The following is a 120,126-nucleotide window of genomic DNA, read 5'->3' as shown; positions in this document are numbered from 1 at the left end:
GCTGGCGAAATATTGATTAAAGTGGAGTTGAATGTGATGGAGAATGTGATCCTGAAACGGTCGTCGAAAGTGATATTGAGGATGACATTTATAATGATAACGTTGAAATAGACAAAGGCCATGATCTTAAAATATATTTAAGTGATGTTATTACCGCGTACGTAAGTGTTGCAAAATATTTTATAAATCGAATGATAAACACAAATATTGCATACTAAGGTTTTGCTGCAAGAAAATCATGGAGTTCGTCTTATACATGATTCTGAACATCGTTGAACATCTTTGTCTAACATGGTAATAAACTTTTTGCGTATTTGTAAATGCGTCAATCATGCACTGCCTGACTTCAAATTAGCCACGTTCACTGACAATGATATCAAACTTTTGACAGATTTGTATAATTCCCTAAGTCAACTTGATTAAGCACAGATTCGGCAACGTTGATAGAGCTTGAAGGTATAATACAATTTGTTATAAATAATTTAGATAAAGTGAAAAATTCAATTACTAAATAATTAGTTACTCATTTTAAAATCCAAATTAATGAACGACATAAAAAAGTTCTTAATTAGTTTATATTGTATTTGAATTCAGGATCATGTCCAACTATGTTAATTTTTGAAAGCATAGCTCCAAAACGGAAATTATAGGGTTTGCTAGTCAATTGTTTTGTATATTGTTCAGGAGTTAATCTGATCAGAATATTTCTGATGAAAATTTGTTGTTTTCGAATGTTTTTTAACATTATCAATACTTGAATTGTTAATTTTAACGTTATTTTTTGTTTTTCTTTAACAACAAAATATTAAAAAACCGACATCAAAACTTCATTATTTACTTTTTAAAAAAAAAAATTAAATTATTCGAATAATACGATTAATTTTAAACGTATGATCGAATTATTAAAATCGAAACAAGTTAAAATCTCTTATTCGAATTATTCGTTTTATTCGAACAAGAGAAAAATCGCTATAGAAAAACAGCACATTAATTTATATTTTATTGTAAATTGGAACAGAATTCTAGCGACGCTGTTGAAAGTCTAGCATCTGTTTCCAGTGTAACTAGCTTGTTAAGCCATGATATAATAAAAGTGGTGGAATTCGCATAAGAACGAGTTCCCCTTTTTACACAAATTGAGCTGCCGAATCTTAGCAAAACCTGCAAAGGTTTCTTCTTGTGCCCGTAACGTAATTTCTGAAAAAGATGCTACATTGTCTCAAATGATATTGCGGTAAATCAAATTATTTTTTTACACATTTTTTTCACAATAAATACACAGTTCCACAAGAAGTTGATGCACTTAGTGCTAATATTAGAGATGCTAATCGGGACTGATTTTTGAAAATCCCGGGGATCGGGATTTGGTAAAGAATCTCGAAATCCCGAGTTTCGAGGGTTTCGGGAAATCTAAAATCCCAAAAATTATAAGAAAGAAACGTACATAATTATGTATTTACAATTGAAAGTAAATTTTTTATTTAGCAATTAATTTTTATTAGACACTAAAAAGCATCTATAGTTTCGTCTGCCATTCTGGAACGAATTTTGTTACCGACATATGCTGCTGCCGAAAAACATCTTTCATATTGGAAAAACCATTTGCAAATACTTATAACAAATCTGCAAGTATTTTCCTCTTGTTCCTTCAGAAATAAAGTGATATATTTCTTTTGCAAGATGCAAATCTACATTATAACTTTGTTTCGTTATTGTTATTTGGGTTTTTTACATTTATTAATAATATCTTTTAGCCTTTGAGCAATCGAAATATTTTCATTTTGTTCGAGCTCATTATCCTCATCTGAGATAAAATCAATTTCGTTTGAAGAGGATTTAAATTGAGTTTTGTTAGATAACTTACAAAAAAATGTGAAGAATTGATTTTCCAGAGCCCACTCTAGGAAAAAATACCGCTTTCCTTTATTAACTACTAGTAGCATTTACTAATGTTAGTTCTTCAAGTTTCTCGAACCCACATACGCCTGTTCTTATTTATTTGCAAATAAAATATCTAAATTTGTACTGCATACTTTAGGGAAAAAAAATCACCCAAATCGCTCCAGCCGTGCTCACGTGATGACATGGACCATTTCATTTTTATATATATAGAAGATAGATGTTTTAGCAGGAGTTCAGCTTAACAACTGTGCTGAACATCACTTTGCGATATTCGGACATGTAGAATGTCAAAATGCATAAAAAGGCACACAAAAATGACAATTTCCCCTACATATTTATTTATTTATGAAAAACGGGATTTGGAAAATCCCGAAAATCCCGGGATTTAAAATTAAAAAATCCCGGGCTTCGGGTTTAAGAAATCCTGAAAACCCCGGGATTTTCGGGAACGGGATTCCCCGTTTGGCATCTCTAGCTAATATATAATTATAAAAGTATTTATATTTCATATTTTTCTCTTTACAGTAGTATCGTTTACATCTGTAAATAACATTTAAATATAATTATTACATGAGTTACATTAATAAAATATACATGTAAACAATAATGTGTTTTATTTGTAATCTCGCTATAAAAATTCATAATAATGGTAATTCGAGAATTGCATTCTAATTAAATCACATTATAAAATTTATAAAATTTATGTTCAAAAATAAAAATGAAGATATTTGGTGAGAGAGCTACCCAGCAAACATAATGTCAAACACTTAAAATAATAACAAAATGAAGAAAGTTTAAATTTAGAATTTTTGTCAAATAAAACCAATTTATTAAATGAATATAATTTAAATTTTAAGGAAATGAAAGAATATACATTATACGGCCGAAATACTCTCAAATTTTTTATTTATTTTTAACTTTGTTTTTTTGTGTTCAATTGTAATTGAAACGTGTGTGTTTGCTAATTCCTTCATCCAAAAACCAACCAACAACAATGCTTATTGAATTCCTGAAAAAATGAGACATTTATTACGCTCTTTAAAAGAGCGTAACAAATGTGTTTAAATTTTTTAAACAATTGTTGTATGTGATCAGCGTTACCATGTGGCAAGTTTTCCCTTTTTTTGCAAGGTTTTTGAGGTGCAAAAAGTTTTATTTTTTTAAAAAAAGTTTTTTGGAAAATTGTAAATTTATGATATCAATAAGTTGAACCGTTTATTTCAAAATGATGTTCCCAAATTCATTTACTAAATGGTTTAATTGATTTCTTTAGGAGCTGAAGTGTCTTCACCAATAAATTCACATACATTATCTCAATCTGATTATATGTACGAATTGGGTTTTGTAATTTTAGTATGTATGTAGTTAAAAAAGTTTTTTTTTTGAAAAAAAAGTTTTTTTTTAGAAATAAAAAGTTTTCTTCAAAAAAATTATGGCAACACTGTATGTGATGAACATCACTGCCATAGAGAAACATAGAGCGGAAACTAGGAAAAAACTCAAACAAAAAAATTACTCAAAATAATCACACATACGAGTGTTATTTTTGTTTTCACATAGTTTTTTCTACTAATACATTCTCACCACTGAATTAGCTCTTTGACAGGAAAGTTTCCGCTCTATGTCTATTCTCTATGTATAATGCTATAATCTTTACATTCATGTATTTTATTTTATTTGAGTTTTTTGTCAAATACATTTTTGTTTTGAATAAATTATTATATTCATTCAAAAAACAATGAGTGAGTCAAAAAGCAGTACTTGAAAAAAGTTAATATGCTGTTTTTCTATAGCAAACGAGTGCTTTGAGTGGAAATTTTACATGTGTTTTGTTTTTGTTACAATAACAAAACATATGTTAAATTTCCACTCAAAGTACTCGTTCGCTATAAAAAAACAGAACATAAATGTTTTAAAATATTATTTAAGTCACTCATGCAGGGCTCTAGTTTATACACTTAAAAATTAGTAATCCGTACATAAATCAATCCGGAGCGGGTAAGTGTGGATTTTCTTAAAACCAGTACAAAATTCTTGATTCATGTAAGGATTCATAAAGCCCAAAAATCTTAACTTTAGATCTCCCTAAGTACGGCCGAGATTGAATTAATCTTAAAATAAGCTTGTTTCAAGAATTCTAAACTTGATTTAAGCACGAATTCATACTTGATATAATCCAAAAATTGGATTGATTTAAGAATGTCCGAGATTGAATTAATCTTAAAATGAGCTTGTTTCAAGAATTCTGAACTAGATTTAAGCACGAATTCGTACTTGATATAATCCAAAAAATAGGATTGATTTAAGAAAAACACATTATTTTTTATTTTTAATAAATTTTATTTTGTTTTGTTTTAAAAATTTAATATTTAATAATACTTGCAATATGAGATAAAAAAAAGAAATATACAATTTAACTATAGTATTTATTACCTTACTTAAAACTCGTTTGCCACGGAAGTCATCTTCATCAATTAGCCGTTGTCCACTTTGGATTTGCAAAAATCAGTATTATTAAATGCTTACCAGAATTTTTTCCACTTAAAAGATTCTTCCTAAATTCGATTCGAAGACCAAGAGGAGGTATTGCTTCCTTAATGTTTTCACCATTCATATATTGCAAGCTGTTGTATGTTACCTGAGAAGCAGGAGGGTGTCTTCTTTGTCCGGAACAACTTCTGCCTCACTTATATTTTTTTCACACAACACAAAAAAACACAAAAGACCGAAAACAATACAGAACAACACGGAACGCACAAAACAGACTGATGCAAATCGCTTGTTTATTCATGTAACTAAACGACAGCGCGAGTAGAAAATTACTTTGAGAACAGCTCAGAGACTAAATTTTATACCGCTCTTTTTCTATTATGGATCAATATAAGAATTTTTTTCTTATTTCAAGTTATCTTACTCTTAATTTGAAGTTTAAGAATTAACTACTTGATTTAACTTCTCACTTTACTTAAAACAAGATTTTCTTACTTAATTCAAGAATTTCGTTCTTGTTTTAAGAAGATTTCCGCTTGATTTTTTTAATCAATACTTAAATTTGAATCGTACTTAAATTTTTAAGCCTAAATTCCGGCTAAATTTTAGTAAAATAAACTCAAATTTAGAAGTGCTTTTTTCTTTCTGTGTATATGTATCCCAATCTAATTATCAGAAAACTAATTTCATGAACACCCGACCACATTTATTTATGATTATTTAAATTTGATTGAGAATATCATAATATGATCCAATTGGCACGAATCTTATTATGTTCTTAATAAGTCAAATATTTAATTGATAAGGAAAGTGTTTTTTTTTTAAAAAAATATCGATTTATTTTAGTAAATACTATTGTGAAGGGTATATAAATTCGGCGGCACATACGAATACTTCTGCTAACATGTGTAACAGTATGTATGAATAACAATGAATAATGAATATGGATTTAATTACAAATAATCACAAAGAACCATTAAACATAATTATATGTATAAATAACCTATGTGTGTGAGAGAAAGCCAATATAAATAAAAGCTAAATTAAAATTTTATGTAAAACCATCGAAACCAGCGACCACAACTTCTAAATATTTATTTGTTCTTTCATGAGTAAGAAGAGAATTTTTCTATATGCCTCTTGATATTCTGACCAGTGTTGCCAGACAAAGTTTACCTTATGTCCCCAATCTGAAAGTCGATGTCCCCAAAAAATCCCCATTTCAAAATTGAAATCCCCAATTTTGTCACCATAAAAAAAATTAAATTATATTGTTAATACTAAATTTTACTATGTTGAGTTAAACAAACTAAAGTTGCAATCTGGCATAATAACATACGACAAGCATTTTTACATCTATTTACCTCATTGTCAGTTTTCAAAATGTTGATTCATCGATTTTGGAACAAATTGTTTGGAAGATGTCATTTTACTTTGAAACCTGCCAAAGAATTCTTGATGTTTATCCGATTTTTGTATGAATTAGTTTTTATAACTCCTTGAGAAATCAAGAGCTTTATAATATTCGATTTTTTATTCGAGAAAAAAGTATCGCGCACATCCCCATTAACAAGTAACAAAATGTCGAACACGACCAAATCATAATCACAAATCAACCGTGTGTGGCCAGCTTAAGTTACAGGTCGACGATAAGTTGAAGAACATCATTGAAAACTTTTTTTTTTGAATAAATTCTGAATTTGAGGATGTTTTTGAAATTTTTTGACATTTTTTCACTTTCGCACAGTGTAATTAACATTTAAATACGAAGTTAATTACACTTCGTATCATTCTCTAGGAGCCAAAAATTGGCTCCTAGAGAATGATTCAGCTTTCTGTGTTTAGCAAGAATTTAAAACTATTTAATATCTGTGAACTTTTGATGAAATCCTTTTTTAATTTTTTTATTATCAAAGTAGTGTCCTGAAAACGAAAAATCTTTGTGTTTTTTATGTTTTTCATCAAATTCTGAAGAAATGAAAGAAATAAAATATGATTATTTAAACAAAATATAAAACCAAATAGATTAGAAATTGAAATGTTTTTCAATAAATAGCTCTTCTGCTTTATTACTAGGCCAAGTACTCTACATTGTGAATACCGCTAATGTCTAAAAATGTAAAATCCCCAAAAATGGATGTAAATCCCCAAATTTTGTTAAAATCCCCAAATCCCTCCCCACGAAATTCTGTCCCCAAAAAAATCTTGAAATCCCCAAATTGGGGACAAATCCCCACATCTGGCTACACTGATTCTGACAATTAATCATACAAACCAGGAATGAGCATGAATTAAGTATAAAATTACGTTTAAATTGATTTGTACAGCAATTATGGATGACATGACTGACTGTGTTTTTTGTGCTGTTAATGGGACTGAATGGAAATACTCCATCGCATGCATTTAATGGAATAATTAACAAATAAAATAACAAAATAAACTTGCACACAAAAAATTAAAAGAAGCAAGCAAGAATGCTCAAAAAACAGGAAAATATTATTAATATAAATATACATACAGTGAATGTCACTTAAAATCGTACACCAACCATCGCAGTAAAATTTTATTCATTAGTTTTAGAAAATTGATGTTTTGGAAATATTTTAAAATGCTATTTTTATATTGTGTGTGTTATTATATATCAGAAAATATAGTATAATTTTAATTGTCCTTATCTACAAATAAAAAAATTGGGTAACACTGTCAGTGCCCAGAATATCAACGCTTCATTTAAAATCGTACAGGCACTAAAAATAGCAAAGGAAACCCTACAAAGTATTAGGATTATTTAATATTAACATTTTTACAAAGTATTAGGATTATTTAATATTAACATTTTTTTTTAATTTTTAAAGTTTTAATTATAATTTAATATATATAAGTGTACGAATTTAAGTGAAATATGAATTTTGTGATATTTTTTAATTTTCATCAATATTTTTTTAAGGAATTGAGGTTTTGTTAACTTTTTTGTTGAAATACATATTTATTGTTCCAATTAATAAAATGACTTTTAATTTTTTATATAATCACCTATTATTGCCTGTATAATTTCATAATATTTAAAAAAAATATGTTGTACGATTTTGAGTGACACTCACTGTATGTATTTAAAGTCATTTTATTGTAATACAAATTTTCATGTAGAAAATAATTTGTTCCTTTCAATACAGACATAGCTATATCGTCTTTAAGTTTCATAAGAACCCCAAATATACAGCTATGGACATATAAATGGCACATTTTACCAAAAGTTCTTTCTTATGCTACTATATCGTAAATACTATTAACAAACAAAAAATTTTTGGTTTTTTGCAAAGTTTTATTACTTATCTTTAAAATGAATATAAACAAAAATTTAAATTCATTATTTTAAAAAAATTTCTTTATTAAGAAAAAAAACACCACTGAAATCAGCTGGACACATAAATGGCACAATTTTTAAAAAAGAGAAAAAAATCATTTTAATATTTCATTTGTTGGTTTTTTGGTATGTACAAATATTTTACTATTAATATTAGTGATGTAGCCTTTGTTTTTGATAACAGCTTCGCACCTGCGACCCATATTTTCCACTAGTTTTTGGCATTTTGTTTTGGGTATGGCATACGAATCTTTCTGAGCTGCCAACCACAGATCGTCCATATTTTTATAATTTTATTGTTGCTGTATCAACCTTGACTTCGTTCCAAAGGTCCTCTATAGGATTTAAGTCAGGGCACTGGGCTTGCCAATCCAAAACTTCGATCTTCTCTGCACAAAACCACATCTTTTACTTCTTTAGACGAGTGTTTGGGGTCAATATCTTGCATTAATTGGCATGGAATCGAAGGCATATGGCTCCATATGGTTTATTATAATATCTAAGTACTGAAACTTATCCATTTAGCCATTGATTTTTATAAGGGGACCTACGCCATGCCAAGAAAATGCACCCTAAACCATAATGCTATCACCACCGCGTTTCTCCATCTTCTGAATGAACCGAGGATTGTACACTTGTCCTTAAGGACGATGAACAAAGGTTCTGCCATCTGTTCCTATCCTATTAATTTTTGTTTCGTCACTCCATAACACGTTTTTCCAAAAAATAATGGGCTTTTCTCTATGGGTTCTGGCGAAGACTAATTGTTTTGAAATATTTTTGGTTTGGGGTGTTTTTTTTTGGCATGGCGTAGGTCCCCTTATAAAAATCAATGGCTAAATGGATAAGTTTCAGTACTTAGATATTATAATAAACCATATGGAGCCATATGCATTCGATTCCATGCCAATTAATGCAAGATATTGACCCCAAACACTCGTCTAAAGAAGTAAAAGATGTGGTTTTGTGCAGAGAAGATCGAAGTTTTGGATTGGCAAGCCCAGTGCCCTGACTTAAATCCTATAGAGGACCTTTGGAACGAAGTCAAGGTTGATACAGCAACAATAAAATTATAAAAATATGGACGATCTGTGGTCGGCAGCTCAGAAAGATTCGTATACCATACCCAAAACAAAATGCCAAAAACTTGTGGAAAATATGGGTCGCAGGTGCGAAGCTGTTATCAAAAACAAAGGCTACATCACTAATATTAATAGTAAAATATTTGTACATACCAAAAAACCAACAAATGAAATATTAAAATGATTTTTTTCTCTTTTTTAAAAATTGTGCCATTTATGTGTCCAGCTGATTTCAGTGGTGTTTTTTTTTCTTAATAAAGAAATTTTTTTAAAATAATGAATTTAAATTTTTGTTTATATTCATTTTAAAGATAAGTAATAAAACTTTGCAAAAAACCAAAAATTTTTTGTTTGTTAATAGTATTTACGATATAGTAGTATAAGAAAGAACTTTTGGTAAAATGTGCCATTTATATGTCCATAGCTGTATGTATGTTGTGGGATCTACAACCAATATACGATGTGTCGTGGTGGATAAAAAACTCAAGCAATATATTCAAATAAATGCTATTTTTCTGGTTATAAGCTTAATTTTCAATATACGACTAAACGATAAAATCGAAAAATTGGTCACTTTATTTCGATTAACTAAAATATATTTTTACCTTTATATTTTCAATACATTTAAAAAAATCAAATTAATTGAACTTAGGATTTTTTCAATTATTTGAGTTTTATTTTAATCGAAAGTTCATCATATTTGTATTATTCGAGTGATTGATTAATCTTTAAAATGTCCTCGATTAGTCGAATAAATAACGAGTAAACAATTTTATTCGAATAATTTAATAAAAATAGGTACATATAGCTACTTTAATATAGAAAGGCCTTAACTAACGTTTTCCTTACTTTACTGGAGAAAGAAAAACTTAATAAAACTTAAAGTTTTGTAGTTGCGATTTATTATCAACACAGATTTTTACATTGGTCTTCAACCAATGCAATGTTTTGACATTTTATTTTATTAATGGTGTATTAGGGGATTATCTATCGATGATTTTTGGAAAGAACGAGTTAGGGCCTTTCTATATTAACGTAACGATATGTAAAATATTATTTGAATAAAAATACAACATTAATAATATTAATCTATGTTCCATATTTTTTATAAAAATTAAATGGTCCATGTACAGTGGTGGCCAGGAATTTAAGACAAAAATTGATTGCTAAATTCCATGTGATTGTCAATTATTTTTTCAAATATTTCCACAAATATGTATGAGGACTGTTTTAACACACAAGTGTGTTTTATTCGACTGTGTCAATTCATACATATTCACCATGAACACATAAAATTTTTCTACAACTTGACCAACAATTTTTTTTTAAATAAACATATTTTCTCACATTTATCTATATATATAAAAGAGTAATGTTACTGACTGACTGACTGACTGACTGACTGACTGACTGACTGACTGACTGACTGAATGACTGACTGATTCATCATCGCACAGCCCAAACGACTGAAGCTAGAATCATGAAATTTTAACTGTGGGTTCCTCCCTCCCCAAAACGATAAACTAGGAAGGGATTTTTGGAAATTCGAACGTTTAGGGGGTACAAAAGGGTAAAAACGGGTAAATTCGGTAACCTTATATCTTCAAAACTATTAAAGATACAAAAAAAATTAAATTTGCATGTTACTCCATTTAAAAAATAAACTGACAGGTGTCTGGTACTTTTTCGAAATTCGAATCTTTTAGGGAGAAAACGGGTAAAAACTGTATTTTGGTACTTTTTTGGCAACCCATGTATCTTTTAAACCATTAAACATAGAAACAAATCTTAAATCGTATTCTTTACTTTACAAAAAATAAAAAATATAGGTATGGTACTTTTTGGAAATTCGAAATTAAGCCAATTTTGATAATTTTTTTAACATTGGTTCCTGGATTCATACAAAAATTAACTAACAGGGTGTTATTTGGAACTCGAGTGCCAAGGTGAATATTGGGCCAAATCCGGGTAAACAGTTTTGTACTTTTTTTAAAACATATTTTTTCTTGGGCACATTAACATAGATTTTAATATTTTGAGACATGTCTGTAGCATAAACAATTCTGGAAAAATGGAATATTTTTAAAGTTCGAACTTGAGGGGGGTGTTCAAGGAAGAAAAGGGAAATTGGTACTTTTCTCCTAATGGTACTTTTTTAATATTTTAAATTATTTCACTTATCGACATTAAAGTTAGCTGATGTATCTGAGTAAAGTTTGTGTTAGGAATAGGGTACAATATTTAGGTACCAAAATGTGAGAACTGAACTATAGGTACTTTTTTATTCATCTAATGGTACTTTTTGAATTTTATATGACAATGGACTTAGAAACATGAAATTAAGCATATATGGTCCTAATTGCGTGTAAATTTTAGGGGAAAACTTTTTGGTACTTTTTCTTTAATCGAATGGTACTTTTTGTAATTTCTTCACCAATGAACCTAGAAACATGAAATAAAGCTTACATGGGCCCGAGTGGGTGGGAATCCACAAGTGGCTGATTTTTGGAACTTTTTCTATATTATAATGGTACTTTTTGAATTTTCTATAATAATGGACCTAAAAACATGAAATTAAGCGTATATGGTCCTATGTGAGTGAAAATTCAAGCGGAAACTTCATGGTACTTTTTCTTTATTATAATGGTACTTTTTTTAATTTTGTATAACAATGGATTTAGAAACATGAAATTAAGCATACACGGTCCTAAGTCGGTGAGAATTCTAGGGGGAGACTTTTTGGTACTTTTTCTTTATTCGAATGGTACTTTTTGTAATTTCTTCACCAATGAACCTAGAAACATGAAGAAAAGCTTATATGGACCGGAGTGAGTGGGAATCCACAAGTGCCTGATTTTTGGTACTTTAAATATATTGTAGCGGTACTTTTTGAATTTTCTGTAATAATGGACATAAAAATATTAAATTAATCGTATATGTTCGAATGGTACTTTTTGTAATGTTCACCAATGAACATAGAAACATGAAATAAAGCTTATATGGACCCGAGTGAGAGGGAAACCACAAGTGGCTTCTTTTTGGAACCTTTTTTATATTCTAATGGTACTTTTTGAATTTTCTGTAATAATGGACATAAAAATATGAAATTAAGAGTATATGGTCCTAAGTGAGTTAGAATTCAAAGTCTCCCCCTAGACTTTTTGATAATTTTTCTTTATTCTAATGGTACTTTTTTGAATTTTCTATAACAATGAACTTAGAAACATGATATTAAGCATATATGGTCCTAAGTGAGTGAGAATTCTAGGGGAGACTTTTTGGTACTTTTTCTTTATTCGAATGGTACTTCTTGTAATTTCTTCACCAATTGAGATAATTTATTAAATATTAATTGTTATAGAAACAAAATTAGTTGATAATATAGGAAATGCTATACAAATTTAAAATTCAAACTTGATGGTTTAGTGAATGCGAATTTAAAAGTGATAATCAATGGTACTATTTGTTTATTGCAATGGTACATTTTAAATATTTTATAATAATAAAACTAAAAATTTAAAATTAGGCACCATGATTCTGAATGAATTTGAATTCACAAAAGGTGACTTTAGTGGTAACTTTCTTTTGCATTTTCTATAATAATAGTCCCAGAAATATGAAATTAGACATTTACAATTAGATTCACAAAGGGAGACTTAATAGTACTATTTCATTCTTCTAATTGGGGTGGCGAAGCGCACCGGGTCAGCTAGTATCATTATAATTTTATTATTATAAAATATTCGGACCAAATTTCGTATTTTTAGTTCCATTAGTTTCGGTCATATCATGTTATTAACAGCTGATGTACGTATTTCCACATATCTTTGTCCATATATGTTTTACCGATTTTTCCAAACATTTTTCAGAAACTAGAAACATTAATAATAAATTTCATACCCTTTCATAACTTTTATTTTGGCTCTATCGCACTTAAAATTCAGTTGATGAAAAAAAATCAAGTATTTGGTGGCCACCACTGTATGTAATGACATCACGTGAGAACGGCTGGAGCGATTTGGTTGTTTTTTTTTATTCGATTCGAAATTTTCAGCAGATGGTTTGTAAAGAAAAAAATCAAAAATTCGGCAATTTTAATTTTTAATATTGTATTGCCTTCTTTTCACTTCTCACTTTTCTTAACAAGAGACATTTTTTCAAGAAGGTCACCCATTGGGTTAAACTAATTCGGGTACGCTGAATTCAGTGGTGCTAACCGTTTTTTTAGGTTAGCTTGTGTTTTCAAGATATACCGTTATTTCGAAAATGGAGGCGGTTGCACAACATACAGTGTTGGAAAAGTAATAGAAACAAGTGCTTTATTTTAAAATTTTGTAAGTTAATTAGTTTTGTTAATAAAAATGTATATGCAGTTTGGTTTATCAGACATACAATATGTATAAGAAAAAACATAATCGTTCCAGTTTTCATCTATATTTAAATACATTATGTGACTAAAAATGTAAAGAGCCAATAAAATAATAGAAACGCGTAAAAGGATTCAATTCTTAGAAGCACATCTTATTATTTTTTGTTAAAAAATTATTTTATTTTAATAATTTGTTGCTCTACTTTTGTTTTTCACAATTTCATTCAATCTGCGACTTATTGACTCAACCAATGTTTGTGCAAACGTCCTTTTCAATGAAAAACCACTCTTTTTGGATTTTTCCCACAATTCGTCCTTATTTTTCGGACTGCAACCCTCCAGCTTCCTCTTGAGCACTCCCCAAAGGTGTTCTATTGAGTTTGGGCGCGGTGACTGCGAAGGCCATTCCATAAGAGGTACTTTGTTAACAGCAAAGCAGTACTTTGTCAATTTTAAGGAGTGCTGCGGTTCATTGTCCTGCTGAAATTCCCATCTCAAGGGCATCTCTTCCTAGTAGTCCGGGGTGCATATTTAGTTCTATATTCAATATACTGGACCGGTACCAGAAGCCGAGAAACACCTCCATATCATGATGGATCCACCTCCGCACAGTGTTACTAATTTTGAAATAGCGGCCAAAAGTTTTTTTTCATTTTGCCGCCAATTTTTAATTTTAAATATTCATATTAAAGTTAACTCCTGAGAACCTCAGGAGCCAAAATTTCAGGTCTCTATGTAAACATTTTCCCTATAAACAGGGTGATTCAATATGCACCCTTTTATTATCTGACTGAAAAGTAGGATTTTGTAATAAATTTTGAAAATTCAATCGCTTTTTATTTACAAAAGGGATTTTTATGAAGTAAACGGTTTTCGTTAAAATGGTTTCATAGCTTTAATTTCAATGCAGATATATATGTATTTCCACCACTTTGGAAATCGCTTCGATATTATTTTTAAAAATATGTTAAATTTAACATAAATTTAAGGTTTGATGAAATAGAACCTTAGGGAATTCCTAATATTTCGTTAAAAGCCTAGTACCATTTTAAAGTACGTACACTCTCCTTTATTTGAGCTTGATCAATTTTTCTGACTCAAGTCTGATGATTATACACTATACCACCATAAATATTGTACAGTATAAATGCATTCTTGTAAACAAAGTACAGGTCGCAATTTTGAAGACAGTTTTTTTGGCCCAAGGACGAATCCCATTGAAACTTGCTGAAATTGGTCCATTATTTCACATAGCCCCCATACAAATATCCTCCCGAAATTGGACTTTGTCCGTCATAAATGTCAAATTAATACTGGCATCTACACAAAGTTCCTTTCCAAATTAATTTTATGTATACGGTCAAGTCATGTCACCTAATTTTATGACGATCGGTTCATAATTAGTCATAGCTTCCATATAAGACCCGCTTCCGAAAATCACTTTAACGAGCATAATTATCTTAACAATGTTGGTAGCTACACAAAATTCAACATAAATAACTTTCATGTAGACATAAATCAGACGACCTATTTTCATGGTGATTTATCCATAATTAGCTCCCATATAAGGCCCACTTCCGAAAATCACTTTAATAAGCATATACATACATATATCGTAAAGATGTTGGTATAAAAAAAAAATTCAACACAAATAACTTGCATATAGACATAACTGAGGTGACCAATATCATGGCGATCGGTCTATAATTAGTCATAGCTCCCATATAAAGCCCTCTTCCGAAAATCATTCACGAAAATAAATTATTGAAATTTTAAAGAAAAATGATTTCGCTAATTTTCTTAGTTTAGGGTATTATATAGTCGGGCTTGGTCGACCATAATTTCTTACTTGTTATTATTATAACTCTTTACTACTACTATTATCATTATTTATTAAATTTTATTGGAAAATAAAATATTTCTAATAAAAAACTTTTCTAAAAAAATCAAACATTTTATTTAATTTTTTTTTTAATATTCGACAAAAAGATGACCGCAGAAAGGCCTTTATGTTATACAATACAATAAATACTCAATTTTTTGTCATGAAAATTATGGCTAATAATTCTTAAGAAAATAACTATCAATTTTATAGACATCACAACTACATTCCGAAACAACATTAAAAAATTTTGCCCGTGTCAAAAGTAATAGAGTTTTGGTCGCTATTTTTAAATTTGCCACAATGTGCGTCTTGTTTTACGGTCTCCAGATTTTAATAATTTAAATAATATTTTGTTTGAAAGTTTGTTTTCTATACGCTTAGAAAAAATTAACAGCGCAGCTTCATTTTCCAATTTTTCATGCCGTTTTAAAAATCAAACATTTCGAAATTTTGCTATTTTCTAAAATTTCGAATATTTCTAAAATGACTGCGAAGATTTAAAACATGTTAAGCCTTTCTTAAAGGTAATTTTATTGCGGAATTTCGGTTTTTTCAGTTTATTCAAGAAACTTAAGCGTTTTTGAGTTGCTATTGTTTTAACATATTTATTAAAACAAGTAAGAAAGTATGGTCGGTCAAGCCCGACCATATAATACCCTACACCAAGTAAATGAGTAAAAATATTTTTCTTTTAAAATATCAATAATTTATATTCGTGAGTGATTTTCGAGATATATGGGAGCTATGACCAATTATGGACCGATCAACATAAAATTAGGTCGTGTGATTTATGTCTATATGAAAGTTATTTATGTTGAATTTTGTGTATATACCAACATTTTTAAGTGATTTAAGCACGTTAAAGTGATTTTCGGAAGCGGGTCTATATGGGAGCTATGACTAATTATGGACCGATCGTAACAAAATTTGGTGACATGAATTTTGTATATATAAAACTTATTTGGAGCGAAATTTGTGTAGATACATATATAAATTAAACATTTATGACCGATAAAGTCCAATTTCGAGAGGACATTTGTATGGGGGCTAGGTGAAATAATGGACCGATTTCAGCCAGTTTCAATAGGCTTCGTCCTTGGGCCGAAAAAATTATATGTACCAAATTTTATCGAAATATCTTCAAAATTGCGACCTGTACTCTGCGCACAAGGTTTACATGGACAGCCAGCCAACCAGCCAGCCAGACGGGCGGACATCGCTTAGAAAGTGATTCTAAGTCGATCGGTATACTTTAAGGTGGGTGTTAGACCAATATTTGTGGGCGTTACACACATCTGCACAAACGCATAATACCCTCCCCACTATGGTGGTGTAGGTTATAACAATAGTAGAGTTTTTGATAAAGAAATTAACAAAAAAAAATATGAGAAAAACAAATAATTCCAAAAACATTCCGAATTGAATTCTGTGGCTAAAGGGTGGTGAAAGTCAATTGGTTTCTTTATACATCCCAGGTAATCTAGAGCGAAGTCAATCCTTACTTTACTGTCTCCAAAGCCCTTATAAAAGAATGAAACTGAAAATAATAGATACAAAACAATATAGAAAATAAGTGAAAGAGATAAAACATTTTTCTTTTAAAATTTCAATAATTTAAACTTTTATGTGATTTTCGGAAGTGGGCCTTATATGGAGCTATGACCAATTATGGACTGATAACCATGAACTATGTTGTTGAATTTTGTGTGTATACATTTTTTAGCGATTTATGCACGTTAAAGTGATTTTCGGAAGCGGGTCTATATGGGAGCTATGACTAATTATGTACCAAATTTGATCGAAATATCTTCAAAATTGCGACCTGTACTCTGCGCACAAGGTTTACATGGACAGCCAGCCAGCCACCCATACGGACGGACGGACATGGTTTAATCGGCTCAGAAAGTGATTCTAAGTCGATCGGTATAATTTAAGGTGAGTGTTAGACTAATATTTTTGGGCGTTACAAATATCTGCACAAACGCATTATACCCTCCCCACTATGGTGCTGCCGAACATGTTTTTTTCATAGAAAATACGCAATTATTAAATAAAATTTAATGAATAGAATTAGCAGCATTGATAAGTTAAAAAGTTTTTAAAATTTGTTTGACAGTTTCAGGTTTTTTTTGTGAATAACATATGTAGGTACTCTTTACACTTGGTAAATTTAACTATCACAATATATTTGGACTATTCTCCAAAAATTTAAAAAATACACAAAAGAACAAGTTTCTTAAGGACTTCAGTAATCTAGAGAGTAGTTGCTAGGGTATTCAATCGATTAATTTTTGTCGGCTAACTGTTCGAATAATTCAAAACTGACCATTTTCAAATAACAAATAAACTGATTAGTTTGTGTCGATTAACCGAAATTTCTATTTTTGCACTTTAACATATTTTTTTTGTATTTATTTTTCCGTTTTAATTCAAATACAAATGTCAAAGTAAAATTATATATTTTTCGAACATCCAATAAACAAGTTTAGAGAGTATAACAAATGCCATATTTAACTTACATGTACATAGTTGTCGGAGGAGGACATGATAATAGACGAAATTGGACGAAAAGCATTCAAAGTATAACTATATAAAGTATACTATACTATACCGATTAATTATTTGCTTGATTAACCGATTAACCCAGAAACCCGACTAATTGAATACTCTAGTAATTACTTTAAATATTTATTTTGTATTGGACGTTAGAAAATAGTTATTTTATCAGTCAAAAGTAATCTATTGAAAAGTCAATTGTCACTAAGTGTCCCTTTGTAATCTGAAGTGTAGTATGTTAATTTTTTTTTTTATTTTCATTCACTTTAGTTATAAGCCATTTTTGCCACTCTAAACTGTACGTATAATGCTGGTTGTATTATTATCCTCGAACCTAGTTCAAATATACTGAGAGCCTCAAAAGTAAACACCACAAATTATTTGATTTTGTTTAAGATAATGCTAATCCTAAAACCTATCCATTGATTACAGTTTAAAAATTCACTCACTTTTGAGGCTCTCTGTATAATTCAGTTGAAAGAGCTAACTTCAATCAACGTTGCCACTCATAAAATATTTTTCTACTTTCCTACCAAATTTCTAATTAAAAACCGGATTCGTTTCAAAATTAATAGTTAACTTAAAATTAAATTATTGCTGCTATAAAATTACCCAGAGGAAGAAAGTTATTTAATAACACTACAATCATAAATATGTTAAAATCGTTCAGTTTTCAAGATTTTATTTTCGAGTCGATTTAACGATGTCCTTCCGTACGTCTGTCTGACTGGCTGTCCATGTATTTCACATAGCCGTCATAAATGCTTGATTTATATAGATATTAAATAACATTTTTACAAATAAATTGCACCTAAAAATTCAATTCATAATTGACCATAGCTCCCATATAAGGCCCTCTTCCGAAAATTACTTAAACGAGCATAAAAATCCTAAAATTGTTGGTATCCCGAAAAAATTCAACACAAACAAGTTTCATATAGAAATAAATTAAGCGTCCTAATTTTCATAATTGGATATTTAAAGTGTCAGATGAAACTGAAATATTGAAGCAGAGTTTAACACATATTATTAGAAAATAAAAAAATAAGATATTCCAGTGCCCTAGAACATTAATCATGGGGTTTTTGGAACCCAAAAAGTTAAAAAAATATTCCAATGCCAATCGTACAACGGAGCACATGTAATGTTTGGTTTTAAAAACGGTTTACAAGCTAAAATAAAGCAGTCAAATCAGCAAGCCATTTTGGTTCATTGTTTAGCCGATAGGCTAAACTTAGTTATTGTGGATTCGTGTTCACACATATGTATCATCAGCGCAAACATTCTTAGCATAGTAATGATTTAAAAAGCCTAAGCCAAGCTCTTCAAACTAAAATGTATAACAATATAATATAATAAACAGCCTTTCCACAACTAGATGGAGTTGTAGATATAAAAATTGTAAGTCAGTAATTAAAAATTACGCTGTAATTAAAACTGATCTTGAAGATTTTTATATAGATTGAACATTAGGTAAAAGCTAAAATCTGGATTTGCCGGATTCTATACCTTCAGTTGATTATTGGAAGTTATATATATATACATATAATCCAGTAATAGATAGCATAATTTTTAATATCGAATACCGATTCCAAAACATTCCATTACCTAAAGCTGTTAACAATTTATTTAAATTAGATTTGTATGGCGCCGATGAACTCATTATTAGTTACATTTTTGCATGATAATTGATATGATAAAATCCAAAATTGACAAGAATATCTCTCCAAGCATTTACATACTTTTACAAGTGGCAATAAGCCTGACTATCAGTTCTGCTAGTTGCGAAAGAAGTTTCTCGGCTATGCGATTTTCTAATTTAGCAGTTTTTTTTCAACGCAATTCTTTATAATAATATTTGTGCAAAGGCGTATGTATATTAGGGTGGCCCTTAATAAACGAAAGTTGGATTTTGGCCATTCTCACCCCTCAGTTTGGTGAACATTAGTAAAAAAATCATCCTGAAAAATTTTTAGGTAGATCGGTTGGGATTAAGACGTGCCGCAAGCCCTCTGAAGTTTTGAGATGCATTTACAAGGGGAAAAATGCATTTTTTTCAGTTTTTGCAAAAATTTTGCCATTAAAAAATTACTTTTGTAATTTAATTTAAAAGAATCGAAATGTGTACGTAATTGTCGTTCTAATGAGACATAAAAACCAGAAATCGGTCAAAAAATTTTAAAGTTATTAAAAATTCGCCAGGCCATTAACGTATCTCAGGCCACTAGAACATGAAATGTAGGAACAAAATTAACATATTTTGAGAAATATTAAAATGAAAGCTCATTTTTACTTAAAATATGTCCATATTTACTTGTATATGAGTTTTTGTCTTCGTAGGATACCGTTAACCTATTCTTAGGTATGAACAAAAAAATTTAATTTTTTTAACGGCAGTTTCAAAACTCCATTTTCAAATTTTTAAAAATTTTGTTAAACAAATTTCAGAATTTTTTGATCATCTCATTGGGATTTATTAAGAGTATAATAGGGAATAAAAATGTGAAAAAATTATGAAAATATCTCTTATAGTTTTTCCGTACCTGCGATTTAAATTTTGAAATTTTCGAGAAAAACCAATTATTTGGCAATTTTTAGGCCAATGAGCTCTATTTCCTTACTCTTATGAATTTTAAGTAAAACCTATTCAGAATATTATAGTCCAGATAATTCAAAATATACTCTGAAACTTCTACTAAAATCGGAAGACGTTAACCCTTAAATCGTGAAGGTCAAAGGTAAAATTTTTCAATATTTGGAATTTCTCTTGGAAAGATTTCGAAATGATCGAAATGTTGTATATTTTTGGGCCGATTTTGATGAAATTTAACAAAAATATAACATAAACTCTAGGGTTTATAATAACAGCACAAGAATGGAAATTAACGCTTAATGGCACTTGGGGTTAAAATGACACCAAACTTTTAAAATCATAATTTTTTATGGTTTTAGAAGTTTGGGGTCATTTTAACACCAAGTGCTATATAGGGTTAATTTTAATTTTTCTGCTGCTTTTGTAAATACTAGGCTTTGTGTTATATTTTTGTTAAATTTCATCAAAATCGGCCCAAAAATATACAACATTTCGAACATTTCAAAATCTTTCCAAGAGAAATTCCAAATATTGAAAAATTTGACCTTTGACCTTCACGATTTAAGGGTTAACGTTTTTTGATTTTAGTAAAAGTTTCAGAGTATATTTAGAATTATCTGGACTATAATATTCTAATTAAGTTTTGCTTAAAATTCATAAGAGTAAGAAAATAGAGCTCATTGGCCTAAAAATTGCCAAATAATTGGTTTTTCTCGAAAATTTCAAAATTTAAATCGCAGGTACGGAAAAACTATAAGAGATATTTTCATAATTTTTTCACGATTTAATTCCCTATTATACTCTTAATAAATCCGAATGAGATGATCAAAAAATTCTGAAATTTGTTTAACAAAATTTTTAAAAATTTGAAAATGGAGTTTTGAAACTGCCGTTAAAAAAATTAATTTTTTTTGTTCATACCTAAGAATAGGTTAACGGTATCCTACGAAGACAAAAACTCATATACAAGTAAATATGGACATATTTTAAGTAAAAATGAGCTTTTATTTTAATATTTCTCAAAATATGTTAATTTTGTTCCTACATTTCATGTTCTAGTGGCCTGAGACACGTTAATGGCCTGGCGAATTTTTAATAACTTTAACATTTTTTGACCGATTTCTGTTTTTTATGTCTCATTAGAACGACAATTACGTACACATTTCGATTCTTTTAAATTAAATTACAAAAGTAATTTTTTAATGGCAAAATTTTTACAAAAACTGAAAAAAATGCATTTTTTCCCCTTGTAAATGCATCTCAAAACTTCAGAGGGCTTGCGGCACGTCTTAACCCCAACCGATTTACCTAAAATTTTTTCAGGATGATTTTTTTGCTAATGTTCACCAAACTGGGGGGTGAGAATGGCCAAAATCCAACTTTCGTTTATTAAGGGCCACCCTAATGTATATATATGTATACAATATTAAATTTTTAAATATAGAGAGTTTAGATATAAATAAATCTTTTCAACTCAAAAAGTAGTATTTTGTCTAACTAATATAATAAGGAACAAATAATAGTTTAGATCAAGAGGAAAACTAAAAAAAATCCCATTTAAATATAAAAAAAATTATAAAAATATTTTATAATATAAATTAGCAGTTTTAAATACGGAAAATGAAGTAGTTACGTTAGCAAACTAAATTTTTGTGATATTTTAGTCATATAGAATAGACATAGAGCGAAAACTCTTCTGTCAAAGACCTAACAGTTTAGATCAAGAGGAAAACTAAAAAAAATCCCATTTAAATATAAAAAAAATTATAAAAATATTTTATAATATAAATTAGCAGTTTTAAATACGGAAAATGAAGTAGTTATGTTAGCAAACTAAATTTTTGTGATATTTTAGTCATATAGAATAGACATAGAGCGAAAACTCTTCTGTCAAAGACCTAACTCAGTTGTCAGAAACCTTAGTGGTGAGAATGTATTAGTAGAAAAAACTATGTTTCTCTATGATTTTATTTTTATTTTTACTATTTGGGAAGTGCACTTGCCCACCCCAGAGTAATAGTCTAGCTACGCTTATGAACTCAACACTACTAAATAAATACACATTTATGTACATGTCTAAACTAAATATTTAAGAAATATTTATGCAAATATATGTATATATATGTACATATGTACTCGGTTTGTTAAACTTTCGATTAAAACAACTCATTGATTGTTACAACATCGAAATTTTGAGTTTGTTGCCTAGTAAACGCATCTCTAAAACATTTGATTTGATTATTGCAACTTTATCCGAAATTGATATTCATTTTATAATTTATTTAATATTTCACCTATGTTTTCAAATATAGCTTCTACACAGAGAAAACAGATTCGTGGTAGCAACCGAATTTGTTGCCAATCGAATGATTCGGTTGCAAACATAGCAATTTTCAGTTCTATTAACAGAAAGTCAGTTGATAAAGAAGAATTTCGGTTGAAGCAACCAAACTTTTGTTATCCCTTCTAAAATTTTGTAGCCACTACTGTAAAATTCGGCCACTAAGATAGAATCATTCGATTGGCAACAAATTCGGTTGCTATCACGAATCTGTTTCCTCTGTGTATGCTTAATATCCTCTTCTTTACTGCTGAGACCAAACACAATATATATTTACTAATCAAATCACCATAATATCTTAATAAAATACATTTGGTCAATTCACAAGGTCTCTTATCAGTCATATTGTCATAATGTCTTAATATATCTCGACTCGGCAGCTCGGCTTTACCGACACTTAGGCATTCGGCGAAGGTCTCTACTGGTTGGTTACGATAACACAATAAACATAGCATACAGAGTACTATTATTTTAGGACACTTTCTACTTGAAAAACAATAAAAACCATTGTGAAATATTATGACAATATGACATGATAAGAGACCTTGTGAATTGATCAAATATATTGAGAGTGGTTTTGTTAGTTTCACTTGGTTTTATTAATTGCACTTGTCGAGGCCCCACTGTACCTAATATATCGTATAAAAAACAGAAGCTAGACATACACATGGTACAATTATTGGTAAGTATGTTCTCAATTATACATTTCCTATAACGTCAAACAAGAAAAATAGAAGAAAAAAAACAAAACGAAATGTCTAAAAAAAAATAAATTAATTTGTGGTTTTATTAAAAAAATTTTATGTATTTACTTTTTCCGTGAAATATTTAATTCAAATTAAAATTTTTCCAAATAAGTATGTGTTGGTTTTAATATAACGTGCAAAACATCGCGAAAGCAAAATAAAAAGTGATGAGAGTAAATGATTTATTTGACGTTGTAGGGGTAAATATTGACAACTCTCCCTAATAATTGTACCTGGTTGATTCTGCCATGGACATACAAATACAATAACATAAATTACCAGACAAAAATGTCTGGTAATTTGAGGCAAAACAAATACAGTTCGTTCCACCCATTCAGTCAACTTAATTTCATAAATATGTATGTTTTTTCTGTCCCTTAATTGTTCCTGTTTATCTGGCCACATTAAATGCCACATCAAACATTTTCATATGAAATTTATTGATTTTTTTTCATCGTGTTCTAATTTAAGTATTTCACTGGAGTGTGGTTGGGTGTTTTGTTATCTTTATACATACATACATATGTGTTAATGACCAACAGTGGAAAAATATAATAAAATGGAAGTTACGAGTCTTAAACAGGATATAGGCATTGTCCTGTAGTCTTATCAAAACATTCACACATCCACGTACACACTGGCATAAGTAGAATGAAGGACTCATTTTTGTGTTTTGTATTTGAATTGCCGTGTGTTGAGTGTTCGTTATGAGGTGTCAACAATTTCAAAAACTGATTGAGGTTTTTAGGACTATTATCAGAGGAACTTCTATTATTTATATGTTTCTATATATGAATGTTTCTATAGGTGTGTGTATTGGTAGTGAATTGTTTCCCAGCAGTTCTAGGAGACATTACCGAACTAGTGATTTTACCCATCATTTAAGGTGGGAGCTAGTTACTTCAATAGCCACGTGACTAGTCATTTTAACACGGGCATGTCCCAGGCACAGGGTCAATTGTCTCTTTTTGATTACAATGGGACTGTCTAATAGCTGGTCCAAAGTAGGCAACGCATTGGATTCACATACTAGTTACATAGAGTCAGCTACCTTGCTAGCTTTGTAACTGGTTACTTGATCAGCTACTTGACTAGTTATTTTAACACGTGCATGTCCTAAGCAGGGGATCAATTGACCCTTTTGATTACAATGTGACTATCGGATAGCTGATCGAAAGTGGTCAACGCTTCTGGTGGGTAAAATAAAGTGCAGTACAAAAAAAAGTTTGAAGTGACTAAACCATAGGTTACTAAGAGACTATTGACTTCATGCTACGTTACATGGGATATCAGTATACATAAGCAAAAATAAAAATAAACTGTATGAGAATTATATTAACACAATTTGAAAAAAATCAGTTTGTACGGATTACTCACAAAACGTTTAAAGTGACTACACTCTAGATTACATAGAGACACTTAAGTGACAACTGTCATCACGGTAGATTACTTGGGATGCATAAAGTAACCAATTGTCTTCTCTCTGCACTACAAAGGGCACATACGTGTCAAATGACCAAAATATATAAAATGGAGTCAGCCAAGTGATAAGACATTTGTGGCAATTACTGTCTTTAAGGGATACATTGACTACTTGCTTAACTGCTGGGTAGTATACCCAGTGGGTATACTACCCACCAAACAATCAAAAATTTATTCGTTTTGCGAAGTTCTCATTTTAGAAAAATTGTCGAGAAATTTTTGAGAATTCTTAAATCAACAATAGTAAACAAATCTCTATCGATATTGGTAATGATTCGTTATTGTATCGTAGCGAGTGACAGGTGAACATTGTTATCGTTTGCGATAGTCGTTCTAGAATATTTGTAAGATAAATATTCACATAAAGTTCGAAGATGATCAAATTTACGAATGATCTGGTCAGTTGGGTGGGTGTGCCAGTGTGGTCCACATAATTATTAATAATATTTCATTACAATTTAGGTCATTTGCAGAGATAGAGTAATGAAACAAATAAAATACTAGTAATGGAAATATTTCACTGTCGTACAAAGTTTATATGGAAAGATATTATTTAATAAACCTACTATTTGATTGCTAAAGCTAACTAAATGTAGTTAAAATAAAATGAAAACCGCAAGCGACGCTCACGTTATTTTCATAACATATTAAAATATAAAGCACTCTAATACCAGTGCACAGTGGTTTTACTTATATGGACAAGCGGTCAAAAATCAATATCTCCAAAACTAAAAAAGCTAGGGTCTTCAAAATTTGTCACCTCATAGCATGGCCGAAGAACTTAAAGTTTGCAAATTTTTAAGAAAAAATATTAACAGCTGTAACCACAGTAGCCCTTTGATATTTAAAGGGTTAATTGGCTTTTATATTTGTTTTATGAATCTATATAAATATATAAATGTCTTTGTAAGCGAAGCGCACCGGGTCAAGCTAGTTTTTGAAATAAAGTATTTCAGTATGACAATTTGTTTGTTTTTATAAATTTTTTTAGTAAATTTTTATTCCATTTTAATTCATTTGTATTATACAATGAAAAAAAAACTAAATTAAAAAATTATACAAAGTTATATAATGCAATATGAGGTATTACTAAGTAATATAAGGTAGTAAGGTAAAATAGGACATTAATATATATCAAATTTTAAAATCCTTGACTTAAACTACTTGTTTTCTTTGTTGGTAAGTTTGGCCTCCAGAAATAAATGGATCTGAACTTAAAACAGCCTATTTAAAAGTTCTGTATTTGTAGCATTGCGCGATATTTTTCGGGTATGTTGCAACCTAAACGGTTTTATATGCTTATTTTTCGCTTCAGCTGCTTCCTCCGATAATTCACCTATTGACACTACTACATGCTTGCTTACCTCAGATCCATGGATCATATTTTTATGTACCGATGCAAAAATAAGACGGCGGGTTAGTATATTACAGATTACACGCCCATCCGCAAATTTCCGCAACTACTTCAGCACTTTTATTATCTTAACAATCAGATTAATACAATGAAAAAGAAACCTATGGGGGAATTTTGGGGGAACACAACTAAAACTTTAAGTAAACATAATGAAGTTTTACAAAAAAGTAACAAACAAATAGGTTAACTAAAACATTAATTTCAAAAAAATTACAACACAAGTTAGTTTTTATTATGTTCTAAAGATAAAATAAATACCTTTAACTTCAAAATCCATTGAAAATGATTTAATTTTGTAGACTACAGCAATTGCAAAACCGTTTTGAAGTGCACTTTTGCACTTCAAACTAAACATTTTTAGTACTTTAAATTCATATCAAGCCATGGATGTTTCTAAAACAATTGTGTGATTTATTTGTAATTTATTACCAACTAGGTTTATATAATTTTGAAACAGACTCTGGAAATTCGAAAGATCATAGTAATGTACTCTTGAGATGGCTAATATTAATTTTTGAACATTTGGAAGATTTCACCAGATACAACAATTGTAACTCTGTTTTTAGACACTTAAATAAGTCTGGAAAACATCGTATGTAATTAATGCAGCTGTCATTTCATACACCTATTGGCCTTAAAATCATACTAGAAGCTGGAAAATTTACATTGAGGTATGATGAAAAATATCGCGTCATATTTTTGTTGAAACTCCAAAATGTTATATAAATTTCAAAATACCAACATTTCTATTAATTAGACAACCATACAATTTTAAGATATGTATCTTTCATTGTCTAAACATCGGCATAACACAAATATATGAATTTGGAGTTCCTTTCATACACTCAAGAACTTTTGAACGATTTGAACCAACACTTATTTCGCAACCAAAGTTAAAAAATTTTTAATAATAATCGCAAGCAACAATTTAGAATTCAATGATATAAAAAGAACCTCTTATTTTTAAAATAAATTTTCAAATCAAACTTCGTTTGAAAAAATGTATCTACACAGAAAAAAGTTTCAACATAAATATTATGACTTGATTACATTGATTTCAATTCATAACATTTCTAAATAATTTCTTAAATAATAAGATTTTTTTCATATTTCATGTTTTCAAATTAAATCCAGAAGGCTTGCAAAATATAATATCAATTTCATTAACATATGTATGTATGTATTAGAGCACTGCATGAGTGACTTAAATAATATTTTAAAACATTTAATTTTTTTCAAGCACTGTTTTTGACTCACTCATTGTTTTTTGAATGAATATAATAATTTATTCAAAACAAATAAAGCAAAATACATGAATGTAAAGAGTATAGCATTATATGAGTATTGAGAGTGTTTCTGTGTTTCAAATCGAGTGCAAAACAGCGAGTGAATCCAATCATAGAGGGCTTTATTATGTGATTTAATTATAATGAAATTCTTTGAACGAATTACTATTCTTATGAATTTTTATAGCGAGATTACAAATAAAACGCATTATTAATTACATGTATATTTTATTAATCTAACTCATGTAATAATTATATTTAAATGTTATTTAGAGATGTAAGCAAAACTACTGTAAATTGAAAAATATAAAATATAAGGACCACAAGAAGAGAGCATCTACTTCTTGTGGAACTGAAGTTTTTGTGATTCATGTGTAAAAAAATAATTTGATTTACCGCAATATCATTTGAGGGGTACAAGAGAAAACCCTTTCTGAAGGTGCGCTACTTGCAGGTATTGCTAAGATTCGGCAGCTCAATTTGTGTAACAAGGGGAACTCGTTCTTATGCGAATCCCACCACTTAAGTGTGTCGAAATCATCAAAAAATGACACTTCTGTTGTTTAGTATCGTCTCAACTCTGAGGCCACTGAATCCTCGTTGGTATGAAAATCAGATGATCGAATAAAATCTGAAAACAGTTCTAAATTTTTCGCTAAGATTGGAGCTACTGATTGTTATTGTGGTTCTGTCATAGGCTCACAATTCTGTATTAGGCTTTGTATCAACTCAATACATTTCAATTTTATAAGATTTCGATCTTCTTCAAAGAAACTTAGCAATTTGTTTGCAGGTGGGAACAGAAATAGTGCAACTCGATGCCAGATGGCCAGGCTTCTTCAAAGGGTCGAATAATGTCGAAAACAGCAGTTATATTTCTTAAATCAATATTCTGTATACGATGGATTTCATGTTTTTTTTTTATTATTATTTGCTTTAATTATTTTTCTTTTGGCATTTAAAACTCGATTCAATCGATTCAGAATATTTATTTTGTATTCTTTTTATATACGTAAGTTGTTTACTTACTCGATTTGAATGTAGACGTACACATACATAATAATACTCGCAATGATTGAGTAGAACAAAAATTTGAATTATTAATATCAAAAGTACGTACCATAGAGAACATAGAGCGGAAATTAGAAAAAAACTCAAACAAAAAAATTACTCAAAATAATCACACATACGAGTGTTGTTTTTGTTTTCACATAGTTTTTTCTACTAATACATTCTCACCACTTAGGTTTCTGACAACTGAGTTAGATCTTTTACAGGAGAGTTTCCGCTCTATGTCTATTCTCTATGGGACGTACACTTTGTAAATAATATTCAAAACAAGAAATGAGTTGAGTGCAAAGCAATGGATTACTCATTGTGTGTGACAAATAGAGTCACCCATGCAGGGCTCTAGTATGTATGTATACTATTTTTTTGTTTTTGAAAAATGTTTGAAATTTTCCTTGAACATTTTTTTATTTATTTTTATGATTTTCTGCTACAAAATGAGCAAATATGCGAGAAATTGATTAAATTGTTTATGCTTAATGTTTATGGATATTTTATTATGTTTAATGATATTTTTTAAGTTTCAGATATTGTTGATTCATTTTAAATAGTTTTAAATTAATTAATTAGATAATGCCATTATAATGCAATTTATTAAAAAATATTATTAAATTTATGCAAAAAAAGCTAAAATTTCCGTCATGAACAATTTTATAATATTTGTCGAGGATCGATCCTCAAATGAGGGTGACAACCCTCTGATCGACCTCGACTGAGTGGCATCGGCCACTAATTCAGCAGCCGTGTAAAACCGGCTCAAGCCGGGCTTACGCGGTAACGAAGAACTAAAGTCCAGTCGTCGATTAACAACGAACAAATAAATCAACAGAAACTCCAACCAAAACTCAACATCAACAAAACAAACATTTATACATATAAATACACAAAAAATATTAAACAAAAACAACATTTACAAACATTTATATTAAATAAAAAAAAAAAAAAGTTTATAAACAAAAAAAACATTGAATTTAAAACCATACATTTATACAAAAACAAACATTTATATTAAATAAAACAACAAACATTTCAACAAACCACAATAAAAATAAAACATACAATTACATTGAATTCTACAAAAATCTCCCCTTTTTATTCTCATATAGAATTGCACAACAAATAAGTAAGTACACTCCAATTTCTTTGGATAGCTACTAATCAATATAAAACTGAATTTTATTTGTTACATTTCGTGTAACAAATAATTAATTATCTACTTTGGTCTCACCAAATAGATACAACAAATCTAACTCTCGGTTAGAAATGTTTATGGTCCTTTTTGAAACCGTCAAAGAATCGGCAATAAAAATTAAATAAATATATTTTAATTTCATTAAAATAAAAAATCAAATTTCAATTTGTTCTCTTTATGAACAACATGTTCTTATTCTGAATGAAAAAAGTTTGGGAAAAAAAGTCAAGTTCGATTAATAATATTTATTACAAAATTCATTCCAATTATGAATTTCTTTTTTCTGTGTAGGTGATTAGCTCAATTTAGAAAAAACTGAATCAGAAGTGATTTATTAAATCAATTTCCTAATTTAAATAATATTATGCAAGCTTACATAAAGAATCTCATGAGCGTTCCATTCTCTACCATAAGTCCCTGATTTAAGTACTGACAAATACCAGAATTAAGTATACAATCTATAGAATTTAATGTAGAGAATATTTAGCCAACTAAATCTTATAAAAAAAACTAGGACTGAATTACCGTACTCGTGATGAAATGAGCTATCGTATTGAAATTATAATAAAATTTACTCTATATAACATGATCGGATATATGATATATGATTTACACAACTATGTAATGGTTGAGGTGAAATCATAATATGATAATTTCATACTATTGTAATATGGTAGCTGCTGAACCATAATAATTTTTATTAAAAAAAGAAAAGAAATAGGCCGTATTGATAAAACACGATATCACTATTTTATTCTGCGGTACCGAATCGTATCGCATCACCATAAAAGAAAATACATACCAAGAATATATTAAAAGATATTTTTTTTTAAAATCGCCTAATATCTCAGGAATTTGAGTAGATCCAAGGTCGTGTTAGAGTTAAATTACAGATTGTCTTGGATATACATACATTATTATTCACATATTTACTTATAGGTATATGGTTTTTTCAAGAAGTAAGATTAGCAAATATTTTCCCCGAGATATTAAGTAAATTTTCTGACTTCTTGACTTATCCCACTTTCATAATCAGGTGTCACAAAACAACAACCACCATGAAAATATAGACAAATATTATTTTTAATACGAAGAATCTAAAGAAAACATCAAAAACAGCAAAAAATTCTTCCAACACGAATTTACACAACTAAATTTACCAAATGAATCAAATAAATTTCTACTTAAAATTTGGATAATAAAATAAATACATACCAAAAAGAACAACCACAGTCGCACAGCTCATAAAGATGTGACATGGAACAAAGAAGCAGCAGAAATAAAAATAAAATACAACAATAAAAATAAATGCATCTTTCCCTAGAGCGAAAATCTAAAACTATAAAAATAAATTCATTTCAAATGCAACAACTGATTGCAATGAGCAACAAATAAAGACAACTAGACAGACATACATACATACATACATACAGACAGACAGTCAGAGCAACCAATCTGACCAGCTGAACGACAACCCAAAATATTTTTTAGTCATCAATATGTTGATTTTTGTTTTATTTTCCAATTTCGCCCCATTTTCTATAATACGAATATTTACCCATGCAAGTAAGAACATTTGTTGATTTTGTCTGAAACACATTCGTTTTGAGCAAAAAAAAACTAAAATATTTGCTCACATTATTGTTTACTTATTTTGTTTTTGTTAATTTGCTTAAAACTATTTCATTTTATACCCCAATGGAAAACTGAGATCTGAAGATAGATAATGTCTACTTAAAGTCAACAAATATTAATTGAAAAAACTTTGGATCGAATCCACAACATCGTTAAGTGACTGACGGTGGCCAAGAAACATAAGACACAAAGTTTGAAGACACCCACTATAATAGTACTCCAGATATGCAATAATAAATTTTTACTTTGTATGGGAGGTGCCATGCTATATAGATGAATTGTGAATCTAAACCATCCAGGGACCCACTCAAACACACACAAAAAATTTCATCGAAATCGGCCCAGCCCAGAAGAATTATATATATAAAGAGAAGAGAAGAAGATACTCCAGACATTAACAACTACTTCCAAGTCATGTAGAAATTTAGCAATTGTCATTGTTTTATAGTAGTAGAACAATTTCCAACTGGGGCTCGCTAATATGCATGATGAAAATGTAATATTGCATTATTTTGTAATTTTCTTAACTTGTCTTTATCTACAGATTGTTCAACTAAATAAAACGGAAAAACGTTTAACATTACAATTTTATTTAGTTGACGAAGTTGCGAAATGAAAACTTTTTTAAAAAGCAAAACGAACAAAAATGATTTCGACCAAAAGATTGAGAAAATGTTACTAAAGAGCAAAACTTTAAAAAACAAATTTAAAAGATAAAACTTAATAAAAGTGTTTGTCTAGATGAAGCAGACTTATCCTTACCCCCATTATGTTATGTTTTAACCTAAAGGTATACTGACAGTTTTCATACAAACATTATTTTAACAGACAGAATAATTTTATGTTGTCATATGACCAGACATCGTGATAATCGGTGTTAGGGGTAAGCTACAAAATTGTGGAATTTTGGACATACATAGAACTAGAAAATAATAAGCTTTTGAAAATTAGATTCTACGAAAAGTAGATTTTATTATTTATTATAAAGTTTCCAAAAAACCGTCAAAATGCAAAATCACAGTTTCGGTTTTAAAAAAATTTAAAACCCATCGGTTTCGGTTATTTTTGGTATTGTTACTTAAATATTATGATATTATAGACACCGGAATCATTGCTCGTCTGTTGAAAACTCGGTAATGATCTTTGATATTCTATATTTTCTGTCAGTCATAACTGAATTTGAAGTTTACTTGTCAGTAGATATGATCAATCATAGAGAATTATGTATATATAGAGACAAGACACTTCGATTTGTCAAACAAAAATACTGCAAATCATATGTCCCATACAACAACATAATACATTGACTAGCATGTATTTTGTTGTTGCAAGAGTTAAGGTAGGGCCACACATGGCAAATATTTGCTCAAAAAAGCGTAACCACTTTTTAGCGCACATTTGTTTGATGTGTTTACTCTTACAAGTGTTTTGTAAGATCAAACAGCATCAAATAAAATAAGTTTTTCAAATAAATAAAAGAACTCAAATGTATTTTATTAGTGGTTACGTCTTTTTCGTCAAATATTTGTCATGTGTGACCCTACCTTTAGGTTTTTGACAATTCCGTCTCGTCTCTATGTTACCCTATGTGATCAATTTTTTAAATAAATTTGTACTATTATCTGTTGGATTGTTTTCATATGTGGATTAGGAGGTCCCTTGCGTCTCATACAAATCAAGTTTACTCAAACTTACCTTTGGATAAAAACTCTTTAGTGGAAGTGGAAGATGATTTTACATTTAAGAAAATGTTGCAAAACAGTCAAACAATGAGTGTTTGATTCCCTTAATATATTTGTTCTCTGTTCAAGTGCACTGGTCAGTTCAATGGTTTTCGTAAGACAAAATTGGAGTTAATCAGAGAAGCAATTCTCTGTAGAAAATAAAATGTGTGTCATTCATAAAAATTAAAGTAATTTAAAAATAATAAAAAAGTGCATTTAGTTTTTAAAAAAGAAATCTGTTATTCGTTTCTATTTTTTTTGTTTCTTGTAGTTTGAAAAGCTCATCATATGATGCAATATATTTTTAACAGCATATTCAAATGAATTTGAACGATTGTACAAAGGATCATTTTCATCAGAAAATTCAATTAACTCTTGAACCATTTGAAGAGGTTGCCTTAATTTAGTAGAATCAGAAGTCTCGGTTGTGGTACATCTTGTTCGGTAGACTCATCATTGTTGCCGCGTTAAAAAAAGTCGAGTATTTTAAAAAATAGTTGCTAATTTGAGTTCGCGTTGTATTGAATTTGTGTAAATAAAGTACCGCGTAAATGGAAGCTTACCTGTATACATACATATGTATTTTGCTGAAAATATACATAGAATTATTAAAATAAATTTTGTTAAATATATGTAATTTGTACAAAGCTTTTTTCTTCATAAATGTTTTCAAAATTTCATAAATGTATGAAACAAACATACAAACACACAAATATTCCAAGAAGATACCTAACAACAATAGTTAAATTAACATAGTTTTTAGTAAAAATGTATTGTATTAATTAACTATTGGCATATGTAATAAATAAAACTTATTTATTTAGTTTCATATACAAATAATTTAACTATGCCAGCTAAGGTAATATTACCTCGAACATTTTTGTGTGTGTAGGTATTTTAATATGAAATAAAATATTTTAAAGAAATTGTTCTTCATTGTTGTGTACCCCTATAATTTTCTAATCTGTGCCTCAGTTACTATTTTCTATTTCAAAACATTAAAAATTGTATTTTCACAGTTAATTAAATGCTAGAGTACAATTACAGTGAAGCCTCGATTATCCGTGATTCCATTAACCGACAATATCAATTATCCGGGAAAGAAAAAGAAAATATTTTTGTATTGATTTGAATTGTTTTGCATCGATTAACCGTATCCGGGATTATATGCATCATTTTTACTTATAAACAATCAAACACAATGTGAATAAAGCGTAAAAGGGGAATTCCCTCGATTGCATACGATGATTCAGAAGCATATTACAAACAAAGTGAGTCTGTTATTGGTTTTTCATTCTGCAGTTTATGAATGGTTCCGGAAGGAATGATTTAAAGGAACTCCAATTTCTTGATTAACAGTTAAGGAAAAAGCTAAAATACTCCACTGAAAGTTGAACAAAAAAGCGAAATAATATTCACAAAGTTAATGCAGCAGGAAAAAAATCTTCAGCTGATTTTATAGATGCCACAATTTTTATTAAATGAATTCATATCAATGGAAAAATTCACCAATGAGGTAATGGAGATGAAACATGCATTTATTGGAAATGTTTACCTGAGAGCAGTTTGGCTTTCCATAATGAAAATTTCATAGAATGGCAGAAGGTCTTAAAGGATAGACTAACCACATTAGTTTCCGTTAATACTGCTGGCAAAGCATTAGTTATTGGAAAAAGTGCTAGTCCAAGAGCTTTAAAAAATGACGGTGAGATTTCCGTAAGGCCAATACAACAGCTTGGATAACACAGCAAATATTTTTAGAATGCTTTAACAATAATGTTGTACCTGAAGTGAGAGTGCAGAAATCGGTCTAAAAGATGATAGTAAAATCATACTGCTATTGGACAACTGCCAGCACATCTAGGCGTGCTGGACTTCAATGCTGAAAACGTTATCAGTGCAATGTTGAGCATTAAATGTCATTATTGAAAAACTATATGTATTAAAAACTACTCAAAATTTTTACTCAATTATCCAGAATGTTTCCGGTCCCGACCATTACGGATAATCGAGGTCTCACTGTAGAAGAATATTGTGAATGAATTTCCTGGTTTAACATCGTATTATTCACTGTTAGATCTGCCTATTACATTCTAAACCGAAAAGAAAAATTATCGGTTTTCGGTTTCGTGCCATCAGAAACCGTGGTTTTCTGATGGCTTTTCAATTAAGCTTATATTACTGAAATAAATATTTTTAGTACATAATTATAAACACATACAGCCTAGGGTGGCCCTTAATAAACGAAAGTTGGATTTGGGACATTCTCACCCTCCAGTTTGGTGAACATTAGTAAAAAAATCATCCTGAAAAAATTTTACGTAAATCGGTTGGGGATAAGACGTTCTTAAGTTTCATCAAAATCGGCCCAAAAATATATAATATCTCGCTATCACTCCATGCAAAATTCCAAATATTGAAAAATTTGACCTTTGACCCTCAAGATTTAAGGCTTAGCGTTTTACGATTTTAGTAAAAGTTTCAGAGTATATTTAGAATTATCTGGACTATAATATTCTGAATAAGTTTTGCTTAAAATTCATAACAGTAAGGAAATAGAGTTCATTCGCCAAAAAATTGCCAAATAATTGGTTTTTCTCGAAAATTTCAAAATTTAAATCGCAGGTACGGAAAAACTATAAGAGATATTTTCATAATTTTTTCACATTTGTATTCCCTATTATATTCTCAATAAATCCCAATGAGATAGTCAAAAAATTCTGAAATTTGTTTAGAAACATTTTTAAAATTTTTAAAATGGAGTTTTAAAACTGCCGTTAAAAAATTTTATTTTTTTGGTCATACCTAAGAATAGGTTAACGGTATCCTACGAAGACAAAAACTCATATACAAGTAAATATTGACATATTTTAAGTAAAAATGAGCTTTTCTTTTAATATTTATCAAAATATGTTAATTTTGTTCCTATCTTTCTTGTTCTAGTTGCCTGAGACAAGTTAATGGCCTGGCGAATTTTTAATAACTTTAACATTTTTTGACCAATTTCTGTTTTTTATGTCTCATTAGAACGACAATTACGTTCACATTTCAGTTCTTTTAAATTAAATTGCAAAAGTAATTTTTTAATGGCAAACTTTTTACAAAAACTGAAAAAATGCATTTTTTCCCCTTGTAAATGCACCTCAAAACTTGACAGGGCTTGCGGCACGTCTTAACCCCAACCGATTTACCTAAAATTTTTTCACGATGATTTTTTTTTACTAATGTTCACCAAACTGGGGGTGAGAATGGCCAAAATCCAAATTTTGTTTATTAAGGGCCACCCTAATATAGCCTTTCAACATAAATGCCCAACTAACCAAATAATCTAATAATTAATACAGTAGGAGACTTTCCATAAGACACACTTTCATAGAACAACAACTAAAAAACAAATATATTAACACAAATGGTGCTTGCGACGATATCTTGCAACTGATAGCATTAAACAAAAACATACATACAGTAGCGAGCATAAAAAATGCAACGCTATGCAAAGTGATTTTCAACAGCACTGATTTTGCTCAAAAAGGTATACAATTGTCCACATCTGCGTGTTTTATATTCTTATTGATCAAGGGCAATTATTGTATGACATTTTGTCCAATATTTTTTTACGTAAGAATAATTATATAATTTTTAGTAAAAACAGTGGTAAAATTGTGCGAGCAAAAAAAATGCAACTCTACGAAAATTTACATAATTTTTAAAATTTAAAAAAAAAATAATTATAAAAAATTGCTAAAAACTATAATACTGTTACAATAGAGTAATTTACTGTTAATACTAATAAATTCAAGGATATGAAAAATTTAAGAATTTTAAGAATTTGTATTTATTTCTTTGCCAATTTAAAATCTTGCTGATATTCTCTATGAAAAGGAAATCAAATAATTGTGGTGGTGTGCTTAAAACTGAGTGTGTAAGGCTCAAAATCAAAAGGATATGTTAGAAGGGTGCTGAAATTTAATGCTAAAATAATATTTTCACAATAATATGACATCATGTGGTCTTTAAAAATTACAAATAATGAAATCATATTCAAATATCTATTTATTTTGGTAAGTAAACGAATTCCAAAACAGCGGAAGACAACTGTAAATAATATTAAATTTGACACTTTCCTACTTCATAGAATCCTATATTTAGCTGACGTGATTACTAAGCTATCGCAATTTTTTACTTTTTTAATTTAATATTTAAGGGAATAGTAACAGATCGAAACTATCAGACACGAATAAATAAAGATTACATTAATTGACCTTCCATATCATACAACTGCACCATTTTAAGCATAAAGGACCTGCTTCGAATAGCATATGCGCTTAATTTATTTTTGTAAATAATATATGGTTTATTGAATTGGCTTCTCTTTATTATATTTGCATCATTAAATTATCTTTTGGATGTTGCAATAGTCATAAATGTCCACATGTGTTCGTTTGGGTAGTATCAAATATATGATGTCACCTTCCATGGATCAGGTAACACAGCCTTGATTACTTCAATGTCTAACATTTTAGTTTTATTTCAATAAAATCCAATTCAAAACTAGCCATCAAAATTATTTCGGCACACTAATCATAACACAATTCTTAATTATATCTAAATTTTTATACAAAAATATTGGACAAAATGTCATACAATAATTGCCAATGATCAATAAGAATATAAAAACAGCAGATGTGGACATATGGATATATTTTTGAGCAAAATCAGTGCTGTTGAAAATCACATTGCATGGCGTTGCATTTTTATGCTCGCTACTGTACATATGTATGTATGTATGTACGAGTACTACATGCAGTAAACTATTTATGAAAGTACCCAACTCTATTTGTTTGTAATAGCAACAACTATTACTTTAACAGTATTTTCTATGAAAATGTTTGACAACGAAGAAAAACTGAAAACTTTTCGATTTCCTTTCAGACATTTTAAAAGCACAACAAAAAACTCATTCACTCGCTCACTCACTCACAACTCGTGCACATGACAAAACTTGCCAAGTTAAAATTAAACTCGTACATAATTTCAAATAAAACGTAGGTACTTTTTCTGTAAAGGCCTTTACACACGAGTGTCGTGTTTGTTGCTATTTTAGATTTTAAATTTAGTTAAACAAGAACATGTGTTTAACAAGTTCTGGAATGTTAATATTGTACCAAGAGTTTGAATAAATATTAATTTTTTTATACATACATACATACATACATACATATGTATTTCATTATTTTAATCCAATTTTTAATTACATATCTTTAAGGCTTTTTATACCATTCCTATACATAATGGCTGGAAATTTTGGTACAAAAATAATATTTTAAAATTATTATTTTTTGTGGAATGTTTATGTATGTTAATGTTAAAACGCTATCAGGAAAGGCATTTGTTAATGTTAATAACAATTGCCGGTAAATTGTACCAAAAATAAGTACTATTGTACCAACTTTTCTCATCCATGAAGCGAGTGCTGAAATGACGACGATCGTTATTATGCGCATAAATATATGCGTGCTTAAGACTTCGTGTTTCGTTCTCTCTGTTAGTTTGTGATTAGTTAGTGATGTCAACTGTTTCAAAGCCAAATTAAAAATACGTAAACAGTAAATGGTATGGTGGCAGCTTTTCCATTACAGTCTTGGTAACAGGATCATCATTATCGTCCTTTAACACGTTTAACATTGTTCACAGTAGCCGCTGTGAAGGGTGTACATTGAAAATATTTTTCCAAATATTTTAAAATGGCATCAAATGCATTGCCGGCCACAAAAACGAATTTATAATTTTTAAAGGCATCACTATTGCCCCCCAGTAAAGTTTCCTTATCATGGGGATAACCGTAGTGTATGGCTTGTGCCTTTTCTTACGAATAATATCTAAACCAATCACCCGGCTCGTGCAATTTAATACGATTCTGCAGCATAGCCATCCAATCTTTGCCACTTACAGTAGCGAGCATAAAAAATACAACGCTATGCAATGGAATTTTCAACACCACTGATTTTGCTCAAAAAGGTATCCAATTGTCCACATCTGCTGTTTTTATTAATCATAGGGAATTATTGTATGACATTTTGTACAATATTTTTTTATGTAAGGATAATTAAAAATTGTTTAGTAAAAACAGCGGTGCGAGCAAAAAAAAAATGTAACTCTAAGAAAATTGACTTGATTTATAAATAATTATACAAAAATTGTAAAAACTATAATACTCTTACAATAGAGTAATTTACTGTTAATACTAATAAATTCAAGAATATGAAATCTACAAAGGATAACAGAATTAACGAATGAGGCATTTTCTGTTCAATATGGTTAATTTTTCGAAAACCAAGAAAATTTTAAGAATTTTTATTTATTTCTTTGCCAATTTAAAATCTTGCGGATATTCTCTATGAAAAGGAAATCAAATAATTGTGGTGGTGTGCTTAAAACTGAGTGTGTAAGAGCTCAAAATCAAAAGGATATGACTAGTTAATGTTAGAAGGGTGCTGAAATTTAATGCTAAATCATATTCAAATATCCATTTATTTTGGTAAGTAAACGAATTCCAAAACAGCGGAAGACAACTGTAAATAATATTAAATTCGACACTGTTCCTTTTTCATAGAATCCTACATTTAGCTTACGTGATTACTAATTTAATGCCAGATAGCCTGAGTAACACATCGAAACTATCAGACACGAATAAATTAAAATTACATTAATTGACCTTCCATATCATACTGCTGCACCATTTTAAGCATAAAGGACCTGCTTGGAAAAGCATATGCGCTTAATTTATTTTTGTAAATAATAGATGGTTTATTGCATTGGTTTCTCCTTATTGTATTTGCATCATTAAATTATCTTTTGGATGTAGCAATAGCCATAAATGTCCACATGTGTTCGTTTGGGTAGCATCAAATATATGATGTCACCTTCCATGGATCAGGTAACACAGCCTTGATTACTTCAATGTCTAACATTTTAGTTTTATTTCAATAAAATCCAATTCTAAACTAGCCATCGAAATTATTTCGGCACTCTAATCATAACACAATTCTTAATTATATCTAAATTTTTATAATGGAATAGGAGTATGGCGTTTTTTGGATAAAATGTTTATCCTTTTGAGTTTTCTTAAATTTGTTTGTATTAATAGTAAATGATGGTAATGCAACATTGTTATACTTTTTAGCAATTTTTTATAATTATTTTTTTCAAAATTTTAAAACTTAAGTAAATTTCCGTAGAGTTGCATTTTTTTTTACTTTTACTTAATTTTATAATTATCCTTACGTAAAAAAATATTGGACAAAATATCATACAATAATTGCCAATGATCAATTAGAATATAAAAACAGCAGATGTAGACATATGGATATCTTTTTGAGCAAAATCAGTGCAGTTGAATATCACATTGCATTTTTTATGCTTTCTTCTGTATATTGTCCACCGCCTCTTTTTTCAAGTCCTTCTACCTCTTTTATGTATTTCTACAGATTCAGCTTTGGTGGACCGATTATTGGTCAAATAAATAGTCAGCAATATTCCACGTTCTGGAGCAGTGTAGCGTAACATTGTTTATTAACGTGTATTTCGCATGTGTTTACTACACAAATGTCAAAACAAAAAAAAAAATCGCAAAAATTTATAGCATTTTCAGATAGTGGGATTACTTTTGCGCCACCTTGTATATCTCGGATATTAATCGTGGAGAAAAATTGTACCTTGAATTATTTAGCGATAACGGCAATTCTAGTTATTTCGTGAAAACCATTATTTGATGCACAATAAAATAACTAAGCAGTGGTGTAGTGGGTACAACAGCAGACTAGCAAACGGATAGTTGCTGGTTCGAATCGGGTCTGCGACTTATTTTTTTTTATTTTTATTTTTTTGTGTAAATAAAAATTCTATAAATAACTCTACTAACAAAACAACATATTTCCGGCCAAAAAATATAGCTTACTTTTGGGACATCGCGAACAAAAATAAGTACTTATTCCGCCGAAAAATAAGTAGTCTAATCGTCAAATTATCCTTATTTTTCGACTTATTTGTAAGCAAAGTTTTTGCTGGGTGCCGTCTTAGCGGTAACGGTTGCCAAATTGCATCAAAGCTGCTACTGGATCATTAGGAAACTATTCCACTATAGGTATATAAAATTTTATTAAATATTGTTGTTGCATTCACTTTAGCGTTTAATTTGAGCAAAATTAAAAACGCTTAAATTATATTGCTTCAATTTTTAATAGTTTCATTTCATATGTGTGATTTTTCTCAGTTTTAGTTTTTTTCTACTCAAATTCATGCATTTTGTAGACGAATGAATCCAGGGCCATGCAGCAGCGAAAAACAGAGCAGCAAACACTACACAACGATTGTTAGTTCAAACCGTCCCTGCTCATTCATTCATTCATTTATTCATTTTGTCTGTTGTTAATTCATTCATTCACGTATTCTTCATACAACACACAATATTCATTTTAGTTTTTATTTTAGTTTGCGTTCAGTTGCCAACGAGTCGAATTCATTGTTCGTGTAGATTGTTTAAGAATAAAAAACAAATTTAAATAATAATAAAAAAATAGGGAATAAAATCAAAAGTAACGAAAACGTTTTAAAATAATTTTTATTTAAAAAATTGGCGGCAAAATAAATAACTACAATATAAACGAAAACAAACTTATTTAAAAGTGAAGAATTGAAAAGAAAATTACATTTAAAAAAAATAAATTTTTTTAAACAAATTGAAAAAGGAAATAAATTTCTTTAAAGCCATGCCTTCATATGGTTACATTTGTGCTTCATTATTTTTAACGGTGTTGTGCCACAATACAGGTTGGTGTTTTTTCTTTTCCACAATTTGTATTTATGTCTCCTGCTTAATTTCGTCAGCATGTTGCATGTCGACATGTTGAACATTATATTTAGTTACCAGGGATTGCAACATGAAGAAATAAGCCCATGTTGCATAGAAATTTAAATTACTCTTATGAAAAGGAATGTCTATTTCATGCCGCAAATTGTGATTGTACGTGCATGTCTGAGGCCAATACTGTGTAGCTTAGTTCCAGGAGCAAATATTGTTTTGTGGCTTGAACAAATTCTTTATGAAGGTGGCAGGGTGCAGGGAACAGCTTAATTTAGTCCTGGCAAAACTTTTAGTGCATATAAGTGACGTTAATTATGGGTATTATTTTCTGCTATCAAGTAATGTGTGTGGTTTTAATATTTTGTTCTGATTTGTGGCTGTGGCTGAAGTTACAGAGACTCTTGTTCGAATGATTTATGGGATTTAAATTTCTAAAATAATCGCTGTTCGTTTAAAGTGAATTGTTAGTTTAAATAAATATAAGCAGGACAATTTATTGAATATTTTTGTAAAATTGTAGCGATTGCAAAATGGTAACAAATAGAACATTCGAAATATTCTATTGCAATTAGTTCTTAATTCTAATGGTGATTTTGAAAATCCTGATCTTAATTATTAAATTAAACATCGAAACAATTTCGATCGCAGAAAAAAATAAAATATTATTCATAATTTGGGTAGACCAGTCCAATGCAAAATGGGGAATGGTTAGACCAGGGGTTCTCACAAGCCTTTATAAATTCGCTATTATGAATTTAAATTTGTATTTTCTCAATATCAATTTGGATTTCTTCATTTTAATTAGCGTTTTCTCAATATTAACTTGTTTCAAATTTATATTTCCTCAATTTATAATTCCAATTTATATTTCCTCAATATTAAATTGGATTCCTCATCTTCAACATGTATTTTCCCAATATTCATTTGGATTTCTCAAAAAATATATTTGAAAACAAAACCAGCACAGTTTTCTTTAGTTTCTGCTCTATGTGTATTTATCTATGGTATTAATAGCTTCAACGCTCCAGAGCCAAATAAGGGGAAAACTTTGTAATATATCAGCCAACGTTTTCGATTTCAACTGATTCAAAATCAAATTTATTTCATTTCAATTATTTATCAGGTATTTTAACAACAGACATAATAAAAGGATTCCGAAGTAAATTATTTTGCCAGATATCTAGAATAGAATCATGTACTGTCAAAGTATTAATATGTTACAAGATATTTTAAATCAAAAATGAGCAATAAGAATTTTTTTTAATTGGTTTGGCTTAATTCGCTTAATGCATTTGAACAAATTAAAAATAAAATATGTTCTACAGCTATATTCTGTACGCATGGGTCAAAATTTCCCAAACAGTTTTTAGTGCTTTAAAAGAGGAAGTTCATTATGCTGTCCAAATCGACCAATCAGCCACATTGTCATTTGTTTGAATTTTTGATGAACATGATAAGGGTTAAAAAGGTCGATTGTTCAAACTTTGGAAATAATTACATAGAATGAAGGAATAGAGAAATGTCGAAACAAAAAACTTGCTCATATTTTATCGTGAATTAGGTGTTGCTCTTAGTTGGCTATTTAAAGGGCGATTCATTACGTTTTTATACCCTACACCACCATAGTGGGGAGGGTATAATGCGTTTGTGCAGATGTTTGTAAAGGCTCCATTAGTCTTTGCGTTCTGTAACGTTTCTGTTCTGTGCCGTTCTGAATGCTGTTATATTGTAGTTAGTTTTTCCGTAAGATCGTATCAGCTGTTTTTAAAATAATAACCAAAAAACCAACTTGGTGATTTTGTTACTATTTTTAGTGTTTTTTGTATTAGACCGTCAACATATTATTGTGAACATTTTTATAAATATATACATATATTGTTTGTTAATGATTTAATTTAACCTATTTTTTTACATACATTAGAAGAAGTTTATATTTATTTCAAGGACCCTAAATAATAATTATGTTCATTTTTCAGGTACCAAAAAATTTACCATTTTAAGAAATATTTTATAAAAATTGGTTTTAATTATTATGCATTAAACACATTCAAGACAGCAGGCTACCAACTTCAATCTGTCAAAAATAAAATGCACACGTTTATATGGAGACGATTATTTTAACGACAGCACAGCTACACGGCCACACGACTACTCATGCCGATGTAGCCGAATTAGGCTAATTTCTATTTTTGTCAACTACAAAACAGAAATAGTGTTGCTAATAAAAAAATGTAAATCAAATTAGTGCTTAAAAAAATATATTTTTTTACTTAATTAAGAGAAGTTTCTGATAACCATATTGAAATAAATTAATAACAAGTACATAATTGATTATAACCATATATATATTTTTACTCAAAATAATTGTTTCAATCTTAATTACTTTGGAATTTTGTACGGTTATTTTTTATTAAAGTGGCACCACTGAATTATAAATCAGCTGTTCAATTGTAGCTGTCGTCTTTAAAATAATTCAGTAGCTGACACACGACTACAACTGTAACCAGCAGAATTTGTGTTCGTGTAGTCGTGTAGCCTGTTGTCTTGAATGTGTTTAATGCATTATGTGTAATGAAAATAAATATTTATTAAACATAATTATTATATCCAATTAATATCTTTTTACATTGGTTCATAACTATTATGATCAAGAAATATTTATTTCTCTTACAGATAACTATTAGTAAAGATTTTTATTATTTTTATTTACGATAATAATTATTTTGAATATTTTCTTGATATTAATTGTTTTATTTTTGCAGATTATGCATGTGGATGGATACATTAGGTGAATAACCTGATTTGTATTCATTGATTATATAATAGGCTTTGCTTTTGCAATAAAATTAAAGTAACGGGACAATATAAAGTATTTTAATATTTATGTATAAGAAATTTTCAAGTGCATAAACCATTGATATCATATTTCGTTGCGATAGCAGTTGTAATTTTGGTGTTCCCTTTTTATTATAGATTTTAACAATAATTTTCAAGTAAACAAGTGTTATTTCTTTTTAAATAGAGCAATGTTTTTATGTTTTGTTTCAATTTAAACCACTTAACTGCAATAAAACATCATTTATTAAAAAAACTGTGTGACTAAACTTTATTATATAAAATGAGTTATAACAGTTATGTTATTTCTTATTCATAACTATTAAAAATAATTAATAATATATCTATCGAATAGTAATAGTTATAATATTTTTAAAAATAAGAATTGGAAATAATAATTATTCTTAATAAATGAAATAATAATTTATTATTAATAATTATTCGCAATTTTTATCGAATAAAAGTTATAACTATTAAGTCCTTGATTTATTTTATTAAATTTCAATGTTTTTTCTTAATAATATATTTATTTATCCTTTCAAAAATGTTGGCACCATTGCTTTCATATTGTTAGCATTTTTGTGTGTATATGATATCAGCTGTTTTAGCTGTCACTTAACGTTGCGGACAAAATTCAGTTTTCAACAGATTCAAGTGCTTCTTAAGTTTCATCAAAATCGGCACAAAAATATATAATATTTCGCTATCTTTCCATGAGATATTCCAAATATTGAAAAAATAGACCTTTGACCTTCACGATTTAAGGGTTAAAGTTTTCCGATTTTAGTAAAACTTTCAGACTATATTTAAAATTACCTGGACTATATTATTCTGAATAGCTTTTACTCAAAAATCATTACAGTAATGAAATTCTGGTCATTCCCCAAAATATGGCCAAAAAATTAGTTTTTCTCGAAAATCGCAAAATTTATATCGCAGGTATGGAAAAACTATAGGAGGTATTGACATACTTTTTTCACATTTTTATTTCCTATTATGTTGTCAATAAATCCCCATGTGATGATCAAAAAATTCTGAAATTTGTTTAACAAAATTTTTAAAAATTTGAAATTGGAGTTTTGAAACTGCCGTTAAAAAAATTTAATTTTTTTGGTCATACCTGCGAATAGGTTAACGGTATCCTACGAGGACAAAAACTCATATACAAGTAAATATGGATATATTTTAAGTAAAAATAAGCTTTTATTTTAATATTTCTCAAAATATGTTAATTTTGTTCATAAATTTCTTGTTCTAGTGGCCTGAGACACGTTAATGGCCTGGCGATTTTTTAATAACTTTAAAATTTTTTCACCAATTTTTGTCTTTTATATCTTATTATAACGACAATTACGTACACATTTCGATTCTTTTAAATTAAATTGTAAAAGTCATTATTTAATGGCAAAATTTTTACAAAAACTGAAAAAATTGCATATTTTCCCCTTGTAAATGCACCTCAAAACTTCAGCGTCGTTGCGCCACCAGTTAACGTTATCCAATCATCCTAATATTTTACACAACGTGTTTCTACAATACATAGAACAATTCTAGAGGGGGGGACGGCCTGTACCTAGAAAGTTTTTTTCGTCCATACAATCTTGGAGCACTCTAATGTACATACATATGTACATATTTTGAAAAAAAGAAAAACTGAATAAAAAATATTTGAACAGAACATATTGCAGTCGAATGAAACATGCACTATAGATACTTAAATGGGGTATGTCTGATTGGTTTTACGCTCGTCTGAATGAATGTACTAGATGGAGGTTGGCTAAAAACGTATACAGCCGACACTGCCTTTGAATTCGTGTGCAATAAAAATAAAATTTAACAATATTTTGATATTGGAGTATATTGGCCATAATCATAACAACTTTACAATGTTTATAGATTTCGATTTCTTTATTTTTTAAATTTTATCTTAGTGTGGAAATGTGTTAAGTCCTTTTTTACAAAGAAAAACAACATTATTATATCATTTTTCATTATTCAATTGACAAAATATGTATACACCGTTTAAAAGTAATGCGTTGGCGATTTATACGTCCTTTTTCGAAGTTGTAAATTTGCAATTTTGAGTTGGCTTAAGCAAAATACTTAGTATTTTTACGTGTTTATTTTTTTTTTAATCTCAACATTTAATAGTGGGAGTTAGCTTATTTACTTACTAACCTAACTAACAACATTTAAATACATTTTTATGGTGGCTACGACTGCCATTGTTCGCTGTCGTTTGTACACAGTCAATGGAAAATGGTAGTAAATAAATACATACATACATATCTATGTATGTATGTATGTATGTATGTATGTACGTACTACGTAGTATACATATGTATAATAAATAGTAACCAAAAGTAATTGGTAGTTGTATATTCAAACAACAACAGCAATAATAGTGATTATTATAGATTATTAAAATAAATTGACAGCTACTGATAGTTTTTGGCATTAAAAATTTAAACGAAATTAAAATCGCATTTACAAATCCCCAACATACATACATACATACATAAATGTGAACAAATATCAAGAAATAATCAAAAAAACATACAAATAAATGAATGAATGATGCCTAATTGTGGTCATTGTAAATGTTTGCTATTGAATGAATAGATAACTCCGCCAGCGATAATTATTAGTATTATTATTGTATTTAAGTTATGTTTGTTATAATTTGAATATTAATCAAAACGAAATAAGCCGCTTAGATTACAATATTTTTAAATAGTAACGTTTGTTAAATAAAAAAAGATGGCAAAAAAAAATTACTTTAATTAGCATGAATTAAATGAATTCATTTTTATTATAATCAGACGTAAATATGATTGCCGTCATTAAAGAAATGCACGGTTGACAAATGCTTAAGAATGTGTGAAAATTAACACACTGATAATTGTAAAAGAGACTTTACTTTGATTCTATGTGAGAATCGGATTAAGAATATTTGTATGAAAGCATGCATGAACTAGGACAATTAACACAGTATTCCAGCAAAAATGTTGCTTAATTGGAAGTAGATTCTAATAGAAAAAAACAATTTCCCAAAATTTTCAAAAAAAATACCTTTTGTTCTGCGACTCCTCAATGCAAAAAAATTACAATATTAGATTATGTAAAGCGCTCAAAGGCTGTTGGAAAAATTTGTGGCCAGATGTTGTGGCACATACATTGGGACGAGAAGGTTTTGATAACTTTTGTGCAGGTGGTATTGAAGAATTGATAATAAATAAAGAATATGATGACCGAAAAAAACGACAACGATTACGATGAAGGAGTTTCGGAATCATCTTTTCAAAAAGTATTGAAAGAGACCTCGAATTCCAGAGATACATTTTACAGGGCTATTTGTAGGGACTTTAAGGAGGTTTATAAGGACTCAAACAATAAATCACCACAAGTTTTAATTACAAATTATATTCCAAATCTCTATGATCTGATGTTATCTCCAATTTATCAACTATCGAACCATAAATCCATGAAAAATTATCAAGTCAGGAAAGTGATGTGTCGCTTTACAAAAGACACGAAGATAGATGTCGCCTTACACGTAGTGGAAGATAGTGATAAAGAATTGATTGGAAGGTATGACTGATACATATAGGGTTTTTAATTTCCCGACCTTTTTTGATTCCCGGGAATCGAGAAATTTTTTTCTACATTCCCGGGTACCCGACTATTCCCGAAATATATAATGATACTGTAAATTAGGAATATTATATCCAAATTTCATATAAAAAGTTAGTGTTATAATTATTAAATATCAAAGCTTCGAATTAATTAATAAAATTTGAGCTTAATTCACTAAAATCTTAATCCGTAATTAAAGAATATCAGCCTTTCATTCCATAAATCCATTCATAAAATTGAATTTTTTAGATTCATTCCAAAGCCTTTGTTTAAACTGGATTAATTTTAAAGTAAATTAATAACAGAATTTATTCAAACTTTTTGTTTAATCAAATCATTTACAAAATTAATTGAAAATATTGTCTTAATCCTTTTTGTACTAGATTTGAATTGAAGAAAAATTTAATTATTCAATAAATTTTTGAAGCTATTTTGTTATGGATTTTAAGAATAAATTTAAGAAATTAGAATGATTTAATAAGAAATAAATTCCATAAATAATGAATTCACTTTATAAATTTTCATACGAATAAATAATAATAATAAGCGGTCTATAATTGCCGAGATATAAGCAAAAAACTGTAAACAACTTTTTACTGTTTTTTGGTGAAAAAAATAGAGTTCCAACTTGTTTTCTACGTATTTTCGTCAGTTTTTAATTCCCGGGATTCCCGACTAAAAATCCCGGGAATCGGGTAGTGAAAAATTGGCAAAATTCCCGGGCAATTTGTACCGGGAATTCCCGGCATAAAAACCCTAGATACATACTATAAATAATAGAAATATATTTATAATTGTTTTTTTTATTGAACTGACATGTTTTTTATGAGTTCCATTTATTTTGTTTTATTAAATGCTTTAACTATAGTGTATACTTTACTTTAAAATAAATGAATTTTCTAAACAAAATTTTTAATTTATTCGTATTTGGGCATTTTTTCGATTTACACGATTTCTCATACAAAAATTTTTAATAAAAATCAAAGTAGAGAAAAGTGGTAAAATAATTTACAAAATATATTTGGGGTATTCACACGGCCTACTATTTGGTCATATTGTCATAATGTCCTAATATATTATGATAGTTTAATCAAAATTTTGATGTGTTTCAAACAAAAAAGTTCAAAACTAATAAGACTATTTGAACTATGTTTATTGTTTTGTCATAAAATAATACTTTTTTTGTTTAAAACACAACAACAAATATTATAATATATTAGGACATTAGACAATACGACTAATAGGAAACCGTGTGAATACCCCAATTATTACTAAAGGTATTTATACATGGCAATACTGAGTATTAATATTTGTCAAAAACTCAAGCATCATAATACAATTTCATAGTCTAAAAAAAATTGTATTAGATTTTCATGATTTTTTTAATTTACGGTCGGTATTCAAAATTTGTTTAAAACAATTCAAAAACTTTTTACATATTTTCATACAAAGTATAACAAGTAGTCCAACTCTTTGACAGCAGTACCTAACTCTATACATGTGTTAGTGAAAAAGTACCTAAGTCTAAATATGTGTTAGTAACAAAAATGTACATGTGTTGGTTCCTTTTTAATTTTCACCAGACACACAGAGTTCTATAAAAATGTTTAAATTATAATTTATTTAAATTTTGTTCTATTTTCAATACCAAAAATTGAAACTCTGTTCTATATTTTAAACCTACCACAAACAAAATAAAACGTCAAAAATAATAAAAAAAAATATTTTTTAGTTTGTGCGAAATGGACGTGATTCGGAAAAGAAAAAGTGCTAAATGTGTTGAAAAAAATTATAAAATAGTGTGTGTTAGTGAATTTACGTGTATCAAACTATATTTATTCGACAATTTATAGTTAAAATCTCGAGACTTTTGATGTGTATAATTCTCTCACAAGGGTGTTGAATTTACACCAGTGATGTTCAAAAATAAAAATGAAGATGTATTGGTGAGAGAGCTACCCAGCAAACATAATGTCAAACATTTAAAATAAGAACAAAATAATGAAAGTTTAGATTTAGAATTTTTGTCACATATAACCAATTTATTTAATGAATGTAATTTAAATTTTAAGGAAAAGAAAAAATATTCATTATACGGCCTAAATTCTATTTAATTTTGTATTTATTTTTGACTTTGTTATTTTGTGTTCAATTGCAATTGAAACTCTTGTGTTTGCTATACTTCGTCCAAAAACAACCAACAACAATGCTTAGTAAATGTCTGAAAAAAATGACGATAGTCCGTCGCATGTGTTTTCATCGAGAGCTAAACGATGAATGAACAAAAGTTTTTAAAAGAGCGTAACAAATGTGTGTAAATTTTTCAAACAATTGTTGTATGGCGTGAACATTACTGATTTACACCGTACCCGTATATGTGAGAGAGTAATTTTAAAAAATAGAGAGTTGGACTACTTGTTATACTTTGTTTTCATATGTATTGGGTTGGTGGCAGACAAAAATGTCAAGAAAATATAAAATAAAAATAAAGTTTTCAGAAAAATATCAATCAACAAAGAAATAAAATATTCGTAATACTATCGTGTAAACAATAAATGTTTTTTCGAAACGAATTTTTGAAATACCGAATGATTTCAACAATATTTTAAATTTGAAAAGTGTTAATACTCAGTATTGCCGTCTATAAATACCTTAAGTACTTTATTACATATACATATTTATTGTTAGACATATAGATATAGACTTAAGATATAGAAAACACAAATTTACGATTATTTCGCGTTAACCACAGGGTTTTTTGGCATTTATAACTACATAGTAGGGTATTCGAATTATTCGATTTTTCTCTTGTTCGAATAAAACGAATAATTCGAATAAGAGATTTTAACTTGTTCGAATAATTCGATCACACGTTTAAAATTAATCGAATTATTCGAATAATTAAAATTTTTTTAAAAAAGTAAAGAATTGAAGTTTTTTAAGTCGGTTTTTTAATATTTTATTGTTAAAGAAAAACAAAAAATAACGTTAAAGTTAACAATTCAAGTATTGTTAATGTTAAAAACATTCGAAAACAAAGTCCATCATTAAATTTTCAACCGAAATATTCTGATCAGATTAACTCCCGAACAATCTACAAAACGATTGACTAGCAAACCCTAGAATTCAAATACAATATAAACGTATTAAAAACTTTTTTATGTCGTTCATTAATTCAGGTTTTAAATTGTGTAACTAATTCTTTAGTAAATTAATTATTCACTATTTCTAAATTATTTATAACAAATTGTATTATACATCAAGCTCTATTAACGTTGCCGAATCTTTGCTTAATAAAGTGGTCTTGGGGTATTACACAATAAAGGGAATCGGTCCTAAGTTTGATATCATTGTCAGTGCATGATTGATGCATTTACAAATACGCAAAAAGTTTATTACCATGTTAGACAAAGATGCTCAACGATGTTCTAAATCATGTAAGTATAAGACGAATTCCATGCTTTTCTTGCAACAAAACGTTAGTTTGCAATATTTGTGTTTATCATTCGATTTATTAAATATTTTGCAACGCTTACGTACGCGGTTAATAACATCACTTATATACATATATTTTAAGATCATGGCCTTCATCTGTTTAAATGTAATCATTATAAATGTCATCTTCATTATCACTTTCGACGACCGTTTCAAAATCACATTCTCCATCACATTCAACTCCACATTAATCTAAGTTAAAATTTTGATTATTAATTGCGATTCTTCTAATATTTCGCCAGAAAAATAACAAATATTTTATTCCGTACCTTTTACTATCATTGGTTCAAGTCCTAAGTTAACAATTTTGAAAGATTTGCTTTTAGAATTGTAACTTCTTGCAGTGATATTTATATAATTACTAGCTGACTCTACAGACGTTGTCCTGTCCAAGTTAAAAAATGCTTGTGTTCGATTTGTGAATTTGTGAGAAGCGGTTTGAAAAGGGTAAAAATAGTTAAAAAGAAAAAAAAGCATACTATTCAATGATAATTTTTATTCATATAGGACATAAAATAAAATATATGTACATTAGACAATCCCTTAAACAATAGATGGGTCTTATTTTGTTCGTTAGTAGCTAAAACTAACTACTACAAAATTTAAGTGCAATCTTATAACTAGAACACGTGCCGGAAATCGATTGAAAGTTGTAAAACTGGGTAAATAATGGTACTTTCTTCGATATCTTAAACAAATTCACTATTTAAATACTGTTTTTTAAACATTTGCAATAAACGTAAGCTTCTAGAGAAAATTATCTTTCTAACAAGGTATAAAACAATAATTTCGAATGAAAAATAACAAAGTTATACGAGTTTTATCTGACCAAATATTGAGCTATTTTCCGCATATTTTACTCGCATTTCTATTTTTGACATAGTTGTTTACATAACTTTTGCATGCAAAACAGGAGCAAATAATACAAAAATGTCGTTTTTCTTGAATATATGACGTAGGGAAATGCTAATAACTTGGTTATTTTTAACTCGATGTTCATGCTTTATACCTTGTTAGAAAGATAATTTTCTCTAGAAGCTTAGGTTTATTGAAAATGTTTACAAAACAGTATTTAAATAGGGAATTTATTCAAGATATCGAAAAAGGAACCATTATTTACCCAATTTTACAACATTCAATCGATTTCCGGCACGTATTCTAGTTATCCGATTCACTTAAATTTTGCATTAGTTAGTTTTAGCTACTAACGAACAAAATAAGACCCATCCAAAGCAAGTCTATTTTTAAGTGCATGTCTAATGGACATAGAAGCGCTACTGAGATAGAGAACCTAAGTTTGTTGTCAAAAACCTTGCAACAACAGAATACATGTAGATCAATGTACATATTTTGAGTTTTTTTTTATATAAGTAATCGAATTTTGGTCTGAAAAATGATTGATCACAGATCGAGCTCTTTTTCTTGATTAAACGCTTATTGGCCAAGTTATTAGCGGATTTAGATATTTTGACTTTTTATATAACAAATCAATGTTTGAAATATGATCACCTTTTCTTGAATAATCGCTTATTGGCCAAGTTATTAGATATTTTGAGTTTTATGTATGTGAAGATAAATTCGTATTTAACTAGCACAGACAAAAACCACATTTTTTAACATTGCTCATTTTACAGTCAACAGAGCACTGTTAATCACTTAACAGTCTTAATAATTGAATTATAATACAAAAATACGTCTGAAATAGATATCAGAAATAATTTCAGAAATATAAAAAATTATTTCAGATGTTTTTTTTATAATCTAATATATAAAAATCTCGTGTCACAATGTTAGTGTTTGAACTCCTCCGAAACGGCTTAAGCGATTTTTATGAAATTTTGTATATATGTTTGGTAGGTATGAGAATAGGTCGTAAAGTATATTTCATACCGCTAGGTCATTAGGGTGACCCTATCCAGAATTTATTTTTACCATTTTTTGTCCAAAAGCTTTTTTTTGCATTTTATTTATTTGGCATTAAAAAATACTTATAACCCCAACTTTTCATCAACCGACCCTCACCCACCAGTTTTTTAGCCGACATTTTAGTATTTTGTATGAGCAATATCCAAATATCAATATTTAACTATTTTTATGAAATTTTGTATATATTTTTGGTAGGTACGAGAATATTATATATCATACCGCTAGGACATTAGGATGTCCCTATCCACCCATTTTTTAAAATATATTTCGCCAAAAAATTTTGTTTTTATTTCTCTTCATTTGGCATCAAAAATACCTATAATGCCAACTTCACTTAGAATATATTCGCTATTTTTTATTTAACAACCAAAATATTCACTAGAAATAATTTGTATGGCAGAACAACGTTTGCCGGATCAGCTAGTAATATTTTTTTTTTTATTATATATTTTATTTACAATCTATTTTTACAATATTAAGTAAATTCTATAATACAAAATGTAACATTACATTAAAACTTAACATGCGTTAATAAGCCTATATAAAGCTTAAAAACTCTTAGTATATGTAATATTAATAAATATGTACATAATATAAAAATATATTTACAGCATTTTTAACTTTTGTTTAATGATATTTAAGCTAGTAATATTAAAAAAAAAAAACATTTTGAAAAAAGTCACTTTTATGATGAAGTTCATGCGACGAATTTGGAATAATATGGAGTTGCACACGTAACCCACTATATACGAAGGGTAGTCCAATGGGTCCTAAATGCGACTGCATAAGTCGAATTTCTGAAATAATTTTGGAATTTGAGAAAAACAGTTTTTAATAAAGTCTATTTTGATAAAAGTCACTGTTATGATGAAGTTCAGGCGACGAATTATAAAAAATATGGAGTTGCATACTTAACCCACTATATACGAAGGGTAGTCCAATGGGTCCTAAATACGACTGCATAAGTCGAATTTCTGAAATAATTTTGGTCTTAAAGTAAAACATTAAAGTGACACCACTGAATTATAAATCAGCTGTTTACTTTGAAGCTGTCGCCTTTAAAAGAATTCAGCAGCTGCCGCACGACAGCAACTGCAGCCAGCAGCATTTGTGTTCGTGTGAGTTTATGAGTTTACACTTATATAGATTTTTTTTATTGAAAATGGAAAAATGAAAACAAATTTTGAATTTTGTAATCAGGAATCCCGCAATTCCCAAAAAAGTATTGAAAAATTCCAAAAAATTAGATTTTTTCGTTTTTTGTCTATAATATCCATATACTAGGGGCGGGGTTATCGGAACCCTTTACAAAATAATTAAGAACATATTGGGCCATCTAAAATAGATTATTATAATTTGATATCGACTATGCGATTTGAGAATTTTTGCTCTAAAGTTGAATTTTACTCGGTATCAAAAATTATAATTTTTTTTTTTATTTAAAATATTTGATGTAAAGTTAGCTTTTCAAAAAGTACAAATTCATTATACATCCTCTTAGAAATTTTTTAGATAACTTAAAAAGAATAAAAGTACTTTTTTCCCCAAAAATTACCGAAAAATCGCCTTTTTTATTTTTTTAAATTCAAATGCATGTAACTTTGGACTCCGTCATGATTTTTAACAAATTCTTTCATTATTTGATATATACATCTGTTGTTAATCTTATAAAAAAAGTGGAGAATGTCGGGAAATATTTGGAAGCGCGGTCATCAAAAACTGGAGTAGGGTGGGTAAAAATTTTGAAAATTTAATTTTCAAATGCGAATATCTCCTAAGCTATAAAAGATAATTGATAGCGACGAGGTTTTATGTAGTGCTCGATGAAAAGATTATATATATGTAAGTTTTTTTGAAATCGGAACACAAACGAAGAAATAGGATCATTTTTAAAATTAAACATATTATGAGTTTAGAGTTTATTATCCATGACAACACATCAAATCATGATTATAAATATAAACATTAGGGTGGGTCGATTTTTTCACAAAAAAATCGTATAGAAGAAACGCATTCTACGGAAAATTCTAAGAAATTTTCCCCAAGAAACCATAGGTCTAAAATCAAATCCTATCTTGCGCATTTCGTATTTTATCCAATGATATTTCAGTATATACATATCGGCTTAATATAAAAAAGGCGTAACTAATTGGTTTTTTTTTTCAAAAATATCAATGAAAGGGTTATATTAAATAACTTAATTAAAATAAAAAAAATTAAATGAGAAATAAAATGTGATGTCTCTTCTCATAGAATAAACACATAGAACGGAAGGAGAGATTAATATATATGGAAAAATTACTCTCTTTTCACACATACGGGTGCAGTGATGTTAACCGTACGGTAATTACCGTATTGTACGGTAATTTAGTCCTCCGTACGGTAGGCAGGTAATTTCTACATTTGTACGGTAATTTTAAAAAGTTTAAATTTTTATGAATTATATCGCAAAAGTTATATTTCCATAATGTGTCTACATATGATATGCATACATATTTCTCATTAAAATAATAATAAAATTTTGAGGATGATGATAACCAACTACCGCAAGTCTTTCAGGTATGGATATAAATACAAACAACCCAGCAAAAACTTCGCTTACAAAGCTACAATTGCTAATTAAGTAATGTCTTTTTCAATAACTTATTTTTTAAGTATACTGTTTTTGTTTTTTAGACTTTACTATAAAATAAACAAAGAAAACAAAAAAACTGTTACTTTTTTTCAATTTGCCCATTTTTTTATTGCATGTTAATTTTTAGAAAAACACAAAAGAATATTGCATTACTGTGTGAAAACCATTATTTGACGCACAATAAAATAACTAAGCAGTGGTGTAGTGAGTACAACAACAGACAAGCAAACGGATGGTTGATGGTTCGACTCTTGGCTGCGACTTATTTTTTTTATTTTTTGTTTGCAAATACAAAATTCTATAAATAACTCTACTAACAAAACAACTTATTTCCGGCCAAAATATAAAGGATTACTTTTGGGACATCGCGAACAAAAATAATGACTTCTTTCAGTAGAAAAATAAGTAGTCGAATCGTCAAATTCCCCTTATTTTTCGGCTTATTTGTAAGTAAAGTTTTTGCTGGGAAATTAGTATTAAAAACTGTTGCAAACATTTTTTTGAATCAAATCAAATGCAATCATTAAAAACATTGACGTAATAAATCCCCCATTTGTTCGATACCAATATTTCTGTAATATTAAAATATCCTTTAGTTTTGCATTTCCCAGAAAATGTTCAAATGGATGAATTTAATGAAATTGATAAGGAATTTATGCTTATAAGGCAAATAAAATATGTTGATAAAAATGGTATTCTGCTGTTTTACAAACTTGGTCCTATATTCAAAACCCTCTATCTTTGATATTCATGAAAATTAGTTTTTGATGGTAAAATGTTCAATAAAACAGCCCTCATCTATGATGTGAATTTCTTACAAGCATATTGTTTTTTGCTATTTTATTTGCATTTTTGTTATTTCTCTATGTTATACAATTAATTTTTTCCGAATGCAAAAGTCTCTATCTTTTCAAATATTTTTTTTTGGAATAATTTCTTCTTGCAATTCATGTGTTCTTACTAATTTTTGAATGCTGAACATGAATTTTACATTTTTCAATCATTTAAAAAAATTAATTACCATGGAAATATTTTACCTTTTTGTTTTTGGAAAATATAATTTCCATGGCATAACAATTAATGGTTAAAGTTGGAGTTTGCTTAAAAAGTGTCTACTTTTAAAGTGTTTTTTATATTATGTTGTATTATTAGCCGTTATCTAAATAAATCACATTAAAACTGACAGATGGCATAAATGAAATCAAAATAATTTAATTCTATTAAAATGCAAAATCCTCGATCTTATCATATCTTTTGAATTGAATATTTTGAGAAGAAAATATAAATAATGCAAAATTTTAAAAACAAATTATATGTGAGATTCAGTAGTTGCTTTAAAATAATAATTGTAGCATACCGAATTTTAATAACTCAAGTAATACGCGAAAAAAATTTTTTTGGCTTTCCTGAAAAGTTGTGTTTTTTAAGATAGAGAGTTTTGAATATAGGCCCCGATGTATTGAATTATAAAAATAAACCTGTTTCAATAAGAAAATATTATTATTTTTGTACAAAAATTTGCATACGGTAATTTTACTTAAAAAACGGTAATTTTTTTAGGGCTGTACGGTAATCGAAATTAAAAAGTTAACATCACTGTACGGGTGATACAATAACAAAATACAAGACTTATGTTTTTGACTCTCAGTTACCTATCTAGTTGTTGTCTATGTCTCTTCTTATTAAAAATTACAGTAACACTTTTTTAGTGTCCAAAATTGTATGGATTTTATTAAGCTTTTTCCTTCTCCTGTCAAGTAACAAAAAATCGAGTTACACCTTTTTTATATTAAGCCATCGATATATGTACATGTTTTTGTTTAACAGTTTTTTTATTTAGAACTTTTCGTAGATTGCGTGTCTGCTATACGATTTTAAATATAATAAACATATGTATGTATTTCTTTAATTTTCACAAACATAACAGCGTTCAAAATCAATCGTTCAAACCTTATAGCGACAATCATGTAATGATAAAATATCGGACTCTATTGGATCATTGTCAACAGCAAGTTAAGACAACGATAGTAGACATATAGGCCCATAATCATAGTCAAACACTAAAGTCGGTTCTTTTTAGAAACAACTTAAAATAAATACCTGCTTTTAATTATTTTGCAACTATAGTCAAAATTAAAGTGTGTTTTAAATTGAACCGACTTTAACTGGGTGCCACCTCAAATGTACAAAATGTTTTCATACAATATACAAAAAAAATATAGACAAGTGGCAACGCTGAACAGATGACATACAAAATTAAAAAAAAAAACAAAAAAGGTAAACAATAAAAGTATCAGCGAAATCTAAAGAAAACAAGTAAGAGTGCTATATTCGGCTGTGCCGAATCTTATATACCCTTCACCAAATTATACTTCAAAATTTTAAATATTTTTAGGTAAACAAAATTTAATTTTTTTTCCAGTTGTTTTTTGAATTTTTTGGAAAAAAAAATTTTTCGATTGTTATTTAAAATTTTTTTTTTTAAATTTAAAAAAATTTTTTTTTTTAAAATTTTAAAATTTTAAAAATTTTTTTTTTTAAAATTTTAAAATTTTAAAATTTTTTTTTTGTTTTTTCAATTTTTAAAAAAAAAAAAAAATTCGGGTTCAAAATTTTTTTCCCGATTTTTACCCATTGTAGGTCCAACTTACTATGGTCTTATATACGTCGTGTCAAATGTCTTTGAAATATCTATCATTAGATATCCATATTGTCTATATAATGTCTTAGTAATCCAGATATAGGTAAAAAAAATAGGTCAAAAATCGAGGTTGTCTTGGTTTTTTCCTCATATCTCAGCCATTTGTGGACCGATTTTGCTGATTTTAAATAGCAAAATTCTCGAAAGCATGTCTGACAGAATTATTGAAGATTTGGATCCCGAAGATATCTGGGGTCTTCAGAAAACTGATTTCAACAGACAGACAGACAGACAGACGGACAGACAGACAGACAGACAGACAGACAGACAGACAGACAGACAGACAGACAGACAGACAGACAGACAGACAGACAGACGGACATGGCTTAATCGACTCCGCTATCTATAAGGATCCAGAATATATATACTTTATAGGGTCGGAAATGAAAAATGTAGAAATTACAAACGGAATGACAAACTTATATATACCCTTCTCACGAAGCTGAAGGGTATAAAAAGCAAATTGTGGTGGAAAAGTGGAAAAAATAAGATTAACATCATAATTAGGATATTTTGGTTCTAACTTTATTGATAACTGTTTAATAATTGCAAAATCTCTGCCAATATCTTGCAACATAAACATTTTTGACTTTTTGTCGAACTTTTTTACTTGGTGAAGAACAGCTGATGCTGTTGTTAAATTAGTTAAAAACAGCTTCAGCTAGTTTTGTATTTACAGTCGACTTTAATACCATGTTCACACGACGGCATTATTCGTCATTCAAGCTCTCATTTGTCATTCAACCCCCAATTACGAACTGAATTACATGATTCGCCATACAAAATTTCAAGTGCGAATTACCTTGTTCGTACGTAATTCAGTTTGAATTACCTTATGAATTACGAACGAATGACTGTCATCTCTAATTTTTATCGATTATTTATGTATCAAAATCAGCTGTCCAAACAAAAATGTCAAAACAAAATAAAGAAAAAGATTTTTGTATTAAATAAATAAATTAAAAGAAATAAAAAGTCTGATTAAAGTTGAATTAATTTGTAGAAGTATCAGCTCTGCCATTCTTTCAGCCCACACCTCTAATAAAGCCCGCTCGCTTCCCTGCTCTCACTTGCTTGCTCTTTTTCTTTTTTCTAATAATGAAAATATTAATTAAATTATATTTGTTTAATTAATAATGCTATAATTTTATGTTTTTACTTACCTTTTTTACAAATTTAAAATTCGCACTAAACAAACAAAATAAACAAAAAAAACAAAACATGTAAACAGAAGAAAAAAAAAGAAGAAGAAATAAATAAATGTCAAACTGAATTACGAATGTTGTCGTGTAAACAGGTTGATTCGCAATCGTAATTCAAAACCCGAATTAAGTAATTCAGACTGCCGTGGAAACATGACATAACGTCAAAAGTATATTTTATCTTGTCTATGGTAGACCTAAAGTCCACTCTTAAATAAAGACTATTTTATTTCTCTTAAAATATACTTTATTGCTGACTATGATTATGGGCCATAGTAATTAATTTGTTGTTTATTGCCAATAGTCCACTATCGAGAATTTAAATTTTCAAATATTCAAAAGTACTTGTTGCAGTTTTTCCATCTAAATATTAAATATTCGTAAATACATTTTTTTTTTTGGTTCGTTTTGGTTGTATTTTTCGGTTTTCAACTGTCATATTGCAGTGTTTTTGGTCAAGATTTATTAGTGGTTATTGCTGTTGTAGTTGTGGTTGTATTTGTTTAAGCCAAAGATTTTAATCATGGCTGACAGTTGGTGCAAATGTCACATCAAAATAGTATTTTTCAGTCTCAATGTCATTTGCCGCAACTTAAGTAGGTTCCGTTTGCAACGATTTTAATACGATTCATTTATATACATTTTGTTGCGTTTAAATATGTGTGTTAAACAACACTCAGTCAGAGAGACTGACGACACATGCACTTACTTACAACTTCAACTTATTTTCAAAAAAGTCTGTAAAAGTTCGAATTCTGTATGTATTTTTTGATTTTTCGTATTTATGACAAAATATTTCGAATCGCTTTTGCACTCTTAGGAAAATTTGTTATTGGTTATTGTTGTCTTGAAAATACAATTAACTTTATTTCTTGTTGTTGTCTGTCAGTTTATTTGTTTACGCATGTTTATTTCTATTATTATACCCTTCACCTTCGTGAGAAGGGTATATATAAGTTTGTCATTCCGTTTGTAATTTCTACATTTTTCATTTCCGACCCTATAAAGTATATATATTCTGGATCCTTATAGATAGCGGAGTCGATTAAGCCATGTCTGTCTGTCTGTCTGTTGAAATCAGTTTTCTGAAGGCCCCAGATATCTTCGGGATCCAAATCTTCAATAATTCTGTCAGACATGCTTTCGAGAATTTTGCTATTTAAAATCAGCAAAATCGGTCCACAAATGGCTGAGATATGAGGAAAAAACCAAGACAACCTCGATTTTTGACCTATTTTTGACCTATATCTGGATTACTAAGACATTAATACAGACAATATGGATATCTAATGATAGATATTTCAAAGACATTTGCAACGACGTATATAAGACCATAGTAAGTTGGACCTACAATGGGTCAAAATCGGGAAAAAAAAATTTGAACCCGAATTTTTTTTCAAAAAAAAAAAAAAATGAAAAAACAAAAAAAAAATTTTTTTAAAATTTAAAAAAATTAAAAAAAATTTAAATTAAAAAAAAAAAAATTTAAAAAAACAATCGAAAATTTTTTTTTTTCCAAAAAATTCAAAAAGCAACTGGAAAAAAATTTAATTTTGTTTACCTAAAAATATTTAAAATTTTGAAGTATAATTTGGTGAAGGGTATATAAGATTCGGCACAGCCGAATATAGCACTCTTACTTGTTTTTCAATATTATTGTACATTTTGTTGTTGAAATTTTCTGGTTGTATTTACATGTGATTTGTGAATAATATACTAACATACTTGCTATATTTTGTGATTTAATTATTTCAGTTTCGAAAATAATAATTAGTGTGACATTTTTGGGTAATTATGGGTTGTAAAAGACATTTTGAATAATAAAAACAAAGTTGAACCACAACAGACAAAAACCAAAATTGTCGGCAAAACAACTTCAATACGCAAAAACCTGGTCTTAAAATAAGTTTTGAGGGCGTTTTTATTCGAAATAAATTATTTTTAAAAATAGTTTTTTTAAGAGCAACACTCGTTAATGTCTTGACATAATTATATGCATTACATTTGTATTGAAGAGTTTTATAAATTAATAGATATACATACATATGTATGTATGTATGTATGTATGTATGTATGTATGTATGTATGTATGTATGTATGTATGTATGTATGTATGTATGTATGTATGTATGTATGTATGTATGTATGTATGTATGTATGTATGTATGTATGTATGTATGTATGTATGTATGTATGTATGTATGTATGTATGTATGTATGTATGTATGTATGTATGTATGTATGTATGTATGTATGTATGTATGTATGTATGTATGTATGTATGTATGTATGTATGTATGTATGTATGTATGTATGTATGTATGTATGTATGTATGTATGTATGTATGTATGTATGTATGTATGTATGTATGTATGTATGTATGTATGTATGTATGTATGTATGTATGTATGTATCTTCAAAATTCACAATATTGCTATAAAGATTTGTATCAATGAAATACATATCGCACTCGTTCAACAATACTGTATTAACTCAAAATTTATAAAAATTCAGTTTTTGCAAGAAATCAACCAACAACATCAATATCTATCTATCTACTGTAAAAATTTCAACTTATTCCGATTCCTCTTTCATCTTGAAAACCACATATGAGACCATTTTACTGATAATTAGTACTACCTTTGTATCAACAAAAAGGTATTATTTTGAGTTAATACAAAAAATTAAATAGAAATACATCGTATATTTTCATAAAAAATGTATTATTTTGAATTGAGCCTTTATTCAAGTTAAAAATAATCAAATTTTTTTATTTAAATTTGTTTGTATTTTGAGTTGATACTGTTTTGTTGATAAAATAATAGAAAAAAATATCGAGAAGTTTCAGAAAAATGGTATTAACTCAAAAAAATTGATTTATTTTACACTAATTGCAAAAATTTTAAAGAAAAACAATGTAAATATATTTTCAAATGGAATTTGCTTAATATGATGTTTTCGGATTTTCAAATTCCCTTAAAATGTAATCACAAACAGTTTTTGCGCTCTACTGAACATTTTAAAATTTTGAGTTAATACAGTATTGTTGAACGAGTGCGATATGTATAAATGAAATGAATTACCAAATAATCTACAATAAAAAATAATTCTTAAGATATCTTGATTAAAAACTTAACTTAAAAGTCCAACTCTGTAGCATCATTACAAATCATATTGGCTTGATTTGACTACTTTAGTTTCAAAAATTTTATAAAATAATCACTAGAAATTGCTAGAAATCTATATTTTACTGTCCTTAAAATTAATATTTCTTTAATTAAAAAACATTACTTTAGATAAGGTCATAGGAAAATCGTATTATATGTAGTTGATATTGATATCTTGCAAATGTAAATAATACATACATTGACTAATTCGTAAAATTCTAATATTAACTAACGTAAATATTTTTTTATTAAAAAATAAAATTCTAACTTTCTAGAATGAAAAAATGTTCTCACCCCTTCCATTATATTGAAACAAAAGAAAAAAAACGTAGAAGTTCCCACAATAAAGCCAACAATTTTATATTAATTTTTTCCAATTTACAACCAGAAATGGAAAAAATAGGCACAACACATGCAACAATCAAACAATAGTTTTTCCATAATTTTCCAACTTCAAAACAAATAAATACATACATAAATACATAATCGTACAACGTGCCTTATCTTCCACTTGTTTATGGCATGAATGGCATGCCTGCTTTTCTATTCACAGTCATTTGTAGAATGCAACATGTTGATTGCAACTTAATTGAAAATTTGCAATATGAAAACCGAGTAAAAAGCAGCCCAAGTCAACGATTACAACGTGCAGACCTCATTTCAAGGAACAGTAAACGTTAGGTTAAGAATTCGGAAAGGAATACGGAATATGTTTATGTAAGGCAATAAACCTTAATTGTTGTTTTTTTTTACACATTCACGTTTTAATTTAATAAATATTTACAAAAGAAATAGTGTGAGGAAAATTAACTTGTATTGATTACACTCTGCTACAAAATGACACTTTTTTGTCAGAACTTCAAAAACCAACTAATGGAGTTTGTAGGCCTAGCTGAGGACATACTAAAACCGTTTTCAAACATTTTGAAATACCCTCAAAATATTGAGATATTTTGAAAAAAACTGTTTTAGGGTAGGTCGTAGTACTTTAGTACCTCTAACTCACACATTTTTAAACCGATATCAAAATTTTAAACAATTAAAGTTAGGTAAACCTTTCATAGAAATTGTGTAAGTTTTTATAAAAGATGAGCTATTTTATTATAACAACTGACTTCATCTCGATAAGTATTATGCATGGAACACATTGAAGACAGCAGGCTACCAACTACAATCTGTCAAAATTAGAATACACACGTTTATATGAAGACGATTCTTTTGACGACAGCACAGCTACACGACCACACGATTGCTTTTGCCGCTGTAGCCGAATTAAACTAATTTCTATTTCTGTCAACTACAAAGCAGAAATAGTGTTGCTAATATAATAAAAAATGTAAATCAAATGAGTGCTTAAAAAACATATATTTTTTTTACTTAATTAAGAGAAGTTTTTGATAACCATATTGATGTAAATTAATAACAGGTACATAATTAATTATAACCATTACTCAAAATAATTGTTTAAATCTTAATTACTTTGGAATTTTGTACGGCTATTTTTATTGAAGTGGCACCACTGAATTATAAATCAGCTGTTTACTTTGTAGCTGTCGTCTTTAAAATAATTCAGTAGCTGCCACACGACTACAACTCCAGCCAGCAGAATTTGTGTAGCCTGCTGTCTTCAATGTGTTCAGTGCATTAAGCTAACTCAAGGCGAATTCATATAAGGTGTTCTCATTTGCCCAGCTGATCATCAGCTGTTTTATCCAAACTGTCAAAATTTGCGCGCCATATATATGTGTGTGTTTGTATTTGTGTGTTTTTAATGCGTCCACTTTTTTCCTGTTGTTTTATATTCAATTTCTTCTGTTTAGTGTTTATAAACCGATTAACCGAAAAACCGGTTTTTCTTCCAAATCTCGGTTTTTTGCGAACCGGTTAATTTAAAATGTTGATTTTCGGTTAACCGGTTTATCTGGTTTTTATCACTCGGTTAACCGGTTTTTAAAATTTGGGACTAAAATTGATAAATCTCACGTTTTTGTGCATTTTTAATATTCATTGTATACATTGATACATTATTGGTCTGATTTGAAACCTAAACTGCTGATTTACAATACAAAACTCTTTAGATTAATATTTTTAAGAATTACAATGATTCTAAATAATAGAGGATGATGAGTTTACTTAAAAACTTTTATGCACATAATGAAACTATTAAAAATTAAAATTAAATTCCGCATAATTCTATAAGTTTAGGCTAAATCTTACTAATGATTCATTAAAAACTTAGTGATGATCTTACCAAACGTTAAATTGAATTCGATGTACATACCTTCCTTCAATAAATTTGACTTCATTAGTGTATTTTGTTCTTAAAATTTTAATTTATTAATCACTTCGTTAGCTTTTCAGAAATATTACAGGAGAGACAAAAAACGTTCTAAAATTCATTATTTGAAATATTTATGAAATCTGATAATGGAGTTTTTTATAATAACAAATAATCACAGCTAAGTGGAAGTGCGTTTACATCTTATAGGTCCTCTTTTGGGACTTGGAACATTTTGTCTTTCATATCAGAAAGTAGAGGTGAAAATAAATTTCAAAGTTATCAAATATTAAATTAAAAAAGTGATTTACATTTTTTGGTTGAAATTTAATGAATAAACCAATAATTAAAACAAGTATTTTATATTTAGTAACATATTTATAATCATTTCCATTTGACTGAGATAATAATTTTGAAATTTTTACAAAATAAATGGACTTAGCACTTTTGTATATTTATAGTTATTTAATATTAACCATTCCTGACTACTAAAAATTAAAAAATTTAAAGCTGTATATACTTTTTTGTACATTTTTTACACATATATGACGGTTAACCGGTTTAACCGGTTTTTTCGATGTCAGTTAACCGAAAAACCGGTTTTTTAAAAAGGGCCATTTTTCGGTTAACCGACAAACCGGTTTTTTAAAAAGTCGGTTTTTTATAAACACTACTTCTGTTTCTCCACGCGTTTGAACTCATCATCAAACATTTTAACATCGTCCACATCAAGGCGAATTCATACAAGGTGGTGTCAGTTCTACAAAAACAACAATTGGTCTTAACAAATGTCAAAAAACCTAAATGAAAAATTAAACAAATAAGTATTTAAACTTAATATAGTGTAGATAATTGAATAGTGAAGTCTTTACTTATTTATGTAAACAATAAATATTTTGTTAAAAAGCTTAGAATATGTAGATATTTAAATATAAAAACATGCTTTGACAGTTGTTAGAACCAAAAAGCGAAAAAAAAATTATCAGCTGTTTGACTGACTCCACCTTGTATAAATTCGCCTTGGTCCACATGAAATGAAGCAATAAAAATATATATTACACCAGTTTTTTGTTAAATTCCACTTTAATATTGAATACGCCTTACTTGTGTTTTTTGACAGATTGGGTAAAAAGCAAAAACAAAATGTATTTTTTTTTTGTATTGTTATATTTGTAGTAGGGATGAGTACACCTTATATGAATTCGCCTTGAGCTAACTTTTGACCAGGGTTCCCAGATTTTTTTTCGAGACTTATCCCCAAATTGAAATGTTTCATCCCCGAAATTCCCCAAAAAAACAATTTGTGATATCCCCAAAAATCCTCAGTGAAAATAATAGTTTAATTTTAATTGATACATATTTATATGTACTTTATTTGTTCTACAATTCATTTTATTCATGTATTTATTTAAAATAATTTAAAAAATTAAATTTATAATACTTGTATAAGGTTATTCATTTAAAAAAAAATAGAAAATTACACTTTTACACAACAAACATAAGAAAAACAAGTAAGAAAGTATGGTCAGTCAAGCCCGACCATATAATACCCTACACTAAGTAAAAGAGCAAAAACATTTTTCGAAATTTCAATAATTTATACTTTTGAGTGATTTTCGGAAGTCGTGACCAATTATGGACCGATCACCATGAAATTAGGTCGTGTGATTTATGTCTATATGAAAGTTTTTTATGTTGAATTTTGTGTGTATACCAACATTTTTAAGCGATTTATACACGTTAAAGTGATTTTCGGAAGCGGGTCTATATGGGAGCTATGACTAATTATGGGCCGATCGTAACAAAATTTGGTGACATGAATTTTGTTTATATAAAACATATTAAATTAAACATTTATGACCGATAAAGTACAATTTCGGAAGGATTTGTATGGGGGCTATGTGAAATAATGGACCGATTTCAGCCAGTTTCAATAGGCTTCGTCCTTGGGCCGATAAAATAATATGTACCAAATTTGATCGAATTATCTTCAAAATTGCGACCTGTACTCTGCGCACAAGGTTTACAAGGTTTAATCGACTCAGAAAGTGATTCTAAGTCGATCGGTATACTTTAAGGTGGGTGTTAGACTAATATTTTTGGGCGTTACAAACATCTGCACAAACACATTATACCCTCCCCACTATGGTGGTGTAGGGTATAAAAATTTCACAAAAAGTTGTATTTTTAACAAACTAAAACCAAGTGTAAAGAAATCAGAGTATAATTTTCCATTTTTTTTTAAATGAATACCCTTATATTCTTTTAAGTTTCAGATTTTATTCCATAAGAAAAACATTTTTCCATAAGAAATACATATTTTTCTTACCTTGTGCCCAAACTTCACTTTCCCAGATGGAATTATGCTTTTTTTTGGAGTTGTAAATTTTGTTTGCCATTTTTAACGATACAAATTCGTCATTTGAACTATAGCTTATTCTTCTACAACAAACATTTGCCTCTATTGATAAAACCAATAACAAGGATTGTCAGTATAAAATGTCAAATGGATTTTAAAATAAACTCTTTCGATTGCAAAATAAACTTTTACATAAAGTAACTAGATCAATTCCGTAAATACGAAAACTAAACCAAAAATAAAATAAAAATCACCCAAAAATATTCCAAAAATCCCCAAAACATACAATATTGCCCCAACTGTTCCCCATATCCCCAAACACAATTATTTATCCCCATTTACAAAATAAAATCCCCAATTTGGGGGAAAATCCCCTAATCTGACAACACTGCTTTTGACTCACTCAAACAAAGTATACCAAGTAGTCCAACTCTCTATTTTTTAAAATTACTCTCTCACATATACGGATACTGTGTAAATTCAACACCCTTGTGAGAAAATTATACACATCACAAGTCTCGAGATTTTAACTATAAATTGTTGAATATATGTATATAGTTTGATGCACGTAAATTCACTAACACACATTATTTTATAATTTTTTTCAACATATTTAGCACTTTTTCTTTTCCGAAGCACGTCCATTTCGCACAAACCAAAACATATTTTTTGTTATTAATTTTGACGTTTTATTTTGTTTGTGGTAGGTTTTAAAATATAGAACAGAGTTTCAATTTTTGGTATTGAAAATAGAACAAAATTTAAATTAATTAAAATTTAAACATTTTTATAGAACTCTGTGTGTCTGGTGAAAATTAAAAAGGCATCAACACATATACATTTTAGTTACTAACACATATTTAGACTTAGGTACTTTTTCACTAACACATGTATAAAGTTAGGTACTCCTGTCAAAGAGTTGGACTACTTGTTATACTTTGCACTCAAAGCTGAGCAGAAATAAACATGCATTAAAGAGAGTAAAAAGCAAATAAGAAAAAATAAGTTCTATATTTTTTTTCTTCATGATCATGACCAGTGATGTTAACCGTACGGTAATTACCGTATTGTACGGTAATTTAGACCTCCGTACGGTAGGCAGGTAATTTCTACATTTGTACGGTAATTTTAAAAAGTTTAAATTTTTAAGAATTATATCCCAAAAGTTATATTTCCATAATGTGCTTTTCGTTTATAATCTACAATTGGATACAAAGAGCTTGGGCGCTTCACCTAACATTCTGGTCCTTCGAATCGGATCTGAACCGACCTATGGATCAACAGTCACGGGTGGAAACACCAGGGGGTGTTAGCGCCACAGTCTAATCGTTATGTATTACTAATTATCGATTATCGGTATTATTGTTTAGTTATTACTTATCGCTTAATTCCCATTCGCAAATATTTGGATTGCATTATTTTATATTTCCACGCGGTATTTTAATGAATTCATTTTTAAATCGTATAAAAAGCCATTTTTATTATAAAATACAGTAGATCGTGTTTGAAATATCATAAAGAAGTTCAGCTCTTGGTTTCCATACGAAAAAGTTAGTAATCATTTCAATCATAGTTGCTTAATTTTATAAAATAAGTTTATTAATTTATGTGAATTTCAGGAATTTAAACGTAAAAGTATAAGAAATAAATAATTGAATTTGTTCCTAAAAATTGTTGTGCTTTTCGTTTATAATCTACAATTGGATACAAAGAGCTTAGGCGCTTCACCTAACATATGATATACACATTTCTCATTAAAATAATCATAAAATTTAGAGGATGATGATAACCAACTACTGCTAGACAAAATATATCTAGGTGGTAAAGTAATCTTTCAAGTATGGATATTTCAATATAAAAATTAGTATTAAAACTGATTGCAAAAATATTTTTTTTGCATTTCCCAGAAGCTGTTCAAATGGATGAATTTAATGAAATTGATAAGGAATTTATGCTTATAAGCCAAATAAAAGATGTTGAAAAATATGGCATTCTGCTGTTTTACAAACTTGGTCATATATTAAAAACCCTCTATTTTTGATATTCACGAAAATTACTTTTTGATGGTAAAATATTCAATAAAACATCCCTCATCTACACTGAGGGAAAAATTACGTTGCAAAATCGACAACTGTTGGTTTCATTTTGACACCATACGGTGTCACTTTTTTTGACACCGTACGTTTACAATTTGTAAACAAACGGGTACGAATCGACAACGCAATGTTGTTAAATTATTCGCCGACGCATCTCAACATGAGTTGCCGACAAGTCATTGTCAAAGTGTTGCGGCGAAACTCTTTGCTCTCCTTTGTTTTTATAAGTGAGTTTTAATTTTATTTACATTAAAAAAATGAAAATATTTAAAAACGAAAATATAAAAGAAAGTATAATTTTGTTTAATAGTGAATTTGTGTTGATGCAGATAAAGATCCAGGCAGTGTAAGAAATGAGAAGATCACGGAATCCTGTGACGACATACAACTCCAAAAATTCCTGGAAACAATAAACATGCCTTCAGATTTTGTACATATAAAAGGAAAGTTGAGCTATGTAAGGAGTGAGATCGAAAAATTCTTAACATACATATATGTTTATAAAAAAGAAACCACTAAACTTACAGCTTTAATTTTTTTTTTATTTGATTGAAATTATTATTACAATTTACAAAAAAAATTATTTTTATAGTTTTAATCACTAGTGATGAAATTTTGAACCTTTTTCGGAAACCCTTCCATTAACGTTTTTATAGTGCTTTCTGTCACTTTGCTCGAACATGTAGTCCATCTCCGTTTAAAATCTACCACACTTTTGGACACCTTTTTTGTACTCTTCAATTCTCTTTTAACAAGAGCCCAATATCTCTCCACTGGCCTTAGCTCCGGGCAGTTTGGAGGATTTGCCTCTCTTGGTACAAATACCACATTATTGTTCTTGTACCACTCAAGGGCTTGTTTGCCATAGTGACAGGATGCCAAGTCAGGCCAAAAATAAGTGGACACATTATGAAGTCTTATGAATGGAAGCAGCCTTTTTTGTAAACATTCCTTGATGTAAATTTCGGTATTTATAGAGCCCGTTGTAACAAATGAGTGGCTTCTTTTGCCGCAACTGCATATTGCTTGCCATACCAAGAACTTTCTGGGAAATTTTGTCTGCTTTTGGGTCCTAAACTTTTCTTCAACATTCCCTCGAGCATCAGCAACATAAAATTTTTGACCTGGAAGTTGCGAAAAATCTGCCAGAACATACGTTTCGTCATCCATTATGCAGCAAGAATATTTTTTTATAAAACTTGACTTCAATTTCCGTGCTCTGTTTTTGGCCTCTAAATTTTTAGTAGCGTTCCTGTCAGGAACTTTTTGAGCCTTGTATGTTTTTAAACCTGCATTAGCTTTAACTTTTCGTACCAAATAGTCCGAGCACTGAGCTAACCGGGCTGCTTTCCTACCGGATGTGTTGGGAGCTCTTTTGAAAATGCGTTCTATTTTTTGGCTTTAGAAACATCATGTGGACCATTCCTTCTACCTGAACCAGGTTTTCTATCAACTGACAAGTTCTCCCGGTACTGTTTAATAACATTGGAAACAGTTTGACGGCAGACCTTTGTATGCTTGGCCAACTTTTTGTAAGACCAAGTTGGGTTTTGTTGAAAATATTTAATAATTTCAGTACGCACTTTTTTCTGGTCACTCATTTTAATCAGATTAACAAAAAAATTAATATAATTGACATTACACATAATAACTGACATGTTTTTCAAAGGTAACTTGATCAAAAAAAAATTCAAATAATACTTGGGTTAAAAAATGTAATGAAAAACGTGTGTTAAGAATTTTTCGATCTCACTCCTTATATATGTAATTATCAGCAATGTAGAATACAATACATAAGTATTTGTTTTATTTTTTAATATTTATATGTATTTTATATTTAAGTATTTATTCGTATTGTATTTAAAAATAAATGTAAAACATAAAGGAATTATTATTTATTTCAATTGCCAAATCGTACACGAACGGTATCAAATCGACAACATATGGTTTCAAATTGATAACGGTGCGGTATCAAATTGACAACGGTCTGGTGTCAAATCGTATACGAACGGTGACAAATTGTCAACGGTCTGTTAAAAAATCGTACACGAACGGTGTCAAATCGACAACGGATGGTGTCAATTCGGCAACGGAATGGTGAAATATTTTCGTTGTCAAATTGACACCGTTCGTGTACAATTTGTGCACATACAGGGTTGATACACTATTGACACCGAATGGTGTAAATTACACGGATGTGTTCATTTTTTCTCTGGGTGTATGGTGTGAATTTCTTACAAACATATTGTTTTTTGCTGCTTTATTTTCATTTTTGTTATTTCTCTATCTTATACAATTAATTTTTTCCGAATGCAAAGCCTCTACCTTTTCAAATAACTAATTTTCAAATATTTTTTTGGAATAATTTCCTCTTGCAATTCATGTTTTCTTACTAACTTTTAATGCTGAACATGAATTTTACTATAATAATTGTAGCATACCGAATTTTAATTACTCAAGTAATACGCGAGTTTTTTTGGCTTTCCTGAAAAGTAGTGTTTTTTAAGATAGATAGTTTATAAACCTGTTTCAATAAGAAAATATTAGCATTTTTGTACAAGACTTTGGATACGGTAATTTTACCTAAAAAACGGTAATTTTTTTAGGACTTTACGGTAATCGAAATTAAAAAGTTAACATCACTGATCATGACAGTTAAAACTGTATATATTTGTTTTGTTTATATTTTTATTTTTAATCAGTTTGTCTAGAAATTTGAGGTGGACGACATACGCAAACGGCTTAAAAATGTCGCTTTTTATTAATTTCAGCACATTTTTTAATTACTTTGTCTGGTTTCTTCTACATTATCTCGAACTGCATCTATTAATGAACGTAGTCACTCGAAAATACAATCTAATATATAAAAAGAAGTGTACACTTTGATGTCAACACTAACTGCGGAAACGGGTTGACCGATTTCAACCAAAATTTCAGGGTACTTAGATTTTCCTATATATTCAGCGAAAAAATGAAAACCAACCAAATTAATTGATAATTAATATAAAATAAAACAATGTTAAAAAAATTTCAGCTAACCACAAGCTAGCTCATTGTGAGTTAGCTTGTGGTTAGCTGAAACTTATGTAGAATGACTTATTTAAATTAACTATAAGTTAACTTGTAAAACCTAATCATTAATTAGACAGTTCATAGCTAACTTATAGTGCCCTCATACTTTATGTGCCACAAGCTAACTCATTATGAGTTAGCTGAAACTTATGCATAGTGAGTGAGTACTGACTCGCTGTGATGACACTACATGGAAAAACTTAATAGGGATTTACAAGGGAAATGAGCTAATTTTTTAGTCACCTGTGACTCATTTCTGATTGACCATTAGTTAGTTTTAAGTTAACTCAAAGTCCGACTGGTAAATCTTTGTTGAATTCCCATTAAAATTCTGCTTTGATTCTGGGCATATTTATTAGACATGTGAAACATCATAAATTCGCAATCGCATTTAGATCCAGTCTACTGGATTATTTTTCGCTTTTGTAGAAACAAAACATATCCTTGCATTAGCTCATGCCATTACAATCCCTCCATCGAATCTCATTCGATCCCATATAATACCAGTAACATTTGTTTCATATTAAAGTAATTTTTTGAATTTTTACTTCCTTTAGATGATAATGTACATATAGCATGATTTCAGGTCGATTCGATTGTCGAAAAGCCATTTCGGTGGGAACTTTAGAAATTCTGTATAAATCTCATTAGTTCAAAAACTTCAAAAACTTGGCTATTTATTATGGCAAAATAATTGTCATTTAAATGAAATTATGTATAATTAACTCTCTGCTTTCCTTATGAGAAAAGTCCATATGTTCCATGCAAAACATTGTAAGATGTTGTTATTGGAAAATTATTATTGCAATTTTGTAATGCAAATGGCAGACGGCACAAATATAATTATACGCCCACTGTTGTAAATTGCACACACAAATTCTTAAAAAGAGCTTTGGCTTTATAAATTTTTTCTAAATATTATTATTTGTTTGAAGGGTCTTTGAGTTTGGTTTGTCATTCGTTTTCTATTAAAACACACACATTTTGTGTCACCACAATCTATTGCAACATAGTTTTTCTATTAAATTAACATGGAAATGACAAAAACGATGTTGCAATACATGAAACATTTTCTACATTTAAGATGGGTTTCCGCATACTGCGCCGCATTCAAAACATTAACGAATGTGACACACCCTGTCTTCCTAAGAGTGGGTGTCATCCATCAGTCAAAGCATTGAGTTCTGTTACTGCCATGAAGTATGATTTGTAAATAAAATAAATTTTATTTCATATAAATTTCTATTATTTTTATGCAAATCTTTATGTTATTTATTAACATAAAAGTTATTTATTAGAGTTATTTAGTTTTTTTTTTTTAAAAAAAATACGTATGCAGCTTAAGTCAAATATTTGTTTGATAATAACAACATTTTCATCAATTTGTTATATTTGTTTATACTCGTATTCTACATAGGTACATAAATAAATTATTTTAATACTAATAAATATAGATTTGTATTGTTGTGGAATTTTATTTAAATTTGTATTTATTGTACATATTCATATTGTGATAATAAATAATAATTCTTGAGCCAGCTCTTTTCTGCGAATTGTGCTAAATTTGTTTTTATGGCTCTTGAAAAGTTTGTGCAAATGTTTTTGAAAACTTTACGAATGTTTTATTTTCAAAAATAAGTAAGAGAGCTATATTCGGCTGTGCCGAATCTTATACAGTGGAGTCGGGATAGAGTGAACTAATTAATGCAAGGCCTGTTCACTTTATCCAATAAATTCACTTTATCGAGACTGAAAAAATCATAAAATTTTATATAAAAAATGTACATTTTATAATATTTTTATAAATGAACAAATAAATCATTAATGGTTGCTTGTTTTGTACATGTACTTTTGGCTTTTTGTACTGCTAAATCACGAAATTTGTAAAACTAAGATATTTTCATAATCTTTAGTATTGTTCTCAGCCCAGTCAATGGCTTTTTCAAAAATTTTAACAGCTTGACTTGCTGCTTTATACCCTTGAAGCCAGCCTGCGCTTGTATTGAAACCTCCTGATCGTGTAACTGCTCGTGTATTTTTTTTTTTGATTTTGCCTTAAGCATTTCTCCACTGACAAGCTAATTTTTACATCGCTGCTTTAAAAGTCAATTATGGAGTATTTTTTCGACGCTGGGACATTCCGCTTTTTGCAAAGTTTTTTTTATTTATAGAACTTTTATTGTGGCATATAATTCCACTTTGTATTTTATTAATGCCACATATTGTGGATTTTGCTACACCAAATTTATTTGTTAGAACTGTAACTCCCACTCCATTGCCCATATCTTTAATTATTTCTTGCTAAACTTTTATAGAAAGATTTTTTTGGTTTTATATAGCAATAAAAATTGGTTTATTTTAGAAATTGGTGTTGGTGCGTGATGTTTTTGATTCCAAATGACCTAAAAAAATGATTTTCATTACTAATACAACATTGGCCATCACGAGGTGGTATGTCAAAAATTTCGCCAAAATTAGTTATATACCTATGTACATATGTATGTAGGTCAAAAATCGAGGTTGTCCTGGTTTTTTCCTTATATCTCAGCCATTTGTGGACGATTTTGCTGATTTTAAATAGGAAACTTCTCGAAAGGATATCGGACAGACAGACATGGCTTAATCGACTCCGCTATCTATAAGGATCCAGAATATATACAATTTATAGGGTCGGAAAATTATATTGTGGAAATTACAAACGGAATGACAAACTTATATATGTATATGTATATACCCTTCTCACGAAGGTGAAGGGTATAATAATAAGGAATTTAAATATACATACATATTTAGAAAAATAGTTATTCAATATTGGCTAATAATTTAATTTCATTTTGAAGGTTCAAAAATAAATCATGCAAAATGATTGTGCTTTTAAAAAGTCGTTTTATAAAAGGAGGGGTTTAATGTTAATGCTTTAGGACTAATAACAACAAAGATACACATAAAAGTGATTTATGACAATGATGTTAACCGTACGGTAATTACCGTATTGTACGGTAATTTAGACCTTCGTACGGTAGGCAGGTAATTTCTACATTTGTACGGTAATTTTAAAAAGTTTAACGGCTATATGCATAAAAAACCTTATTGTAGATTTAAAACACAATTTTGTTAACGAACACTTCAGCTTTAAAAATCATTTATAAAAGTATTGTATTCATAAAAGTTTGATAAAGGTACAATAACTAATGTACTGATTTTTGTCTAAGCTGGCAATGCTTCTCATTTATTTCCCCTTTTTTGTTGTTAGTGTTGCTTTCAATTAGGATAAATTATTCGTTAATTTAGTTTTTTTCATTAATTGTTTTTAGTAATAATACATTTTTGAAGATAGCAACTAATTTTTAGATAAAAAAATTGTATCTGATTCTATTAAATTTATATTAAGCTAAAATGTTTTAATGTACAAACTTTTTTATATATTTTATTTCAATTATTATTAAAAGTATTCGAATGACGAATATTCGGTGATAAAATAAACATCACTGTTTTATAATTTGTTTTATTAATTTATTTTTATTGACATTTTGTTAAATTTTAACAAAATTTAATTAATTTCTATGTGGAAACACATAGTTTTAATTCCGGAGTGGGTATATTAGATTGTGTGGACCTTCTTCCACAATGTTTACACATTTTATTACTATATGGCGTTGCAGGTTAAATGTAAATGACAAAAATGCCAATCAAACTAACTTGTGAACCTCATGTTATTCACTGCCGGAGGAATATCAAACAAAATCATACACTATTAAAATGGAACTTATTCGCCAGCGGAGTGGAAATTGTGTTTAGCAATTGCAATAGTATCGTCTATTATTCCAAATTTATCTTTAATATCCTCTTTTTTAAGATAAAAAGTAAAAATAATTCCTTAAAGTAGGTTTATAGTAGGGTCGAACCTACCTACTTTAAAATTTGTACATTTAAAAATTGTTTATCAAAGGTATTTTAAGCTATCAATCGTTTATGAATACAACTTTATGAAAATTTTCCTATAATTGGTTTATAAACCTTTTTTAAATTTTTATGCATATGGCTGTAAATTTTTAAAAATTATATCCTAAACCTTATATTTCCATAATGTGTCTACATATAATGTACATATTTAACATTAAAATAATCATAAAACTTTGAGGATGATGATAACCAACTACCACTAGACAAAATACGCTAGACAAATAACGCGGTAAAGTAATCGCAAGTCTTTCAAGTATGAATATTTCAACATACAAATTAGTATTAAAAACGGATCGTAATAAATCCCCAATTGTTCGATACCAATATTTCTATAATTCCTTTAGTTTTGCATTTCCCAGAAGCTTTTGAAATGGATGAATTTAAATAAATAGATACGGAATTTATATTATAAGGCAAATAAATGATGTTGATAAAAATGGCATTCTGCTGTTTTACAAACATGGTCCTATATTCAAAACCCACTATCTTTGATATTCACGAAAATTACTTTTTGATAGTAAAATGTTCTGTGAAACAGCCCTTATCTATGGTGTGAATTTCTTACAACCTATTGTCTTTTGCTGTTTTATTTGCATTTTTTTTATTTCTCTATGTTATACAATTATTTTTTTCCGAATGCAAAAGCCTCTATCTTTTCAAATAATTTTCAAATATTTTTTTGGAATAATTTCTTCTTGCAATTCATATTTTCCTACTAATTTTTGAATGCTGAACATGAATTTTACATTTTTCAATCATTTAAAAAATTAATTACCATGAAAATATTTTACCATTATGTTTTTGGAAAATATAATTTCCATGGCATAAAAATAAATGGTTAAAGTTGGAGTTTGTTTATTATTAGCCGTTATCTTAAATAAATCACGTTAAAAACTGACAGATGGCATAAATGAAATCAAAATAATTTAATTCTATTAAAATGCAAAATCCTCTATATTTTCATTTTTATATACACATTGAATATTTTGAGAAGAAAACCCTCTATATATCATAAAGTCCCCAATAATGCAAAATTTTAAAAACCAATTATATGTGAGATTCAGTAGTTGTTTTAAAATAATAATTGTAGCATACCGAATTTTAATAACTCAAGTAATACGCGACAAAAAACAGTTTTTTGGCTTTCCTGAAAAGTTGTTTTTTTAAGATAGAGAGTTTTGAATATAGGCCCTCGATATATTGAATTATAAAAATAAACCTGTTTCAATAAGAAAATATTATTATTTTTGTACTAAACTTTGGATACGGTAATTTTACCTAAAAAACGGTAATTTTTTTAGGGCTGTACGGTAATCGAAATTAAAAAGTTAACATCACTGATTTATGATGACTTTTAGCATCATAATATTATTTAGAACATAAAGTTGAAGGTCTATAGAACATTTTATTTCGCTATTTTTCATTCCGCAGTAAACGTTTATTTGACAGGATTTGATTCTGTGGAAAATCGACGGAGACCTGCATACATCACGTGCTGTTATAAAATTTATGGTGCACATTTTTTTTCCGTAGATTTAATATATATACATACCTATATATTTTTTTGTAAAATGTAAAATTAATTTAATACAATACAATCACTTACATACATATGTATGTATATTAATAATACTCGCAAAATGTTTGTTTTACTCACCCTTTGTTGTCAGGCTGGTTACCCTTGTTGTTAAATGCACTCTAAATTTACACAACCGTTACCGTTATAGATTCATTGAAACCCGTCACATGTTTTTTTCTTCCCCATGTATCAAGGTTAAAGTCGTTAAACAAGTAAAAATGCCGTAGACAATAAGAAAACGGTCACTTATATGGTTTTAGTTCTATTACCATTACCGGAATAAACAAAATTACCGCTATCGTTTATGTTGTTTTCACTTATAGACAGTGGATTAAACCCGAAAAATATACGTTTTACAGAAAAAGATAAATAATTTTGATTATCACTTTTGTGTGAAATAAAACACTATTACGAGATATTCGCGATTTCAATGAGGTAAGCAACCTTAAGTCACTTGAGCGATTCTGAAAATAAAAGAAAAATTTATTATTACAAGACATTTTTTATTAATTTAATAGGATTTATAATGCTTAGATACGATTAATAGTCAAACTAGGATAAATACGGTCAGAATATGTAATTTTTTTCAAAGAATTTTCTTAGCTACAATTACAAAATTTTTAAAAGTTTCCAATGTTAAAAAGTTAGGTCAAGACCTTATATAATTAAAACCTACTAGTGAATGCAGATATGTATGTATATTTATATGTTTCAAAATCAGTATGTATGTATATGTACGTACACTGGTGTATATTCCTATAAACGCACTTAATTTGTTTCTGTATTTCTGTTATATTTTTGTTGTTCTCATTTCTTATTCTTGTTATTTGCCTTAATTATGCGATCAAATGTTCTTGGTGCTATTTTAAGTGGAAGATTCGTATAAACACAGGCGTGAAATTTGTTTTTAAAAAAGTAACCAAAAATAAAATATCAATTTTAGTTTTTTTTTTCAAACAAAGGTACGTTTCTAATAGTAACATCTCAATTTACTGCAACTTTTTCTATTTGAATCAATAAATTTCACCACTTTTAAAGATGCCCAGGGAACTTTTTTGTCCGATCAAGAAAAGATTCAAATTAAATTTTTTCACGACCAATGATGTTCCAATTGGAACAGAAATTGGACGTTAAATCCAAAAAGTCTCCCCCTATAATTCTCCCTCACTTAGGACCTTGTATGCTTACTTTCATGTTTCTAAGTCCATTGTTATAGAAAATTAAAAAAAAAACCATGAAGTATCCGCTTGAATTTTTACTCACATATTTCTAGGTCCATTATTATAGAAAATTCAAAAAGTACCATTAGAATATACAAAAAGTACTAAAAAGCAGCCACTTGTGGATACCCACTCACTCGGGCCCATGTAAGTACCATTCGAATAAAGAAAAAGTACCAAAAAGTCTCCCCTTAGAATTCTCACTCACTAAGGACAATATATGCTTAATTTCATGTTTCTAAGTCCATTGTCATATAAAATTGAAAAAGTACCATTAGATGAATAAAAAAGTACCTACAGTTCAGTTCTCACATTTTGGTACCTAAATATTATACCCTATTTCTAACACTAACTTCACTCAGATACATATCAGCTAACTTTAATGTCGATAATTGAAATAATTTAAAATGTTAAAAAAGTACCATTAGGAGAAAAGTACAAATTTCCCTTTTCTTCCTTGAAGGAAGAAAAAAAATATTCCATTTTGCCAAAATTGTTTATGCTACAGGATGTCTCAAAATCTGTGTTAATGTGCCCAAGAATAAATATGTTTTAAAAAAAGTACCAAACTGTTTACCCGGATTTGGTCCAATATACACCTTGGTACTCGAGTTCCAAATAACACCCTGTTAGTTAATTTTTGTATGAATCCAGGAACCAACGTTAAAAAATTATAAAAATTGGCTTAATAATTTCAAATATAATGTATTTTCCCGATTTTATCCCCTTTTTGGCACCTTTTTTTTATCCCCATCCCCAATTTCTGTAACGTCGAGGGAGCTCATAATAAAATATTCCTATGTCTATGTCAAATTATAGAAAAACATATTTTATGAAAAAGTACCAAAAATAAAAACAATTTTTATCCCTTAAGGGTTCGAATTTCCAAAAAGTACCAAACTTATGTTTTTTATTTTTTGATAAGTAAAGACTACGATTTAAAATTTGATTCTATGTTAATTGGTTTAAAAGATACATAGGGTACCAAAAAAGTACCAAAATACAGTTTTTACCCGTTTTCTCCCCTAAATGTTTCGAATTTCTTATTTTTTGAATGGAGTAACATGCAATTTTAAGTTTTTTTGTATCTTTATTACTTTTGAAGATTTAAGGTTACCGAATTTACCAGTTTTTACCCCCTAAACGTTCGAATTTCCAAAAATCCCTTCTTATCGGATCGTTTTGGGGAGGGAGCAACCCACAGTTAAAATTTCGTGATTCTAGTTTCAGCCGTTTGGGCTGTGCGATGATTAATCAGTCAGTCAGTAATGTTACTCTTTTATATATATATATGTATGTATGTAGATTAAATATAATTATCAGGGAAACCGGAAATATGCTCTAAAAAAAGCGTTTTAGACGCTTTAAATATGCAGTAAAAACTTTAAAATATGCTCTTAAAATTTAAAAAATATGCTCTTAAAAAAACTTAAAAAAATTTACTTAAATTTTCAAATAAAAATCGCTGTCTATTGGATCTGAAAACATTTTTAAACATAGAAAATGTTCTTTCGACATCAACTAATGTTACAGGAGCAAATTTAAAAGACAATATTTCTTTAACACTTAGAACGGTTAAGTTTGAATTAGAACTAAAATTTGATATTTAGATGGAGCTATTATTAAAATAGTGCTTATTTTATATTAAAACAAGTAAGAGAGCTATATTTACCTAATTATACTTCAAAATAAAAAATTTAATTATTTTTAGGTGAACAAAATTTTTTTTCAGTTTTTTCATTTTTTGGATAAAAAAATTTTTCGAATTGTTATTTTAAATTTAAAAAAAAAAAAATTCTGTTTTCAATTTTGAATTTTAAACAAAGGAAGTAAAAACCTGTAAAACAACAGCGAAAAATAAGTAAGACAAAATTTGTTTTTGATAAACTCAAAATATGCTATTAAACAGTAAAATATGCTCTAAAAACGCAAAATATGACATAAATATGCTCCTAAAACAAATATATGCAAAAATATGTATTTAAGGGTAAAATATGCACTAACAAATCAATGCCAAAATTCTTAAATAGTTCTAAAACGTGTAATTATCTTATCCATGTGTTCATTAGACTCACCAGAAAAAACACGCATTTGCATATTTTGGTTTCCCTGATAATTATTAATTTTCGGTTTTAATTTTTTATACCCTTCACCTTCGTGAGAAGGATATACATATATGTATATATAAGTTTGTCATTCCGTTTGTAATTTCCACAATATAATTTTCCGACCCTATAAAGTATATATATTCTGAATACTTATAGATAGCGGAGTCGATTAAGCTATGTCCGTCTGTCTGTTGAAATCAATTTTCTAAAGACCGCAGATATCTTCGGGATCCAAATCTTCAATAATTCTGTCAGACATGCTTTCGAGAAGTTTCCTATTTAAAATGAGCAAAATCGGTCAGGCGGAGATATGAGGAAAAAACCAGGACAACATCGAAAAAAAAATTTAAAATTTAAAAAAAAAAAATTTTAAAATTTAAAAAAATTTAAAATAACAATTCGCAAAAAAAAAATCCAAAAAATGAAAAAAACTACTTTGGAAAAAGAAATAAATTTTGTTTACCTAAAAATATTTAAAATTTGTATCTTGAAGTATAATTTGGCGAAGGGTACATAAGATGCGGCACAGCCGAATATAGCTCTCTTACTTGTTTAAACAAAATTTTAGTCCAAATATATTTTTTTAATATTTTTCTCAAAAATTCTCCAAATATCCTAATTCATGGTATACGACGATATGATATCCATATGTATCCGAGATATACATACCAGCGTTGCCGTTTTGGGCTTTTCCTACCAAATTTGGTAGGATTATTTTCGTTTGGTAGGAAGGTAGTTTAAATTGATTTTTGGTAGGTTGGATCAAAAGTATTTATTTACAAGATAGATTTATCGCATTATTAGAGATCACTAAGGCAGATGCAGTTTCAATTTTCCAACTTATAACAGATTTCTTTTCGGGTTTTAATTTCCCGACCTTTTTTGATTCCCGGGAATCGAGAAATTTTTTTCTACATTCCCGGGTACCCGAAATATATAATGATACTGTAAATTAGGAATATTATAGCCAAATTTCATATAAAAACTTAGCGTTATAATTATTAAATATCAGAGCTTCGAATTAATTAATAAAATTTGAGCTTAATTCACTAAAATCTTAATTCTTAATTAATTGAAAAATGTCAGCCTTTTATGCCATAAATCCATAATATTTAATTTTTTATAAATTAGAATGATTCAATAAGAAATAAATTCTATAAATAATGAATTCACTTTTTAAATTTTCATACGAAAAACGACAAATATATAAAGTAAGCGATCTATTATTGCCGAGATATAAGCAAAAAACTGTAAAAAAAACATTTCACTGTTTGTTGGCGAAAAAATGGAGTTCTTAGTTGTTTTCAATGTATTTTCGTCAGTTTTTAATTCCCGGGATTCCCGACTAAAAATCCCGGGAATCGGGTAGTGAAAAATTTGCAAAATTCCCGGGAAATTTATACCGGGATAAAAACCCTACACATAACGTTCCTTTAAAAAACTTGATCGGATTGGTAACAGACGGTGCTAACGTTATGGCTGGTGACGTTACTTACTAATGAAACTGACTTGTTTTACATTAAGTGCACATGTCACTCACTCCAACTCTGCTCCAGTTATGCATGTAACTTGTTGCCAAAAAATATTGAGCTTCTTTGTGGTAATATATATACTTTTTTCTCTCATAGTCCCAAAAGAATTAACGAGCTTAAAGAATTTCAGGAATACTGTTCTGTAAAATCTCATAAAATATTAGGTGTTTGCCAAACAAGATGGTTATCTTTAGAAGGTGTTATTGCAAGAATTATAGAACAATGGGACAGTTTAAAATTGTATTTTATATCACGTTTTTATGACGTAAATGGTATAAGAGCAGCAGAACTGGCAGAAAGTATGTCTAATAAAATCAAAACTAATTTTTTATTCTTGACATACATACATATGTATATGATTTTAAAAAAATGGTAGGTTTAAAACGATTTTGGTAGCTTTTTGACAAAAATTTGGTAGGAATAAGATTTGTTCAGTGGCAACGCTGATACATACATAGGATATGTCAAATCGAAGTAATCGTGTTTTATTTAGTTAAACCAGGTTGAAGATAGTTGCGAATATAACAAGTTTTTAATATAATTGACAATTAATTAATGAGAGTTAACCAGTATTGAAAACTATTTCCTACATTTAGACTTCACTTTTGTAGCCAATTATTAATTCTCCATTACAATTTTTAATTTCTTATATTTGATGATTACATATAAATTTTAATATTTTTTTAAACCAACTTCATTCAGCATTGATATTTTCATGATGTCAAAATTTTACAATATCAATTAGCTTAAAAAAACTATTTTCAAAATTACACGACATTTTTATGGCCCCATACAAACAGTTTAAATTGAGATATTGCCTGGAAATTTATGGCTATAAATTCTTAAAGAAAAAACTGTTTAAACGTTATCCACCATCTATTAAATCAATGACAGCCTTCGAGGTATTCGTGTTCAATTAGTTTTGATTTAAAAAAAAATATTTTTTTTAATAGAAAATTTAAAAAGAAAATAACAAAGATTTAGTTTAGTTAGACCCCTTTCACACTAGGCAATTTACTTGCGCAAGTCTTTTGTGTTTGTGGATGCCAGAGGTAATCTCGGGTTAAGGAGGTATTGCATGCTATTTTGTTGTTGGGCAAGAGACTTGAGCAACTAAATTGCCTAGTGTGAAAGGGGTCTTATGACTATTACTTTGAAAACAGCCATTTTTTATACATATTTTTATATGTAGCCTAATATCATTTTAATTAAAAAAAACAAACAAACAAACAAACAAATCACATACAAATTCATAACGAAATTTGAAATGTAAAAACACTTCCATCATGGCATCGCGTTTAATGTGATAAATTAATGAATAAACGGTTGAATGATTTCAGAAATTGTGTCATGTTGTCGAAAATTGTACCAAAAATTTATGAAATTTTTCAGAATTCAGTTAATTGTGTCAGTTTTGAAAAATGTGCAAATAAATTTAAACAAACAATCAAATGAAAATAAACAAACTGTGCATTATTTAAAACACTTGGCTGTATTTTCGTTTTTGTGAGACAAAGATGATGAAAATATGATTTAATTTTAGCGATTAACTACATTTAAATAAATGGAATGTCAAGCATTATTATGAGGAAGGGGCCAAGTCGTCAGGTGGCAGTTGGGCTGAAACTTAATTACTTCATACATGACATCTTTAGATTACATTCTTAATAAAATAAAAAATAATTCTAGTATATACAACTATAATTTATTAAAACAAATCATATAAATCTTTGTTACACCCCTTTATTAAATCATCTATCTGTTAGTCAGAAATAAATACACCTGAATATGTAAATCGTTTTTAATTATGGATTAAATATTGTTGCATTATTAAATTAATTGTGTGTAAAAAATTTCTCTGTAATTTAATTTTTAGCCGAAGCTGTTTTAAAATGTTGGCGCTGTTCAACAGACGTTTCGAATGGTGAATTTTGCAATGATCCCTTCGATCCGTATTCGATAACGGACCAACAGCGCTATTGGAGTTACGTCAACTGCACATACTCGGTGGGTGTCAAGTCCGTCAATGCTCGTCCCGTTTGCAAGAAATTGGTACAAGAAGGTGAGTTGATAATACATTTAATACTTAATAATTTATTTTGGAAATCAAGTTTGTATTTATATGTAGTGAAACATACACAGAGAAAACAGATTCGTGATAGCAACCGAATTTGTTGCCAATCGAATGATTCGATTGCACACATAGAATTTTTCGGTTCCATCAACAGAAAGTCAATTGATAATGAAGACTTTCGGTTGAAGCAACAAAAATTTTGTTACCGCTTCTAAAATATTGCAGCTACAACTGTAAAATTCGGTTACTACGGTAGAATCATTCGATTGGCAACAAATTCGGTTGCTATCACGAATCTGTTTTCTCTGTGTATGTAAGTATTACAAGCTTAATGAATAGATTTCGCAGTGTAACTGAATGAGAAAATTATTGTAAGTTTATTCAGATTGGGAGAAAATTTAAGTTGAGCAAGTATGTATTTTATGAAGAACACAATATCAAAACCAAAATTTACTTAAACCATAAATTTGGTACACAGAGAAAACTGATTCGTGATAGCAACCGAATTTGTTGCCAATCGAATGATTCTACCTTAGTGACCGAATTTTACAGTTGTGGCTAAGAAATTTTGGAAGGGGTAACCAAAGGTTAATTGCTTCTACCGAAATTCTTCTTTATCAACTGATTTTCTGTTGATAGCACCGAAAAATTCTATGTGTGCAACCGAATCATTCGATTGACAACAAATTCGGAGGCTATCACGAATCTGTTTTCTCTGTGTAGGATTTCAATTTTACAGCATTTTTCAATTCGTTTTTTCTTTTGCAACCACATAAAATACGATTTTGATTTATTTTGTTTAGAGCTGTAAGTTGTTTTTTATATGAAATTGCCAACAGGTGAATATCTGACACATGCACGATTTATAATGAATTATATGACCAGATAACTGTCAAAAATCTAAGCTGATGGTTTGCGGTATGAAGCAAGTGATGTGGGCGCTGGTAAAGATTAGTTTTTATTTTAGTTTTTGACACAATTGTTAAGCACGCACTTGTTAAATGCAAATTTATGACATCTGGTCGAGAAATAGAGAAAACAAGCAAGCTGCAATAGTGTCCAAAAACCACACAACTCAACAACAATTTTAACATCACTGCGCCAAATGTTGCAAATACAATTTCTATATAAATTGCAACAAATTAGCGCCACATGCAAGCAACACAACAGAAAATCGCCAGCTACAGTCACCGCTAGTTGGTCGGAGACTGTGTGTGAGTGAGTGAGTGTCATGCCACTCATTTGTGTTTCGAATTTGATACACTAAACAAAGGTGTGACCCTAGACAAACACACGCCGCGATTTCTACCGATAAATTTACCACCAATTTAATGCAAACCAGAGGGGGTAGGGTAGGTTAGTAACATATGTAAAATCTAAACAATTCTCCAAAATTGTAAAACAGAAATGAAAAAGTATGTTATTTAAGCTTCGAAATTTAGCATGAGCAATAAATTTAAATAAACTTGACTGACACTGCAGTGAGCAACTGTGTACCGTCGTACAGACTGAAGACCAAGACTGTGCGCAATAAATAAATAACCAAATAAAAAAAATCACAAGAATATATGTTTTCCAAATTATTTTCAAATACCATAAATATTAATATTCTGAGTTAATTAAATTATTAAATTATCTCAAAACTATTCCAATTTCTTATAACTTTTATACCAATTATTTTCAAAGAAAATATTTAATAAAAAATATTTTTCTTGTAAAAACTTTAAATTAATTAAAAAATATAGACTTTTCTTAAATATCAGAAAAAATATTCCAATCACGTTTCATATCTGCCAACTTTATTATTAACACAATTTAACAAGTTAGATACGAAAAAAGACAACAACCACAACTTTAACAAAAATACATATTTAAACCATAAACAATTTTTGTTCCTAAATACCAAATGGATAGAAATTGAATGAACAAAAAATTAAATAAAAAAGTTGTTGCAGTAAAATTGCATTGTAATTGATTTCAATCAAATGAAATACATCCAGTGAAATAAATGTACGACTGCAACAACTAAAGCGACTACAAAACAACAACAGTTTAAAACGCAACAGCAACAACAACATGCAACGGCTAGATAAATAAATAGTTGTTGCATGTGGTTGTGACCATAACCGGCAACCGGCATAAACCAAAATACTCCCAAATTATGGTTTCACAAAACAAACAGTAACGAACGAACGGACAGACAGACGGACAAGTTTACGCATTTTATCAAATACTAGCAGACCCGGTGCGCTTCGCCACCCCAATTAGAAGAATGAAATAGTACTATTAAGTCTCCCTTTGTGAATCTAATTGTAAATGTCTAATTTCATATTTCTGGGTCCATTATTATAGAAAATGCAAAAGAAAGTTACCACTAAAGTCAACTTTTGTGAATTCAAATTCATTTAAAATCATGTGTGCCTAAAATTATTATAAAATATTCAAAAAGTACCATTGCAATAAACAAATAGTACCATTGATTATCACTTCTGAATTCGCATTCACTAAACCATAACCCGTCAATTTTGTTTCTATAACAATTAATATTTAAAAATTATCACAAAACCCAAAAAAAAACGAAACCGCGGTTTTGAAATTCTTTGGTTTTTTGGAAACGCTAGGTCCATTATTATAGTAAATTCACAAAAGTACGTATGAGAACAAAGAAAAAGTACCACTTGGGACCATAGACGCCTAATTTCATATTTCTATGTCCATTATTACAGAAAATTCATAAAGTACCATTAGAATATATAAAAAGTACCAAAAAGCCCCCACTTGTGGTTTCCCACTCACTCCCATATAACCTTAATTTCATGGCTTTAGGTTAATTGGTGAAGAAATTACAAAAAGTACCATTCGAATAAAGAAAAAGTACCAAAAAGTCTATCCCTAGAATTCTCACTCACTTTAGAACATATACGATTAATATCATGTTTCTAAGTTCATTGTTATAAAAAATTCAAAAAAGTACCATTAGAACAAAGAAAAAGTACCAAAAATTCACTGGAATTCACACTCACTTTAGAACATATTCGATTAATTTCATATTTTTATGGCCATTATTACAGAAAATTCAAAAAGTACCGCTACAATATACAAAAAGTACCAAAAATCAGGCACTTGTGGATTCCCACTCACTCCGGTCCATATAAGCTTTACTCCATGTTTCTAGGTTCATTGGTGAAGAAATTACAAAAAGTACCATTCGAATAGAGAAAAGGTACCATAAAGTCTCCCCCTAGAATTCTCACTGACTTAGGACCGTGTATGCTTAATTTCATGTTTCTAAGTCCATTGTTATACAAAATTAAAAAAAGTACCATTATAATAAAGAAAAAGTACCATGAAGTATCCGCTAAATTTTCAATCACATAGGACCATATACGCTTAATTACATATTTCTAGGTCCAAGTACCATTATAATATAGAAAAAGTACCAAAAAGCAGTCACTTGTAGATGCCCACCCACTCTGGCCCATGTAAGCTTTATTTCATGTTTCTAGGTTCATTGGTGAAGAAATTACAAAAAGTACCATTCGATTAAAAAAAAGTACCAAAAATCTCTCCCTAGAATTCTCACTGACTTAGGACCGTGTATGCTTAATTTCATGTTTCAAAGTCCACTGTTATAGAAAATTAAAAAAAAGTACCATTATAATAAAAAAAGTACCATGAAGTATCCGCTTGAATTTTCACTCACATAGGACCATATACGCTTAATTTCATGTTTCTAGGTCCTTTATTGTAGAAAATTCAAAAAGTACCATTATAATATAGAAAAAGTACCAAAAAGCAACCACGTGAGGATTCCCACCCACTCGGGCCCATGTAAGCTTTATTTCATGTTTCTAGGTTCATTGGTGAAGAAATTACAAAAAGTACCATTCGATTAAAGAAAAAGTACCAAAAAGTCTCCCCCTAGAATTCTCACTTACTTAGGACCATATATGCTTAATTTCATGTTTCTAAGTTCATTGTTATAGAAAATTCAAAAAAGTACCATTAGAATAAACAAAAAGTACCAAAAACTCTCCCCTTAGAATTCTCACTCACTTAGAACCATATATGCTTAACTTCATATTTCTATGTCCATTATTACTGAAAATTCAAAAAGTACCATTAGAATATAGAAAAAGTACCAAAAAGCAGTCACTTGTAGATTCCCACTCACTCCGGTCCGTATAAGCTTAATTTCATGTTTTTAGGTTCATTGGCGAAGAAATTACAAAAAGTACCATTCGAATAAAGAAAAGGTACCAAAAAGTCTCCCCCTAGAATTCTCACTCACTTAGGGCCATATATGCTTAATTTCATGTCTCTAAGTCCATTGTTATAGAAAATTAAAAAAAGTACCATTAGAATATAGAAAAAGTACCAAAAACCCCACAATTGTGGTTTCCCACTCACTCGGTTCCATATAAGCTTTATTTCATGTTTCTAAGTCCATAGTTATAGAAAATTCAAAAAAGTACCATTAGAATATAGAAAAAGTACCAAAAAACCCACACTTGTGGTTTCCTACTCACTCGGTTTATATATAAGCTTTATTTTATGTTTCTAGGTTCATTGGTGAAGAAATTACAAAAAGTACCATTCCAATAAAGAAAAAGTACCAAAAAGTCTCCCCCTAGAATTCTCACTCACTTAGGACCATATATGTTTAATTTCATGTTTCTAAGTCCATTGTTATAGAAATTTCAAAAAAGTACCATTAGAAGAACAAAAAAGTACCTATAGTTCTGTTCACACATTTTGGTACCTAAATATTATACCCTATGCCTAACACAAACTTCACTCAGATACAAATCAGCTAACTTTAATGTCGATAAGTGCAATAATTTAAAATATTAAAAAAGTACCATTAGGAGAAAAGTACCAATTTCCCTTTTCTTCCTCGAACACCCCTCAAGTTCGACCTTTAAAAATATTCCATTTTGCCAAAATTGTTTATGCTACAGACATGTCTCAAAATATTAAAATCTGTGTTAATGTGCCCAAGAAAAAATATGTTTTAAAAAAGTACCAAACTGTTTACCCGGATTTGGCCCAATATACACCTTGGCACTCGAGTTATAAATAACACCCTGTTAGTTAATTATTGTATGAATCCAGGAACCAGTGTTAAAAAAATTATCAAAATTGGCTGAATAATTTCAATAAAATGTATTTTTCCGATTTTATCCCCTTTTTGGTACCTTTTTTATCCCCATTGCTTTGGTAAAATTTAATTCAAATAAATTTCTGTATCGTGGTGGGAGCTCATAATAAAATATTCGTATGCCTATGTCAAATTATAGAAAAACATATTTTATGAAAAAGTACCAAAAATAAACACAACTTTTATCCCTTAAGGGTTCGAATTTCCAAAAAGTACCAAACTTATATTTTTTATTTTTTGATAAGTAAAGAATGCGATTTAAAATTTGTTTATATGTTTATTGGTTTAAAAGATACATAGGGTGCAAAAAAAGTACCAAAATACAGTTTTTACCCGTTTTCTCCCCTAAATGTTTCGAATTTCGAAAAAGTACGAAACACCTGTCAGCTTATTTTTTAAATGGAGTAACATGCAACTTTAAGTTTTTTTGTATCTTTATTAGTTTTGAAGATATAAGGTTACCGAATTTACCCGTTTTTACCCTTTTTTACCCCCTAAACGTTCGAATTTTCAAAAATCCCTTCTTATCGGATCGTTTTGGGGAGGAAGGAACCCACAGTTAAAATTTCGTGATTCTAGCTTCAGCCGTTTGGGCTGTGCGATGATGAATCAGTCAGTCAGTCAGTCAGTCAGTCAGTCAGTAACGTTACTCTTTTATATATATAGATTATCTTATAATTATGTTGGGTAAGTGTTAGAAGCAATTTCGAAAAACTTGGATCTTCGGTCACAGCTAAACAGACCCCGAGTTCGACCGTTTCTATGACTAGACTATGACTAGACTATGACTAGACTATGACTAGACTATGACTAGACTATGACTAGACTATGACTAGACTATGACTAGACTATGACTAGACTATGACTAGACTATGACTAGACTATGACTAGACTATGACTAGACTATGACTAGACTATGACTAGACTATGACTAGACTATGACTAGACTATGACTAGACTATGACTAGACTATGACTAGACTATGACTAGACTATGACTAGACTATGACTAGACTATGACTAGACTATGACTAGACTATGACTAGACTATGACTAGACTATGACTAGACTATGACTAGACTATGACTAGACTATGACTAGACTATGACTAGACTATGACTAGACTATGACTAGACTATGACTAGACTATGACTAGACTATGACTAGACTATGACTAGACTATGACTAGACTATGACTAGACTATGACTAGACTATGACTAGACTATGACTAGACTATGACTAGACTATGACTAGACTATGACTAGACTATGACTAGACTATGACTAGACTATGACTAGACTATGACTAGACTATGACTAGACTATGACTAGACTATGACTAGACTATGACTAGACTATGACTAGACTATGACTAGACTATGACTAGACTATGACTAGACTATGACTAGACTATGACTAGACTATGACTAGACTATGACTAGACTATGACTAGACTATGACTAGACTATGACTAGACTATGACTAGACTATGACTAGACTATGACTAGACTATGACTAGACTATGACTAGACTATGACTAGACTATGACTAGACTATGACTAGACTATGACTAGACTATGACTAGACTATGACTAGACTATGACTAGACTATGACTAGACTATGACTAGACTATGACTAGACTATGACTAGACTATGACTAGACTATGACTAGACTATGACTAGACTATGACTAGACTATGACTAGACTATGACTAGACTATGACTAGACTATGACTAGACTATGACTAGACTATGACTAGACTATGACTAGACTATGACTAGACTATGACTAGACTATGACTAGACTATGACTAGACTATGACTAGACTATGACTAGACTATGACTAGACTATGACTAGACTATGACTAGACTATGACTAGACTATGACTAGACTATGACTAGACTATGACTAGACTATGACTAGACTATGACTAGACTATGACTAGACTATGACTAGACTATGACTAGACTATGACTAGACTATGACTAGACTATGACTAGACTATGACTAGACTATGACTAGACTATGACTAGACTATGACTAGACTATGACTAGACTATGACTAGACTATGACTAGACTATGACTAGACTATGACTAGACTATGACTAGACTATGACTAGACTATGACTAGACTATGACTAGACTATGACTAGACTATGACTAGACTATGACTAGACTATGACTAGACTATGACTAGACTATGACTAGACTATGACTAGACTATGACTAGACTATGACTAGACTATGACTAGACTATGACTAGACTATGACTAGACTATGACTAGACTATGACTAGACTATGACTAGACTATGACTAGACTATGACTAGACTATGACTAGACTATGACTAGACTATGACTAGACTATGACTAGACTATGACTAGACTATGACTAGACTATGACTAGACTATGACTAGACTATGACTAGACTATGACTAGACTATGACTAGACTATGACTAGACTATGACTAGACTATGACTAGACTATGACTAGACTATGACTAGACTATGACTAGACTATGACTAGACTATGACTAGACTATGACTAGACTATGACTAGACTATGACTAGACTATGACTAGACTATGACTAGACTATGACTAGACTATGACTAGACTATGACTAGACTATGACTAGACTATGACTAGACTATGACTAGACTATGACTAGACTATGACTAGACTATGACTAGACTATGACTAGACTATGACTAGACTATGACTAGACTATGACTAGACTATGACTAGACTATGACTAGACTATGACTAGACTATGACTAGACTATGACTAGACTATGACTAGACTATGACTAGACTATGACTAGACTATGACTAGACTATGACTAGACTATGACTAGACTATGACTAGACTATGACTAGACTATGACTAGACTATGACTAGACTATGACTAGACTATGACTAGACTATGACTAGACTATGACTAGACTATGACTAGACTATGACTAGACTATGACTAGACTATGACTAGACTATGACTAGACTATGACTAGACTATGACTAGACTATGACTAGACTATGACTAGACTATGACTAGACTATGACTAGACTATGACTAGACTATGACTAGACTATGACTAGACTATGACTAGACTATGACTAGACTATGACTAGACTATGACTAGACTATGACTAGACTATGACTAGACTATGACTAGACTATGACTAGACTATGACTAGACTATGACTAGACTATGACTAGACTATGACTAGACTATGACTAGACTATGACTAGACTATGACTAGACTATGACTAGACTATGACTAGACTATGACTAGACTATGACTAGACTATGACTAGACTATGACTAGACTATGACTAGACTATGACTAGACTATGACTAGACTATGACTAGACTATGACTAGACTATGACTAGACTATGACTAGACTATGACTAGACTATGACTAGACTATGACTAGACTATGACTAGACTATGACTAGACTATGACTAGACTATGACTAGACTATGACTAGACTATGACTAGACTATGACTAGACTATGACTAGACTATGACTAGACTATGACTAGACTATGACTAGACTATGACTAGACTATGACTAGACTATGACTAGACTATGACTAGACTATGACTAGACTATGACTAGACTATGACTAGACTATGACTAGACTATGACTAGACTATGACTAGACTATGACTAGACTATGACTAGACTATGACTAGACTATGACTAGACTATGACTAGACTATGACTAGACTATGACTAGACTATGACTAGACTATGACTAGACTATGACTAGACTATGACTAGACTATGACTAGACTATGACTAGACTATGACTAGACTATGACTAGACTATGACTAGACTATGACTAGACTATGACTAGACTATGACTAGACTATGACTAGACTATGACTAGACTATGACTAGACTATGACTAGACTATGACTAGACTATGACTAGACTATGACTAGACTATGACTAGACTATGACTAGACTATGACTAGACTATGACTAGACTATGACTAGACTATGACTAGACTATGACTAGACTATGACTAGACTATGACTAGACTATGACTAGACTATGACTAGACTATGACTAGACTATGACTAGACTATGACTAGACTATGACTAGACTATGACTAGACTATGACTAGACTATGACTAGACTATGACTAGACTATGACTAGACTATGACTAGACTATGACTAGACTATGACTAGACTATGACTAGACTATGACTAGACTATGACTAGACTATGACTAGACTATGACTAGACTATGACTAGACTATGACTAGACTATGACTAGACTATGACTAGACTATGACTAGACTATGACTAGACTATGACTAGACTATGACTAGACTATGACTAGACTATGACTAGACTATGACTAGACTATGACTAGACTATGACTAGACTATGACTAGACTATGACTAGACTATGACTAGACTATGACTAGACTATGACTAGACTATGACTAGACTATGACTAGACTATGACTAGACTATGACTAGACTATGACTAGACTATGACTAGACTATGACTAGACTATGACTAGACTATGACTAGACTATGACTAGACTATGACTAGACTATGACTAGACTATGACTAGACTATGACTAGACTATGACTAGACTATGACTAGACTATGACTAGACTATGACTAGACTATGACTAGACTATGACTAGACTATGACTAGACTATGACTAGACTATGACTAGACTATGACTAGACTATGACTAGACTATGACTAGACTATGACTAGACTATGACTAGACTATGACTAGACTATGACTAGACTATGACTAGACTATGACTAGACTATGACTAGACTATGACTAGACTATGACTAGACTATGACTAGACTATGACTAGACTATGACTAGACTATGACTAGACTATGACTAGACTATGACTAGACTATGACTAGACTATGACTAGACTATGACTAGACTATGACTAGACTATGACTAGACTATGACTAGACTATGACTAGACTATGACTAGACTATGACTAGACTATGACTAGACTATGACTAGACTATGACTAGACTATGACTAGACTATGACTAGACTATGACTAGACTATGACTAGACTATGACTAGACTATGACTAGACTATGACTAGACTATGACTAGACTATGACTAGACTATGACTAGACTATGACTAGACTATGACTAGACTATGACTAGACTATGACTAGACTATGACTAGACTATGACTAGACTATGACTAGACTATGACTAGACTATGACTAGACTATGACTAGACTATGACTAGACTATGACTAGACTATGACTAGACTATGACTAGACTATGACTAGACTATGACTAGACTATGACTAGACTATGACTAGACTATGACTAGACTATGACTAGACTATGACTAGACTATGACTAGACTATGACTAGACTATGACTAGACTATGACTAGACTATGACTAGACTATGACTAGACTATGACTAGACTATGACTAGACTATGACTAGACTATGACTAGACTATGACTAGACTATGACTAGACTATGACTAGACTATGACTAGACTATGACTAGACTATGACTAGACTATGACTAGACTATGACTAGACTATGACTAGACTATGACTAGACTATGACTAGACTATGACTAGACTATGACTAGACTATGACTAGACTATGACTAGACTATGACTAGACTATGACTAGACTATGACTAGACTATGACTAGACTATGACTAGACTATGACTAGACTATGACTAGACTATGACTAGACTATGACTAGACTATGACTAGATATGACTAGACTATGACTAGACTATGACTAGACTATGACTAGACTATGACTAGACTATGACTAGACTATGACTAGACTATGACTAGACTATGACTAGACTATGACTAGACTATGACTAGACTATGACTAGACTATGACTAGACTATGACTAGACTATGACTAGACTATGCCTAGACTATGACTAGACTATGACTAGACTATGACTAGACTATGACTAGACTATGACTAGACTATGACTTAGACTATGACTAGACTATGACTAGACTATGACTAGACTATGACTAGACTATGACTAGACTATGACTAGACTATGACTAGACTATGACTAGACTATGACTAGACTATGACTAGACTATGACTAGACTATGACTAGACTATGACTAGACTATGACTAGACTATGACTAGACTATGACTAGACTATGACTAGACTATGACTAGACTATGACTAGACTATGACTAGACTATGACTAGACTATGACTAGACTATGACTAGACTATGACTAGACTATGACTAGACTATGACTAGACTATGACTAGACCATCTCTCCCACCCAATCACAAATAACATGATTTGTTCGAAATTTATACTTAAGAAATTATCATTGTACCTCAATTAACTACAAACGCATAACAACGAGTATTCATTCAACAGCAAGCGCATTCTATGTGTCACTCATTCTTCATTCATTTATTTGCTCAGTCACTCAATTCAACCCAAAAAGATACAGATTCCTCCATTATTGGAGGCCTCCAAAAATACACACTTAACGGCTGTTGCAATGATGCAATCGCTCTTTAACTGTGAGCAGATCAAGCCAATTCTGCTCAACATGTTTAGAATTCATAATGCAACAAAAGCTATGTAACATATAAACAAATCTTCAATTAAAGCCAAATGAAGACAAGTAACAAAAAAAATAGTAATTAATTTAACGGTTGATTTTAAGTAAATAAAACAAGACTTAATAAATATTGCGTGTTTTTTTTTATTTAATTTTTATTTGACTAATTTGAGATAAAAACAAATAATTTTTTTATTTTTCTGTAATTTAGCAAAATTATATTAAACAACTTAATTAGTCGTAGTTTTAACAATATATTTCTTGTTGTTAGCGACGTTGGGGTTGTGCTCTTAGAATGTTCAGTTTTTAATTAATAACATTTTGCTTTAGTTTTTGTTGAGTAAATTATGGAATTGTCTATTTTTCCATAAATCATATTTATTTCGTATTACAAAAATGTCCATTATTGCTTGAGAAAAGTAAAAACTGGATTGTATTGAAAATGAAAAACGAATTAAAGAAATACTTGCAGTCGTTGGATATACGTAAGAGTACTATTTTTTCTTACTTAGTAGTTGTTTGTCTGTTGCAATTGCAAAGTGCCTGTAATTGTTGCAATTATATTTAGTTAGTGTCTGTCTATTAACCTCGCCATTTGTTTACACTTTTAAAAATTTAAATATTTTAAATCATTGTAATGATTAAAATTCTACTACAAGTAACTTCTAATTCAAAGGAAGTTTAAAGATAAAACTGTTAATAATACAAATCTGTTTTGAAAAGTTTAGAGTACATATTTAAAAAATGTTCATCACACACGTCTGATAAGTTTGATAAATTTTTATTTAAATCCTAGGAAGACCAGTTAGTTCTTTAAAGTATTTCAGTTCGTTCTTTAAAGCGATTCATTGAATTCATTCGCAGAACTTAATTAAAATGTATTTCACTTTCATTGCTTATTTTTCTTCAGTGTTTTTTCTTATTCGTAGTAAACTTATGCGACACGATCATTTTGTTTGCAGTTTAAAATTTTCATCAAGTATTATGGTTTAGTGTTTACTGTGTTCGTATGCATAACAATGTGACTGCAATCAAAAATAATTTATTTTTTTTTGTAGACAAAAAATTAAATACGAATAAAAATGTCTTGATATTTAACTTTAGTTTGTGACGATAATAATTATAAAATGCGGTTTGGAATTTTCTAATTAAATAGATTAGGAAAATATCGAAATAAAAAACAATAAAATGAAAATAATAAATTCGTGATTTGTACTGACAAACTAGTTGTTTAAATACATACATACATACATACATACATACATACATACATACATACATACATACATACATACATACATACATACATACATACATACATACATACATACATACATACATACATACATACATACATACATACATACATACATACATACATACATACATACATACATACATACATACATACATACATACATACATACATACATACATACATACATACATACATACATACATACATACATACATACATACATACATACATACATACATACATACATACATACATACATACATACATACATACATACATACATACATACATACATACATACATACATACATACATACATACATACATACATACATACATACATACATACATACATACATACATACATACATACATACATACATACATACATACATACATACATACATACATACATACATACATACATACATACATACATACATACATACATACATACATACATACATACATACATACATACATACATACATACATACATACATACATACATACATACATACATACATACATACATACATACATACATACATACATACATACATACATACATACATACATACATACATACATACATACATACATACATACATACATACATACATACATACATACATACATACATACATACATACATACATACATACATACATACATACATACATACATACATACATACATACATACATACATACATACATACATACATACATACATACATACATACATACATACATACATACATACATACATACATACATACATACATACATACATACATACATACATACATACATACATACATACATACATACATACATACATACATACATACATACATACATACATACATACATACATACATACATACATACATACATACATACATACATACATACATACATACATACATACATACATACATACATACATACATACATACATACATACATACATACATACATACATACATACATACATACATACATACATACATACATACATACATACATACATACATACATACATACATACATACATACATACATACATACATACATACATACATACATACATACATACATACATACATACATACATACATACATACATACATACATACATACATACATACATACATACATACATACATACATACATACATACATACATACATACATACATACATACATACATACATACATACATACATACATACATACATACATACATACATACATACATACATACATACATACATACATACATACATACATACATACATACATACATACATACATACATACATACATACATACATACATACATACATACATACATACATACATACATACATACATACATACATACATACATACATACATACATACATACATACATACATACATACATACATACATACATACATACATACATACATACATACATACATACATACATACATACATACATACATACATACATACATACATACATACATACATACATACATACATACATACATACATACATACATACATACATACATACATACATACATACATACATACATACATACATACATACATACATACATACATACATACATACATACATACATACATACATACATACATACATACATACATACATACATACATACATACATACATACATACATACATACATACATACATACATACATACATACATACATACATACATACATACATACATACATACATACATACATACATACATACATACATACATACATACATACATACATACATACATACATACATACATACATACATACATACATACATACATACATACATACATACATACATACATACATACATACATACATACATACATACATACATACATACATACATACATACATACATACATACATACATACATACATACATACATACATACATACATACATACATACATACATACATACATACATACATACATACATACATACATACATACATACATACATACATACATACATACATACATACATACATACATACATACATACATACATACATACATACATACATACATACATACATACATACATACATACATACATACATACATACATACATACATACATACATACATACATACATACATACATACATACATACATACATACATACATACATACATACATACATACATACATACATACATACATACATACATACATACATACATACATACATACATACATACATACATACATACATACATACATACATACATACATACATACATACATACATACATACATACATACATACATACATACATACATACATACATACATACATACATACATACATACATACATACATACATACATACATACATACATACATACATACATACATACATACATACATACATACATACATACATACATACATACAGACATACATACATACATACATACAGACATACATACATACAGACATACATACATACATACATACATACATACATACATACATACATACATACATACATACATACATACATACATACATACATACATACATACATACATACATACATACATACATACATACATACATACATACATACATACATACATACATACATACATACATACATACATACATACATACATACATACATACATACATACATACATACATACATACATACATACATACATACATACATACATACATACATACATACATACATACATACATACATACATACATACATACATACATACATACATACATACATACATACATACATACATACATACATACATACATACATACATACATACATACATACATACATACATACATACATACATACATACATACATACATACATACATACATACATACATACATACATACATACATACATACATACATACATACATACTTACATACATACATACATACATACATACATACATACATACATACATACATACATACATACATACATACATACATACATACATACATACATACATACATACATACATACATACATACATACATACATACATACATACATACATACATACATACATACATACATACATACATACATACATACATACATACATACATACATACATACATACATACATACATACATACATACATACATACATACATACATACATACATACATACATACATACATACATACATACATACATACATACATACATACATACATACATACATACATACATACATACATACATACATACATACATACATACATACATACATACATACATACATACATACATACATACATACATACATACATACATACATACATACATACATACATACATACATACATACATACATACATACATACATACATACATACATACATACATACATACATACATACATACATACATACATACATACATACATACATACATACATACATACATACATACATACATACATACATACATACATACATACATACATACATACATACATACATACATACATACATACATACATACATACATACATACATACATACATACATACATACATACATACATACATACATACATACATACATACATACATACATACATACATACATACATACATACATACATACATACATACATACATACATACATACATACATACATACATACATACATACATACATACATACATACATACATACATACATACATACATACATACATACATACATACATACATACATACATACATACATACATACATACATACATACATACATACATACATACATACATACATACATACATACATACATACATACATACATACATACATACATACATACATACATACATACATACATACATACATACATACATACATACATACATACATACATACATACATACATACATACATACATACATACATACATACATACATACATACATACATACATACATACATACATACATACATACATACATATCATTAAACGGTTTGGTGGGTAGATTACCAAGGGTTCAAAAGGGAGCAATAAAAAAATTTTCAAAATTTTGCACATAACCGATCATGTCAGAGCAACGACGATATGTATGTATATGAAAATATTTTAATATGATCCTACATAAACATAATATAATACCTTGTTATAATTATTTGTCATGGTAATCATAATCATATTATTAATTTACAATCATATATGATATGATTTTGTGTAACCATATAATGATAACATATCAACCATTATACTACATATATAGTTAATAATAACATGACAGCTGATATGATCATATTATGGTTGTGAACGTAAATTATCATAAACAATGGCGATGGACTCTTGACCGACATCACCTTCAAGAAATAATGCATAAACACGACTAAAAAACAGGTTCCTGAAACTAAAATAAACAATTTAAGTAACACCCTATCAATCTTTATTACAAATGCGTGTATTTTTTTTTTTTTTAAACTTTCAGATTGATTTTTTTTGATATTTCTGGCTTAGACATATAACCTGATCTACTTTTCCTTTTTTTCGTTGTTTAAAATGTTCATACTTTTATTTACATTTGCTTTTGTATGTTTATTATTTTATGGCAATTTTGTGTGTCTGACTGTCCGTTCGTCGTCCGTCCGTCCATCCGTCTGTTCTGTTTGAGCTCGTAAGCCACCTTATTTTATTATTTACTACATAAATAGTAAATATTGGATATGACGACTTGTGTTGTATCTATCTAACTATTTTATTGCCAGCATTTTTTATGGGTAATAATCACTGCAAATCATTTGGTGCCTTTCCAACCTATTGCTTTTTTAGAAAATTTCTTACGTGTACAATATGAATCGGTTCAAGGTTTATCTTACCAACTTTTAATGTTTTTCCATTTATCTAGACTTTTTTACATTTTTTTTGGAGCCTACAATGACTCTGAAATAATAAAACAACTACAACAACCAACATTCAACAAGTTTTAAATCAAATTTTTTGGATTTTTTGTTTATCTGTAATAAAAAATATATAATTTGTTTTATCAAAGTTTTTAAGCAAAAAAATAATAAAATTTATTTAAAAGAAGAAATATTTGGAATATGAAAATTTTCTGGTCTATAAAAGAAAATCAGTTAAATATTTTAATATAAAGCTCCTTTAGGTTTATTAAAAACAGTATGAAAATTTAATTTGTAGATTTGATCATCGTTTATCATTTCTCTAAAAACTAAAAATGCATTAAAATTCAGTTGTCTATGGTTTATGGCTTGTTGAAATGTCAGTAGTTATAATTTGCATAAAAGTTATCTGCTCGCAATAATTATAAATTTAACAGACAATATTTTCGCATAAAGTGGCATTTCAAATGGCTGCCATTAAAATAAAAAATAAACACCACTACTGTAAAATAAAAAAAAAAAAACTAATGTAATTGAGAAAAAACCGTACCAAAACCAATAGAAATAGAATCCTAAATTGGTTTTCGCCAGAGTTGGGGGTACTACACTAAATGTTGAGTGCAATCAACATAAAAAAAGCTTCAATAATTTTCTTTGCACTAATATATTCAAAATTAGTGATCATGAAGTTATTCCAGTTTAAACTAGAATATTAAATATATCTGTATATATATTGAAAAATAATTTTGATTTAAAAAACTAAATAAAAATAATGACTTGAAGAAATTATAGGACATTACAAGATTTAATTTGTTAAAAGATATATTAAAAATGGAAAATACAGACTTTGATAGCGATGAAAGTATAATGTACCCTATATATGCATTGGAAGATACAACAACTACATCCCATGCTTTAAAAAGAAAAAAATATGTTGTATCAGTTGTATCATCGTAAGTATTTTTTGTTGATTTTTGGGACTTCGATGGGACATCTTAAAATATTACGTTTTTTTCCTAAAATATATTAACTTAAACTATGAATAGAGTAAAGCATTTCTTTGTTGAAAAAAATAGTGCAGGAATATTTTTTTAACTAAAAATTTTAGTGTAGAAAAAATTATTTCATTAGACCATATAATACCCTACACTAAGTAAAAGAGCAAAAACATTTTTCTGTTAAAATTTCAATAATTTATATTTTTGAGTGATTTTCGGAAGTGGGCCTTATATGGGTGCTATGACCAATTATGGACCGATCAGCATGAAATTAGGTCGTGTGATTTGTGTCTATATGAAAGTTTACTAAGCGATTTATGCACGTTAAAGTGATTTTCGGAAGCGGGTCTATATGGGAGCTATGACTAATTATGGACCAATCGTAACAAAATTTGGTGACATGAATTTTGTATATATAAAACTTATTTGTAGCGCAATTTGTGGAGATACATTTATAAATTAAACATTTATGACCGATAAAGTCCAATTTCGAGAGGACATTTGTATGGGGGCTAACAAATAACATGCACCAAATTTTATCGAAATATCTTCAAAATTGCGACCTGTACTCTACGCACAAAGACGGATGGACGGACGGACGGACATCGTTTAATCGACTCAGAAAGTGATTCTAAGTCGATCGGTATACTTTAAGGTGGGTGTTAGACTAATATTTTTGGGCGTTACAAACATCTGCACAAACGCATAATACCCTCCCCACTATGGTGGTGTAGGGTATAAATATTTTAACTACATATTTTCAAAATATTATTAGTTAAACAATTTTAACTACACTATCACTATTATTGAGTGAGGCTTATATTTTTCAACTCATCACTAAACATTAAAAAACTTAGTGAATTATTTTACACTACCACTAACTATTAGTGATAGTTAAAAATTAGTGCACTACCCCCAACTCTGGTTTTCACAAACCAGAAAATTAAAACAAAAAAAAATAACTAAACTCCGATAAATTAATAAACATTTAGCCTACGCAAAACCCAAAGTTGAGATTAAAGTTATAAATTAAAAGTTCAAGCAGTAGAAATGAAAAACAAATATAAACAGCAAAACCACAAAAAATAAAAACAAATTTGAACACATTTTATAAGTATTACCACCAGATATACCAGTAGTTTCTATTTATAAACAACTTAAATTTATTTGAAATTTGTTTAATTAAAATTTGTAAACTGTGTGACCTGACTTAACTCTTTGTTCTTTCAGTTTATGGCAAACGTGTTATAACCCGCTCCTGTTTCTATGAGGATGTCGATGATCCCGCTGATAAATGTGCCCGTGATACCACTTCATCTTATATTAAGACGGTCTTTTGTCAAACCTGCAGTTCTGATGGCTGCAATGGTGTCTCTGGTCTATTTCCCTATGTAACATTAGTACTGGTCTCATCGTTAATAATAAAATTATTTAAATAAAATCTAGCAGACAAATTGTGCTGGAGCCTAAAGCTTAATAATTATTTGTATGATTTTTGGTTTGTTTTATTATAAATTTAGTTTAACTTGAAGGCGTGACAATTAGTTTAAAAAATGTTTAGTTAAGTTTCTTACTTAAAACATCAGTTTAAGCTAATTTAACAAAATAATTGTAACTAATAATTCTAAATGCTATTATCGGTTTAATTATTCTAAAATATTAGCTTATATTTTTGCTTTAAATATGTTTTATCTTTATTTTGTCTCAGTTTTAAAAGAATTCATTTTGAAAATAAACGATACTTTCAAAAATCATTCGACATAGTACATATGTATAAGAAATAAACTTATAATAAATACAACATTTTCAATTACATTTCAAAAGTTTCTAATTGTATTTCACAAATTTCCATTCGAATTATATTTCAGAAATTTATAACTCGCAATTTTTTAAATACAAATAGAAAATTCTGAAATATCATTAGAAACTTGTGTAGATGAAAATGGTGTAGATACAATTTAATATTAAAACCAAAGTATACCAAGTAGTCCAACTCTCATTTCTTTCAAATTACTCTCTCACATATACGGGCCTTGAAATTTAAACTTTTAATTTTTGATAAAATAACGTTTTTTTACACATTCTTACTTTAACACATATAATTTTATATTTTTTTAAACACCTTTAGCACACTCTCATTGTTAAAAAGTTTCATGACATGTAATTTGTTGTTATTGTAGAATTTAAACTTTAGGACAGAGTTACAATTTTTGGTATTGAAAATTCATAATTTAATAAATTAATGACAAAGGTAATGAAAAACTATTATTATTTTATATTCTAAAATCTTTAATAAAAGCTAAATTTTAAAATTTTTCTGAATAATACAAACTTTATCATTATAAACTTTAAAATGTTCCGAATGTTCAATGTACATATATATGTACATTAGGGATATAACTTTTGACATTTTTTGCAAATATGCAAATTGGCATAGCATAGTCGAATAGAGCATTAAAAAATATGAAAAACCACGGTATTATTTTTTGGCGGTTGTTAAAAAAGTTCACGCACCAAACGCAATAAAGTTTTTCATTAAATTTTTTAAATTATTTTGAAAAACAATATATTTTATTTTAATAATATCTGCGGACATACTTCAAAAAATAATTTTTAAATAAGGGAAGTATCCCTCGCGCTTGCAAAAAAAAAATATGAAATTATTTATATAATTTTTCCGAGACAAAAAAGTTTGGTTTATTGTAGAAATTGGTGTTGGTGCGTGATGTTTTTGATTCCAAATGACCTAAAAAAATGATTTTCATTACTAATACAACATTGGCAATTACGTGGTGGTATGCCAAAAATTTCGCCAAAATTAGTTATATACCTAATGTACATACATAGTTGAATTCATATTAACAATAATAACTTTGAACTATGTATACTGGAGTTTTAATGAAAGCAATTGTCGACTTTGCTACTTCTTCAAACTTATCTTGATCATTGTTATCAGTTATTTTGAAATATACATTTTTTCAGAGAGACTCTCTGAATTGTCATTCACCAACAAAATCGCCAGAACGAAATCAAACAGAACTAATGCCTTATGAATATACATACAATAAATAAAAAAAATGTTCAATTATTCTTAATCAGCTTTAAATGTCTACTCGTAAAATTAATGGAACGTGTAATTACAGAGTTCATATAAAATCTTACAAAATATGTCAAAACCAGTAATCTTCAATTTACCTTTAAACAACACAAATATCAAAGAAGCTCATGCTAACTGTTTAATAAGAAATAAAAATCACAATAAATAGACTGTCAGATTAAAACAGACAATCTACTGGACTAAAATGATAAATAATGGTCAAAATCTTAAAAAAAATAAATGGAACAACAACAGACAACTATTATTCTCGAATCCTTACCAAATGTTTCTCAATTTGAAATCAAACCTCTGTGTTTGCTTTTAAAATAAACCAGAACATCTGCATATTATTAAGAGCTTTTCAATAAAAGTTATTTTTTTTTTACAAAATCTTTAATAATTTCTTTTCGTTTAAAATTAAAGCTTTATTAAAAAATATTTATGTTTCAAAATAATAACGTAAAGTTCTACGAAAATATCACTTCATATAAATACATACTTAGATATAGATATAAATCTCACTAAATAAAATAATAAAGAAATAACACAGTGCATAGTGGGGAAGAATCAAATTTGTTTGGAAATAAATCTGGCATTTCTAAACGGCTCATCCGATCGGTATAAAATTTGACATGGGCGTAGCCAAGTAGTATTCGAGTTTAAGTTATAAAAATAAAATGATCCAGGGGCGGCGCTATGGGGGCTCAAAGTAGGGTACCTTCGACATGTAAAATTTTTAAACACGTGAAATATTTTTGTTTCCCATCCGTTTTCCAAGATTTTTATATTTTTGGAAAGCGCTCGGCTAGGTCTTGAAAAAAGATTTGCTGATTTTCGCCCAAAAAACAAGAAAAACCAACTATTTTTTGAATATCTAAATTGAAAATCATTTATTTTTGGATCCATAATTGATATTGCCCTGAAATCTTTTGTATGTTTTTCGTAATTTAGTTGTCTAACTAACAAAAAAAATCGAGTCCATTCGGTCCAAAAGTACGCCTTATATTTTTATCCCGATCGGATGAGCCGTTTAGAAATGCCAGATTTATTTCCAAAAAATTTTGATTCTGCCCCACTGTGGCAGTGCTACAAAGAAACAAACATTTAGATTGTAGGTCTGATAAAATAAAATTTTAGATATTTTAAGTAAATTACATGGTATCTTCGTTAATTTAAATTAAATTTAGCACTATGCTACTTTTTTGAAAAAAACTTAGTACCAGAAAATGGTACCAACATATAAAACTTGCAACTTTCTCTTTCCTATGAGGGGGCTATTTTCAAAATTTTAAACTTTATTGGTTCCCAGAACATCAACTCTCAATTGGCAAGTGTTTTTTTTTAGCTGTAGCACTGTGTAAACAAATATAGTAAACATTTAACTAGCACCTTTTAAAATTTAATAAGTCCCGGTCCACACTGTGAAACATTAGCTGCAAAACATTTTTAAATTCTCTTTTGAAACTGCATTCGTGTCCACACAGTGAAGTTTTTGCTTTTCAGTTTTTGACATTTCTGTACAGTACGAATACGAACGAATACGAACGAATAAATGTGGATGACATACTCAACAAAAACTTCATGTACATGAAACAAAGTTCCCTTTTTCATTCCTCTTTCCCCTTTCATCAACAAACTCAAATGTTTTGCAGCAAATGTTTCACAGTGTGGACCGGGACTAAGTATTAATTTATTATTTTTTGTAAATTTTCGAAACAAAAACACATTTATACAATTAAGCAATTACTGCTATTAAAACAATCATTTGTAAATTTCTAAAATGTATTTTATTTTTATAAAAATTGAATAAAATAAAAAATCAAAAAATACATAAATCGTTATGATAATTTACTAAACAAATAAAAAAGGAGAAGAACAAAGGTAAGTTCTTCTTAGAAATTTTTTTAGATAACTCAAAAAGAATAAAAGTACTTTTTTCCCAAAAAAAAAATAACGAAAAATCGCCATTTTTAAATTTATGCATAACTTTGGACTCAGGCATGATTTTTAATCAATTCTTTCTTTATTTTATATATACATTTCTTGTTAGTCCTATAAAGTAAAAATGGAGAAAATCGGTAAATGTTTGGAACCGCGGTCATCAAAAAATTGGAGTAGGGTGGGTAAAAATGTTAAAAATGTATTATTCAAATGCCAATATCTTTTAAGCTATTAGAGATAATAGATAGCTACGAGATGTTTTATGTAGTACTCGTAATGTATATGTAATTTTTTTTTTTGAAATCGGAACACAAACGAAGAAATATTATTGTTTTTAAAATTGAACATACCCGAGGTCACCTAGCAAAAGAGGTCATGAGCTCCAAATCTTCTCGTAAAAAGCCGGAAGCTCGATTTTGATTTTAGAACCATGGTTTCTTCGGGAAAAGTTCTTAGAATTTTCCGTAGATTACGAATTTGCTATACGCTTTACCACGTTTCATGGGCCCGAACAAATTGACCCACCCTAATATGTACCTTTTTATTATCTGATTGAAAAGTAGGATTTTCTAATAAATTTTGAAAATTCAATCGCTTATAACTTTTTATTTGCAAAAGGGATTTTTATGAAGTAAGCGGTTTTTTTTAAAATGGTTTCATATCTTTAATTTCAATGCAGAATATGTTTCCACCACTTTTGAAATCGCTTCCATATTATTTTTAAAAATGTGTTAAATTTTACATAAATTTATGGTTTGATGGAATAGAACCTTAGGGAATTCCTAATATTTCGTAAAAAGCCTAGTACTATTTGAAAGTATTTTGGTATAAATATAAAATTCAACAGAAATAACTTCCATATAGACATAAATCACAAGACCTAATTGCATGGCGATCAGTCCATAATTAGTCAAAGCTCCCATATAAGGCCCACTTCCGAAAATCACTTTAACGAGAATAAATCTCTTAAAAATTTTGGTAGCTACACAAAATTCAACACAAATAACTTTCATGTAGACATAAATCAGACGACCTAATTTCATTGTGATCGATCCATTATTAGCCATAGGTCCCATATAAGGCCCTCTTCCGAAAATCACTATAATGAGCATATATATCTCTTAAAAATTTTGGTATACACAAAAAATCTTTCACGAAAACAAATTATTGAAATTTTAAAGAAAAATTATTTTGCTCATTTTCTTAGTTTAGGGTATTATATTGTCGGGCTTGACGGACCATACTTTCATACTTGTTATTATTATAATTCTTTACTACTATTATCATTATTTATTAAATTTGGATTATAAAATATTTCTTATAAAACTTTTCTAAAAAAAATTCAAGTTTTTTTTTAAATTTTTTTAATTATTCGACAAAAATATGGACTGGTTTTTATGTTATACAATACAATAAATACTCAATTTTTTGTTATGAATTTCATATGCAAACTGCAAAAAAAAAATTCTTAATTAAATTATGGCTAATAATTCTTCAGAAAATAACTATCACTTTTCTAGACATCATAACTACATTCCGCCACAACCTAATATACAAATTAATATACATACCAAAATAAGGGTAAGCAAGTCACCTATCAAACAAAAAAAAACGCATTAAAAAATTCCGTCTGTGTAGAGTTTTGGTTGCTATTTTTAAATTTGCCACACTGTGCGACGGTCAATTGAGCCATTTTATGGCTAAATATAGCATTTCATTATTTGAAAATGTTACTTTCATATACAAAATGTTCAGTGCTGTTGTCAAAATGCAATAATCACCCTCGTGTTTAAATGTAATCTTTCAAAATTACTCACAAAATCTTAACTAGAGTTGCCTGATTAATTAAATCTAATAATTAAATCTTTAAATTTTCCCAGAACAACTAATTAAACGAATATCATATTAATTGCTAGCACATCTTACTTACATTTTCTATATTAATTAATAACTAAAAATTAAAAACTTCATTATTGTTGCTTTGTATAATTAAACATTAATTTTCATTTTTAAAAAAACACAATCAACATCCGCTGACAATGACTTTGTGCACGTTTTACGGGCAGAGAACTGGAATTATTGTTCTGATTTTGAGTCTTCATGACAGATTTCCCAGACAATATGGGGGATCGTAAAATAAAGAGACAACAACAAGGGACATATTTAAATTGCTTTTAATATATTTACATACATACATATGTACTTATGTGGTTAAAATTAATATGAAAAAAAAACTAAATAAATCTTATAGTTTTAATTCTGTTTATAAAAAAAAAGTTGTATTATTACAGCCACGCAGAATTGCAATATTGAGCGGTAGAAACGTTTTTAAAGCATTCAGCATGACAAACACTCAGAGAAAAATCATGGTATTCGTATAACCATAATGAAATTATTGTTTTGAATACTATTATGTATCAACCATAATTTCCAATGTTGGGTACTGTTACCCCTAAATATCCTTTTAGCTGAACTACCGTCACCGAAATAATCCAAATTAGCATTACTACACAGAAAGAATTATTGCTAAAATATTTTCTAACAATCGCCTGTCTGAAACTAATTTTATTTTCTATAAATATTTTTATAGATTCTATTAATGTTTTTGTTTGATTTTTATTTTAATACAACACTTGGGATAAAACAAGTTGTTTTAGATGTTTATTTATTATTTTTTTTTACTTAGCTTTTTCTATGTCTATTTTCCTTTTTATTTTTTAAAAATTTTTTTATTGGTTCTATACCAATTTAGCTTAAAAATCATTTTTTGGATCAGACAAAATTTTTACTGTTTTAAACAAATTTTTTTTTTGAAATTGTGTTGTAAATTCAAACAACTTTTTTATTTAATATCATACTTTTTTTAACTGAAAAAATATTTTTTGTTTGAATTTACAAATTTTGTGATAGGTCCTAATTCAAACACAATTTTGTCTGATTGAGCAAATTTCTTGATTGAATCAGAAATTTAATTGTTTCTGTGTACGCAGAAAAAATGAACTTGATTATATTATTAAAAGTTTTTAACAATATTATGTTCACTGTATGATTGCGGCAACCATTTACATATATTATATTATGGCTAACACATAAATAATTATTTATGATTGTTAAAAATAATGTTGAAATGATAGTACAACTGATCATGAACAACTAATTATTTTTTATACCCTTCACCACTTATGAGGGTATATATAATTGATCCTTATGAAATTCTAAGCTGTGTAAAACACGCTCACGTCCAAAATACGCAAACAAAATTGGTAGACTTGTAAACCAAATGTTTATTGTTCTCCTAAGCAGTTTGGTATTGAAAATCAGCAAAATCGGTTCAGTGGAACCAGAGTTATGAACCGAAATGTGAGACAACCTAAAAAAACACAAGATCCTTGGGAAAACACAAGATCATTACAGTATAGGTTCGACTCTATTACCAAAGGGTAGTAAAACCCTATACTCAGTTTGTCCATTTTGGTGACCGATTTTTTTATGGGCCCCCAAAGTTTCTTAAAATCAGTGGGGCCTCTAAAAAAGGTGTCATCAGTTTCTGGTTAACAGCTAATTCAGACTTTATGATACGGCTTAACTTTATATGCCAATAATATAGCTAAGAGTCCGCAATATAAATTTTTTTAAACATTTTTTTTTCCAAAAAATAGCTTTTTCGTGCACTTTTGTTGAAAAAATATAGTAAGAACATTTTTTTTTTATTTTTTTAGAATAACTTCCAGGGACTCCTAATTTTTTACTAACAATATTTTGCAAAGTTGTAGCTACGGTTAATCTGAATAACTCTTGTGGACATATCAATGCAATCTGAACATATCTAGGCACTATAAATAGCTGTCAAATATCACTTTGTAGCTTAAATATTTTAGTTTTTTTACTATTTTTTGACTCTAAAACAAAAAATTTTTGTTAAAAATGTATGTTCGAGTGTATACTTATCTATTTTGCTGGAATAACGAAGAATGGGCAAATCATTATCGGTATGATCCGGGCGCATCACTTTATCCAATCTTGATCACGCAAGACCGTCTTGATGCAAGTTATGAAAAAACATTAAAATTTTTGAAAGTGGGCAAGGTTTGTGAAGCCTCTGAAGAGTAAATATAAGCTATTTGTATACGTTTTTGATATCGGTGGAAACCTTATGACTTGGAGATTGACATTTTAGTGAAATTAATTAACTTTGTGTTTTTTCGGACGTATTTTACCTTAAAAACTAAAAATGGAGATTTTCCATCAAGAAAAATAAAAACCTTGAAACCTTTGAAGGAATAATATAGACCTAAAAAAAGTCAATGGCATCTTTGTTTTCAAACATCAAAATTCCTAAAACGCGGAAAATGTGTTCCAAAAACTGAGTTTTTTTTAGAAAATAGCCCACTTTGACGTTATTTACAGTATGATAGTAAAAACGTTTCGTATATATATAAACAACATATAGGGCTATACAAATATGACGAGTTTTTGAGGATCGGTTCTTTGCGTTTTTAGAATTTTTTACTCAAACCTAAAATTTTGTTTAAAAATTGGCCAAGTTTGGATAGGGCTGGGGGGTACAATGTCCGCTTAAGTTAGTCAAACTTTACTTTATACGTTTTTGCATTAAGTTCTCTTTCCAGGTCATAAAAAATAAAAGAAAAAAATATGGGGACTTTTTTGGGAAAAACTCAAAAACACACGCTCACAAAGTTGAAATATATAAAAAGATGCTTCAACTTTGGATGAGTGTAACTTTTTATAGGGACAAAATAATTATTATCAGGTTTGTTTTATTTGCTTTAGAATTTTGTAGCAAATATACGTCATATATAAAAAACTAATTTCGACCTTTCGTAGGCCAAAAAAAAAATAAACCTAAATATCTCTTGAACTACAAGAGATAACCTACAGATAAAAGCATATTTTTGTAGACCTTCTCAAGGACTATCTACAGTATTGGCCATAACTAAAGTACCCCCTCAGTGCATTTTTTTCATATGGTATTTTTTTGTATAAAAACAAAGTTTTAAATATCTATTATGTATTATATTCATTTGTTAATATGTTTAGTATTGATAAACAAATACTTCCAAAGTTAACCTTTCCATAAGAGGTAACTTAAAATCAAAAAATACTTTAAGTTAGAAAATGAAACGGACAAAACTAAAGCACCTCTTCAAGGATATACTATACAAAATTTTAATTAATTTTTTGTTGCAAATCCTTTGTTTGGATGGCATAGAAGATATTATGTATTTATGGCGTTTTTCGATATTCCTTCCCAGGCTATTTTAACGGCATGAAATAAAACGTGAAAATTGCCGATCCTTATTTCCGCAATTTTCACGATTTATTTTCATATTAACAATGTGCCACAAGTTCTCAATAGGATTAAGATCGGGAGATTGACTAGGCCAATGAAGAACTTGAATCTTATTGCTCTGAAGCCAAGTCTTACAAACTTTGGAGGTGTGCTTAGGATCGTTATCCTGTTGAAAGCTCCCTATAAGTGGCATCTCTTCACTGGCATAAGGCAACATTACAGCTTTCAATACATCACGGTACATGAAGCGATCCATAATCCCATAAATTTTATGATTTGGCCCAAATCCTTGACCAGAAAAGCATCACCAGACCATTACATTGCCTCCTCCATGTTTAATTGTTCCTTTGCAATACTTAGGATTCAATCTTTCTTCTTTTGGTCTGCGTACACGCCTTATTCCATCGGAACTTTTTAAGTTGTATTTGGATTAATCAGTAAACAGTACTGTCTTCCATTTTTGGACACTCTAGTCGATGTGCGCTTTGGCAAACTCCAGTCTAGCTTTCTTGTTAATAAACTGAATAATCTGACTTCTACTGCTCTTCAACGTATTGTTCTTTCGCTAACGCATAATCTTAAACTTGTTCATACTTGACTAGATTATGTCTGCTTTTACACAGGGCAATTTTTCTTGCGCAAGTCTAGAGTTTATAGGAGAGAGAGGCAAGAAGAAAGAAGAGGGGTACACACTTGCTTGTACTGGCAAGTCTCTTCAATTCTCTTTTGTTTTCTCATTTTCAATATGGCGTCTATTAGGTTTTGATATACAAAATTGCTCACAGACTTGCTGTGTGTAAACAGACGAGCAAGATTAAAAGGGAATCGACGAGACTTGCTTCAAGTAAACTTTCCCTGTGTAAAAGCAGACTATGCTATAGGATATTTTTGAATTGCTCTTTTGATCAAGGAATCATAATATCGTGTTTTGTTTTGCGGACGTCCTCCAGAATGCACCGTTGATATGCGACCAGTCTGCAAAAACTTTGAAATGAGCCTGAAAAAAACTGATCTGTTAATTGAAAATTATTTACTCAATTCATGTCGTGATAAATCCGTCTTCCAGTCTTCAATAACTTTAATTTTAAATTCACTGGAGTACTTCTTCCATGCCATTGTTTTTATTACAATAAACTGTATAAAACTTAAATTATACACACTACGCCTTCCATTATTTTTATTTTCTGGAATTTTTAAATCCATTCGCTGTCAGTCCCATCAATTCACAATGCAAATATACAGTAACGTAGTCAAATTTTTAAACATCTTATAAGGGGGTGCTTTTGTTTTGTCCGTTGCGTTTTGTGTTTTTATATGATTTATCATTTTAAATTAATTGTTCATAGAATTATCTTTTACTAAATGAATGTTATATGAACATTACCAATATAAGTTAATAAAATATATACAAATCAGAATTAAAAAAAGCATTTTTTATCAAAAAAAAATATGTTTTGAAAAAATCTATTGAGGGTGTGCTTTAGTTATGGCCAATACTGTATATTTTAAATTTCTGCTCATAAATAGCTTTTTGGCGATCCCCATTCCGAACACCTCAGCCGAGTAAATAATACAGCACAACATAGAAGTGTGGACTAGATCATACTATTTTAACAAAAAGCCTTTGTTTTAGCGTCAAAAAATAGTAAAAACGAAAATTGTTAAGGTACAAAGTGATCTTTATGTGCTATTTAGAGTGACTATACACGTTCAGAATGCATTGATATGTTCTCAAGAGTTGTTCAACTTTACCGTAGCTACAACTTTGCTAAATATTGTTAGTGAAAAATTAGGAGACCCTGGAAGTTATTCTAAAACAAGTAAGAGTGCTATATTCGGCTATGCCGAATCTTATATACCCTTCACCTTTGTTGTGGATGCATTATTATTTTTTATAATTAGTATATATGTGCAATGTACAGCCCACTTTCAGCGTAAATTTATCAAGAACACAAAAAACAACAACAACGCCAAACGAAACAAAACACTAAAAGAAAAAACAAAAACAAAATACGCAAGGCAATGAACCAACACACATCCAAACATATGTTTAATTGTACAAAAAACAACAACAACGCCAAAAGAAACAAAACACAAAAGAAAAACAAAATACGCAAAGCATGCACATCCAAACATACGTTTTGTTGCTTTTTTGTCAAAGCATGCAATACATTGTGTTTTTTGATGAAATATTCAGAGGTTGTCTCGGATTTTTGCTCATATCTCCGTTATTTATGGACGGATTTTGCTGAATTTGCAAAATTCTCGAAAGTATGTCTGACAGAATTGTTGAAGATTTGGATCCCGGAGATATCTGGGGTCTTCAGAAAATTGATTTCAACAGACAGACGGACAGACAGACGGACATGGCTTAATCGACTCCGCTACCTATAAGGATCCAGAATATATATACTTTATACGGTCGGAAAATTATATTGTGGAAATTACAAACGGAATGACAAACTTATATATACCCTTCTCACGAAGGTGAACAAAAGTTCACGAAAAAGTTATTTTTTGAAAAAAGCCGTATCACAAAGTCTGAATTAGCTGTTAACCAAAAATTGATGACACCTTTTTTAGAGGCCCCACTGATTTTCAGAAACTTTGGGGCCCATAAAAAAAAATCGGTCACCAAAATGGCCAAACTGAGTATAGGGGTTTGCTACCCTTTGGTAGTAGAGTCGAACCTATATAGTCATGATCGTGTGTTTTTTTCACTGTTGCACTGTGTAATTGGTTATAGCTCCCATATAAGGACCGCTTCCAAAAAACACATTAACCTACATAAATATCTAAAAATATCAATATCAAAACAAAATTTTACATAGATCCATAATTTATTCTTGGAAATCATACTACAGGATTTTGTGAATATCGGTCCATATTTGACCATAGGTCCACTTCCGAAAATCAGTTAAGTAAATCTCTTATAAATATCTTAATCATGCTAAAATTCGACAAAAATAATACTCATATACATAGAAATCACTGTACTAAATTGTATGCAAATTGGCCGATGATTGGTCATAGCTCCCCTATAAGGCCCATTTCCGAAAATGATATTAACCTCAAAAAATATTTAAAACATATCGATATCAAAATGAAATAACGCACAGATCAGTAATTTGTATCCAGTAATCATACTTCTGAATTTTTTGAATATCGGTCCATATTTAACCATAGCACCCATATAAGGTCCACTCCTGAAAATCACTAAAATCCTCATTAGAAATATAGTTATCAGGTTAAAATTCGAAACAAATTTATTCAATATATAAAGAAATCGATGTACCAAATTTTATGATGATAGGCCCATTATTGGTCATAGCCTCCATATAAGAACCACTTCAGGAAAACACATTAACCTGCACAAATATCCAAAAAATCTGTACTGAACCAAAATTTTACACCGATCAGTAATTTGTATCCAAGAATCGTGCTACAAGATTTTTTAAATATTGGTCCATAATTCGGCATAGCTCCCATATAAGGTCCACTTTTGTTAATAGCGTTGTTTATATGAAATTCTATAAAAATAGCCCTCAAATACTTAGGACCATAATAGGTCATAGCTTCCATATATTGAACCAAAATAGTACACCAAAATAGTACAATAGTAGTTGATCCAAACGTATTAACTAATTACACAGTACAACACATGATTTTGGGACTCAATTCTGACAATTGCACGTGAAAGTAGCCCCAAAAATAAGAACTTCTGCATCATTAGTTTTGTCAAGTTGGCTGCCGTAATAATTTAATGACCATACGAATTTTTTTTTCTCAAGGTGGATTTTTATAACTTTTTCTATATTTTAGCACGGTTATATCTCGTATACCGTACGGAATATCTCTTTTGTGGCTGAAGCAATGTTGTAGATATTGTATAGTAGAAAAAAAGTACCGAACATACCTACCCGAAAAAGGTGCACCCAGTGCCTTAAAAATCGCAAAAATGCCCATTTTTTAATTTTTTTAACCAATTTTTCACCTTTTTTGCTCAATAACTGGATTACAAATCCAATTATGGACCGATCACCATGAAATTAGGTCGTGTGATTTGTGTCTATATGAAAGTTATTTATCATGAATTTTGTATGTATACCATCATTTTTATAAGATTTATTCACTTTAAAGTGATTTTCGGAAGCGGGTCTTATATGGGAGCTATGAATAATTATGGACCGATCATAATAAAATTTTTTGACATGAATTTTATATATATAAAACTTATTTTGAGCGAAATTTGTGTAGATACATATATAAATTAAACATTTATGACCGATAAAGTCCAATTTCGGGAGGGCATTTGTATGGGGGCTAGGTGAAATCATGAACCGATTTCAGACAATTTCAACAGGCTTCGTCCTTGGGCCGAACAAATTATATGTATCAAATTTTTTTTATGATCGGTCCATAATTAGTCATAGCTCCCATATAAGACCCGCTTCCGAAAATCACTTTAAAGTGAATAAATCTGTTAAAAATTATGGTATACATACAAAATTCATGATAAATAACTTTCAAATAGACACAAATCACACGACCTAATTTCATGGTGATCGGTCCATAATTGGATTTGTAATCCAGTTATTGAGCAAAAAAGGTGAAAAATTGGTTAAAAAAATTTAAAAAATGGGCATTTTTGCGATTTTTAAGGCACTGGGTGCACCTTTTTCGGATAGGTATGTTCGGTACTTTTTTTCTACTATTCAATATCTACAACTTTGCTTCAGCCACAAAAGAGATATTCCGTACGGTATACGAGATATAACCGTGCTAAAATATAGAAAAAGTTATAAAAATCCACCTTGAGAAAAAAAAATTCGTATGGTCATTAAATTATTACGGCAGCCAACTTGACAAAACTAATGATGCAGAAGTTCTTATTCTTGGGGCTACTTTCACGTGC

The 120,126-nt window shown here is 29.1% G+C and overlaps 1 protein-coding gene across 1 annotated transcript; it reads left to right on the top strand.

Moving 5' to 3' along the window:
- Positions 1–41,627: 41,627 nt before the first annotated feature.
- LOC135952269 (UPAR/Ly6 domain-containing protein twit) lies at positions 41,628–106,354 on the top strand. Its single transcript, XM_065502127.1, has 3 exons — positions 41,628–41,958; positions 85,674–85,859; positions 106,093–106,354. The coding sequence occupies exons 1-3, from the start codon at positions 41,898–41,900 to the stop codon at positions 106,299–106,301; spliced, it is 456 nt and encodes a 151-aa protein (XP_065358199.1). The 5' UTR covers positions 41,628–41,897; the 3' UTR covers positions 106,302–106,354.
- Positions 106,355–120,126: the final 13,772 nt, after the last annotated feature.

This window comes from Calliphora vicina, chromosome 2 (assembly GCF_958450345.1).
Source record: "Calliphora vicina chromosome 2, idCalVici1.1, whole genome shotgun sequence".
In the NCBI taxonomy this organism is placed as follows: Eukaryota; Metazoa; Arthropoda; class Insecta; order Diptera; family Calliphoridae; genus Calliphora; species Calliphora vicina.
Note: the sequence above shows the minus strand (reverse complement) of the source record. Positions and strands in the feature narration are given on the sequence as shown.

Excerpts from the sequence above, each read along its gene's own strand:
- LOC135952269 (XM_065502127.1), top strand. The coding sequence starts at position 41,898 with ATGCCTTCATATGGTTACATTTGTGCTTCATTATTTTTAACGGTGTTG. Across the intron at positions 41,959-85,673 it reads GGTGTTGTGCCACAATACAG|CCGAAGCTGTTTTAAAATGT; the intron begins GTTGGTGTTTTT and ends TTTAATTTTTAG. Across the intron at positions 85,860-106,092 it reads CAAGAAATTGGTACAAGAAG|TTTATGGCAAACGTGTTATA; the intron begins GTGAGTTGATAA and ends TTGTTCTTTCAG.